The following is a 141,699-nucleotide window of genomic DNA, read 5'->3' as shown; positions in this document are numbered from 1 at the left end:
ACCCACTAGCAGGGCGTTCTGGCAGGGACAAAGAAATAGCCAGACAGCCTAGGACCATCCAGTACGGATGCAAACAGGGCCTGGGTTGGACTTAGAGGGCCAGCTGCTGCCTTTTGAAACCACAAACTGGATAACTTTACCCCTGGTGCCCTTGGCTAGCAACTTCTCTTCCTTCCCCACCCATACCCCATGCACAAGCATGGTTAGCGTTGTACAGTACACATCTTGGATCAGATATACACACCTGCCCCAGGCAGTGTTCACACACACACGCACACACACACACAGCCCACCTACACTCATGACTCATAGATACACCCTTGCACCCTCACATTCTCTTACATCATGGGACATACATTCACACCCACAGAATCATTCACAGGCTTAGAATCCTGCAGCAGAGGCAACCGAGTGTCAGCTTTGATTAACTTCGATCAGCTTCCCCCCACACCCACCTTGGTCTGCTCTCCCTCACACCTCATGCTGAACAGCGGACAAGGGGACCTCAAGAGCAACCTTCAATGGTCTGGGCTAAGGCCTGGCTCAGGCAGTAAGAAGTCCCTGCAGTCCCCAGGATCAGCCAGCAGGGGGCAACCTCTCATGTCACAGTGAATTTCACCCAGAGACTAAGGGACCTGGAAGAGAAAGGGTGGCAGAGCAAAAGGAAAGTGGAACATCTAAGAAGTTTTCAGAGCGCCTCTCAAGCCTGCAAGCTGGCCCAGGGACACCCAGCGCCCTGCGCTGATGGGTGGGAGTCTCAGTCCCTCCCACACACCCCACAGCTGGTAAAACTGATAGAGTATTGGCCAAGTTATGGGAAGAGGATGCCTTAGGTACCATGGCGGGCCCCTGCTCTAGCTCTGCCCAGCAAAGAGCCTGGACGAGAATCAGCCAGCACACAGGAGTTAAGTGGAACTTTTCATTCTGCAAGTCACAGCCCCTCTCAGGGCCCGCTCCCAGTCTGTGAAATGGGTTTAAGAGTAAATCATGCCTGCTTGGACTCAAGCAGCATGCTCCCTCCGCCAGGAATTAATTCCCTTTCTCTTGCTTAACCTCTACTCACCCCGAGGTCTCAGCTTCCCACTTCTCCTCAAGGTAGCATCTCCAAACCCCTTCCCCAACGAGACTTTGAGTTCTCTCTGTGATAAGCTTCTCAGAGTCCTGTGCTTTCCCCCCAGAGCCTTTACCACAGTCACTGTCAGACATTCCTTGTGATTTTTGAATGACATCGGACCTCCCTCACCAGGTTGTAAGGAATGTGGCACATAGTAGGCGCTCAAGCACGTGTTGAGTGTTGGGAAATGAATTTCTACGGCACTTTGCAGATGACAAAGCACTTTGCCAGGCAAGCTGGAAAGTAGGCATTTTTCACACAAGCATAGCGCTGTCTAGTGTACCAAGCATTTAACTTCAAAAACATTTTAACTTCATTTTCACTTCACTGGAGCCTTACTACAAGCCTGTGAGGAAGCTACGGATTGTTATTTCTATTGTAGATACAATAAAACTGAGGCCTGGAAGGGTGGAGTGACCCAGGCTTAGTACTTAGAGGAGCCAAGGTTTTTTCCAGATCCCACGCTGGGAGGCACAATCTTATATTCCCTGGTCATCATCACTATGGGCATCATCACCTCCACTGCGGGTATAGCCATGCTCAGTCTGGCAAGAAAGTGTATGGTTGGCAAGCACACAGGCTTAGGAGGGAGACAAACCTAGGTTCCCATCCGGGCATCACCTGCTGTGACCTTCAGAGTAGAGGAGCATCCTGTAAGATTTCCTGGGGGAGGCTGACTTGGTTGGCACTTGAAGAATGGAGAGAATCTGGAGAGGCAGAGAGCCAAGGAAGGGAAACCTGGGTAGACTAGAAAAGTACTGGGAAGAGGGTGGGGTGGGGGACTTCGGCTGATGCCTTCGCAGCTTCTGCTTCCCGAGAGCTGTGTGTGCAGCTCCCTCCTGTACAGCTCCTGCTGGGGCCAGGGGAGCAGCCAGGGGTACAGAGCGCCCCCGTGGAAGCCACAGGCAACAAGGGCTGCCCCACCCTCCTCGCACACTTTTCCCTTCAGCCTCCCAGAGGTGAGGCAAGAGCAAGTCTTCTTCACTGCCCCTCCTCCACTGTGGCTCACACACACTCAGGGTAGGGGCAGGCCAAAAGGGGTTTTTTATGCTTGGGTTCTGAAAATGTTGGTGCAACTTGAGGGGAAACTTGCACAAGACATGGGACCTAAAGCTTAACAGGCAGTTTGGGAGAGGGGATGGGGTGAAGAGGGCTGTGGAGCTGAGCTGGGGGCTGGTCCATAGTTGTGTGGGAAGGAGGGAAATCAGACTGCGACTCCTGGCCAAACCTGTGTCTGAGATCTCTGAGTGAGGAAGGCGAAGGGGCTGCGTGGTGAGCCTTCCCTCACGAGATTCCTCCTCCAGCCCCTCTCTACCCCTGTGTGATCCTTTCCTCTGCTTCACAGATATGCTTTCCATATCTTTCCACCTTGCCCACACCTGAGGAGCTGAGAGTTCTCCGAAGGAGGTGAGAGAACTCTAGGCTCTGAGAAAGGTTGGGACCCCACACACAGGGGGATGAAACCTCATAGCTACGCCCCAGTCACTGGGCCCTCTCCCCACACCTGCTGGGGAGAGAACCAGAGACTGACTTTCTGGAAACCTGGGCTTCCGCGGCAGGTGAGGGGGCGAAACTCCCCCTGGTTCCATAGACACAGTGCTTCTGCAGTCCCAAGACAGAGGTGACAGCTGCCATTGACTGAATGCTTTGCATTTCAACACTGTCTTCACCTTCCTTTAAAGTGCCTTCTCTTTCATTTTTACACATCACAGAGGATCCTCAGATGGACTGAGCCTCTCCATGCCTCCGGTTCCTCAGCTAGAGGATGGGCCTGCGATGGAGACAAGTCAGGACAGGTGAAGTGCCAACAGTGCGAGGCCCATAGGAAGGGCTCCTGGAATGTTTGCTAACACCGTCTAGCTGTGCCCCTCAAAGTGGGCCACTTTCCTTTACTGAGTCCCACTTTCTTCATCGAAAATCAAAGGAGTTCAGGGGACTGAATGACCTCCTGCCGGCTTTGCTCTTCTGTGATTCTATATGTCTGAGGTGGGGAGGGCAGAAATTCCTGACCGATGATGACAGGTGAGGAGAAGGTACTGGAAGGCCCCCAAAAGATGAACTAACTTGAAGGTCACACAGCCAGTTACTGGCCAAGCTGAGGTTAGGCTCCAGAGTGCCAGACCTTTAGTTTCAGGCCACTGCGCTGTCTAGGCTACAGCCTGCCCATTCCTTAGCACCCAGGGGGAATCAAAGCATTTTGTCTGAACAAGGAGGGAAATATGAAATGGAGGTTATGGCAGCCTCTGGGACCAAGCGAAGCTTGTGCAGACCCCCCAAACCCAGTGGTAACCTTTCTCGCTGGCCAAGGTTCCCATTTCCTGCTATGCGCCCATTTCTTCTCCCGGAGCTCCTCCCTACACGTGCTTGTGGCCCTCACAGGATTCCTCACAGGATTGTCTCACTGTTTGCTGGGACCCCCAATAAGACCTTATTCACAATGGGTGATTCTCACTCACCCACACCTTCAAGGAGGCCTGGGCAGGTAAGGAGGCAGAGGCCCAGAAAGGACCAAGGAGAGATTTTGCCAAGCTACCCAGCAAGTGCTCGGCAGAAGCAGATTCAGGACTAGATCTCAGGTTTCTGGGCCCTTGGCCAGAAACTCAAGGGACAGGCAAGTCTCCTAGAGCATGAGCCTGGCTTGGAAATCCTAGCTCAGGAGCTTTCCCAACTAATGCTGCTACAGGGGAAAATGCTGAGGGTCTGATCTGTCCCTGGGGAGGCCCTTCCAGCGTCCAGTGTCCGGAATACTGAAAGTTTCTAGGGGCCGAGACGCAATCATGATGGGGAAGCAGACCCCTAGCGAAGGCACGGCAGGTGACCCCAGCTGAAGACAGAACCAGATGGCTCTGTGAATTTGAGCAAGCGACTTGACTTCCCTGAGCCTGTTTCCCCATCTATAAATGGGGGATAATATGATGGCTTCCCTGTCCACTTCTCAAGGGTAGGGTAAGGTTTAGCAGAGATAGGGAACTCCCACTGGTAAGCTTGTACCACAGGCTGGGCACGGTGCCCAACACTTTCCCTGCGTCATTTCATTCAAACCTGACCACTGCGCTGAAAAGTCGGCAGAGCATCCCGCCAGATTTGGAAACACGGCTCACTGAGATCAAGACGCTGCCTTTAAATTCTCACAGATAAGTGAATAGTAGTGCTGGGATTTGAACCCTGCTCTGACCCACACTTCCCCTTCCACTGAAAGCCCTTTGTCAGTATGATTATTATCAGATTAGCATGGCACAGAGGCCAGCTCATAATCAGTTTATTAAATTCCCTTCATTCTAGACCGCGCTGTAGAATGTCAGTCTTCTCTTCAGGCCCCAAGCAGGAGTTCAAGGGCTGAGTTGAGACAGGGTCCGGCAAACTGTGACCTGCCACCTGTTTTTATAATATAGAAAGTTTGGTTGAAACACAGCCACACCCATTCATTTATACTTTGTGGCTGCTTTTATAGCGGCTGACTGGGGGAGTCGAGACAGACATGGACTGGCCCTGCAAAGTCTGAAATACTATCTGGCCCTTTATAGAAAAAGTGTTCTGACCCCTGATTTCAAACTTTCAAGGAAATACTCTGGATGCAGCTCCGGCCTTTGGCTGAAGTCCATAGCAACAATGAGGGAGCCCCTTGCCGGGCTCCCTCTGTGAGCCCTGGCCAGTTACATCAGGAACACGGGTTTTCAAAGGCTCTCTGGAGGGGCCTCCCATTTGAGGGTTCCAGAAAAGGGCTGGCTGAGTCTGCAGCCCCTTCTGGAGCCGGGAGCGGAAGATAGTTAAGTCTTCTCTTCTAGTCCCTTTCACAGTTAGCTGGCCTGAGCTCACTCTGGTCAGAAAGAAACTGTGAATTGAGAAATTTCAGCTGAATAACCTAACCTTTAGGCCTGAGAAAGAAAGTTATATAAGCACTTTTGAATGGCTGCTCAGGCCAGGCCCCATAGTTCCCACCGCAATGAAGGAGCCCAGCCCTAGCTGGTGGTACCAAGTCAGCCAGGGGCTGTGGGAGAGTCTGAGATGTTAGGCTCCAGAGGGTTAGTGCTCATTTTACACACACCTGCGAGCCTAAGAAGCCATGAGTCTGGACCTGGGTCTGTTTAGCCTCCCTAATCTCTGTCATTTCAGAAGCTGCCTAAAGTTTTCCAGGTGGATTTAAAGTACTGTTGTTGTTGGTTTTTTTTTTTAAAAAGATTATTTATCTATTTATTCATGAGAGACATGGAGAGAGAGAGAGAGAGGCAGAGGAAGAAGCAGGCTTCCCGTGGAGCAGGGAACCCGATGCAGGACTTGATGCCAGGACCCTAGGATCATGATCTGAGCCAAAGGCAGCCGCTTAACCCACTGAGCCACCCAGGTGCCCAGTACTGTTGTTTTCCAAGTGCTCTGTCCCTGAACCCCACCCTTCAACCTCTTGGTCTAGGACTTACGGGCCAGAAACAATTAAGTGAACCCCTTTTCCTTCTTACCCCTGCAATTTCAAAACTACCCCCTACTCTGATCCTACTGTATTTATCTGGCCAAGATATTGCCAAAGGGGGCAACCCATATGTCCTACCTTCTTTTGGTTTGGTGTCTAATTACCTAATTATCTTTCCCTCATTCTCTGTCCCAGGGTCAGACTCGCAGTCACCCACTAGCATCCAGTTGGTACATTCGACCGGGGGACCCTGGTGGCTGCTCCCCTTCATGCCCCACCTCCACTGCCCACCATCTTCCTGCCAACTTGACCAGATGTGATCGGGCCTCGGAAGCTGGTGTGAGTGATCCCACCAGTCCACAGCATGCCGTCTATATCTTTGGCACTTACTGAGAATACCAAACACACTTTGTACTTAAGTCTTCCCTCTACGGGATCTTCTATAGGACCATGGAAAGGATTTGCATTCTAGAATTTGAAGTCCAGATTCTAGATTCACTTATTGGCTTCACTTCTCTGAGCTCGTTTTCTCATTTCTCACTCGTAAAACGGGGCTCAGGGACTGTGCCACCCAGTCGTTAGGATGATAAAAAGAGTTATTTTTAAAAAGAGTTCTGGAAGCTGCACACTTCTGGGTGGGTATTAAGTTCCCCAGCCCTGCCACCACCCCCTTCTCCTTGGTTCATGTAAAATTAGAGCTTTGGGGGTGATGAGGGAGGTAACAGACCAATCAGCATAAAGCCAGCCCACCTAAACCCCTCTGCCTAACCAGTTACTCTGACGACCAGTTTGCCTAAAAGTCAAAGTAGTAATTTTGAAAGAAGGCATTTTGTACCAATTTTCCTAAGAGGCAATTCCAGCATAATGTCATATTTTTAAATCACTATGTCACAATCTGCAGCATTTTGTCAATGATGAGATTATTTTATATGCGTGTGTGTGACTTTTTCTATTTTATCTCCTATTGAACAGGTTTTTTTTAACAAGCTTTTTAACAAGTTTGTTTGCAGACTCTTTCTTAAAATTCTGTATTTCTAACACCAAATACCTGCCAAGTCTGTAGAATATTCCACAATATTTATCGAACGCACCTTTCTGATCACACCCGTCTTCTTCTCGCTAGGTGGTACTCTGCATTGTGTATGCCTGTGTGCACCTAATGAGTTGATTAACCAAATTAGCATGTACCCATGCTCCTTACTGTTCTGCAAGATATTGGCGTTTCGACAGCAGGCATGAAGAAGTGAGACAGATGGGGCAGAATTGTATTGAACTCCTTGCATTTTATTTTTCAGGCTTTCTCATTTATCAAGCAGCTCTATTTTGTGAAACATAAAATGATACATAACAAAGTCATTACCAAGTGTATTTATTGCAGGAAACATAACCATTTTCAGGAAAGGCAACCTGACTAAAAAGTCCCGAAAGTGTTCAAAAGTAGATAAAATTAGAAGACACCCACCAAGGATATAAAACAGCTTTGAGTAGGAATCCCACCTTTAACCAGAATGTCTTTATACCAATTGCTTTGTAAAAAGCTTTAAATGGCACCAAAGGAAGAAAAAAAAGGACACCCAAACAGATGCCCAAACACTTAAAAGTGGACTGAACATTATGGGAACCGGTCATTAAGCACAGAGGTTCCTTTCATGAGTTTGTGGCCAGTGGTTCGAGGCCGTTTGACCTGGAATCGATCTGGGATGCAGGCACTTCCCTCCGTGCAAGGGCAGTATATGGGCACGGGGACAACTGTGGACCTTGGGGGACAGGAATGCCCCTCCTGAACATGATCTTCAAGAGTAAGGGTGAATTGTCAGCTTTTAACTCTTTATTATAAAGACATATTTACACAGAACAATCTTTACAAACACAGTGAACACAATTATGAGAAGGAGACAATTTCTTAAAGAAAAGGGCCTTAATATCTTTGTATAAATTAGTAGAAGAATCATACACAATCATTTTAAATAAGACAGGACCCCAGCCACCTACTACTCTCTTCTGCCCTGTGTCTCTGGACTTGACCAACTTTCCCCCCTAACCCACGGGGCTGGCTGGACAGCTGCTGAGGCAGGAGACGCAGAAAGGAGGAGGGGAAAGAAGACCCAAGCCCGGGAGGGGGCACCAGTGGCAGACGAGGCCTTCTGGACCCTGGCCAGTCCCCACTGCCAGCCTGAGGGCTGTGGGGGAAGCGGGTGCTCAGCCCCGCTCCTCAGGGTGGGCCTTGAAGCAGCAGCGGCGGCAGCAGCATTAGCAGCAGCGGAAGTGAGGGGGAGAGGTGGTTAGGCGACGTCGGGGTTACCATGGGACTCGGAGGGCCCTGACCCCCCCTGTCCCCACACATACATAGGTGGGCCATCAGACTCTGGTTTCCCATTTCCTCCCTCCTGGGAGGCGTCTGAGAAGGAAGCCTGCTCAGACCTGTATTTCCTCCCAGCTTTCCTTCCTTCCTTCCTTCTCTCCTTCCTTCTTCTCCCCCTTGCCCCTCCCTTAAGGAAAGGCCACTGGGAAAGAAGGTCCAGTCAACGTGAAGGGAAGGCTACCGAGTCCAATGACTTAAGGCTACATCCTGGCTAGCGAAAACCAGTATTGGGGCTGGCGTGGGAGACTCAGTACCTGAGCTGTCCCTGGGAGAACACATGGGCTTTGGTAGCGCTGCGGGAAGGGGGCAGCTGGCCAGGGACCTTCTCAGCCCAGGTCGGGGAATGGACCAGCAGGGGCAGCCCAGGGAGGCAGGAGCAGCTGGGTCCCCATACCGCCATGGGGCAGTTCATAGCTGGCCTGCCCCTCCCTTCCCAGACACCCCCAGCCCCAACCACGGGAAAGGCACTCAATGTGTTTTGAAAAAATATCATCAAGAGGGAAGAGGACATCATCAAGTGGGAGGGGGGAGACCTGGGTCCTCATTCTGGCTGTGCGGTGACCCCGAATAAGAATAGGTTGCTGTCCCTCTCCGGGCCTGGTTTTACATGAGTTTGCATAAGGAGGCAGAGCTAAGTGATCACCAAGGTTCATTTTGCCTCTGACATTCTTTGATTCTTGGCAAAAAAAAACACTCGTCCTGTTTGGCTTTTGCTCCTGGGAGGATATAGAACCATCTCCTGAGTGAGAGCTTGAACTAGCGGGCAAGGGAGGGAGGGAGTTGGGGGGTGAGGTGGGGGGCAGTGTTAGGAGACACAGAGAGGTGACAAAGTACTTCATGGCCCCTCTCCTTCACCTCTTCCTGAAGCCAAACATGGCATGTGGAAAAGGCCACAGCAGCTAGTCCTCCTCTTCTCCAATGCTTTCCCACTCCCCTTTCCCAGCACCTTGTGCACATCCCAATCAATGCCCCCAGCCCCTCTAACCAGCACCTCCTTGAAGGGTGAAGGGTCCATTTGAAGGGACCTTCTGGAGCCCCCCGAAGAAGGGAATGTTCCCCACCCAGCCCCGGTGAGGGAAGGAAGGGCTGGGCGGAGCTTGGGCTGTTGGGCAGGGAGAGGTGGGGGCTAGGGGAAGGCGAGGGCCGGGGAGAAGGCAGGCCTTCCAGTGCTGGGTCTCCAAAGTCAGTCCAGGGGAGGGCCAGGAAGAGGAGCTGGACGGATCCGTGGAAAGAAAGGGAACCATCCGAACTAGGGGCAGGTCCACGCCATTCGGGGCAGCTGGTGGGTGAGAAGAGTCGGGACCATCAGCAGTGAGGACAGGTGTGAGGAGAGAGGCGAATGGAAGTGAGGGCTCCAGAGAAGCAGACCAATCTATGGGGTAGCCAGATTCGCAGGGGGGCGGGCACTTCCGGGCCTCTTCCGTCCTAAAGAGACAGAAATGACCAGAGAAGCAGTCACCGACGTGTCCTAGGTCAAAGGAACCAGCCGGGAAAGGAAAGGAGACAGCCTTCGATTCCCTCTTTCCCACAACCCTGAATCTAAAGCCCAAGGTCCCTGAGTTGGTGCCACTTTGTTGGGGGTCTAGGGGTGAGAGAGCAGGCCAGGCCTCAGGGGCAAGCTCAGGCCCTGCTTTCTCTGCTACTGCCTTGGATTTTTCTTTCTTTCCCATGGCTCTGGGCAGCTCTTCTTCTCTGCCTGCTGTCCCCCAAGGCACTCTGCTTCCCTCCCCCACTCTGGTGAAGATCCACCCTGCACACTAGTAGGATACCCTGAGGCACTCTTCTCTGGCTCAGCAAGGTCCCCCCAGGACTTCTAGAACTCTCCAACTGGGCCAGCCTGCCCAACCCCAGGCAGCAGAGTGGAGGGGAGCTGGCACCCCATTCCTGGGGAGTCAGGAGTTCAGGCCCAGGTGTCAAGCCCCTCTCTAGGCCTTGGTCTCCAAGTCCATAAAACAAAGGGGTAAGATGGGTGCTCTGTAAGCCCCAGTGTTGCGTGCGGGCCTGGAAGGGCTTGGTGTGGGTGTCTGGCCTGCGAGACGCAGCAGAGTCACCGACCTTCCAGGCTGTCCCTCCCCTGCTCCTTCGCTGCCCACTGACCAGAGGCTCAAGTACCTGCTTCAGAAAGGCATGGGGCCCTTGTGGGAGAGGCGTGGCCGCTGGCGGCGAAATTTCCTCCGACCGCCCTGCCAGGGCCCCGGTCCATTCCTCGAGCCTCTGGGCTGCACCAGGTGGCGGACGCTGCCCTCCTCCAGCCCCTTGCCATCAGCAGGCTGCGGCAGGGGCCCTGCGGGAAGAGGAAAGCCTGTTAGCCAAGAGGGCTGATGCGAATGGGCAGAGGTAGTCCTCATCAAGGCTTTTCTTTGCTTTGACCTTCCATCTTGGTGAACAGTTTGCCATTTTTACCCTGGCCTGGGGCCAAAACCTACTACTCACATCTTGCAATGTATGGAGCTGACTTTACGCCCCTTTGGCAGTTCTACCATGTTTCTGGCAGGCACAAACATGTTCTTCATTTAGAACATGTGGGTAGAGGATGGGGCATATGTCTGCCCTTGGTGAGGGCGCAGCAAGCAGAAACTCCTCATTGTACCCTGGCAACATATTTACTAAAAACATTTCACACATACAATGAAATGAATCCCCCGCCACCATGTCCCCATCACCCAGATTCAACAGTTATCCAGGTGGTTTCACAGAGGCTTTCGTTATCCCTTTTGTTTTTTTCCTTTGTGGAAGTGTTCTACAGCAAACCCAGAACATCATGTCATTGTCCTCTGACATCCTTCAATCTGCAGGTGACCCACCTTTGAGGACTTGAGACCCCCATCCCTCACCCCTGGGCATCTCATCAGTTGTTTGGCATCCCCGAGGCTCTCTTGCTGATCACAGGGAGATCCCTGTAATCTCCCTGTGGGCATGGCTGGGGTGGGAGGAGGTTGTCTCTGACCCTGTGTCTCTGTGTACCTTAAGCTGGGTGCTAGTCATATATTCTTAGAGGCCCAGAAATATTATCTAAATGGATGAGTGAACCAATGAGTGAATGGTCACTTGAGGCAGCGAGTCTGGTCGTCAGGAGCAGTGTGAACTCCTGCAGCTGGCACCTTCGCCTACCGAGTGCCTTATCTTGCATCCCCACATCACACTCGACCCCGTGCCTGATGTAATTCCTGCCATTTAGATTCCTGGTGGCTTCTCTCCAGCTTTCTGGCGCTCGGCTCTACATCTGCCCACACCTGGCTTGGAGGAGAAGGCTCCCGATGCCAGGCCAAGCCCTGACAATGGAACCCGAGTGGTGCTGGGTGTTCTTGGGTGCAGTGACGGAGAAGTCACCTGGGCCGGCTCTCGCAAAGGCTGCAGCACAGCCAGGGAAGGCGAGCTTGCGCTCCGGAAACAAGCCTGGGCTCTGGAAGCAGGCCAAACAGGGAGGTGAGATGGTGCTGGGCAGAAGGCGGACTGCAGGGAACCTGTGCAATGCCCAGTCCAGGGCTGGCCTACAGAAATATGGCTTCTGAGGTCAGTGATCACAAATCCCATGCTCTCTCCTCCCACACCACTGGATTCGCCTTCAGCTATATCCGGGCCCCCGAAGCCCCATTTCCACTCATCCGGGCATCTCCACAACTAGCTCACAGTTTCCATATCACCACCCGTTGGCTGCTAGCCCCCCAGTCATACCCCTGGCTGCTCTTCCTTTCCCTCCTCCTTCCTCCAGCATCCCCATGCTTTGGTTCCCCTGTTGGCTCCTTGGCTCTAGTGATTTCTCCTCCGTTTGCACACAATTTCCAGGCAGTTATCCTCCTCTTGGGCCAAAAGCAGGCGAGGTTTGTCCTTTGGGCCCTCCCCACCCAGGCTCCGGGGGCCTGCTGCTGTCTCAGACACGCAAGCCCACTGTGCACATGCACACATTCTAGTCCCCCACTTCGCCTTCTCCAAGAAAAGTCACGGACCTGTTAGGACCCTACAGTTTACCAGCCACATTTCTGTGCTTCTGGTTGGGGTGGGTTAATGCATCAGCTCCTACCCCAGTGAGAATTAAAACCTACCCACATAACAAGAATGAAAACATAAATTATGTTCACACTTTGGGGCAGTGGGGCAGGAGGCCACTTTTGTCTATCATAAAGCCATTTGCAAAAGGGCTGGGCCAGGGAAGCAGAGAAGAGGGAAGGACCTTCACTAAGCATCCCCACCCCTGACTTCATCTGCTGCAGCTTCTGCCCTATGTTTTGGGGTCCCCTCAAGGCCCTCCCTGACCACTGAGGGGGGTAGGAATGATGCTGATGAGGAGTCCCATACCAAAGGCACACTCAGGGCAGGAAGGACTGTGCTGAGGGTGTGGCCAGGTGCAGGGAAGGACCCTAGGGGCCTTGATCGTGTGAGGCCTTGGTTCTTGAGTCTGTGACCCTGACTGCTAGGGGCGGAGTGGATGTGGGCCGATGACGCAGATTACGGCTGCAGCGGTAGGGTGGGCATGGAGAGTGCTCAGATGGGTAGGGTATCACCTCCAAATATTCAGCACCAAGGACTGTGAATGCTGGTGGCAGTAAGGGAAGGAGGGCTGGAGTAAAAGGCCCTAAGTGGGGGGAGGCCAAAACCAGGATGGGAGGGTGGCTCAGACTCTGGCCAGGGAAACATCTAGACTCCAAGCCAGCAGAGAAGAACTACCTTGAACTGACTGAGCACTCAGCCAAGCTCTAGAGAGTGGCCACTCAGAAGGCCCCGGCACATTGTACCTCCTAGGCGGGGGGCTCACTGTCCTCTTTGTAGCCAGAGCTCTGCAGCTCCTCCCACACCCTGATCCCATCACGCACTTGTTTCCTTCTGCTTTTGATTCTGCATCTGGCTTCCCCTACGATAAGTTGACACCCGAAATGGGGGCTTTCTCCTGTCCGTTTTAGAGGCTGTAGATTCGCATCAGTGCGGAGGTCTTGGCTGCACAACAGAACCACCCTTCAGAAATGGGGGCCTTCCTCAGTGCACTTAAATATTTTCTTCTAACTCATGTGCTGCTTCGAGGGAGGCTGGGGGCAATGCCCCAAGGAATCTGAAGCCTAGAGGGACTGGGGCCCCTGCTCTCTGAAGCACCAGCAGAATGAGGCCTCGGCCTCTCCATACTGAGAGCTGCATGCAGGGCTGAACACGGATTGGTTTTCTCGAGGCCTGAACTCCAGCCCTGCTGGCGCACAAAGAGGTGTGTGTGACTTTTCAGGAACATGCCAGCCTCACCAGGAATGACACGGCTGCTTCTCCTCTCGCCATCTAGTCTATCTGGTGACTGCTTTAAAAGCCCTCACGAGTGCTTGGTGGGGGGACCCTGCTGGGTGTGCCCCCTCCTGGCTCTGCAGGTCTCTCCCTGCTGAGGCATCTGTCCTTGGACTGCTCAGCCCTCCACCCCAGTGCCCTGAGCTATCTTCCCATGCCAGCTTCGCTGACCTTGGACGTGTCACGCCCTGGCAGCCTGGCCCTCCACTTCACTTGCGTTAGTCTTCTGCCCCAGAGGCCGGACTCAGGTTACAAGAGTGCTTAGCACTTAGGAACTGGGATGGAGTTGAGAGGGTGAGGTACACTAGGCTGTCCTCACACTAGCACTGTGACTGCAGGCTTTGAGCTAGGGCTGAGGAGGGGAGGAGGAGAAGGAGGGAGAGGGGCAGAGGGGTGCTCAGATAAGAGCAAGAGTCACTTTTCCCTGGCCCAGCAGCTTTCAGACTCAGAAGAGCAAGGTGTATCTCAGGTCAGGAAGCGGTGGAGGAGTTTGTGTGTGTTTGGTGAGGGGGGAGGCGCAGACATTCCGAGTCAGGACAGAGTGCATTGGGGAGGAAGCAAGATTTTCAGGCCTGGGAATTTTTTTTCCATGATTTATTAGAGAGGGGAGGTGTAAGCAAGAGTGTGAGGGGCAGAGGGAGACGGAGAGAGACTCTCAAGCAGACTCCTCTCTGAGCATGGAGCCTGATGTGGGGGGTGGGGAGCTCCATCTCAGGACCCTGAGATCATGACCTGAGGTGAAACCAAGAGTCAGCCACTCAACCGACTGTGCCATCCAGGCACCCCCTGGGCCTCTGAGACTTTGACTGGAGACTCTGGCTGGGGAGAGCATGCAAGCCTGGGCCAAGGGCAAGGTGGTTCTGGGGTCCCTGTTTCTGACCCAGGACGGGAGGCAGGAGGAGCAGGACATGAGTACCTGGATCCTTGGCTGGTGGCCACCTACACAAAAGTGTCCCTCCTTGGCTCCTAGAGATGTCATGAGGGGGGGAACGTTGTGAGAGCCCAGTGTCCAGTGCTAGGCTTAAGCAAAAGGTGAGAGCAATAAATTTACTGAATAAGGACACAAAGGTAGAGGACTTAATAAAGAAGGGTGAATTAAAGCAAAAGGTGACAGGGTCTGCACCAAACACAGTGTTCCCTTCCCTTGAAACTAGCTGTCCCCTTTACCGGTTGGACCCCTAAAGTGTCCTAGTAGTGGTCAGTTCCCCAAGGGTCTCCCCATAACCTCTGGGGGAGCGCCAAGTAGGCAGATCAGGAAGGCCCAGCTTCCTCCAGGACCCCCTCTCTGTATCCACGCTTTCTTCCCTGACGGTACCACTTAGGACTGTTTGCTGGTGGTGGTGTCCTGTGGGTGTCTCGTCTTGCCAACTGCACTAGATGGAAGGCACCTGAAGGGCAAGCCCACACGGTGTTCTTCATCCCTATCTTCTACTCTCTGTTCACCTGCCTGACAGGAGTTTCTGAGGAAAAGGCTGCTTCCTTCTTACCAAGGAAGAGGCTCCTGCAGCACTTGGGCGCTAAAGAAGACCACTGGACAGCTAGCTGAAGGCAGGGGGTGCCAGAGCTAACCTATGCACCTTCCTGAGAAGCCAGGCTGTGCTCCCAGGGTGAAGGCCCTTCCGAAAGGCAAGAGCAGAGAGGGAGGTGGAGACTCGCCAGGCCCCTCCACGGCTCCTGGGCTGCAGGCCATCCTCCTGCTCTGGGGAGTCTGAACTAAGTAGGGCCCCATGCCCTTCATCTAGGAAACTGCACCGCCCTCTCCTCCCCTCTGCTCCCACCTCTCTGTGACTCCAGCCCTGGCACTGGCATTGGTCCACCGGGTCTTGGCCTTCCCCTTGTGTGGGGCCAGGCAGGCAGCAGTGACAGCCAGATCACAGAACTGTGGCAGCTGGAGGTGGGAGCTGACAGCCCCAGGAGACACTGACACACAGGGGAAAGGCAGCCTGGGCTGGGGCTGCCAGGGCATCGCTGGGACCAGGTCTGGGGAGGGCAAGGGAGCACCAGTGCCAAGTATGCCAGGTGAGGGGGGTGTGGTGCAGTTGGGGGAGAATGGTCTTCCCCTCACAGAATTGCAAGGAGGTGTCAAGTCAGGCGTTATGTTTCCTCGTGTGGTGCCTGGAGACAGGGGACCTAAGGTGAAGCGTGCCTGTGCCAGAGCTGAGTAAAAGGCTAGAGCCAGGATATCCAAGGAGGAGGGTCCGGGGAAGCGCGGAGTCTGTGGGGAGGACCTCCTGTTCAGGAGCAGGAGAGCAGACCGGATAAGACCTTGGGGCAAGGGGAGAGAAGACCAGCCTGGCTGGGCCCTGCCAGCTCGGCCTGGGGAAGGCTGCCTCTGCTCCCATGCGGGCTGAAAGGAGCAACAGCTGGGTTCCACGCCGCCGCCCCCGCCGCGCGCTCCTGCCTATGCAACAAGTGTCACGTCTGCATCTTGGCACATCATCCCGAGTGGCCCGCGCCCCGCGACCGGAGCGCGGCCCCTAACCTCCAGGGGCCGGACAAGTTTCAACTCGGGAGGCCAGACCCCAGGCTCAGGTCAGGCTCCCTCCACTGATCCGCGGGGAGCGGGACATGCTCCCCCCAGGCACATACCCTCCACCACGTGGGGTGCATGGCGCGGGACCCTGGGCGCACGCCCGCGGCCCCGAGCTCCTCGGACTTCAAGGAGCCGCCCGGAGGGGCAAGGCGCCAGGCGGGTGATGCCCGAGACCGAGCCAAGCCCCCTCTCGGAGACAGCCGTCGCCCCGGCCGGCCCGGTCCCCGGCCCGGGGCGCCCTGTCAGTGAGTCCGCGGCCCGGCGCAGCCGGCGCGTGGCTGCTCCTGCTCTGCTAGCGCCTGGGTCCCGGGAGGCTGAGAGCGCGCGAGTCGGGGGCGGAGGGAAGGGAGCGCGTGGGCGGCGGTCCAGGAGGGCGGCGAGGGGCGCGCGGGCGAGCCGGGGGGCCACGCACTCACCTCCACACGCCGCAGTCAGGGAGAGCCAGAGCAGCAGGAGCGCCTGCACGCAGCGCCGCAGATTCATGCTGCTCCTCGGCCGCGCCGCCGCAGCCCGGGCCAGGGGGCGGGGAGGCCGGGCGCCCCGAGGCTGGGAAAGGCGCGAGCCGCGGACCGTGCGTGCGTGCGTCCGGGCGCGGAGCTCGCGTGGCTCTCCGGCTGCGCCGCGGGCTGGCCGCCTGCCGCGCCCGCTCGCCGCTGCCTCTGCTGCAGCCTCCCTCTCCTGCGGCGGGGCAGCGCGGCCAAGCGGGCCTCCGCGAGCGGCTCCGGGGACCGCGGCAAGCTCTTTCCAAGAGGCTGGCTGCTCGGCCGAGGCTCCAGCTGCCCGTGGCCCAGACTGCCAGCGAGAATGCTCCCCGCTCACTCCAGGGGCTGCATTTTGTAGCTTGTGGCTTGGCCGCGAGCCCACTTGGTCATGTGGTCATCGGGAGGCCTGGAGGGGGGGGGCAGGAAGAGGGAGAGGGAGCGAGCCTCCCGCGCCGCCCCCCTCCCAGCACGCCTTCTGCAGCCCCAGGCTGGGCGCGAGAGGGAACCTCGAGGTGGCCCCACAACAAAGGCGGCACGGCCGCTCTGACAACCCACAACCGCTCCCAGGACAATGCCCGCCTGGCCGGGGGCCAGAGGGTTTGGGAGACCTGAAGGATTTCAAACACAGGAAGCATTTGGGGCGGTGGAGGGGCACACTTAACCCTTTCTCACCTCGCTTCCTTAAGGGCTGTCAAGGTACCTGGGCGCTCCAGGGAGGACCTGGCCCAGGCTGCCCCCACTCATCCCCTCCACCTCTGACGGGCTCCTTGCTGCTGCCACTCCCCAGCCAAGACCCCCCCACCCCCTTCCCACTGGCCCTCCTTTTTCCTCTGCATCTTCTCCATACCCATCTTTGCTGGATTTGTATTGGGGGTGACTGTTTAGGCTTGTGCCCAAGACTGCTTAATTGCCAGGGGCCCCCAGGAGGCACCCTCTACCTGGAATGCCCACCCCACCCCATCCTGCCTCCCAGCTCTTCCTTCTTGCAATAGCACCTCAAATCTCATCCCATCCAGAAGACTTGCCTGGGTGACCGTAATCCACGAAGGGTTGCCTCCCCCCTCTCCCCGCCCTGCCCTCCTCCTGGCTGTTGGGACAAGCAGCAACTTCTAGGGTGTTCCATTTCATGTTCCCCATCATCATGAGGTGCACAGTTTACCCAACTCTGAACAGTCCAGACTGGATTCATTTTGCCCCTATTTGGGATTCCCCCTTTGTAACTGGGTCCTGAAGTTGTTGCTTTCCTAAGCTAGACTGTCAGCTCTTACAGGCTGGGAGCTCCTAAGGGAAGGGAATGCCTGTATCAGCGGGGTGGGAAGCCCCGAAGACAAGACCTTGTCTTCTCATTCTTCGGCATCTTTCCAAAGTCCCTAGTATCGGACTGCACATAGGTGGCACTCAACACATGTTAAAAGACTACATCAAAAGGTGTTTCTGCATTTCAGCTAGTCAGGCAGATTCTAGAAGTGGAGGTCCAGCTTCACACACAAAAGTACTTTGGACAGTGTGTATGTGTGCCACAGACGATGTGAGAGGCCGTGGTATATTTAAAATATTTTTGAAATGTTGAAACCATCCAATATGTACACAGTTTATTTATTGTCAGTCTCCCCCCACCAAAACTGTCAGAGAGAGGGAGAGTTTTTTCTGCTTTGTTCATAGCCGCAGCCCCAGAACCAGAACACCAACTGGGACAGGGCTGGTGCTCAGTACATAATTATGAATATGTAAGTGAACTTTTCAAAACATTCTTATTGCCTTAATCAAGGCAGTGGGAAGGGAATAAAATAGAGTTCCTGTTAATTGTCGATGGCCCCATAAGCCACAGCCCAGTAGGAAAAAGGCAGACATGAGACACAGAGCACCTCTCATCATCCATAAGGCCCAGGCTGTGAGCAGTGGGCATTTGTAATATGATATCATTTTCCCTGGTGCTGTCCTGCTGGAAAGAGTCTTCCAACCAGGAGGAAAATCACCTGGCCTCTGGTCTCCACTCTTATGAGGTGTAGGACCTTGCCAGTGTCATCTAATAACTGGATTTCATGAGGATGATCATCTCCACCCTCCCCTCTTCAGGGTTTTTGGGGAATTAAATGAGATAGCATACCTGAAGGCACGTGCAAATGGGGGAATAAACCCTTGTAGGGTCGTTTTTAGGAACTGTGACCCTCCATCCCCTGATTGATCAAGCCCATGCAACCCCAAACGTGGCATGCCCCCAACACTAGGTTAATAGAAGTGTTTCTATTTAATCTCACCTTTACTAGGGTGTGTATGGGTTATTTGCCAAGTGGCTAGAGATTCACTTTCCAATATGGTAGATATGAATAACATTTGAAATAAATCAAAAAAGTCATTTCCTCCATGGCACTGGCCTCATTTCAATTGCTTAGTAGCAACGTTTGGCAAGTGGCTACTGAATTGGACAGCACAGAATAGAAGATTCCAATCGTCGCTGAAAGTGTTATCGACAGTGCTGGGTTAAGCACCTTCTTCCTTTTTCTATAATTCTTTTCCCCACTTTACCTAATCTTCAAAATACACAAGGGAAAAAAATAGGAAAACACACCAGTAGTATTTAAGGCAAGTAGCACTCAGTAAATAGAAGGCATGCATTTAAAAGCAAGATTTAAAGAGCTGAACACATGGGAGAATCATGTTTTAATCTAACCCTTCTCTCCATTTAACCAAATTGCATCCATTTTTGCAGTCCTGGATCCAAGATCTCATCTTCCTCCTTTCTCGGGCCACTCTTGCCTGCAGAGGCTTAACCCTCTTCATAACAGCTATGGTTGTACCTTTCATTGGCAGTCTCTCCTGCGATGAATTGGGAACACTTTTGTATTTGCATGCTATGCTTTATGGGGCTGTGAAGAAGGTCCACCACCAGCATACCTTCTAGAATTGAGGCACATAAGATAAGGAATGCAACTCTGATTGCTCAGTCTGAAACCCCCATGGGATCCCATGTTTCTTAATGTCATATTCAAGGGACCGGTTTTCATATCTGTCTCCACTCACCAGACTTCAAGGTCACAGGAATGATTGTACCTAAGACAGTGCCTAGCACATACTTGGCATTTGGAAACTTCTTGCTGAAGAAATAACTGTTGACATAACTCTGTGGTGCCTTTGTTCACTTGTTCAAGAAAATGAGACTATTGAGTTAATATCAGCAAATAAATGTTTTAAGGTGTTTCTTCAGGGTGAGGAGGAGGTGAAACCACCCTCACTCTCCTGCCCTGAGGCAGCAAGCAGCTGTGAGGTGCACTGTTGCTCATGAGGATTCGGTCAGGGGCAAGACTCAGTTTCCGATCAAAGTCAGGGGCAATCCTGGGGGCAGGGGTAGGACTCAGTAGATTACTGAGATAACCGACCTGCATGAAGCCATTCTGTGACTTGTCACCCTCATCACTGCTGTGTACAAGCTATTCAACATTGCTTAGTGTCCTGTCACCATCACCACCACTGGTTGCTGCTGTTCCGTGGACTCACCCAGCTCTCTGTCCTTTGGGTTTGAGCGAGCACTGTGCTCTCTTAGAAAGAGGTCAGCTTTTGGAATTTCAAATAACCGAATTCAAATTCTACCTCCCCAATCTCATTCATTAACTGTGTAACCTTGGGAATGTTATTTAACCTCTCTAAAACTGTTTCCAGCTGTTAAATGAGGGTAGTAATAGTACCCACCTTATTATGCTTGTGAGATTAAATGAGATAATGCAAAGAAAGAACTTAGCAGCATGGTCCTGGGTAATTGCTCATTCAATGTTAGTTTTTTCTTCTTCCTGACATACCCCTCCCATTTAGGGCTCTGGCCTCTGGCCTCTTGAAACTGATCAAGAAGGAAAGTCTCTGTCTTTGCTTGGCTCCATCCACACCTGTCTTTTTAGTAGCCATCACAGCTGCTCACTGTCTTATTCCCCAAAGGCACCAATCTCTGCCGGTGCTAGTTTGATGAATACCCTTGACTCAGAGAGTTAATGTGTGATAGTGGTTTGAGGTTTTGCCTCCTAGGTATGGTATACATTTTAATGGGGGCCTTTGGGAGATAATGTCCTACCCTAGGGTAATATCAAGTTTCACCCTTTTCTAAAAAAGATTTTATTTATGTATTTGAGAGAGAAAAAAGCACAACTGTGGTGGAGGGTTGCGGAACAGAGGGAGGGGGAGAAGCAGACTCCCTGCTAAGCAGGGATCCCTATGCGATGCGGGGCTTGATGCAGGGCTTGATTCCAGGACCCTGAGATCATGACCTGAGCCAAAGGCAGATGCTTAACTGACTGAGCCACCCAGGCAGCCCAAGTTTCATTCTTTTGAACAAGGGGACACTTTAGTGACTTTCGTTTAGCTGCTCTAAATAGAGCTCATCCTGCTTCAGAGTCAACACAAAAAGGGATTACCTTTGGCAACTTACAACCTTACTTTTAACCTGTATCCAGCCCGTGAAACCAGAGTGCAATGCCATTGCAGCCCATTCCTCTTCGCTGGTCCCCAAAGATGATGATGATAATGCTGATATAGCTAAAATTTATTGACCATGCACCATGTGTCAAGCACTGTTCTGAATGCTTCAAGTGTGCTAATTCATTTAAATGAATGAATCACACCTATGAAGTAGCCCTATTCCTTATCATCCCCATTTTACAGATGAGGTTACTGAGGATTACAGAGGTTAAGCAATTTTCCCAGACCTGTCTAACCTCAAAGCCCTCACTGAAGGCTCTTCCTTCACTGAGATTTAAGAAGCAAATTCTCACATCTTGAGCCCTATATAGCAATTAATTTGTACTTTAAAAAGATATTACAAGTAAAAATGTATTGACCTTGAGAAACAGTGCTGGTATAGTTAACACTGCTTCTAATTTATCATAAGAATTACTTCCGAAAGATGTTAATCACAGCTGGATTGAAAGAGTATTTGGAGATGTGGTACTGGTGTTTACATAAGTACATCACATTATAAATCTACTGGATTTACATTATAAATCTACTGGATCCAAAGGGATTTGCCTTTGTGGAATTTGAAACAAAAGAACAAGCAGCAAAAGCTACTAAGGTAGGTCCAGAATCTTTGAAAAGAAAGTTTTTCTGGACCTTCCTGAATTGTACTCTCCAAGTGTCCTGTTCTCATCTTGGAGGCTCACTTTACTTGCACTTATAACACTGAACTCATACAGTCTTGAATCAAGTAAGCAGTGAAGCATAAGGCTTAAGCATATGGGTTCTGGAATAAGGCAGCTCTGTCACTTATAGACTTGGGGCAAATTATTTGCTGTTTCTGAGTCTTAGGGTCCTCATCTGGGAAAAGGGCCATTACCTAGCTCCCTGAGTTACTGGAAGGATTAAATGAATCTATACCTATAAAATACTTGATACAGTGCTTGGGTCTCCTAGTAAGGCAAACAGTATATAAATGTTATATATTCTCATAGGTATTTGTATCTATGTCTTAAAAATACTATGAGATAGTTATACTATGTCTCACCCAAAGCAAATACTCAATAATTATTCATTGAATGAAGAGACTGTATAATCATATTAATATTCACTCTGGGTTTCTTTTTTTAAAATTGTGTTACGTTAGTCACCATATGGTATATCATTAGTTTTTGATGTAGTGTTCCATGATTCGCTGTTTGCATATATCACCCAGTGCTCCATGCAACACATGCCCTCCTTAATACCCATCACCAAGCTCAACCATCCCATCCCTTCTAAAACTCTCCTTTTGTTTCTCCGGGTCTATATTCTCTCATGGTTTGTCTCCCACTCCAGTTTCTCCCCCTTCATTTTTCCTTTCTCCAAATGTCCTCCATACTATTCCTTATGGTACACAAATAAGTAAAACCATATAGTAACTGACTTTCTCTGACTTATTTCACTCAGCATAATCTCCTCCAGACCCATCCAAGTTGATGCAAAAGTTGGGTATTCATCCTTTCTGATGGCTGAGTAATATTGTGTTGTGTAGATGGACCACGTCTTCTTTATCCAACCATCTGTTGATATATATAGCATGTCCTGATTTGGATACTTTTATATGGGCAAAATCATTACGACTTGTCCAGTGGGTTCTTAGATGGCTCTATACCAACAGTTAGCAGCAATAACAAAAAGATGTGAATGTCCCCCACCCCCAGTTGTGTAGTGGTTGTTAATACTGGAGTACTGTAAAAACTACAGTGGGGGAAAAAATTACAATGAGAGAGGACATCTGGAGAATGATGAGTCTGGCGAGTAATCAATCAGAGAAATCTCATAACAGAAAAAGCCCCAACCCCCTCATTATGCAGATGGAGAAATTGAGGCCCACAGGGGAGTAGTGACTTGCCCCAGGTTATCCGAAAGCTGATGGCCAAGTCAGGATGAGGATCTAGATCCAAGTAACTCCCATCTCCTGCTTTTCCCTGCATGCCTTCCCAGCAGAGAGCTCCCACTCCCTGGTTAAGCAGAGCCCTGGCTGGCTGTGAAGGCACTCGGAACTCTGTGGTTAGGCACACAACCCTCATTCCACAACCCTGCCCTTCTGGAGTACTCATCATGCTGTGTCTTTTCAATATCACTCATCCAGTTTTATGGTCCCTAAGACATAAGCTAAATTAATGAGCAAAGAAATTCAGTAGCAGCAACATTACTTAAGTATTTAAGAAGAGCCTCTAAAGCATCTTAACAGGAACCTGAAAAACAGCAGAAAAGGCTAGCTGCTACTTGATGCCCCACTAACCAGCTCCATGACAATTGATCTTTGCTTGGTTAAGCACCAGCAGAGAACATGAATGTTCACCATCTTGTTATTAAGTATCTGTCTTTGAAATTCTATTGGCCAGAGTTGAGCTTTCTAACTCTTCTCTATCCACTAGAGCCACAAGCACAGTTCTTGCCATAGAGTAGATGCTTAAGACATCTTCAGTGATTAACTTACTTGTTGTCGGGGGTGGGACGGTTTTAATCAGAGAGCATGGTGTTAATTATGCAGAAACTAGCCTGGAACCTAGTCTATGAATCAAAAGACCTTCATGACCATTTGGAGGACAAAACAACAACAACAACAACAAACAACAACAAAAACCTGGTTGTTGGGATTTGTTGGACTTGGCTATGATTTCTTCTGCATCTAGCTGTGCGATTCTCCTCTTACCTTGGTGTCCAAATCCTCCTAATCCTGATCATCACTGGATCCTAACTCTGCCCATAGGCGGAGAGCTTGTCTTTCACACTGGCCCTTTCCCCAAGTGCACAGGGTCAAATACCAACCATTATAAGTTATCACTTTTGGAAAAATGAGAAAAGTAGCCATGTTGCAACATAACCGCCCAACCCGTGTTTACAGCCCCAGTATTCATCACTGCACTTGAGCCCTACTGCATGCTAAACCCTTCCACAGGATACCTGGCAGCCACTTCCAGAGGGGCTCCAAATGTCCCAGGGACACTTATTCCACTTACAGGTGTCTTCCAACTTCTTTGCAAACTATATACATTCTCCAGTTCTCTTAAGAAACAACAGAAGGTCCCTCACAGACGTAGCTCATTCGACACAATAATCACTTTCCAGAAAAATAATACAGCCACAGAATTCAGATAAGCAGCCATGTCTTTCAAATGTCTTCAAAAGGATCATTATTTACTAATGAAATAGGTCCTAATAGAGATCCTCCAAGAAGGTAAAGAGCTATGGCTCTGCTCGGGCTGCTGTTCCAGCCCCATAGAGTTGCCCCATTTTCCTTGCCTCCTGCCCAATTCCCTCTGATCCTTTGGACTGTCTCAGAGCCACTCAGGTCCCTGTTCCTCCTGTTGGTTGTTCAGAGCAATTTCATTTCCTCTGCACATCCTCTATGACGTCTCCCAGGAGCCTCCATCCTGCCTCCCCTCCGGGGTCTATAAATAACTCTCGTCTCCCAGGGGAAGCATCCAAATTCCTTCCTCAGGCAGTAAGGCCCTTGTGAGTGGCCCTAGGATAGCCACTCCTGAACGAGCAGGTTTATCTCCAAGGCCCAGTGGGCCATTGAACCCTTCTTCCTCTTACTTTGCCAGCTATCTTATTAAATCTTAAATCTTATCTTAAATCAGCTGGGATGTTATCTGATCTCAAATTTGGTACCTTTGTGTACTGAGCCAGAATAGAGACTGCTGGGGACTAGGTGTTGAGCTTCTACTGGTTTGGTTATGGGTTTAGAGCTCTGAAATAATGAGATTAAAGTCAGAGGGATAATCTGGGTCAGTTTTGCTCCATCCCAAATCCAAGTTTGTACCCCCAAAATGATCAGAGATTGGTACCAAATCTAGTCACAGACTGAGATTTTCTTGGTTTCTCTCTTCTTTGTCTTTCATACATTTCCTGAACACATAAAGAGAAGATACAATAGTGTACCAACCTTTAACACATCAGGAGGGGAAAAAGGAAGAAAAAGAAAAGTAGCCATTTTACAGAAAAATCCCATGTATTATTTTCCCAACACGACTGTAACAAATTTCCAAAAATCTGGATGCCTTGAAACAACAGAAATTTACTCTCTCTCAGTCTCGGAGGCCGGTAGTCTGAAATCAAGAAGCCTCTGGGGGAGAATGTTTCCTTGCCTCTTTCAGCTTCCGATGGCTCCAGGCATCCCTTGTTGGGGCTGTACCACCATCCCATAATCTTCTCCTCCTCTGGCTGTGTGATCTGCTTCACTCTTATAAGAACACTTACAATTAATTTTAGGGCCCACCTGGATAATTCAGGGTGCTCTCCTTTAGAGATCCTTGACTTAGTTACATCTGCAAAGACCTTTTATCCAAATAAGAGGCCATTCACAGGTTCCAAGGTTTATTATGTGGACCTACTTTTGGGGGGACTACCACTCAACTCATTATGCCCCACTGCCTCCATTCACATCCCTGGAGTGTTGGAAATCAAAAGAACATGAATTTTCTGTCAATTTTACCCCTAAATCTCTCTCGAGTCTGTATACTCATGTAGGTTGCTGCTGCTCCATCCTCCTTCAGTCTTCGTCATTTCTCACGTGTCATTGTCCACAGCAACTGGAATGGTCATGCTAGCCTCATGCTTCTTGAAAACCTTCTGTAGACCCCCATGGCTCTGAGGATCAAGGTCCAACTCTCTGCCATGGTCTGCAAGTCCCTGCATAATGTAGCCCCTGCCCGCCTTGCCAGACTCCCCTCTTACCTCTCATCCTCTTTCTGTCTGCAATGCCATATCCCTTCCTGTCACAGTGCCTTCCCAGTACTCTCCTCTCCTCTTAGAAAATGCTCTACCCCACCCCATCATCTCCTGGCTAACACCCGTCATCCATCAGCTCAACTCTAAGGTCAAATAACTCTTTCTCAAGAGATGCTTTCTCTGGCCTCCAACGGGTTGAGAATCCCCCATAATAGCATCTCTCATAGTTTGCAATTAGCTTTGTGTTGCATTAATGTCTCTCTACCCTCTCCCAAGCTTAACTAAACTGAGCCCCACAAGGGCAAGGACTGTGGCTATATGGTCCCATCACTATGTCTTCAGCATGTAATCAGTTGTCTGATGCATGGTAGGTGTTCCGTCATGATTTGAATAAATATATGAATGGGTGAGTGAATGGATTAGTCTGAACATCTGTGTTCTGATCCTTCAAGTTCCTGTCCTAAAAAATGAGAGAAACCATGCCTATGTCATGGGGTTGAATAAGAACCAAAATGAAATAACAGAGAAGGGGCTTTATAAACCTTGAGATGCCTTACTAATTTAAGGAATTGTTATGCTATTGGCTGATATAACCAGTTTTGGCAGGGGGATGGGGAGGTACACTGCACAGGGTGTAGGCACAGTGGGAGAAATGAGAGTGGAGATGAGGTATGATACTTGAAGTCTACATTCCTCCGAATGGGAGGGGTTTCTGTGGCTTTGCTGTATAGGATGAAATTTCAAGAACACTCAATTTCGCTGCTCCAGATTTAAGGCTCATAACATATCACCCTCTGGGATCAAAAGAAAATGCCACCCTCCTTAGGTGTAAATGTTGCCTGGAGTCACCCTGGGTCTTTGGAGTTTTGATTGTCTTCCTTTCCAGCATCTCCTCCAGGTGCAGTCCGAGGATAGGGCAACAGAGCCTCCTGGGCTGAGTCTATCTTCACCGGTGCTTCCCACGAGGTGACCTATCAGCCTTAGCACTGGCTTAGGGAGCTGCCAGCTGACAAATGACTTTGAAGTGTGCCCCTTGGCTTTTCATTCTTTTCCTTCCTTGCCTTCTTGGCTTTCACTGCTAATCAGAAGGAGGAGGGACGGGGGAGAATATCACCCCCTTCCTTCTGTTTCTCTTGCACGTCCATCTAAAAGGCATCTCTGGAGGCTTGACATTCCAGGTCTTTAGTTTCTTACATTTGATTTCCCTAGACCCCATCAAGTCATAATCTCCTTTCCTGCAGGGAAGGGACACTTCCACCTCTTCCTCCATATCCTCTTAGCTCCTTGCATTTGGGTCAAGAGACCTAAAAAGGCCATTTCTCATTTCCATCTTGTCTTCCATTGTTTTCTCCCCTGGGATGTCTACGCATTCAAGGACCTAAGGTACCTCACTGGTCTGGAATGTCCATGGCGAGTCGATCCTCTGAATCATAAACTTAAAGAAATTGGAAAGAGTGGAGCTCATTAGGCTGTCATTTCCCCAGTTTCCTCTTCTGACCTGGATGTCTTCCCACTGGCTTGCCGGTGCGCTTCCCTGCTCTGTTGTCCCACTGGGCTCTAAGGATCTGTCTACAGCGTCCCAGAAAGGTGCAAAACAAAGGCATGTCTCTGAATAATGCAAGCAAAATCCCCAGTTTTGTCTCAATGCTTTGGGTATTCTAGTACGAAGCCCTATTTTGATACAGAGCTTCAAGAATATTCCCTCTAATGGGTGCCACAGAAAGCTGGAAAGGATCTTGCAGCTTATCTGTTCAAAGACCTGCTCCTTTTTTGCTTATAGTTTTATTGAGGTATAATTGGCATATAGTAACCTGCAAGCTTTGCATGCCATGTACAAAGAGTGTATAATTTGCTAAGTTTTGACATATTCATACCTCTGTGAAGCCATCACCACCATCGAGTTTTCATCATTCCCTATAATTTCCTTTTGACTCTTTGTAATCCATCTCTTCATCCGCTCCCCAGTCCCCCATCCCCAGGCAACCACTGATGGGCTTTCTGTTACTATACAACTTGCATTTTCTAGAATTTTATATAAATGGAATAACACAATGGGCGTTTTTCTTCTTTGCTGGCTTCTTTCACTTGGTAAAATTATTTTGAGAATCATTCACATTGTTGTATGCATTAATAGTGTTGTATCCATCAGTAGGATGTTTCTAATTTTTGGGCCATTGCAAAATAAAATGCTGCTATGAAGAATCATGTATGAATTTTTGGATATATATATATATATATATATATATATATATATATATATATATAATCTGTCTTCAGTTTTCTTGGGGATATGCCTACAAGTATTTACCTGAGTCCTATGGTCTTTCTGTTTAACCACCTTGTTAAAAAGATTTATTTATTTATTTGAGAGAGGCGGTGAGGGGGAAGGACAGAGGGAGAGGGAGGAGAGAATCTTAAGCAGATTCTGCATTGACTATGGAGCCCAGTGTGGGGCTCCACACAGGGCTCAAGCTCATGACCATGAGATTACCACCTGAGCAGAAACCAAGAGTCCAATGCTTAAATGACCACACCACCCAGGCCCCCCTATGTTTAACCTTTTGAGGAACACCAAACTATTGTCCAAATCAGATGTACCATTTAATAATACCACCAGCAACATATGAGGTTCCTATTTTTCCACATCTTACCAAAACTTATTGTCTGTCTTTTTAATTTTAGACATCCTAGAGATGTGAAGTGATATTGTGGTTTTGATTTGTATTTTCCTAATGACTTCTGATATCGAGCATCTTTTAATGTGTTTATTGGCCTTTTCTACATCTTCTTTGCAGAAATAACCATTCAAAGCCTTTGCCCATTTTAAAAATTGAGATATAATTCATATAGCATAAAATTCACCATTTTAGAAGTACCTGTCTAGCTCAGTCAGTAGAGCATGGAACCCTTGATCTTGGGGTCATGAGTTCGAGCCCCATATTGGACATAGAGATTATATACTTAAAAATTCACCATTTTAATGTATACAACTCAGTGGCTATTAGTATATTCACTAAATTGTGCAACCATCACCACTATCTTATTCTTGAACACTTCCATCACTCCCCAAAGAAACTCCATATCTATAAGCAGTCAGTTCCATTTCACCCCTTCTTCCAGCCCCTGGAAACCACTAATCTACTTTATATCTCTATGGATTTGCCTTTTCCATGCATTTTATATAAATGGAATCCTATAATATGAATGGTTTCTTTTACTTAGCATAATGTTTCAAAGTTCATCTGTGCAGCGGCATGTTCCAGCATGTTCCAGTATTTTGCTGGTTTTTACAGCTGAATAATATTCCATTGTGTGGATGTACTACATTTGTTTATCCATGCATCTGTTGATGGACATTTGAGTTGCTACCATATTTGGACTGTTACAAATAATGCTGCTAGGAGCTTTATGTACAAATTTTTTGTGTGTGTGAAAGTGTTTTCAGTTCTCCTGGGATGTATATCCTGAGGAATGGAACTGTTAGGTCATATGGTAAGTCTATGATTAACCTTGGGAGGAACCACTGGAGTGTTTTTTACAGCAGCTGTACCATTTTACATTCCCACCAGGAATATAAGAGGGTTCTAATCTCTCCACATCCTCCCCCAAAAGCTTCTTTTCCATTTTTTTATTATGCCCCATTGTAATAGGTGTGAAGTGTGATCTCATTGTGGTTTTGATTTGCATTTCCCTAATGACTAATCATGTTTCATGTACTGTTTGGCCATTTGTATATTTTCTTTGGAGAAATGTCTATTCAAGTCCTTTGCCCATTTTTTACTTGAGGTATTTTTCTTTTTAATGTTAAGTTGTAAAAATTCTTTATATATTGTGGGATAGTAGAATCTTATCAGACAATAGATTTGCAAATATTTTCTTCCATTCTGTGCATTGTCTTTTCACTGTCTTGGTAGCGTCCTTTGACTCACAAAAGTTTTTAATTTTGATGAAGTCCAAATTTATCTATTTTGGGGGGTTGCTTTTTTTTTTTTAAAGATTTTATTTATTTCTTTGACAGACAGAGATCACAAGTAGGCAGAGAGGCAGGCAGAGAGAGGAGGAAGCAGGCTCCATGCTGAGCAGAGAACCCAACGTGAGGCTCCATCCCAGGAGGCTCGATCCCAGGACTCTGGGATTATGACCTGAGCTGAAGGCAGAGGCTTTAACCCACTGAGCCACCCAGGTGCCCCATGGGTTGCTTTTACTTTTGGTGTCATAGCTAAGAAACAACTGTCTAATCCAAGGGCACACAGATGCACACCTGTTTCTTTCTAAGAATTTTGTAATATTACTTCTTACATTTAGGTCTATGATCTATTTTGAGTTAATTTTATATATGCCATAAGAAAGAAGACCAACATCATTCTTTTGCATGTGGCTATTCATTTGTCCCAACACCATTTGTTGAAAATACTATTCCCTTTTCCATTGAACTATAAATAGTATTGTTTTAAAAGTTCAGTTTCCAATTGTTTGTTCCTAGTACATAGAAATAAAATTGATTTGCACATATTGATCTTGTATTCCGAAACCTTCCTAAAGTCACTTATTTGTTCTAGTAGATTTCTCATTAGATTTTCCACATAGATGATCATGTTATCTGCAAATAAAGTTGGTTTTACTTCTTCCTTTCCTATCTAGATGCATTTTGTTTCATTTTCTTGACTTTTTACACTGGTTAGAACTTCTAGTAAAATGTTGAATAAGGGCAGACATCTTTGTCTTACTCCTAATCTTAGGGGTCATAATTGATGGTTAAATGTTATGTTACCTGTAGGCTTCTCATAATACCCTTCATCAAGGTGAGGAAGTTTTCTTCTATTTCTAGCTTGATGAGAGTTTTCCTTACGAATGGATGATGGATTTTATCAAATCCTTTTTCTGAATCTATTGAAATAAACATATGGGGTTTTTCTTTTCTAAAAAATTTATTATTATGGTGAATTACTTTGCTTGATTTTCTAATGGTAAATCAATCCTGTCTTCCTGGGATAAACCTCACTTGATCATGGATGTATTCTCCTTTTAATATATTGTTAGATTTTATTGATTATTATTTTTTTTTATCCATGAGAGACATTAATCTGTAGTTTTCTTGTTATGAGTTTTTCTGGTTTTGTTATCTGGGTAATGATGATAAGAAACATAGAATTAATGGAGAAGTATTCCCTCCTTCTCAAGCTTCTGGAAGATTTTGTATAGAATCAGCATTACTTCTTTAAGTGTTTCATAGAATTCACCATTGAAGTCATCCAGCCTTGAAGTTATCTTTGTAGTAAGGTGGTTAACTATAAATCCAATTTCCTTAATGGAAGGCTATTCACAGTACCTATTTCTTCTTGAGTGAGTTTTTATATTTTATGTCTTTCAAGAAGTCTGTCCATTTCATCTAGGTTGTCAAATTTAGTGTCAGAAAGTTGTTCATAATATTCCCTTAGTATCCTTTTAATATCTGTAAAATCTGTAGTTCTATCACCTCTGTCATTCCTCATATAGTAATTTGTGTCTTCTTTCTTATCCTGATGTTCCCTGGCTAGAAATTTATCAATTTTATTGATCTTCTCCAAGAGCCAGCTTTTGGCTTCATTTATTTTCTCTATTTATTTCTTGTCTGGTTCCTTGATTTCTGCTCTGATCTTTATTATTTATTTTCTTCTACTTACTTTGGGCCTAATTTGTTCATCTTTCTCTCTAGCCTCCTATGGTGGAAGCCGAAAATCAATGATTTAAGACCTTTCCTCTTTTCTAATACAGGCATTTAGTGATGTCCCACAAATTCTGTTATATTGTCTTTTAATTTTCATCCATTTCAAAATACTTTCTAAATTTCCTTTTGATTTTTTCTTTTCTCCATGGATTTTTTTAGAAGCTTATTATTTAGTTCCCAGATATTTGGGAAATTTCTAGAGATCTTTCCCTTACTGGTTTCCAAATTACATTCATTGTAGTCAGAGAATATACTTTGTGTGACTTGGACTTTTTTAAAATTTTTGAGACTTGTTTTATGTCTCAGAATATAGCCTGTCAGTCTTAGTAAATATGCTTTACACTCTTCAAAAGAATGTATATTCTGCTCTCATTGAGTGGAGTGTCCTATAAATGTCACTTAGGTCAATTTGGTTGATAGTGTTCATATCTTATGTATCCTTGCTGATTTTCTGCCTACTTATTCTATCAGTTTTTGAGTGTTGAAATTGCTAATTACAATTGTTGACGTTTCTCTTTCTGCTTGAGGTTCTGTTAGTTTTTGCTTCATTTATTTTGAAGCTCTGTTATTAGGGGCATACACATTTAGGATTGTTATATCCTCTTGTTGATTTGAACTCCTTTTCCCTATGAAAGAACCTTCTTTATCTCTGGTAATGATTTTGCTTTAAAATATACTTCATCTCATACTAATATAGCTGTTCTATATTTCTTTTGATTAGTGTTAACATGGCATTTCCCCCCCATACTTTTACTTTATTAAAGTATTTTAAAAGATTTTATTTATTTATTTGAAAGAAAAGAGAGAGAGAGAGAGAGAGAGAGAGAGAGAGCATGTATGTATGCATGGATGGGGGCAGACAGAGGGAGGGAGTCCTTTTTTTAAATATTTTATTTATTTATTTGACAGACAGAGATCACAAGAGGCAGAGAGGCAGAGAGAGAGGAAGGAAGCGGGCTCCCTGCTGAAAAGAGAGCCCAATGTGGAGCTTGATCCCAGAACCCTGGGATCATGACCTGAGCCAAAGGCAGAGGCTTTAACTCACTGAGCCACCCAGGCGCCCCTGAGGGAGAGAGTCTTAAGCAGACTCCCTGATGATCATGGAGCCAGACCCAGGGCTCGATCTCATGACCCTGAGATCATGACTTGAGCTTAAACCGAGAGTCAGACACTTAACCAACTGTGCCACCCAGGCGCCCCTACTTCTTTTTTAACATATTTTAAATGTTATAGCTAAAATACTTTACTTCTAGGTAGCATATACTTGGTTCTTGCTTTCATATCCAGTCTGACACAGTTAGGTTTAAATCTATCATTTTGTTATTTGTTTCTATTTACCCCATCTGTTCTTTGTTTTCTTTTTTCTTCTTTTCTGTCTTCTTTGTGACTAACTGAAATTTTTTATTCCATTTTGTCCCACTTTTTGGTTTATCACTGTAACTCTTTGTTTTGTTATTCTAGTGGTTACTTACAGGTTTACAATAAACATCTTTAACTTAATCAATCTTCAAGTGATATACCAGATCACATATACTATAAAGACTTCACAATAGTGTATGCCTTTTCCCCTTCCCAACATTTGTGCTATTATCATCATATGTTTTATATTAACATATTTATAGACTGTACACATTTTTTCACTTAAACAACCATTATCAAAGGTATTTAAATAACTTTTTAAAAGTCTTATGTATTTACCCATGTAGTCATGATTTTTAGTGTTCTTCCTTCCTTTGTGTAACTCTGTTTTCATCTGTTATTATCTTCCTTCCATTTCTTCTAGTGCGGGTCCGCTTGTGATAAATTCTGTCAGCTTTTGTATAACTATGAAATGTCTTTATTTGGGTTTTTTTAAAACAGGCTCCATGCCCAGTGCAGAGCCCAGTGTGGGGCCCAGTGTAGGGCTTGAACTCATGATGCTGAGATCAAGACCTGAGTTGAGATCAAGAGTCAGATGCTTAACAGACTGAGCCAACCCAGTACCCCTGGCCTTCCTTTTTGAAAGATATATTTGCCTGAGGATAGAATCCCTTGTTGACAGTTCTTTTCTTTCAGTACTTTAAACATTTTGTTCCACAGTCTTCTCACTTGTATTATTTACAATGAGAAATCTTATCTTTGTTTTTCTGTACCTAACATGTCTTTTTTTTCTGGCTGCTGTTAAAAATATTCTCCTTAATGCTGGTTTTGAGCAATTTGATTATGATGTGCCTTGATGTAGTTTTCTCCATGTTTCTGGCACTTGGACTTGGCTGAGTTCCTTGGATCTCTGGGTTTCTAATTTGCATCAGATTTGGAAATGTGGGGCGTATCATTTCTTCAAACATTTCTTTCCACTTGTCTCTTTTTCAGGGACTCCAATTATATTTATATTAGGCCACTTGAATTTTTCCTACAGCTCGATGATGCTGTGTTCATTTCTTTTCATTCTCTTTTCTGTGTGTGTTTCATTTTGAATTGTTTCTGTTGCCACATATTCAAGTTCACTAGTGTTTTTTTCTGCATTATCAAATCAGTCATTAATCCCACTGGAGGTAATTTCTACCCCACATGTTGGAGTTTTCACCTTTACTAATTTGATTCAGACATTTCAAAATTATCTTCCATTGTCTCCATTTAATTTTGAGCATATGGGATACAGTTCTAATAACTTTCAATATTCTTGTTTACTAATTCTACCATCAGGGCCAGTTCTGGTTTAGACTTCAATTAATTAATTAATTTATCTGCTCCTTATGGGTCATAGTTAACTGCTATGTTCATGCCAAATAATTTTTTTGAATGTCAGATATTATGAATTCTACCTTGTTGGGTTCTTTATATGCTTGTATTGCTTTATCAGTGCAAGTTTGTTTGTCTGGAAACATTCTTGGTTGTTACAACTGGAGGGTGCTATGGGTATTCAATGTGTAGAGGCCAGGCATGATGGCAAACATCATACAATGTTCAGGACAGCCCCTGCAACAATTATTGTCAGGTTAAAAATGTCAGTTATTCTGAGGTTGAGAAACCTTGCTATAAATATTCTTGAACTTTGTTCTGGGACTCAATTAAGTTTCTTAGAAATTGTTTGATCCCTTTGGGTGTTGCTGTTAAGCTGTGTTAGATGAAACCAGAGTGGTGCTCGGCCTGGAGCTAATTATTCCCTAATACCGAGACAAGACCCTTCTGTGTACTCTACCCAATACCCCAGTTTCAGCTGATTGGGAACTGGCACTATCCTCAGCCCTGTGTGAATTCTGAACACAGTTCACTCTAATAATTTCATATACTTCTCTCCCCAGTATTAGACAGTGTCCTCACACATGCTCCTGAACCTACACAGAGTTTGTCCCATCCCTTTTCCACCCCCAGCGCCCAGCTGATCTCCTCTGGATGTCCTAGAGACACTCACATTCGCTCTTTCTGCTCCTACTCCCACCTCGGATCTATTCGTCCTTTTATAGGTGCCAGTGAATGGTGCCAGTCCCCTAAGCTTGAAATCCAAGAGTCACCCTCCACTCCTGCCTCGTCATCACCCCACTATGTAATTAATTCGGTTTTGCCAATGTCTCCTGCATTCTCTTCTATCTTTCCACTTCCACCTTCTCTGCCCTAGCTTGGGCCATTATTATCATAGGAAGCAGGCCCTTTCACAGCTCTGTGCTTTTGTACATCCTATTCTGTTTGCCTGAAATATAGTCCCTCTCTTCTTTGGCCAGAAAACTTCTCATTCTTCAAGAGCCAGCTCAAAAGGCACCTATTTCTGTTGAGACCCCCTTGAGTCATTTCTTCACTCCTGCTCCTCTGTTCTGTTTACGCTTTGGCCACAATGCTGATCGCATCTGTTTACACTGCAGTCTCTCTCTCCCACTGGAGTCCCCCTAGGAATCTAGTAATCCCTGCAGGTGTTTGCAAAGGGTAGAATTTTGTCCCTCCCCCAAATTCGTATGATGAATCTCTAACCCCCAGTGTGACCGTATCTGGATATAGGGTCTTTGAAAGGTAATTAAGGTTAAAGGATATCATAAGGGTAGGCCCTAAACCCTTAGGACTCTCCCCTACTAAAAGGAAAAGATATGTGAGGACACAGTGGGAAAGTGGCTGTCTGCAGGCCAGGAGGAGACACTCACCAGAATCTGACCATACTGGCAACCTGATCTTGGACTTGCAGCAATCCAGACTGTGATAAAATACATTTCTGTTGTTTAAGTCACCCAGACCATGGTATTTTGTTGTGGTGGCCACTTGGGCTACTACACTGCTTAATACCTGATCAGTGCATTTTTGAATGAATGAGAAAGAAGGCAACAGAAGAGAGAGGGATAGAATGAATGGGAAGCGAAGATGAAGTAAGAAAGCTAGAGACAACAAAAGAAGAAGAAAAACTTAAGGAAGCAGGAGAAAGAAGGCAGAGAGGATGGACGTGAGCTCATGAGGGATCCAGTTTTTTCTGTGAAGACCATGCCCATGCCCTGGGAGCCACTGCCAAGATGGAGGTGGATGGTTACGGACCCCAGGGCCAGGGCTGAGCATCCAGGCACAAGGTTTTACATACATGTGTATGTACGTGTATATACACATGACAGTTTCCCCCTGGAAGGGCCAGCTTGTGCTTCACTCAGAAGCTGTGTGTCCTTTAGGAAAGGACCTGGCACCTGGGGCTTTCGGAGGGCGGCAGTTTGGCTCTTTGGCTGGGCAACAGCTGGGTGCCCTTGCTTCCCCAGTCAAAGGTGGCTGCGGTCCACACCCAGCTGCAGGAGTGAGGACAGTGTTTACCCAATGGCCCCAGTGTCCTCAGAGGACTCGGCTCTCAGTTACACAGCAAACAGCTGGCTCCAGAGGGGCAGTGTCCTGGGCGCTGCTAACTGGCAGCTCCAGGGATGTGTCAGTCTCGCCCACGAAAATGCTTCCTTCAACCCCCAGCCCTCCGCCCCTCCGCGGGGTGTGCTCACTCGCGAGCTGGGATCCGACAGGTGGCTTTTTTCAAAACGCTCGTTCAGAGAGAACATCCCCCCAAGATGAACACAAAGTTTTCTGTCGCCCGGGGCTCGTCGAAATGGTTTCAGACTCGGCCACCCGCTGCAGCCGACAGTGGCTGGCTTTCCAGTAAGAAGACATTTCCTGGCGGGGAAGCCGGACAGACAGGCGGCAGCGGTGGCGCAGGGCCGTGCCAGCCGCCCGGGAAGCCACGGCCCCCGTCCGCCCCAGGGGGGCAGTGCAGCGCCCGCACGCGCGCCTGGGCCCGCAGCCGCCCCTCGGTGCCCGCGCCGCGGGATCCGCCCTCCTCGCGGGGCACCCATTCCCACCCCTGCCCGGCAGGGACCGGGCACCGTGCGTCCAGCCGCGCTCTCCCGCGCTTGGGGTGGAGGGGGTCCCGGCCCAGCCCCAAGTATGAGGGCTCCTGGTCAAAACACGGTCCACCTTTCGAAACCAAAGCAGTAATAGAATTGGAACACATTTGAACGCTCTTTTCTGCCGGGGCGGAGGACCTAGACTGATTTTGTGGTGGGGGCAGGGGAAGGGGGTTGTGCTGGTGCAGAGACTTGCAGGGAGGCACGCATTTGCGAGCGGTTCCTCCGTGCCAGCTCAGTGCTTGCAATGCCAGCGATCATCGCTAGGCCCAGCCCTGCGGTTCGTTGGGTGCAGGGACGTGACAGGACCGCGAAGGCTGGTTCTTTATTCTATTGTTCCCACTCGTCAGAAAGGGCTCCCAGCAAACACGTCCTGCTAGTCCTAGCTTTCCCGCAGACATGGAGACCTCTGCTTTGGTGTCGGTCTTCAGGATGGCATTTTTTTTTTTTTTTTTTTTTTTTTTTGCCTATGCTAAGACCTTATTTACGGTATCTACCAGACTGGCAAAGCGCTGAGCCAGCCCTTAGGTTGGGACGTGTGGAAGAGAGGAGGGATGGAGATTTGCTCGTCGTACCCAAGCAGCCACACACGTCGCTGGAAGCTGGAAGCACCACCGAAGTCCACACTCTCCTTCCTGACTCCTTGGCAGTGCTTTACAAACACTGTTACTTGGGAAAGTCCCTTGGGGTCCTTGTTCAAATACAGATTCTGATTTAGAAGATTTTGGTAGGGCCTGACATTCTGCATTCTTCAAGAGCTCCCCAGGGGCAGAGCTGTTGCCTGGACCACACTTGGAGGAGCAAGGAGTAGATCATTGCTCTTCACTGCAGCTGCATATTAAAATCACCTGGGGAACTTGAAACACTTGAATATCACTAAAAGCATAAATCTTACATGTTCCCACTACAAAAAAAAGCTGCCTGGGGCGCCTGGGTGGCTCAGTGGTTAAGCCGCTGCCTTCAGCTCAGGTCATGATCTCAGGGTCCTGGGATCGAGTCCCGCATCGGGCTCTCTGCTCAGCAGGGAGCCTGCTTCCTCCTCTCTCTCTCTCTGCCTGCCTCTCTGCCTACTTGTGATTTCTCTCTGTCAAATAAATAAATAAAATCTTTAAAAAATAAAAAAAATAAAAAATAAAAGCTGCCTGTGTGGGGTGATGGGTATGTTAACTCAATTGTTATCATTTCACAGCATATACCTATATCAAACCATCACAGTGTATCCCTTTAAAAACACCATGTTGTAAAACGTAAATATATACCATTTTTATTTGCCAATGGTCCTGCAATAAAGATGGGGGAAATTAATTAGGCTGGCTCCCCTACCCCCAGATATTTTTATTTAATTTTTCTGGGGGTAAGCCTGTGCTTTTTTTTTTTTTTTTAATTTTTAAGTAAGCTTTTTCAGGTGATTTTTATGGGCTGCCAGGATTGAGAACCACTCACCCATGCAGCTGAGAGGAGGGGCATAGGCTGTAGCCAGGGGCATTGATTCAATACTGTAGGGTTGTGACCAAGATTGGGAATTCAGTTTGTGATCAGTGAACATATTTGGTCCATATGGTTTCAAATACTTCGTTTTGCCTCACACTCATTCAATCATCAAATATTTATGGAGGCATTATGTTGTACTGGGCACTGTGCTAGCTGGTAAGGATGCAGCAGAGAGTAAGACTGATGTGGCGCTGACAGTCTAGTGGTGTAGGTGACAGTAATCAAATAATGGCCAAGAGAGATGCAGATGCACAACGGAGGGATTTAACGTGCACGTGGGAGAGTAGGACAGTAAAATGGCAATGAATTACCTGCGATCTGAAGGACGAGTCGTCACTAATAGGTGAAAGGGGATGGGTTCTAGACAGAGAGACTAGCAGTATGCAGCCAGGGTGGTCGCTGGGCATGATGGAGTTTGAGAAGTAGAGAGGTAGCTATATAGATCACAGGTTTCCAGAAAGTTAAAATTCCCAAGGAACTTTAAAAAACATGCCCGTGCTTGGTTTCTAACCCTGAGGTTCAGTTTTACTGACCTGGGATAAGAGTGTGCACCCAACAGATCGTGGGGAGGAGGGGTCAAGGCTGAGCTCTTCTGTGAGTATGCAAAGGGTAGGTTTCTGTGCTGCGGGCTCAAATTCAGATCTGGGTGCTCTGGGTACCAAGACTGGTAACACAGGTAGAGGAGCTGGGATTTTGTTTTCAGGACGGACACGCGTGCCTTTCATAGTGCCTGAACAGAAGGCCACTGCCTGCCTCCAGCCAATTAATTGCTTGGGAGCAGAGCCAATACACTGCTTCAAGAAACAGCTGTGGATCTGCTCAAGTGTTTGAGCAAGTATGCAGATGAACTTCCAGAATAATAGGTCTTGGAGTGTGAAAACATGACATTAGGCTGGACAATTGGAATATCTGATGTTAGAGTAGCTCGACCTTGGGGCTGGGGCTGGAGCTGAACCAGCATTCTAGCCGGAAGGAATGGCAGAGGCGAGGTACCGGCAGGAAGGTGGGATGCGCGTAGCACTCCCAGGGGACCGTGAGCCATCTAGTCTGGCTTATAGGGGCGTTCCAGGAGGAGTTTGAGACCCCACTGCCTGCTCTGGTCCCACTGGTCTTACTGCTCATTTGACAAGCCAATTCATAAACACATCACAGTGTCAGAAGGTGACACTGTTGGGGAGGTGGCGCACCGCCATCCACCAGTGACTAGGAAGAGTCCACTCTGTCAGACTTAGGCTCAAACTTGCAAATGTGTAGGCTCCCCTTGGAAGGGGTCCCCTAGGGGGGCTGGCACCCATTGCAACCAGACTGTGTGTACTGCAACCCCGGGGCTTGTGGCCTCGTTTTGTGGGCCACGGACCCCTTAGCCGTCTGGTGATGCCTACTGGCGCCTTCTCAGAATAATGCTTTTAAATGCATAAAATACGACATAATCATAATGGAAACCAATTATACTGAAATACAGCTATCAACATATTTTTTAAATGTGTAGTAAAGGTGACTAATTATTAGCACAAGAAATAACAACAACTAGCAGTGGGGGGCCTGGCTGGCTCAGTCAGAAGAGCCCATCACTCTGGATCTCAGGGCTGTGAGTCCGAGCCTTATGTTGGGTGTAGAGATTGATTAAATACACACAACTTAAAGAGAGAGAGAGAGATCTAGGGGTGCCTGGGTGGCTCAGTTGTTAAGCATCTGCCTTTGGCTCAGGTCATGATCCCAGGACCCTGGGATCAAGCAATGCATCAGGCTCCCTGCTTTGCAGGAAACCTACTTCTTCCTCACCCACTCCCCCTGCTTGTGTTCCCTCTTGCTGTGTCTCTCTCTGTCAAATAAATAAATAAAATCTTTAAAAAAGAGAGAGAGAGAGATCTAGCAATAAGTTTTAGACCCATTTCAAAATAGTGATGAACATATTGATATTTGAAGAAGAGATCTACTTCCAAATGTGTGTGATTTCTGTTGGGGGCTGAGTTACATACAGGTCCTCAGGTGTTCTGGTGAATTCTTGCCTGCCTTCATGACTGAAGGAAGTGCTAAAATGTAGTCACTACAAGAGCATATGTAAACAGGCAGTGTTCCCCAGCCAAGTTCATGAACCCTTTGAATTTTAGCCACAGACCCCTTGGAAGACTGGGGACTCGTGTTAAGGACCCATGTAGCCTTCCTGATGTCCGTGTGGGAACTGTCCTTTGCTTCAAATGCCCTCCCTGGAGCTCTCATAGCTGGGGGGCAGGGATGGAACTGCCGTCCTGCCTTGGCTCCCTGACACTCAGAGCCTGTGTCACGTGGTTTTCTCTTGCAGCAGGTAGAGGACTTTCCATCTCCAGTAGGGTTCCTCTTTCCACATGCAAGGTTCTGTGCTATACCTCTGCCACTGGAACAGGGGCCAGAGACCGTGTGCGTGTTATTAGTAATAACACCTACCACTCACTAAACCTTTTTATAGGTCAGGTCCTGTGACAGTACCTGATCCAGTAAAGATTTACCAGGTGCCTGCTCTGTGTCAGGCACTGTTCTAGGGGCTCTGGGGCGGCAGTGAATGAGACAGCTGAACTCCCAGCTCTCACAAAGCTTATACTCTAGTGGGGAGGACAAATGGCTCTAGAGAGTAACCAGGTAAATGATGCAGCATGCCAATGTGTGGAAGTGCTTTGGGGAAAAGCAAAGCAATGAAGGGGAGAGGGAGTACCTCTCGGGAAAGGTGGGTGCCGTGTCAAATGGGGTCACCAGGGAAGGTCTCAGTGAGGAGCTGGGCATTTGAGACCAGACCCAAAGCAAGTGAGGGGTGAGTGAGCCTTTGCAGGCATTTGGAGGAAGAGCATTCTGGACAGAGGGAACAGCTTTGCCACGATCCGGGGGCCAGAATGCAGAGAAGGCCTGTGCGGCGGAGGAGAGAAGTGAGCAAGGGAGTAGTAATTAGCAGATGAGAGCAGGGAAGTGGGAGGATCTGAACGGAGCCTTCGACCCCAGCAACGCTGCTAGGTGATAGTAGCTTTATTTCCATTTTCAAATGGGGCATATGGCTCAGGAAATCTAAGTGCCTTGACTGGTGAGTGACAGTGGAAACTCAGAAGCCTCACACCCTCTCCTCCTCCCGTGGCCTCAGGCTCAGAGAAGGGTCAGCATGTTCTTTACTTCCTTGTGCCGCTTCCAGACTATTGTTCCTTTGTCATTTCCCAAGGACCGTACATCCCTCTGTGTACCCTCCCCCCTTGCTGCCCACCAACTTTATCCACCAATGCCACTTTGTTGAGCCCCTGCTATGTGCCAGGAACTATATTAGAGGCTGAGAAGAAAATGACGAATAAGAGAAGTCAGCCCCTCCGGCTTGCTGCGGAGGAATGGTTGTTGAGCTGTGCTGGGTTCAGGTCCCCCGCTCGCTGGTGAGTCCTGTGGTCTGCTTCTCCCCACTGAAGTGCTGCCTGGTGGAGAGCAAGCCATGGCACTCCGGGTCACCAGGAACACAGAAGTTAATGCTGGAAATAAGGCGAAGATCAGCATGGGAGGCACAAAGCACGTGCCTCTGACCACGACTGCAGCCTCCAAGCCTGGGCTGCGGCCGAGAACAGACCTCGGCGACATTGGTTACAAAGTCAGCGAACAACCACAGGCCAAAATGCCTCTGAAAAAAGAAGCAAAAACTTTGGTTCCTGGAAAAGTTATTGCTAAAAAAATACCTAAACCTCTGGAGAAGTCACCCAAGCCTGTGTCAGAGCCTGAGCCCGTTAAAGAAGAAAAACTTTTGCCTGAGCCTATTTTGGTTGCTACTCCCTCTCCAAGCTGAATAGAAACATCTGGATGTGCCCCTGAAGAAGAATACCCGTGTCAGGCATTCTCTGATGTAATTCTTGCAGTGAATGGTGTGGATGCCGAAGATGGAGCTGATCCAAACCTTTGTAGTGAATATGTGAAAGATATTTATGCTTATCTGAGACAACTCGAGGAAGAGCAAGCCATCAGACCAAAATACCTACTGGGTCATGAAGTCACTGGAAACACGAGAGCTAACCTTATTGACTGGGCTAGTACAGGTTCAGATGAAGTTCAGGTTATTTCAGGAGACCATGTACATGACCGTTTTCATTATTGATCAGTTCACGCAGAATAATTGGGTGCCCAAGAAGATGCTGCAGCTGGTTGGTGTCACTGCCATGTTTATTGCAAGCAAATATGAAGAAATGTACACTCCAGAAACTGGTGACTTTGCCTTTGTGACTGACAACACTTACACCAAGTACCAAATCAGACAGATGGAAATGGAGATTCTAAGATCTTATTTTGGTCTGGGCCACCCTCTACCCCTGAATTTCCTTCGGAGAGCATCTAAGATTGGAGAGGTTGATGTTGAGCAACGTACTTTGGCCAAATACTTGATGGAACTAACTGTGTTGGACTATGATGTGGTGCACTTTTCTCCTTCTTAGATTGCAGCAGGAGCTTTTTGCTTAGCACTGAAAATTCTCGATAACAGTGCATGGACACCAACTCTACAGCATTATCTATCATACACTGAAGAATCCCTTGTACGTGTTATGTAACACCTGGCTAAGAATATAGTCATGGCGAATCATGGGCTTACAAAGCACATGACCGTCAACAAGTACCCTACATCTAAGCACGCGAAGATCAGCATCATGTGCCATCTGTACATACTATATGTTACCTTTACTGACTTTTAATAAAGTCTGTGGTCCTTTTTACTTAAAAAAAAAAAAAGAGAGAGAGAGAGAGAGAAGTCAGCTCCTTGTTGTCAGGGAGCTTTTTATTCTGGTGGGTGGGGGAGACGAGTGCATAGGAACTAAAAATGAAAATATTCGTTAGTAATAAGAGCCACGCCGAGAGGAGAGAGTGACTACTTTATAGAAGCTAGGGGAAACAGCCTTTCTAAGGAGGTGACATTTAAATTGAGATCTGGGGGAGAACATTCCAGACGGAGGGAGGTACTGAGCAAAGGCAAAAGAGGGAAGGAGCTTGGCACTGTAGAGGAGCAGAAGGCAGGAGGACAGGGAGGGCTCGAGGCTGGGGCGGCCACACAGGGGCCAGCCTGGGCAGGGCCTCATGAGTTAGGAGCACCTGGGGGTCCAGCGGAGTGACACAGGATGGTTCATATTTTCAGGTAGTGTTGACTTCTCTATAGGGAACACATAGGTGGGGAAAGTGGGGGATGGAGAGAGTTGTGAAAGATTTAGGATGTGTTTGGAGATAAAGTCAAGCAGACAGGCTGGTAGATGGGATGTAGGGCATGGATTCAAAGACGACCTTGAGGTTTCCGAGTCCCGGTTAGAGCAGCTGTGTGAATGGTGATGCCGTTTGCAGAACTGAGGAAGGCTTTGGGGAAGTGACTTTGGGGGAAGTCACTTTGGAGGAAGTATCAAGAGTGCCATTTTGAACTCGTTCGCCTGAGATTGTGGTGTCAAACAGGCGGTGGGATTCAGGAGCTAGTTGCAGTTCTGGAGAGCGGTCTAAGCTAGAGAGAGTCAGAAATGCAGGAACATCGCCACTGTGCATATCCACCTGTGTAGAGCACAGTGCTTGCCACATCGCGGATGGTCTAGAACCTTGTGGCTGGCTGAGGGAATGAATGGGTAAAATGTGCTCCTAGAGCTCTGGAATCAGACTTCAGTTCAGATTTAGATCCTGCCTCTGCTACTTACTAGCTTGACCTTGAACATGTTATTAACCCTCGGGGAGCCCCAGCTTCCTCAGCTATAGAATGGAGAAAGCAACGATACCTATTCCCTGTTTAAACGGGCAGTGTTTTTAGCACAATCCTGGCGCGTGGTGAGCTCTCAGTGAGGTGGTGGCTGTTACCATATTCAGAGCATGACGTAGGCCCCAAGGCAGCCAGGCCTGAAGGGGCATTTCAGAAGGCAGTCCCAGAGGCTGGGTCCATGTAGCTGGCTTGTCGTGTGACAGGCAGTAAGCCTCATGGCTAGGTGTTGCCCTCTTGAGCCAAACTGTCCGGGTTCATAATCCTGGTTGAGCCACTTCCTAGCTTACTTAAAACTCTATGTGCCTTGGGGTTTTAAAAAATTATTAATATTTAATCTCTAGAATAGGAATAATAGTAGACCTACCTCACTGAGCTGTTGTGACGGATTAAGTGAGATAATCCATGGAAAATGTGGAGAACAGTGCCTGTTACCAAGGGTTCAATAGGAAGGAGCTATTATCACGCGGACACAGGAGGGAGGGAGCTGTACATAGGCTTCAGCTGTGTCCTTGACCTCCCTCCAGAGAAGCTCAGTATTCAGCCCTGGTCCGACAGGAGAGCCCATTTCAAATAGCTCGGCCCTCCCAATGCTGTCTTCCTAGTTCTCCTCGGCTGCAGCCTTCCCATTTCTGTAGCTCTCTGAATAGCGTGTGAGCCTTTGCCAGGGTTGGTGTGGAAAAAGTCAACTCCTCCACTCGAGGACTGCAGACCCAAAGCCCCCTTTCACTCAGGGGCGGTGCCGGTCACAGGCTACGGGCACCGGGAGTCCAGGTCCCTGAGCTGCCTGAAGTTGTGTAGGAGCAGAGAGAAATAACCAACTGAGACAGCCCCAGAGGACCCGCAGGCTTCTTTTCTACTCAAATGCTCCCTTTGTTGCTAAGAAGCAAACCTACTCCATCCCCACTGGCACCAGCCTGCCCATTGTTTTCCTGAGAGACCATCCCCAGCCAAGAGCTAGGACTACCTCTGTCTTATAGAAATGGCAGCCTGGAGATTCTGTGGCAGTGGGAATATCATGTAACCCAAATTCTCCACAGCTAAAGACTCAAACAAAGCCCAAGGTCAGGGGTCCTGGGCAGACCCATAAAGGACCCAAAGGAAGTTACTGAAAGCATTTGGCCTGGCTTTTCTCCCTGGGCGGGGCTACCTGTGGTGATTACTGCTCGAGGCCCTGACATCTGAGAAATGGGCACAAGGCTAGTCTCATCTTAGCTCCATTTGAACAAAGTGGTGAGCCTTGTGGGCTTGTTCCAGAGCGGGGAAAGCATGAAAAATCCCACCAGGAAGATAGAGCAGAGATTTGATAAATAGCTGGTCTTTCAGGTAGATGGAAGTGGATGGGTCTGAGGTAGAAAGGGACAGAGAGGACTGTTTGGTACTTTGCAGCTGTGGGCTCTGAACCTGGCCGGTGAACTGCATGTCTCTGACTTGCCCCCCTCCTCCTCCTATCTCCTCCCCTTGTCAGGTACCTCTCTGGGGCTTCTCATCACTTCAGTGCTCACCTCCACCTGTCTGAGAAAGAGGAAGGATTCCCCAGCTCTGTCTTCATTCACACATTTTTTCTCTCTAGAACCTTCTCTCAGCATGTCTTCCACTCAATCATTCCCCCTTTGCTTAAGGATAAAGTTCTAACTTCTCTGAGGTGTGGCACCACAAAGGAATTTTTAGAACTAGAAAGGTCTTTCTAAATCATTTCACCCTAGTATATTGTCTTTACAAATAATGAAATCAGGGTTCAGAGACAAATTTCCTGCCCAAGGCCCCACAGCAAGTTGTTGGCAGGGCCACACGTAGGAATGCAGCTCTCCTGACTCCCAAGCCAATGTTCTTTGTACAATGGTATCCTGCTTCCACCAACCTCATTTGCCACAAAGCCAAACCTTAGTGACTTAAGATGTCAGCACTCTTTTATTAGTCTCCTGGTTTCTGTGGGTCAGAAATGGGAGAAGGGCTCAGCTGGACTGTTCAGGCTCAGGGTCCCTCAGAAGGCTGCGGCAGGAGAGTGACTGGAGCTGGAGGGGTAAGGGACGGGGACGATGGGGCTAGAGCAGCTGGAAACAGCCAGGCTTCTCTCTCTCCACGCAGTCTCAGAGTTGCGTCCTGTGATCTCGCCGCAGGAGTTAGTTTGGGCTTCCTCCCAGCATGGCTGCTATCCAGTGACTCACAGAGAGGTTGGAGGTTTCAGGAGTGAGTGTTGCAGCAAACAAGGTAGAAACTGTAACCCCTTTACAACCTAGCCTCCAAAGTCACTTTACCTCATTTCGGCCATAATCACAAGCCTACCCGGTTGTGAGGGGAAAGACCATAGCCCCTGTATCTCACTGGGGGCGGTGTCAGAGTCACATTGTAAGAAGAGCCTGCGGAATGAGAGATCTTGTTGCAGCCATCTTGGAAAAAAACTACCTGCCTCCCCAATCTTACTTCCCACTCTTCCCTCAGACAAACCTTCTGCTTCAGCCAGCTGGGCTTCTCCAGTCCCTTCAGAGAAGCCTTCTGCTCTCTTATTTTTTTCCCTAAAGACTCCCTTGAGCATCATTTTCACCCATTCAAGGCTACAGACACTTGCGTGTTTAATAGGCTGAAGAGTTGCTCCATACTTGGTCGGGGCCCATCCGAACCGTGGCTGGGCGTTTCCACATCCGGGCCCTAAGCATTTGGATTCTGTTAGCCAGACTGCCCTCCTCATTCTTCAAGGGTCACAGACTGTCAGGTTCACATGGTTTCTGGACATAAAAGGCCAGACACAGTGCAGTGTCTCTTCCGAGGTGGGCACAGGCACGCACCAGATGCTGATCACAGGGCCCTGGCAGTCTGGGGAGCGATCAAATGTGTTGGCAAAAGCCTTTGGCTGGGAATCAGGAAACCAGGGTCCCTCCACCAACATTCTGGCCAATTTGATGCGTGCATGACCTGAGGCAAACACCTCAATCTCTCAGTGGGCCTCAGTGTCCTCATTTCTGCAATGTGAAACGTAGAGCTTGCCTTTCCTACTTTGTGATGAGCAGATAAAAGATGGGAAGGCCCTTTGAGAGCAGAAAATGCTTTTAAATGGTCATGAGTTTTGTATTTGTTTCTTTTCTCAACTACCACTTCCTTCTACACCAGCATAGAGACTCCAGGAAGTAGGTGAGTTCGTGTGAATGGTTCTGGAACTGGTATTGGTCGACAGCCCTTCCCTAGACACATATGGTAGGATTTAGGAGGGTAGGATTTGCAATATTACCATTTCCCAGTCTCTGACGGGCTCATCCTGGGCAGGAGCAGAGGCTGAGAAAAGGACTCAATTCACACTCCCAGGGAACATGCTGCGTCTGGAAGAAGGTGCTGCCTCTACCCCCCAAGTAGAAAGTGAGGCTACTAATTAGCTGTGTGGCCTTGGGTGAATTCCTTCCCCTCTCTGAGCCTTCATTTCCTTAGAAAACAATGGTCTCCTCACCACCCCTGCTGCTAAAGAAGAGTTTATTTCTTGGCTTCATCATATCTATTGTGCAGGGGTGGCATGTGGTCTCTCTGGAGCTGGAAAGCATTAAGTCAGAACAGTCTTCATCAAAACAATACACAGTTTCCCCCAAATTTAAGCCCCCCACTCCGCGCTCCAGACTCCTTCACCTCGTGGGACCTAAGAGAGCTGTCCGAAGCAGAGTGTGGGCCCGGGAGTTAGCAGACCAGAGAGGCAGCTCTGGTCATGGGATGTGACCTTGGCTAAATCAGACAATCTCAAATCCTTGGAGCTAGAAGGCACCTACCAAAGCCCTCAGACAGCCTCCACAATGAACTTCCCGGATGACAGTCACATGGGGCACCTGCCGCCACTGCAAGGTTCGGGGCTATTCTCTGTCCGCTGAAACTTCATCTCTCTTCCTCCCACTCCAGCAAGCACACCACTTCTCTCAATTTATGAGACTGGCGCAAGTACACAAAGGCTGGTTGTTGCAGCATCGTCTGTAACAGGGCAAAACTCAAAGCCACCTAAACACCTGCCTGTGGGGGATTGGTTAAAGGAGTTAACAGGACAGCCACAGATACTATGGAATGTTATGCAGAGATTATTTTGAAGTGCAATAGGCATAAATACGTGCATATAGGAAATTACCCATGACATATAGTTAAGTGGGAAAAAAACAAGCTGTGAGACAATGTGTATGACACAATAGAAATGTTACATGCAACTATCTTATTTTTTTAAGATTTTTAAAAATTTATTTAAGGGAGAGAGAAAAAGAAAGAGCACACGCTGTGGGTAGGCAGAAGGAGAGAGAGAAGCAGACTCCAAAGTGAGTGGAGCCCAAAGTGGAGCCGATCCCAGGACCCTGAGATCGTGACTCAAGCCGAAATCAGACACGCAACCAACCGCACCACCCAGGGGCCCTACAGCTATCTTTTTTCACAAGAAAGTTCATATACATGTAATGTATGTACTGTGTACATGTCAGAGTTCTCCAGAAAAACAGAACTAATAGAATAGAGAGAGAGACAGAGATTTATTATGAGGAATTGCCTCATGCAATTATGGAGGCTGAGAAGTTCCTCAAACTGATGTCTGCAAGCTGAGACCCAAGATGGCCAGCAGTATAATCCCAGTCTGAGTCTGAAGGCAGGAGAGCCAGGACAGCCCAGGGATGGTCGAAGTCCCAGCCCCAGGGCAGGAGAAAACTGACGTCCCAGCTCAAGCAGGCAGGCAGAAAGGGGACGATTTGGCCCTTTCTCCCCTTTTTGTTTTATTCAGGTTTCTTCAGGATGATACCCACCCACACTGAAGAGGGCGATTTACTTTGCCGAGTCCACCAATTCAAATACCAATCTCGGGGCGCCTGGGTGGCTCATTGGGTTAAAGCCTCTGCCTTCGGCTCGGGTCATGATCCCGGGGTCCTGGGATCGAGCCCCGCATCGGGGGGTCTCTGCTCAGCAGGGAGCCTGCTTCCTCCTCTCTCTCTCTGCCTGCCTCTCTACCTCTTTGTAATCTCTGTCAAATAAAATAAATTTAACAAAATCTTAAAAACAAAACAAAAAACAAAACAAATACCAATCTCATCTGGAAACACCCTCAGAAACACACCCAGAAATGGTGTTTAATCTGGACAGCCCATGGCCCCGTCAAGTTGACATACACAATGAACTATCACAGTAGGCAAGTACATAGATGAAAGCTTAGGATACCCGAAACCCTTAAGGGTGATTACCTTCAGAAAAGGGACTGGGATGAGATGGGAAGGGATGAGAAAGGGAGCTCAAGGAGTTCTTCCAAAATACCTGAATAGTTTGGACTTTTCCATCATGAATTTATTCATCAATTTATTCTTTCATTAAAAATGCAATTTCAACAGCATGGAGGTTCCTCAAAATGTTGAAAATAGAGCTACCCTATGACCCAGCAATTGCACTACTGGGTATTTACCCTAAAGATACAAACGTAGTGATCCAAAGGGGCACGTGCACCGGAATGTTTATAGCAGCAATGTCTACAATAGCCAAACTATGGAAAGAACCTAGATGTCCATCAGCAGATGAATGGATCAAGAAGATGTGGTATATATACACAATGGAATACTATGCAGCCATCAAAAGAAATGAAATCTTGCCATTTGCGACAACATGGACGGAACTAGAGCTTATCATGCTTAGCGAAATAAGTCAATCGGAGAAAGACAACTATCATATGATCTCCCTGATATGAGGAAGTGGTGATGCAACATGGGGGCTTAAGTGGGTAGGAGAAGAATCAATGAAACAAGATGGGACTGGGAGGGAGACAAACCATAAGTGACTCTTAATCTCACAAAACAAACTAAGGGTTGCTGGGGGGAGGGGGATTGGGAGAGGAGGGTGGGGTTATGGACATTGGGGAGGGTATGTGCTATGGTGAGTGCTGTGAAGTGCGTAAACCTGGCAATTCACAGACCTGTACCCCTGGGGATAAAAATATATGTTTATTTTATATATATATAATATAAACATATATAAACATATATATAAACATATAAACATATATGTTTATATATATTATATATATATTAAATAAATAAATAAATAAATATATATATATATATATATATATATATATATAGTGCAATTTCAGGGTATCTGGCCTGCTCAGTCAGTATAGCATGCAACTCTTGATCTTGGGGTGGTGAGTTTGAGCCCCATGATGGGTGTGGAGATTACTTAAAATCTTTAGGGCACCTGGGTGGCTCAGTGGGGTTAAGCCTCTGCCTTTGGCTCAGGTCGTGATCTCAGGGTGCTGGGATCGAGCCCTGCATTGGTCTCTGTGCTCAGCAGGGAGCCTGCTGCCCCCTCTCTACTTGCCTCTCTGCCTACTTGTGACCTGTCTGTCAAATAAAAAAATAAAATCTTTTAAAAAATAAACAAGAAGGAGAGGCACAGAGATCTTTTTGATATTTTTGAGGTGATGGGAACGTTTCTTAAGAATGTGGCAGTGGTGGTCACATGACTACACATTTGTTAAAACTGATTGAACTGTACATGTGAAATGATGAATTTTAATGTATGCAAATTATGCCTAACCCCAATTTTTATAAAAACCTTACAGCAGAGGACAAATGGTTGGGAGTGATATGCACTGTAGGAAGAACTGCTCTAACTTATTAACACAACCAAACCATACGCAAACTTTTACATTTTGTGGTTAATAAAAACTTACCCTCAACACGCTCCACAATAACCAGCAATGTCCATGCTGGCGCCCCATCAGATGACCAGCTTCCCCCAGTGACAGGGAACCCCTCACTTAATACTGTAGCCCATACCAACTAGAATAAGAGTTCTGTGTAGATGAATGATTAACTGTGTGGCCTTGACTGGATTATGTCCCCTCTCTGGGCCTTGGTTTCCTTAGAAGCAAGTGCTAGAAGACTTCTTGGGTCCTCTCTGGCTCTAACATTTGAGTTGTTAGAAATTGAAATTTGCCTTCTTGTGACTATTAACCTGGTCTGCCTTCTGGAGTCACCCAGAGCTTGGCCCCGTGGGACAGTAATAACCAGCCCATCACATGCCAGACGTCAGCTCCCCTGCCTTGCATGTTCTCTTCATAGCACATGGAGAGACAGCATGGGGCAAAAACTAAGATCACAGGGTCTGCGGCGGGGCGGCCTGGAGTCTGACTCTGGATGCTGCCACCTCCCAGAGCCTCAGCAGCCTCTGTGTATAAAGGGATTAATAGCACCAACTTGGAAGGGACGGATAGGGGAGTAAATGAGGTAATGTATGTAAATCAGGAGGTGTGGTTGGCAGAATAATGGCTCCCAAAGATGTCCACATCCTAATCCCCACAACCTGTGAATGTGTTAGGTTACATGGCAAGGGGGTATTAGGGTGGCTCATCAGCTGACTTTCAAAGAGGGAGATTAGGAAATTGGCCCAGTTTGTGCAGACGGCCTCAATATAATCATGCCGGTCCTTGTAAGGGAAAGAGGGAGGTGGGAGACTCAGAGGCAGAGTTGATGAGACATGAGAAAGTTTCAATCAGCCAATGCTGGCTTTGAAGATGGAAAGACATCATGAGCCAAGGAATGTGGGCAGCCTCTAGAAGCCAGAGTAGGCGAGGAAATGGATTCCCCCTTAGAGCCTCCAGAAGGAACACACAGCCCTGCTGACGCCTTGATTTTAGCTCTGTGAGACCCATTTTGGACTTCTGACCTCCAGAACTGTAACAGGACACATTTATGTTGTTTTAAGCCACAAAGTTTGTGGTATTTTGTTAGAATGGCAGTATGTAACTAGCACGGGATGGCTATGACCCCCTCCTGACTGGTCTGCCTGACTGTACCCACTCTTTCTTCGCTCTAATCCGTTCCTTACCATGCAGCCAAAATGATGTTTCCAAGACTCTTATCTAACCAAACCACATCTTTTAATACGACTCTTCTCCTAGGTCTTCAAATTTGCCCCAGGACCTTTGAACCTGCTGCCCTGTTTGTTTAAAAGGTGCTGTGGTCCCCTGGGTAACATTTAGTTAGCCTTCATTAGCTGGCTCAGAGATGGAAATGCCGTTTCCTCCAGGCAGCCTGCCTTGATCCCTGGTCTCGATCAGGTTCTCTGGGCAACAGACCTCGGAGCACATTGCAAACCTCTGCAGCACTTGTTGGTTTTAAAGCATATTTACTGTGTTTATCTGCCTTGGGATGTATTGCCTGTCTTTGCCCAGTAGGCTATAAGCTTTCCAAGGGCAGGGACACTGCCTATCTTACCTTGCCTCGCCAATGTCTGGCACGTAGGAAGTGCTCGTTAAATGGCAGCATTTATCGCTGTTTTATTTCTGAATCCTTACCGTTCTGGTCACCCGACAAACACTCTCTAGTTTGCAGTCCTCTTTGAAACTTAGTGCCCCTGCTGTGACCTTGTCCTCCAGGTGGCAAGAGCATCACAAAATGGAAGCTGGGTATGCGGTCCCTGCTTACAAGGGGCACCCCATTTCTAGTAATGCAGCTGAAATCTGTGTTCCTTTGTCACCAACCGCAGTACACACTCAGCTTCAGCAGAGCTTGAGGTGACATGGACTGCCCACCCACACGCCCCAATATTTATCTCCATCAGAACATCTGTCAAGCTAGCTTTCCCCGTCCCATTTCTGTCTTGTTGTTCCTTGTCACCTAAATGGTGAACTTCCCTCTCATCCCTGTGGGTTTCCATCGTCTGGCATTGGGGTCCCTGTTCTAAGCCTCAATCCCCATTCAGCCATCCACCAGCTTAACCAGCCCTCTCAACCCCATGTCAGCTGTGTCCCTGAACAATGCATTCCTGTGCCTGCCTCCAAGTCCTGGGTGACAGCACAGGGCAGGGCAGGCCTAAGCACAGGGCCCTGGCAATGCTGCCAGAGACCCCTGGGGCCTGACACCCACTGCAGGGTATTGAATTAACAACAAAAACTTTTTTTTTTTTTTATCACAACCTCAGTGGCTTGAAACAGCAGACATTTGTGCTCCTACAGTTCCGGAGGCTAGAAGTCCAAAACCAAAGTGCCGGCACGACACACGGCCCCTGAAGGCTCAACTGGAGGATCCTTCCTTGCCTCCGCTAGGTCCCGGTGGCTCCCCGGCTTGTGGTGGTATGACCTCTGCCAGTTGGTCTTCTACTGTGTGTGTGTATCCGAGTGTCCTCTCTTTTTACAAGGATATTGGTCACATAGGGCCCACCCTGCTCTAGTAAGACTTCATTTTAACTAATTACATCTGCAAGGACCCCGTGTCCAAATAAGGCCATGTTTTGATGTTCTGGGTGGACAGGAATTTCGAAGGGGGGGGGGACACTATTCAACCCACTATAGGAGGCAATACTTTCTTCTAACCCCTTTGGGAGAGCCCAGGAAGATCACGCGGGCAAGGCTTCTCAAACAGGAAAGTGCGCCCAACCACCTCGAGATCTTTGTTAGAGGACAGACCGGGATTCTGCCAGCCTGGGGTGGGTCTGCATTTCTCACAAGCTCCCAGGCAATGCCCTTGCTGCTCCTCCACGCTTTGAATAACAAGGATGTAGGGGAAATAAAGTGTTTTCAAAACAGATGTCTGTAGGCTTATCCCTTTCTTTTGTAATGAGCTTTTCTGAAGCTCCAGTTTCCCCACCTGCCTGGCTGTCCTGGACTGCCCCCGCCCCCGCATCCTGACCGGGCCCAAAACAGGCTCACAGACAAGGACTTGGGTTTAGGTAATTTGGGGGTGGGGGGGGGTGATCATGTGAAGCACACATTTGGAAGTAGAGAAAGGGAAAAAAAGAGAAGCCGATGGAGAGCGAGCTAAACAGCACATGGTCCTGAGGGCAACTGGGGCCCCATCCAGGTGGGGACTGGCTGAGAAGCGGTGGAGACACTCTTCCTAATTGGCTGGTGGGATGGCTGGAATGGGGTAGGGGGCAAGGGCCTTTTCCCAGTGATTCCCGTTCTCCCCCTAGGGGTCCCTGAGGGTTGGGTTCCTGCATGGAGCTGGGCAAGCTCCCCAGGCTGCAGGCATGGGAGGTCGGATGCTCAGACCCGTTCTCCTGCAGCTGCAGGCGACCTCAGCTAGGCCGTGGGGGAGGGCAGGGTCATCATCGTGAGCTCCAGAAGCCTTCCAGGTTTGCATGTCATTTGTGTCTCTACTGTTCTATTTTGAGTACATGAGCTACCCAAGTGAGCTCTCGCTTACAGTAAGATTATGGCTGTCACCCAACCCCAGCAGATGCCTTGACCACAAGGGTGTCATGGAAGAATCTGTCTATGGCCTGCTGAAACCCACATGTGCCTCCCCAGGGGATCCTCAGATCCCAGGCCCTGATCTGCATGGGTACAATCCTTTACCCTGTGAGTATGCGGTGGGCAGAACTCAACCCTGAGGTAGTGAAATTAGGCTTCAGAGTCACCTTAGGAAGGAGCTACTTCCCTTTCTCACAGCCCCTACCTTCACCTAATCCAATCAATCCCTGCCCTTGACATTCAGTGTCATATTTCCCGCACACCACAACCGTACAAGCTAGTTGCTATGATTGTCTTCATCTTATAGCCAAGGAAACCGAAGGCCAGAAAAGCTAAGTCACTTGCTCAAGGTCCCTCAATAAGTGGCAGAAGTGGGATCCAAATACAGTCTCTCTGATTCACTGTTCTCTGTGGAGTCCACAGGTGAAACTAGGTAGTAGGTCCCTATGAGATTTAAATTTAAATGTAAAGTATATTTCTCTAACAGTCTGTTGAATGAGGACCGTGAGAAGATTCCCTTTTATTTGTACACAACTTTTTAAAAAAGATTTTAGTTCTTTATTTTTGTGAAAGCGAAAGAAAGAGAGAACGAGGAGGGAAAGGGGGAGGGGCGGAGGAAGAAGCAGGCTCCGTCCTGAGGAAGTGGGGTGGGGGACTTGACCTCAGGCACCCTGTACATGACTTCTACCTCTTAGTATATAATCCCAAGGGTCCATTAGGGTGTGACTCTTCATTTTGAAAAATAAGTTACTGCAAGTACCGTACATTTATTCCCTTTTATAAGTCAGTATCGATTTACTTTCTTTTGTGTTGGTATTCACTGAGATAGATGCATTTTTCTTAGGTAATTGGTAAATGAATAGATCCAGGCTCTAATAAGCAAAACATGCCATGGAGAAATGAAATTCATAGTCAACGATTCAACATCATCAGTTTAAAATTTTTCACTGCAGAATTTCCTCAACCAGTGGTTTTTTCCCACAGGGCATCAAATACAGAATTCTACCCCTACACAGATTTCAGGAATACACTTACAAAATAAGAGAGCCCCACCCTCCTGTATGTTTGGGGCCATTTTCCTTCCCTTTCCAGGTAGCAAACTCGCCGAGAAGGGGGACGGTGGAGATTATTTCCCACACTGATTTCCCTGCACACCACATGGATACGGCCATAGATATGAATGTGGGGAGGTTTTGAACCTCTGAGTTTGGGTAAGCCAGCTTTTGAAAAATGAGCCCATAAACTCTTGGAGAAGAAGAAAAGAGAGAATGTGGGGTGGGCAATGTGAGCTTTTCTGCATTTCTTCAGCTCTGGCTTCTTTCTTTCTTGTTTTTGTTTTTTGTTTTTTGTTTTGGCACACTCACTGCAGAGAACGCAGAAAAGAAGAGGCCCCACTTTCTGCCTTGAAGGAGTAGACTGTCCCCTTACACTGGACTGAAATGGTCTCTGTGCCTCCCACCTAGCTCTCCAACTCACCTGCAAGCCCCCAAGGATAGGAACCAAGACTTCGCTTTGTACCCCGTAGTTCCACAGGGCTGGACCTAGAGCAATCACTCCTTCAGTAACCGTCAGATCTCACAGAATCAAAATCAAACTGAAAATCGGATCTTCAGCTCCACTAGACAGTCACCCTTAGTAGAGAAGGAGCTGGCAAGCATGACCAGCTGGTGGGTTTTGCTAACCGTGAAAGACCAAGAGGTTCTGAGAGACATTTTACCAAATGGCATGTTCGAGAAGAGTCTATAATGGAGACCAGCACTCTGCGGCCATCCTCTTTCTCAAGCTCTGGTTGAAAACCTAAACTCCTGGGGCGCCTGGGTGGCTCAGTGGGTTAAGCCACTGCCTTCAGCTCAGGTCATGGTCTCAGGGTTCTGGGATCGAGCCCCGCATCGGGATCTCTGCTCAGCAGGGAGCTTGCTTCCTCCTCTCTCTCTGCCTGCCTCTCTGCCTGCTTATCATCTCTCTCTGTCAAGTAAATAAATAAAATCTTTAAAAAAAAAAAAAAAAGAAAAGAAAGCCTAAACTCCAGAGGGGCCCATTTTCAAAACCAGGACCAGCCATAGTTTGGACACTGCAAAACCCGTTGGGTTGAGGATCTCCATTGTCTTAGTTCAGGCTGCTACAACAAAAAGACTGTAGACTGGATGCATAACAAATGTTTATTTCCCAGAGTTCTGGAGCTGGGAAGTCCAAGATCAAGGTTCTGGCAGTTCAGTCCTTCCCATGGTATCACCACATGGCAAAGAGCGGCAAGGGGGGAGGGCAGGAGGGGGACAGGAGGTGTCTCTTCTTATAAAGGCATTAATCCCATCTGATGGGTCTACCCTCATGACCTAATCACCTCCAAAAGGCCCCATCTCCAAACATCATCACACTGAGAACTAGAGTTTTAACGTATGAATCGCAAGAGAGACACAAACATGCAACCCATAGCACGCATCACGTTGCACACAAGCAAAGCTCCCCCCAGCCCAGAACTGTGCTGTGCAGCAGCCTAACGCCAAAGGTGTGCAGAGGGATGAGGCTGACGGGCCCTTGGTGGCCTTCAGCTTCTGCTGTCTGTTTCCCTTACACTCAACCGCTCCTCTGTGCCAAGGGAGGAGACAGAGGAGAATAATACTACTATGAACAGAATAGAAGGTATAGTCAACATACTTGCAGAGCCAGCAAAATATATAGAACACTCCAGAACACAGGTTCCCTTTGGCTGGCTTGGGGAGAAGTCCAAGCTAACGAGGGCAATTCTGTGGACCCAACGTGGACCCAGCCAATGTCCTTGCCACTGTTTTCTAGACACAGGCTTTATTCTTCGGGGTCTTGTAAATAAGCATGGGGAACAGCTCAGGGCCAGCCCAGACTTTTTTACAACTAGAGCAGAAATCTGGACATTTGGGGCAACACAGTCACCATGTTTTGGTCCCACCTTTCTGTGCTATCTTGAGAGTGAGGTGAATGTGACCCTTCCCAACCGGAGGTGCCATAAACACCACAGGTCAGCCATGTGGATTCCTCTAGGGGTCATTTGGGGTCAGTACCGCTGGGATATGGAGGAGGAGCAGAGAAGAGAACCCGGATGGAGGCCTGGCAGGAAAGATACCCGCCACCCCAAGAGAGACACCAAGACACTTTGGCCAGGGCCAGATGATGGCCAGCACAGGGATGGCCAGAGGGGTCAGGTGCAGCACCCTTCTGCACACAATCACAGCCCCGTCTTTACAAATGCCGAAAGGCCCAGGTCAGCATCAAAGCCTATGATGGGGATAACAAGCTGGTGAGAAAGGAAGCGAACATCTAGGAGAAGCTTCTAAACCAGTGTCTTTGCAAGTGCCGTGGCTTGTTATTAGTGTGATTTCCCATTCCCACTGCCACCCTGTAGTTCAGCGCCCTAGAGTTGGCCTGTGGCTAGGATTCAGGCTTAACCTGCAACAGTCCGGGACAGCCTCAGTCTGTGGCCAGCAGCCCAGAGCAGGTCCCATCTCCAAGGCCAGGCTGCCCGGGCCCTCGTGCTCAGCTTCATCAGCACCAGGCTCTGACTGAGCAGAGTGACCAATCCCAGGCTCGATCTCCAGGAACAGCTTCATTTAAAACTTTGTAAGATGCCAGTAAACAGCACACTAATGAAATCCACAGATGAGCTAAAACTGGACTGTTCAGAATCAGCCAAGACTGAGACTGAGTCTCCAGAGGGCCCGAGAGGTTAGAAATATAGTGAGGAAATAATCCAGTGAAATTCAGCCTGGACAGGAGCCAGCCAATCTTGGGTGCACGCTGCCAGATTCTCCCACAGCTATCAGGAGGCAGGAGGGTGTGGAGAGCAGCAGGGCTCAGGGACACAGGAGGATGGGAGGTGGCAGGGGTTTGGGGTAGGTGGCCCCATCCCAGTCATTTGGGGCTAACTAAGTCGGTAGAGATAGCATATACGGCAGGGAGAGGCTCCTGCCCACACGGGCCAGCCAGAGGGATTCTGAGGGAGACCAGAGCTTTAGGGGCACTGGGCAGGAAGGGTAGTTTGGGTGGCTCATGCTTGGGATAGTTTTGCATCACGAATACCAAGATCTCTGGTGCCTGCCTGTCCCCTGGGGAGCCCCACAGCTAGCCTAGACCCCAGGAAGAACTTAAGTCAGCAGAAGATGGCAGTGATAAAGTCTCTAGAGTTAGACAGAAGTGGGTCCTACTCCTGGCCCTGTTCTGAACTGGGAGACTAGTTATCTAACTTCCTTCAGCTTCAGTTTCATCTGTAAAATGGGATGATATTTGACCTTCCTCATAGAGTGTCCTGAGGTCAAATTAAGATAATGCTTGTGAGGGTGCCTGGGTGGCTCCGTCGGTCAAGCATCTGATTCTTGGTTTTGGCTCAGGTCATGAGATGGAGCCCTGGCAAGAACTCTGCACTGGGCGTAGAGTCTGCTTAAGATTCTCTCTCTCCCTCTGTCCCATCCTCCCACTCTCTCTAATAAAAAGAAAGAAAGATAATGCTTGGGAAGTGATAAGCACAGGTCTTAGAACACAGGGTCAACCAAGACGAGGAGATAGAGGAAACCAAAGACTGTGCTGTGAGAGCCCTCGCCGTGGTGTCCTTCCATATTTCTTCTACCGACAGCCCGTCCCCTCTGGGGTTCCGGACCAACCCATTCTCTCCTCAGCTTGAAGATAACTGCCCCTTCAAATGCTGCTCTCTGCCGAGCCTCAGTTACTGAAAGAATGGACACTGTCTCATTTCTGGCCGATCATAGTTGACTCTTACTTCATTCATAACTCCTGCATTCATGGAGTTCACCAGACCTTTAACTAGAACTCAAATTTTGAACTTGGAGCTTTTACTCAAATATTCATAAAACAAGTCCTAGTGTGTTGCTTGTGAGTAACAGACAATATCTAAATGTCTGGGCTTATTAACTTTGGTTAATGTGGCCCAGTGAGGACCAAGTCTGTGGATTCCATCCCAGCGTGGACCACTTGCTTTCATTCTAGCCCTAGCCATGGACTAAGCCCTAACTGAATCCTAACCCTGGCCTTAACCTGAGCTTCCAACCTTCGTCTACCTGCTTCAGACGGAGTATGAGAAAACCTCAGGCCAAAGCCATCCCCAGAAAAACAACCTAAAGACACCTCATGGGAAAGGTACTGGCTTATTAATTTGTTCTCTCCCATTTACGGGCCCTCACTGAATCTGAAGTTGCACAGAATAATCTTCCCCAAAGAATGATAGAGGCTCAGAACCTTCCTTCTGGGCACTTGTAGTCCCAAGCTGGTCACGACAACAGCTAGGAGTGCAAAGGCAATGAATTAATGGATAAGGTTTTCTCTTGTGTCAGATCAAGGACCTGAAGGGGTGTGAGGCCACAGTGATGAGTGACGACAATCCTATGGGAGGCACCTGGGGCGAGCTGGGGGTAGAAGGTATGCTGCTGTTCTCTTTAGTATTTATTTAAGTGTTTATTTAGAGAACAAGAGGGAGGAGGCACAGAGGGAAAGGAAGAGAGAGAATCCTAGGCAGGCTCCATGTGGAGCCCCACGTGGAGTTCGATCTCATAACCCTGAGACCATAACCTAAGCCAAAATCTAGAGTCAAACACTCAACCATCGGAGCCACTCAGGTGCCCCTGTTGCTGCTCTCCTATAGGCCCACGGAGTTTTTCTTCTTTCTCAGGGCACTTGGGTTAGGCCAGCCTCCAGCAAGACGTCTGGAGGTAGGCCTGCTAGTAAGAACCACTGCCTAGGAACATGGCCCAGCTCCCAGGAGAGAGACTTGGCTTCCATCTGGGCTGTCCCCCACCATAAGCAGTTCCAGCATGAGTCTAGAAAGGGCCCTATTGGCTTTCCCAGGCCAGTCCCACTTTCCAATATGCAGGCCCTTGGTCAGACCATGTGTCTAGAGTTCTGGGTCAAAACATGTGTTCCCCATAAGTAGGAAGCTTAGAAATGAAATGTGGAGAAGCTGGCTCCAGCCAGCTCTTGTCACCTCAGTTATTCCCATGTCCCCCTCAGTGTCCGAGTCTTCTCCAGCCGGCTGCAGCCAGCCACGCTCTTGCTCATAACTTCTTTTAAATGAGTCCATGTGTCTAACTATTTCAGAGTCAATCTTGGCCCCCCATCTGCTGCCTGAGGAGACATGTCGCAGCCTCGGGCTGGCAGCTCTCACAGACAGGGCCTACCCTTTCCTCCTCTTTGTGTACCTACCAGATGCTCTTTGTTGCATGCTTATTGTGTACTAGGCTCTGAGTTAGGATGGTGCAGGAAACCAAACAAATTCCTGCCCTTGTGAACCTGACATTCCAGTGGAGGGCAGAGGGGATCACTGGGAGGGGAAACCAGAAGGCATTTCTTCAACCAACATGGACTGGGCACCCACTGTGTCCCAGGCTTTAGACTAGGTCCTAGAGGCACAATAGCAAAGCAGACCTGGTAGTTGGCCAGCAGCCAGCAGCCAGGTGAGTATTGTGGCCACCCCTTGGAGGAAATGTTTTCTCCTGGGATCCCGGTTGAAGGTGTCTCCACTGGCCCAGTTTGGTTACCCACTACCCCATTCTTTGTCCCCTTTCCCCACCACCAGCAGCACAGATCAGCTGAGAGCTCACGGGGATCCATTTGCCCATACATCTGCAAGAAACCAGACTTGGCATTTCCTTGAAGGCCAGTGCGGAGGAGGAGTTAATTTCCAGGCCCACCTCTGAGCAAAGGAAGCAGGGCAGGGCGAGAAGCAGCCGCAGCCTTCCTTTGGGGGGTATTGTTAACATCTCTACCACCTGCACTGACCACCTGATGGGTGGGTGAATCAAAGCCCACATGCCCTCCCCGGTGCCCCCAACAACCTACCTACCTGCTCCAAGCAGACACGCCATCAACATGGGGCGCTCAGAATGAGCGCCCTGCTCTGGAGTTTGAGGAGGCCCAGGCAGGAAAGGGGAAACAGCTGCCTTGGGAACAAACCAGTGAGGACTGCTTCCAGGCAAGGGAGCAAGGGGACAAGGTAGAGATCCCAGGAGGCCCCAGAGCTGGTGTAGTGGGCACAAAGACACACTGCTCAAATCGCCCTCTGAGAGTCGGCCGCAGGGAGTTCACTGACAGGCCCAGCTGCTCTGCTCTTGTTCTGTGGTGGCATTCACACATGTTCCCCGGGGCTGCTCCCAGCCAATGGCTAAGTCTGGCAGGGATGCTGGTCTCAGCCCATTCCTGCGACATGCGACTCCTCCAGCAGGCAAAACTCGCTCAGGGATTTCCCTACAATCTGGCCAAGATTTTTCTCAGAACTGTGCTGTGGTTCGAGACTCTTCCTCCTCAGGCCTCCTTCCTTGCCCCTCTCTTTTCCCAAGTGTCAAGTCCCACACGGTGATAGCAAGGTTCTCCCTGCCTACCCCTACTTCTGCCCCTGTATCCTCCTTTACAGGATATTGCCCCCTCATAACTAACTTGCACATTTAACCCCATCTTGACATCTGCCTCTCAGAGGACTCATGTTGATAGAAGGCAAAGATCTTGTCGTTGGGGACAAGTAGTCTCATAGATACAGATGCCCATCCCCCCGCCCCATGGCCCAGAAAGCCCAGTAGCTGCTAGCACGAGAGCACTGTTTCCCCAAATCTGGGGAAGGAGGAAGAGCATGGGCTCTTTTCTTTTTTTTTTTTTTTTTTTAAGATTTTATTTATTTATTTGACAGACAGAGATCACAAGTAGACAGAGAGGCAGACAGAGAAAGAGGAGGGGGAAGCAGGCTCCCTGATGAGCAGAGAGCCCGATGTGGGGCTCGATCCCAGGACCTTGGGATCATCACCCAAACTGAAGGCAGAGGTTTTAACCCACTGAGCCACCCAAGCGCCCCCCATGGGCTCTTTTCTGATGGCCTAGAAGTGGTCCTGGCCTCACACAGCTCTGTCCTGCTGAGAAAAACCTGTACCAGCTCTCCCTTTCAGCTGAGAGTTCTCCAATTTCCTCAAGGAAAAGTCTTGGAAAACTCTCCCCCAACATGTTAAAATATTTTTTCATTTGAACTAAAAAAAAAAAAAAAGAAAGAAAGAAAGAAAGAAATCCAGATGTGCCTCGCAACACCCAAGAGCTGTGTCCTTGGGAAATTGAGAGCAAATTACATTTGGGGGAACCAGATCCTATTGTCCATGCCCCAGGAGGCTCACCATTAAAAAGGAACTCTGCAGTCCATCAGTCTATCAGCATACCACATAGCTGAATGGACAGCAAAGCTGAGGAAGAAGTCCCCTTTGACCTGCCCAAGGCATTTTTCCAAAGTGGGTATCCTGTCGAGAAGTCGAGCAAACAGTAACTACAGCAGGTCCCTGGCACTGGGGAGCTCCCAGCCCATTGGGGAGAGAGAGAGAGCATCCAAATGGAGAACAATAGGCCACAAAAGATGAATTTGAGTCATAGCTGCATGGCGGCCCCATCGCTAGCTCACTAGTTCTGAGAAGCAGGAGTGAATTTAGGCAAGAAGAATCCAGGGGGATGCTGAAGATGGGCACCTGGGACAGGGCTCCAGGCCTCCCTACTGCCACTACACAGAGCAGTCCTTTTCCTGCCTTTCTCTGTCTATCCCAGTTGTTCCAGAGTCCTCCCGCTCTGCTCCCTGAGCCTGGCCACATGGTTGGCTGCCTGGGGAGGCCCTGGCAGGGTTCCCAGCGCCAGAGGAGGGGGTGAAGATGTGTGGGCTGGCTGGAGCGTGGCCAGGCCACAGGGCCCAGCTGTAGGGCACGGGGCCAAGTTGACAATGCTGGCCTGGCAGAGACAGACTGGCAACTGCTGCTGTTGCCTCCAAAATACCAGTTGAGGTTTTCTCTTACTTCGGGTTTTCGAAACTATTCCCATTTCTATTATGCCTTTGTTTGTCCTAGTCTTCTTTTTCTTTGTAATAATGTTAATGGTTGTGCCTGGAGGTGAGGCAGGGAGGGCACAGCAGAGCCAAAGAATAGTGAAGACAGCAGAATGTGCCCTGGGGCCCTGTACCTTCTCTTCCAGAAACTTGTCTTCCTATCCCAGGGTCTGTGCCTCCTCATTAGGCCCTCCCAGGGCTTATTCCCAACGGATGAAGACCCACAAAGCTCTTACTCTATCCTATTTTCTCCCCCATCACAACTGCCCTTGACTGTGGCCCGTTCTCTCAGCATCTAGCTCACTGTGGCCATCAACTCCATCCTGAACCACCTTCTCCTCTCATTAGACAACCTCTCTGTGGACAGTCTCCCCCACTCCCATGGCGCAGTTATCATGTATATGTCATAAACTCCTAATTTAATTCTCCAGTCCGCAGCTCCCCTCCAAATCCCAGATCTACATATTCAATGCCCTCTCCTTTCGGGTGGCTCACAGGCACCTCAAAGTCCACAGGTCTGCAACTGAACTCACCATCTCCACTCCACCTATCCGCCAAAGAAACCGCACCCCCCTCCAGGAAAGGGAAAAAATCTTTTCCTGCTCCAGTCCCAGTGGAGACTAGCATCCTTCTAGTTGTTCAAGCCAGAAAACTGGGGGGGGGGGGGGTGTCATCCCGAACTCCGCCCTTTACTTCACCCACTCGCCTCATCCAGTCTATCGTCAACTCTCATCAATCCTACCCCCAAATAGCCCTCAAAGGTTTTCACATCTCTCCAGTTTCACTGTCTCTCTTTTAGTTATAACCCCTATCAGCTTATTCAGAGACAACGTAAATAACCTTTTAATTTGTTTTTCTGCCTCAGTATTTACCTCTTGTGCATCCAAGGGATCAGCAGGTGGCCACCAGCTTTTTCTTAAAAACAAGTATGATCATGTCTCTCCCCTGCTGGAAAAGTCTCTACTGGGACTTCTGCTTCCAATCACGTTGCAGTAACTTGTATCAGACTTTGTCTCCTGCCACTAAAAAACCGGAAAATTGAACAAAAGAAATGAAAGAGCTGTTTTCAGACATTGAACAGCAGTCAGTACAGGACTGGGATCCATGAGAAAAGAGAAACAAATGAAGTGAAGTCTATGATAACCCCTGGATAATGCCTGAAGGCACTTTCCACACCATGGTATGGTACATGGAAACTCCAGAAAAGCAGAGTGGTCTCCCTGAGTTAAAGAGAAAGACATTGGATTCCAGGGAACTGAGGTCTCTGGAATTTGCAAGGCAGAGTTCTGGAAAAGAGGGAGCAACACAGAAAAAGAGTTCTAGAAATCTATATACAGATCCTCTTGATTAGATTGCTGGCTACTAAGCTATACACATGTAGGGTAAAACTCCACAAAACAGGTAAAAAATACCCCAAAACGGTAAGCTGAATTTCCCAGAGCTCTCACAGGTTTGGTAGACATTCAATTTCACAAAAGCCAGAAAAATGTTCTAAAAACTCAGGGCAGGGGCACCCAGGTGGCTAAGTCAGTTTAGCATCTGCCTTAGGCTCGGGTCATGATCTTAGTATCCTGGGATCAAGCCCCACATTGGGCTCCCTGCTCAGTGGGGCTTCTCCCTATCCCTCTGCCCCTTACCCCACTTCATGCTCACTCTCTCTCTCTCCCCCCAAATAAATAAATGAAATATTAAAAAAATAAAAAAGAAAACCCAGGGCATTCAGTAGAAGCCTCAAAAGTCGTATCTTAGCAGTAAAGGTAAACCAGCCCTAGAATAGATGCTACTCTAGACCTGTTCTGATGAACCTTAAAAACAAGTCTGGAAAGTCTCCTGGTGAAATGCAAGTAACTTAACTGCCTTCCAGAACATAGCTAAGGGAAGGCAGAAAATCTAGACACTTGACAATGAAACATTCACAATATCTAGGATTCAACAAAAAAATTATTAGACATAAAAGGAAGAAAGAAAATGTGCTCTTCCATAACCAGGGAGTGAGGAAAATCAGTCAATAGAAGCAGTCAGAAATGACAGAGATGATAAAATTAGCAAACAAGGATCCTTAAGATAGCTATTATAAATACGCTGAAGGATTTAAAGAAAATGGGAATATAGTAAGGAAAGAAATTAATATATACCTAAGTTTATATACACACCAAATAGAATTTTTAGAGGTGGGAAATATAATATTTGAAATCATCAGTTCATGAGATGGGTGTAACAGTAGATTAGACAATGCAGAAGAAAAGTTCAGTGAGTTAAAAAAATAGTAAAAGAAGCTATATTCAAAATGGCTCACAGAGGAAAAAAGGCTAATAAAAAGTTAACAAAATGAATGGGTAAGTGAAGAGTGGTACACCAATACGATGGAATATTAGTTGCTCATAAAAAGGAACAATTGTATTTGAAGGTAGACTGTGATACGTTAAAAAGGCTTTTTAAAACCAGAGAGCAGGTGCAAAAAGAAAAAAAAATACAAACAAAAAAACAAACAAACAAGAACAAAACAAAAAACTAGCTATAGCTAAACAGCTAATGTTGGAGCTAGACTATGACAAGATTTCAATTATCAAGAGATAATTGAAAGAGAAGTAGTGTGCAATTCCCCTCCCATTGAGTGTGGGCTGAATTTAGTCATATATATATATATATATATATATATATATATATATATATATATAATTTTGAATGCAATTTGAAAGGGAAAAGCAGGAGTTTACAGTGCAGAAATCTGACAGTCACCACCTTGACCAAGTAATCAAGATTAAAATCACCAGTAAGTCATGTTGATGTCACATACCCCATGTTATAATGGGATGACAAGGGCACATCACCCAGTGGTATCCATCCCTGAAATCCACAACCACAGACCAATCAAGAGAAAATGCCAGACAAACATAAATTGGGACATTCTACAAAATCTTGACTAATATTCCTCAAAACTGTCCAGGTCATCAAAACCCAGAAAAGTCTGAGAAACTGTCATAGCTAGGGAGACAGAATGACTAATTGAAACGTAGTATTCTGGATGAGACCCTGGAACAGAAAAAGGCATTAATGGGAAAATCCAAATGAAGTCTCTAGTTAATCATATTATAACAATGTGAATTTCTTAGTTTTGATAAATATGCCATGTTTACATAAGATGTTAACATTAAAGAAAATTGGGTAAAAGGTGTGCTATCTTTGCAACTCTTCTGTAAATCTAAAATTATTTCAAAATAAAAAGTTTCTAAGGAAATACTCAATATTGGGAAGTGTAGATGGGAATAATAGAAAACACAAAGAGAAATGGATGACATAAACCCAACCACATCAATAACTATGTTAAATGTAAATATACTCTAAGCAGTACAATTAAAAGTCAGAGGTTATCCTAAATGAAAAAAAAAATTGGCTTCAAATATTTTTTGCTGTCTATAAGAAACATCTTTTAAGTGTAAAGACAGATAGTTTAAAACTAAAATGATGGGTAAAGATATTTCAGGGAAAAGGGCCCCCTGGCTGGCTCCGTTGGAATAGCATGTGACTCTTCATATCAGGGTCATGCGATCAAGCCCCATGTTGGCTGCAGAGATTACTATAATGAACACACAAGTTAACTAACTTTAAAAAAAAGGTATACCAGGAATGGTTATATTAATTTCAAAGTAAGCTTCAAGACACTGATTATTACCAAGAGTAAAGGCATTTATAATGATGAAAGTGTCACTTCATCAGAACACTATAACAAATCTTAAATGTGTATGTACCTAAAAATAAGTTCAAAATGCATGAAACCAAACCTGACAGAACTAAAAGAAGAAATAGACAAAGTCACAATTATAGTCAGAGAGTTCAACAGTCCTCTCTCAGTAACTGATAAAACAAGTAAACAGAAAATCAATAAGATATAGGAGACTTGAACAGTACTATCAATCAACTTGACCTAATTGACATGAATAGAACATTACACCTAACATCTGCAGAAAACACATTTTTCTTAAACACACGTGGAATATTCACCAAGAGAGACCATATGCTGGGCCATAAAATGAGGCTCAGTAAATTTTAAAGGACTGAAATAATGGAGAATATGTTCTCTGACCTCAACAGAATTAAATTAGAAATCAATAACAAAAAGATGTTGGAAAACCCTTAAATATTTGGAAATGAAATGTCACACTTCTAAAGAAGCCATGGGTCAAAGAATAAATCGAAAGGGAATTGGAAAGTGTTGCCTGGGTGGCCCAGTTGGTTTAGCATCTGCCTTCAGTTCAGGTCATGATCTTGGGATCTCGGGATCTTGGGATCGAGACCCAAGTCCAGCTCCCTGCTTAGGGGGAAGTCTGCTTCTCCCTATGACTGTCCCTTCACTCAAGCTCACTCTCTCTCAAATGAATAAAAAGATTTGGGGGGATAGGTGAGCCTGGTGGTGGATATTAAAGAGGGCATGTATTGCATGGAGCACTGGGTGTGGTATATAAACAATGAATCTTGGAACACTGAAAAAATAAAATTAAATTTAAAAAAAGAATTTGGCAAGTATTTTTAAATGCGACAAAGCAAAAACATATCAGCATTTGCGTGATACCTCTAAAGCAGTACTTAGGGGAAAGCTTACAGCACTTAATATCTGTATTAGAAAAGAATGGACTCAGATCAATGACTCAGGTTCAAATTTATGAAGCTAGGGAAAAAAAGAGCAAAGTAAGCCCAAAGTAAGCATAAGGAAGGGAATAATAAATGTAAGAGCAGAAATCAATGAAATAGAAAAGAGAGAGAGAGAAAGAGAAAATAAGTGAAACCAAAAGCTGGTGCTTTGAAAAGACTGAACTCATTGAATTGCACACTTTTAATGGGTGCATTTTATCATCTGTAAATTATACCCAAAGAATGAACACTTCACAAAGGATGACATAACAAATGGCTACTAAACACATGAAAAGATGCTCAACATCATTAGTGACATGCAAATTTAAACTATCATGAGATACTAGTACACACCCACAAGAATAGCTGAAATTTTAAAAATAACAAGACCAAGTAGATATGAAGCAATAGGAACTCTTTTACATTGTGGATGGAAGTATAAAATGGTACAATCATTGTGGAAATCAAGCCTAGTTTCTCATAAAATTAAATATAAGCCAAAGTTTGGGCCCAGTCATTCCACTCCTAGGTATTTTTACCCACGAGAAATGAAAACATATGCCCACAAAAACTTTGTGCAAAAATATTCAGAGAAGTTTTATTTATAAAAACCCCAAACTAGAAATAGCCCCGGTGTCCAGAAATGCATGAATAGATAAACAAATTGTGGTATATCCATTTAATGGACCAATGGTATAGTAATACAATTAATACAATGTATATTATACAATGGTATATTAATACAATTAATACAATTGTAATACATAATACATTAATATACAATAATAATATAATTAATATTAATACAATATTGTATATCAATACACAGTAAAGTTTGTATCAATATGTAACATATACTATGGTATGTTACAATAAAAAGGAATATACTACAAAATGGAGAGCCTCAAAAGCATTATGCTAATTAAGAGAAACTGGACATAGAAGGTGAGATACTATAATATTCTATTTATTTGAAATTCTTGAATAGGTAAAACTGACCTAATAGTAAAAGAAAGCAAGAAGGTAGTAGTCAAGGTTGGGGAGTAGGAGTAAAATTGGCTATTCTTCAAGATCACTTTTTGCCATGATGCACATGGTGTAAATCTTGATTGCACGGGTGGTCTTATATACGCAGCCATTTGTAGGGCTCAGAACCTGAGAAAGTGCATTTTAGGTAGCTCCTGTCTATAGGCACTATTTAAATCATCCAAAATCAGTGTGCCAGTATCATTCTAGTGACCCAATCTCATGCATTTGTGTCAGAGAAATACTGCATTGCCACACTGCCCTCTTGGAACTAAGTACCAATCAGGAGTCCCAAAGGTGAGAGTCCTAGAGTTATTTGGAACACCTGGTGTGCCCCAAGCACAGTGGGGGAGGAGTCTAGAGACTCAAAGAGCGTCTTGAAGAGAAGAAACATTGATTATGTCCCCATGTCAAGCTGGGACCCACCCTGTACAATGGGCAGCCCACTCAGATGATATTGCTGGCCCTGGCTGCTCCCAGGAACTAAAGGGGAACTTCGACAATTTTTTAAAAAGATTTTATTTATTTATTTGACAGAGAGAGAGAGAGATTACAAGTAGGCAGAGAGGCAGGCAGAGAGAGAGGGAGAAGCAGGCTCCCCGCCAAGCGGAGAACCTGATGTGGGGCTCAATCCCAGGACCTTGAGATCATGACCCAAGCCGAAGGCAGAGGCCCAACCCACCGAGCCACCCAGGTACCCCTAACTTTGACAATTTTAAGGGAGGTGTTACAAAGCACAGGACACCCCCCACACACACACACTGAGGTGTAGGCCAGAGGGCAGGAGCTCCATTTGCCCAGTCTGAAGCTGGTACTTATTACCTAAGTATACGTATTTGTCAAAACTCATTGAACTATACACTTAACAATAGGTCTACTTTATTGTATGTAAATTATACCTCAATAAAGCTGAGAATAATTACTAACAATAAAAAAAATCCTTCTATCTCAGATTCCCAGGATCCACTTCAGATAAAATCAGGTTGTTTTTTGTCTGGATACTCTGGGAAACCCTTATCTGTTGGTTCTCATTTACCTATAGGATCATGTCCAAGCCCCTTAGGCTGGCACACAATGCTTTTCCTAACCCCGTCCTGACCTACCCATCAGCCTCAGCTCCTGATACTCCTTTTCCTGCTCCATACTGCAGACGCACTGAACTTCAGACCAGTCTCTGTCACTGAACTTTGACTGATCCCAATCATTTGGCTTTGCAATTTTGTGTCTCTATATATCAGATTGCCCCTGCTTGAAATGTTCTACTAGAAGCTGTGTTTCCTCCATCCAAAGAATTCTTTCAAGGTCCATCAGGCATGTCACTTTTTTCTGTGGAGACTTCCCTAAACCCAAACAAAGCTAGATGATCCCTCCCCCGTACCCCCCACGAGCCTTGGGACACAGTTTTTACAACTGTGACACTTATCAACAATGGGCTTTCAGCACCTGGCTTGGGCTTTTCCCTATACCAAATTGCAAATCCCTCCAGGGCACAGACCATACCTTCTGCAACCCAGCACCTAGCACAGAGCCTCTCACACAACAGACTCTCAATGCCAGCTGCTGAATGGTTGAGTGGGTCAATGAGCCAGTGATTGAATCTGTTCCCTTTTGTGACTCTTTAATGGGAGGCTTTTGGGGAGAGTGTCTTCACCGCAAAGAGTGACCTATAAGCAAGACATTTTTTAAAAAGATTTTTATTTATTTATTTGATAGACAGAGATCACAAGTGGGCAGAGAGGCAGGCAGAAGGTGGGGGAAGCAGACTCCCTGCTGAGCAGAGAGCCCAATTTGGGGCTCGATCCCAGGACCCTGGGACCATGACCTGAGCCGAAGGCAGAGGCTTTAACCCACTGAGCCGCTCAGGTGCCCCTAAGCAAGAAATTTTACAAACTGACCCAGTCCAAAGAGGAGGGATATTTGGCCAAGGGTCCATTTTAACCCCTCAGATGAAGTCAGTGACATTTTTGAGTCCAGGACCTGTATTTAACCCCTCAGATGAAGTCAGTGGCATTTTGGTCCAGGACCTGTATTTATGAGATGACCGACATTCGTTAGATACCCACTGTCATCACTGTCATCATCATCTATCCTTTAGTGGGTCCTTGTTACATGTCAGGGGCTGACGCTTTTTTTATATTACCTCATTTAATCTGCACAAGAGCTCTGGGAGAAAGATGCCATTGGGTTGAGCCAATATCAAATTGGCGATATTCCACCTTATTAACTTACCAAATAGCATTTTCATATGGCTCAACCTGATACTGCCATTCCTCTTTTGGAGCTGAGGGAACCAAATTTCAAGGTGAAGTCCCTCACATACGTTTGACTCTCTAGTGAGTGGCAGAGCCCGGAGGTGAATGTCCATCTGACTGCGGAGGCCCGACTACTTCCCTCGCACTGCTAGCTTCCACCAGCCGTGAACTTCCCGCTTTGTCAGTCCACGGAGGCCAAGATGTCAGACAGGGGGGCGCCTGGCTAGGGTTTCACACACTCTTTCGTTCTTTGCGTGACATTCAAGACGAGCTGGCTTGGCCTGCAAACGTTAGCCTTTTAGTGGTCATGTTTTCATTTTCTTTTCCTTCGCTCTGTTCTCTCCAGAATTTACCTCTTCCCCTGTGTGTGCACGTGCGCTCTCTCTCTCTCTCTCTCTCTCTGTCTCTGCCTGTCTCCTCCCCCCCACCCTCAAGTGAAGAGCCAAGCAGCTGACTCACACGCCACACCACAGTCGCCCTGACTTTGCTCACGTAGGCTCAGCCTCTGGAGACCCCCCACTAGCCTCAGCGCTGTCATTTGGCTCCCAGAGAAGCCGCTGCATTTTCCCCACCACGTGGAGATGGCTGGACTGAGTGCTGTTGCCCTGGGGAAAACAACAACAAGAGGTTGGCAGCAGCTCAAATCTGAGGTCAAAGGTGATACCGGGCATCTGAGACACCATAGGCAGCAGTCAGGGAAGTCGGGCTAGCTGAGACTTTGGGCCTTAGGCAGAATTGGCAGTGGGTGGTACAGACTTTAGTCCCGTGCCTTGTGAGCCGCCTGCTGGAGCCATAGGCTTGGCAGGCATTGGGGGCTGGGAAAGTGTGATACCAATGCAAGAGCAGGGCCTGGGGTGGCGTTGGGTAAAGGATGGAGACCAGGGTGCTGTAGATTTGGGCAAAGCCTCAGACATCAGGCTGGCACGAGCAGCCAGGCTGGGGAATGGAGGCAGAGGCTGGGAGTTCAGGCGGACCCCCATGATGTTCCACCTTGAAATGAATGCTGGTGGTTGGTAGGGGGAGTCAGGCTGGCTGGGAGGTGGTCTGGGGCTACAAGTCCTGGGTCATAGGAGGAGAGAGGAAACCAGAAGGGCTACTTCTAAGGACCTTAAAAGCCTTTCCTGGCATAACTAGAAAGAAAAGCAGACTGCCCCCAGGATCTTCATAAAATATAGCTCAAAGGTTCGTCTTCCTGTTTCTTCTCTCATGTGGGGGCCGGCCGAGATGCCTCAGATCATCCTGGGCCAAAAGTTCGGAGGCCTGGCTTCTAGTCCATCCTTGCTTCCTGGAGACTTCCCCTTTCTGGGCTTCAGTGTCCCCGTCTGTATTGGTGATGAGGCAGGAGAGGGAGAACGAAGTTATAGTTTCCAAACTTTGTCGGTCTGGAGCACTTTCTTGAAACAAGATCTGAGGTGGCAGCTCAGCATGTGAGGCAGATGAAAACAGAGCTGCTCAAGCCCCTTACTCCCCAGAGGTCTCCCCAGAACCTTCATGGCACCTCAGATCACTATGTTAAGGTTTTTTTTTTAAATTAAATTCAATGAATTAACATATAGCATATTATTAGTTTCAGAGGTTAATTTCAGTGATTCCTCAGTTTCATATCACACCCAGGGCTCATCCCGTCACGGGCCCTCCTTCATGCCCGTCACCCAGTTCCCCCATTCCCCCACCCCCTCTCCTCCAGCCACCCTCAGTTTGTGTCCTAGAGTTCAGGGTTTCTCATGGTTCACCTCCCTCTGATTCCACTTTAAAGGGTTTTAGAGATCACCCAATTAGGACACTGGTCCTGTCTTGAGCCTGCGCCAGCATGCCCTGGAAGGCCACATTGTTGGGCACCCCCCCAACCGGGGTTTCTGATTTTGTGCATGTGGAATGGGGCTGAGAAACTACATTTCTAAGAAGTTGATGTTACTTGTCCAGAGACCACACCGTGAGGACCACTGGGCCATATTACAGCTGCAGGCCTCTCTATGATTCATGCCAAATCATTCAATATTTACGTTGATCTCCCTCAGATATATTTTCTGTGACATTCAAGCATGGGCAAGCACGTGGCATCGAGCCTGGCACCGAGCTCTCAGTCAGAGCTGGTAGGACCGAGTTCTAAATGTCCTGCCTGTAAGTCTCTTTAAGAGTAAAACCATGCTAGTGACTGGTCAAGGGACAGACAGAGGCCGAACCCTTTCCTTTAATGAATTTACAGTCTGTCAGGTCACTCTACCCCCCAGGAAATAACACCCCCGCTAATTCCACCAATAGAGGTTATTTCATGTTAAACATTATCTTTTCCAGACGTTCTCTTTTTTCCATGTAAACTCCTTGGCAAAGGGGTAGCAGTTTGGTCCCTGACCCTTCAGAGTTTCTATCCTCTTGGATTTCTTCCAGGGCAAAGACCTTACCTGCACCACTCTTCCCAGCATCCCCCATGGCTCCTAGCCCACTGCCTGGCAGAGAAGGCAGTTGTTACAAGTTTGCCAAATTGAATAAAGGAAGCACTAGAGCCCCTCCTGGACCCCGCTGCCCCCAAGCAGGGCACCAATCCTCCTCTCATGGCGGGCTCAAAGTTCCCAGTCCCGGCCTCTGGTCAAGGCTGCTCGTTTGAGGACATTGGAAAGGACGAAGGGGGGAAGGCAGATGCTTCTCCACCATAATCACCTGGCACCGCCGCCCCGGGGATTTTGTGAACTAGCTCCAGGAATGTATGAGGCCTCCCGTTCCCCACATCCTCTTTTCCAGCCTCGCCACTTTCTTGAATAAATTGGCACTGACCCTGATGACAGACTTGATCATGTCCTTTTGCTTCGTGATTGTGTTAAGTGACTGCCAAAGGCCTGTTCCTGAACAGTCAGCACATTCCTCAGGACAGCGAGTGGGAGCCCATCTGCTTCCTTTCCTTTATTGTGCTATTTTAGCTTCAATTTCCCATTTGGACGGGAGCGTCTTCCAGCCGGTGGGGAAGGGGAGAGGGTGGGGAGGAGTGCCACAGTTTTCCTTCATTTTTTCATTTATCTTCCTGGTTTCTCTGGAAATAAATCAACAACAATCATCTTACGTGCCAGGCAATATTCTGAGCTCTCCACATGTGTTCACACGCTTAATCCCAATAACATCACTGTGAAGAAGGTACAACTATGATCTTCATTTCCCATGTGGGGAAACTGAGGTATGGAGGGACAAAATGCCTTGCCTAAGGTCTCATAAATATGTACTAGAGTTGGGATTGGACCCAAGCAGGTCTGGCTCTGGACGCTGAGTTCTTCCTCATCAGTGATACCACCTTGCAGAGCTTGGATTCTTGAGGTCCCCAACCTGGGCCCAGTGATATCTGAGGTCATGGCCTCTTTCACTCTTAGCTGTCAGCAGGACCTAAGGTCACGTGCATTAAAAATGGAATTCCTTGCACAACAAACACAAGGTGTTCCCCATCCCTTGCCAATTATCCACTCATTTAACGTCTGAACTCCTAAATCCTAGGCCAGCAGGAGAATGTGGACTCTACCCTGGGGCTAGTTGCACGGGGCTGATGTAATAGTGGGAATCGAGTACTCACTGTGTGCTCTTCTCTTTAGGCATCACCTCAATGTCTCACGGGAACCCCCAAGCAGGTTTCAAGAAGGAACTGAGGCTCACAGAGCTCTCAGGTGACCACAGACCTACCACTCGGGCGCTTTGTCGCTACGCTAGACATTAAATAAGTACGTAGCATTCACTGAATGTTGGGTGGTAGCAAACATCCTCTTGCATTGATTTATTCAACCTTCACAGAACCCTACAAAGTAGGTACATGGAAAGGTCAAGTAACTGGCCCAAGGACACACAGTCAAGAAATCGTAGATCTGGGATTTGAACCCAGACTGTTGACTTACACTGTTGAACCTCTGATGTATGGTCTTAACCACTGCACTAAGCTACCCATTGGCACTGAGGCCACCTCAGGACCCTTGAGAAGCCATGTTACCATAACCCTCACCTCTTCTTCGCCATCTCTCCCTGCTACTCCAGGTGTATTTCCAAATAACCATAACGGGAGGCTCCGACGTCAGACAGTCTGGGGTTCAAATTGCAGCTCTGCAATTCACTAGCCATGTGATCTCTCTCTCTCTCTCGGTGTGCCTCAGTTTCCTCACTTGTAACACAGTGATAATAATGATAATGACCTCAGAAGGTGGTTGCAAGCCTTTAGATCAAGTAGGGTAGATTTCCCCAGCCCCCCCCCCACCTCCTCTCCTCTAGGCCAGCTCCAGCATCCTGCAGGGGGAAGTGGTGCTTCACGCCCTTATACTTATCAGTCTCACCCTCCGTGTCTGTCTCTTCCTGTCCCAAATGAAAGACAGCCTTCAGTTACAGATTCCCTGGGCTTTTCAAATCTTGTGATTACAATTCCTCCCAGGAGATCAGAGAAACCCATTTCCCTAGCATTCTAAGCAGGAATTCTATTGTCATTTGGTAACTCAAACATGGCCAAGGTGGCCCAACCCATCTCCTTTCCTCCCCACCCTTGGTATAGGGAAAGAAGAGACACTTCACGGAAGCATACTCAGCCGCGTGCCATGGCCGGAGTCTCCCAGAGAAAAACTCACAGCAAGGAAAGATACCCCTTCCAAATATCTATTCGGAATCTGAGAATGTCTCGTTACATCAGTGACTGCGGGAGCAAACTTCTCCTTCCTGCCTTCTTTACAGAAAGTGACTAAGTACTGTGCAGGGAATATGAATTATCCGGTATCTTTCCCCCACCTTCCTCAATGTCTTTGTATTATAATTCTAGCCTTCTCTAGTTGTGTAGTGTCTTGTGTCTTTAGCTCAATGGGCAGAACACAGGGCTACCTATAAGCAGGCAAGGCAGTCAGGATTAGAAAGTTCTTCATTCCCAGTCGGAGCCCTGACCCTGGCCTCTGACTGTCCTTATCCTTCTTCGCGGGCTCAGTATGAGATTGTAGGATGAGGCAACTGAAACCTAGAGAGAGAAAGCGACTTGGACTGCATCACACAGAAACAATCCTCCAGTCCAGCCATCTCCTGACCATGAACTTTCAGCCCATGTTTTTTAACCACAGAAGACAGACTGCAAGCATGTGCATATATCAGTGCAAAAGGATCCCTAAGACTAAGTTTCCAACTTAAGGACAGGTGAGGGGCCAGCACATTTTTGGCTCCGAGGGAAAGCCCACTGTTCCAGTCTTCCTAGAGTGCTGGGGCTGTTTAAAAGAATGCTTGCCTAGGGAGAATGATTTGAATGATGACAGAAATCAATAAATTCTTACTGAATATAGTCCAACCTCACTTACTCAAACTAATGGAGGTAGCCCTTCAAATTAGCGAACCATTTGTATTGTAGGTTACTTCTAAAGAAATGAAGCTTTGTTGCTTTGAATAATTCACAGTTGCTCCAAGTAGGCTAACAAATTGTAGCCTAATCAAGATTTGCCTTAATGAAAAAAAAAAAATAATTTCCAGCATCAATCAATTTTATGCAAATGGTGCTTCCAAAGGAGTGACAAAATTTGCTGCCTAGAGTATGGAAATTCTGTGAGTGCAAGGAGTCCATTTATTCAGATGGCTTTTTCTGCCAAAAGTGGGCTAAGTAGGGCCAGGTAGGATCCAAGCCTACTTGTGGTACTCATGAGTGTCTTCTGAGTTAGGTTTTACTGAAAAAGGAAACGATCGGAGAGTGACCTTAGATGTAGCAGGTGCAATCTGTCTACTGATGGAATAAAAGATGGTTTTGGAATACTGTCACTTCCTTTCATTTTTTTTTTTCGCTAAAAAGACATTAGACCAAAAAAAAAAAAAAAAAGGTTACCAAGGCAAGTCTAGTACCTCAGTGTTTTGTCAAAACCCGGAACAAACATTACGGGGAAAAAAATCTGAAGGTCGCGGAAGGGAAATAAACAAGAAGAGTAAGTAAAGCATGAATCATCTGTTACCACCTGATGGCTCTTTAAAAATAAAAATAAAACCATGGCAGGAAATAGAGTCCATGCCACAGCTTGGCATTTCGCTAGAGGACCTGGCACAGACTCTGCTCTCTTCTATTTCACAGAAAGAATTGGTTTTTGGCTTCTGACTTGGATTGCCTTTTTCCTCAAGGCCTCACAGAGCTCAGGGTTAGGTGGTGCTTGTCCAGCATTGGTGCCCACTTCTCTCTTGCACACTCGGAGGGAAGGTAGGAGAAGTGCACTTCATCTCATTTCCCAAAAGGTTAGAAGTGGCTTACGACAAGAAGAAATGACAAAATAAAAACAGAGAGTCACGACCAGGAGATACATCAATGGGACTTTTAAAACTCAAGTGTAAAAAAAACCCTCAATGACCATGTAGAGGTGAACTACAGGGAGCTTAATTAAAAAAAAAAAAAAAGGCAGAATTGAGATTCAACTAAGCTCAGTCCAACGACCCCATCTCCTGAAAGAGCACATGCTCCCCAGATGGACCTACCTGTAAGTGTGATCTTGAGCCAGATATCTAACTTCTCTGAGCCTCAGTTCTTCATCTGAATGATGGGTCTAATATTAGATACTATTTATACCATAGAGTGTTATGAGGATTCCATGTCTGTAAACCATTGATTCCCACTATCTGGCAGAGATAGTAATGGTAGATATGGTAGTAAATGGTAGATATGAGAAGATATGAAGACAACCTCATTACGAGATACAAAGCATTTGCCCATGATGGCCTCTTGTTTGATCCTCACACCAGCCAGGATTTGGGCCCACGATTACAGGGAGGAAGAGCAGAGGAAGGGGGCAGTCTTTACTGGAAAGCTTCCGTCAGGAGGTGGTAATTCTAGTTGGATCTTCTGCAGGACAGGTAGGACATGAGCAGATGGATCTGAAGTACAGGTTAGGAATGAGATGGCAGTGTGTGGGAACAGTAGGAAGACCCTCCTTCCTAGAGCAGGGGGACAGGTGAGAGAGAAGTGTGTGGGGAGGGGAAGACAGTGCAGGATGGGCTCACGGAACTGCTTGGCTCTAGCCAGATGGCAAAGGAATTTGGACCGCATTTGACAGGAAATGGAGAGTCATTGAAGGATTTTGAGCAGGTTGAGCAGGGGAAGGATGTGATATGTTGAAAGGGATGTTTTCAAAGGTGGAGTCTGTCTGCTGCTGCCTGCTCTGTGCAGGCTGTGGTGGGGGGTTGGGAGGAGGCAGAGACTGGCAGATCAGCTGCAGTGACCCAAGGAAGGGACAGATGGTGAGAGCTCAAGCTAAAGTAACAGGGATGGAGAAGACAGGAGAACGCATCAAGGGACAACTGAGAGGCAATGATTTACAATCAATGCAATTTCCTTCTGGACTCAAAATTCCATGAAGACGAGGACTGTGCATACCTTGTTCATCCCTGTGTCTGCCAGGATCGAGCACAGTGTTTGGCACATAGTAGGTGCAAGCACTGAATAAGAGTAAGAATAGTTGTTCGGTCCCCAACAAGCACTAGTGCAAGGAAAACAAAATAGAGAACTACTCTCAAAATCTCATTGCCTTAACTTTCTTTCACTGTCCCTGGACCTACACTGACAGGCTAGTGTCACTGGTGTAGAAAGTGACACTGGGGTAGGAAGACAGCGCAGAAGAGAGCCAGAGCAGGCTGGGAAAGATGACCCCCAAAGCAGAACACAGATAGGCATGAATGTTCTGTGGGAAACTCACCAACCACACATCCCCCACATAGTTCACACAAGACAGGAACACCCCAAATCAGGTCAATTATGAGTAAGAGGAGGTCTTTTCTTAATGGGGGTATTTACCTTAAAGAGAATTAACTGAGAATCCATTTGAAGTAGCAAGCTGCCTTGCTCTTATATATAATTTGGGACCAGGATTTGACTTACCGAAACTGTGTTTCCATCCAATACAATGTACGGTAAAGATTAAAAAAAAAAAAAAAAAACCTGATTTGGTAGTCTAAAGACCTAATCCTGGCTCTTGTTTAGTAGCAGAGAATACAGCTGTTAATAGCATAGGAGCTGGAGTCAGGCTGGGTTTATACCCTCGTGTACCTTGGACAAGTGGCTTAGCCTTTCTGAACTGCCGTTTCCTCACTGTAAAATGTGATGATACAACATCCAGTTCGGCCTCGTAAGGTTATTGTGAGGACTGAGTGGGGTAATGTATGTAATGTGTTCAGCAGTACCCGTAAGGTTTTGGTAAGTATTGATTTTACTTTGAATACTGCCTATATGACCTTAGACTAGTCATTTCTCCTCTCCTGGGCCTTAGATTCTTCCTGAGCCTGAGGCTTTTCTCATCTGGACCTTAGAGACATGTTCCTCACCTGTACTACAAATTCATCATCTAACACACCGAACGAAGTGTATACACTCTAGGGTCCCCAGTGGATAATTCTGCCCTTAGAAGGACAGTGGGACTCCAAAAAAGAGAGAAGGTCCAAACACACACAAGACTAGGATAGGTGTGTTTTCTTTATAAATATAGCAACTCAGTCACCAATCACCCCTAAATTCTAGCCCCTTCTGCCCCTCCCAAGCCACCCTACTTCCATAATCATCTTCATCCCAGGCCCCAAGGGAGAGAAAGCCCAAGAGTACTCCTCTACTCTGGACAGCTTCTCTAGCCCACCCTGCATTTGGAATTAGGACCCTAAGTTCTTCCTTTAGGTTTCTCTTCCCCACCTCCCCCACCCCTACACCAACCCAGGGCCCTGCAGTCACATCAAGCTCTGCTGCCCTCTGCTGTCTGGATCCAGATATGCTGGCTCCAGGTAGGGTAAGTCCGCTCCCTTCCGCGCACCTCCCAATTTCTGCAGCCCCATTCTGCCTCCCTGACCTCAGGGAGAAAATGCAGTGTCTTCTCACCACTCACATTCTCCCCTAATCAATACAAACATACACACAGTCGGCCCTATTCGGACCCAACATAACGAAGCCACAACAGACGTGGTCCCTGAGTGTGGAGCTGTCATCTTCAGCAAAGAAGGTGAGTTTCCAGAGCCAGCCAGTCTCAGTTTCCTTCTTCAACAGCCCCCAGTCATTTATGGAGCATCTGCTGTGTGCAGGGCACTATGCTAAGTGTTGCACCTGCATTATCTCACCGAATCCTGGCAATGGCCTTGCAAATTATTCTTATCTTACAGATGAAATGAGACTCAGAGAAGTGAATGTCTTACCTAAGGTCACAGAGCTAGTGAGTGGCAGAGATGTGATAGTTGTCCCCGGCTGGTTTGTCTGCCTCCGTTCTCCTCTTCCAAAACTAGTCCCCCGCACTGTGGCCGGTGGTGAAGACACGGCCTCTGGAGTTAGAGAGATCTGGCTGGCTTGAGCAGCTCATTCTTCATCAGCGAAGCCAACAGCTCCAAACTCGTGACCACACCAGCTGTGGCCTAGGTATGGTGGAACTGAACTGGAAAGACTGTGTGTGCATTTGCGTTGATTAGGGGGGAATGCAGGTGTGGAAGACACCCACAAATGATCTTTAGAGGTAGTTATGAGGTGGATATGACAAAATACAGCGATCATTGCATGTGAAGGCCGGAGAGTGGGAAGGGTCTGAAATAAGTCTCAGGATTCTGGCTTGGACAGCTGGGTGGATAGGGATGCCAGTCACTGAGATGGGGACATTGGAGACGATTGGGTGAGGAATGTGATGAGCTGTGGAGAAAATGAAGAGATCCATTTTGGCCACGGTGAACATGAGATATCCAGGTGGAGGTGGTCAGTGGGCAATTCGTGCTACAACTTGAGGGCTCGGGAAAGAGGTCCAGGCTAGCATCACCTCGTAGATGGGAGATCTTCCAGGGAGAGTGAGATGCAAGAGAAAAAAAGAGGACCGAGGCCAGATTATCAATATTTGAGGGGAAGGTAGAAGAAAAGAAGTGTAGGTAGGGGACTAAGAAGCAACAGCCATGGATAGAAGGAAAAAAAAAAAAAAACAGGAAGAACTATCCAGGAAGTCAATGAAAGAGAAAGTTTCAAGGAGGGAACAGTTCTACCAGATCATCTACCACAGAGAGTCTAGTGCTCTCAAAATGGTCCCTTAGATTTGTCATTAGAAGATTGTTCTGTTTATTTACTACTATGTTAAAAAAAAATCATCACCTTAAAACTTGTTGGCTTCAAACAACAAAAATCAGTGTATTTTCCCTTTATCTCTCATTGTTTCTATGGGTTAGGAATTTGGGGTGCTAAGCAGTTTGGCTCAGGGTAGTAAGTCAGAGTGGCCAGAACTGGAACACTATGGGGAGAGAGGTAGCTGGAGCAGCTGGGAGCTGCCTGAGCATCTCTCTCTCTCTTCATATGGTCTCAGGGCCTCTCCAAAGTGCCCCTCGAATGGGCTACTTTGAGCCTCCTGGTAGCCTGGAGGTCTCAGGGTACATGCACTGCTTACATGGCAGCTGACGACTTTGAAAATGAGGACCACATGTTTCCATATGACAACAACAAACAAGTCCTAAAGAACTTAACAGAACAATTTCATTTATAATATCATGCAAAAGAAAAGATCTGTATCAATGAATACATAATCAAGGAATTGTATACTGAAAAGTACAAGACATGGCTTACCAAAACAAATGAAGGAAGTCCTTGGAAAGACATCTTTTTCTCATGGACGGGACGATTTAATATTGTGAAGATGACAGTATTGTCCAAAGTGAGTTAAAAATTCAAATGCGGGGGCACCTGGGTGGCTCAGTGGGTTAAAGCCTCTGCCTTCAGCGCACGCAGGTCATGATCCTAGAGTCCTGGGATCGAGCCCCGCATCGGGCTTTCTGCTCTGTGGGGAGCCTGCTTCCCCCTGTCTCTCTGCCTGCCTCTCTGCAAACTTGTGATCTCTGTCTGTCAAACAAATAAATGAAATCTTTAAAAAAAAAATTCAAATGCGATTCCTATCAAAATTCCAATAACCTTTCTGTGCAGAAGAGGAAGCTGAGTATCAGATTCATGTGAAATTACAAGGGGGGTTGACAGCCAAAACACTCTTGGAAAAGAATAAAGTTGTAGGACGCACACTTTCTGGTTTCAAAACATACTACAAAGCTACAGTAACCAAAGCAGTGTGGTACTGGAATAAAGACAGACAGAATAGCCAATGGAATAGAACAGAGTCCAGAAATAAACCCTAGCACTTATGGCCAATTGATTTCTTACAAGGGTTCTCAGGTCATTATACAAAAATTAACTCAAAATGAATCAATGTCCTAAATATAAGACAAAAAAATTATAAAACCCTTAGAAGAGAGCATGGAGGTAAATCTTCATGACCTTGGATTTGGCAAAGGAGTCAGATATGACACCAAAAACCGAGCAACAAAAGAACGAAAATATAGATAAATTGGATTTCATCAAAATGATAAACTTTTGTTCATCAAAAGGCATTATCATGAAAGTGAACAAATAACCTAGGGAGAAGATATTTGCAAACCATGTCTCTGATAAAGGCCTAGTGTCCAGGATATATAAATAACTCTCACAAATCAACAACAATCAACCAATTTTAAAATGGGAAGGGATTTGAATAAACATTTTTCCAAAGAAAATATACAAATGACCAAAAAGGGCATGAAAATCTTTTGGAAAATGCAAATCATAATCATGAGATACTACTTCATACCTATTAGTGCGGTTATCTTTTAAAAAAAAAAAGGAAAATAACAAGCATTAGCAAGACTGTAGAGAAATTGAAGCCCTTGTAATATTGCTGCTAGGAATGTAGAATGGTGTGGAAAATGGCTCGGTGATTCTTCAAAAAGTTAAACAGAGAAGTACCCTATGACCCAACAATTCCACTTCTAGGTATATACTCCAAAGAATTGAAAACAGGTGTTAAAACAAAAACTCATACATGAATGTTCATAGCAGCAGTCTTCACAATGGCCAAACGGGGGAAACAGCTCAAATTTCAGTCAGTGGATGAATGGATGAACAAATTGTGATATATCCATACAAAGGCATATGATTGAACCATAAAAAGAATGAAATACTGAAACATGGATGAACCTTGAAGACATTGTGCTGGGTGAAAGAAGCCAGAAATGAAAGGTCACATAGTGGATGATTCCACCTATTCTGAAATGTCTAGAATAGGTAATTCTACAGAGACAGAAGGTAAGTTAGTAGCTGCCAGAGGCAGGGAGAAGGGGGAGGAAATTATTATGGGGTTTCATTGTGGAATGATGGAAATGTTCTGGAACTACACAGGGGCGGTGGTTGCTGAACACTGTGAATATACTAAATGCCATTGAATTGTTCACTTTAAAATGACTGATTTTATGTTATGTAAATTTCACCTCATTTTTTTTTAAGACAAAGGAGTATTTCAGCAAACGAGGCAGGAGCTGTACCAACTTTTCTGATCTAGCCGCAGAAGCCACATGGTGTCACTTTCACCATATGTTATTGGTCAAAACAGCCACAAAAATCCACCCAACTTCAAAGAGAGTAGGCATGGTCCCCCACACCCAAGGGGAGAACACCTCAAAGGTCATTGCTGAGTCTAACAAGAACACCTGTGGTGGAGTCATAGGGGCTGAAATCTGGCCACAGTGGGTGAGGGTGAAGATGGAAAACTTGAGAGAAGGGCATAAAATACCTGAATCAATTAAGAGACATGGTATGTTCCAGAATAAAAAGGCCCAGTCTTATAAAGATAGACATTCTCTCCAGATTAATTCATGCATTAATGCAACCTCAACTTGAATTGATAACAGAATTTTGTCCAACTTGAGGAGCTGATATTGAGATCACCTAAAGAAGAAACTGCAATTATGACAAAGAAATATTTGGGTGTTTGTTTGTTTGGTTTGGGTTTGGGTTTGTTTGTTTGTTTTTTACCATTTCTTTATTTCTAGAACATGACTAGAGAACTTTTTTTTTTAAGAGAAAGAGCAGGGAGGGTCAGAGAGAGAGAGAAAGAAAGAGAGAAAATCTTGAAGCAGGCTCAACACGAAGCCCAAGGTGGGGCTCGATCTCATAACCCTGAGACCATGACCTGAGCCAAAACCAAGAGCTGGATGCTCAACCGACTGAGCCACCCAGACACCCTGAAATAGAAGTACTTGTGAAGGGGAAAGAAGACTTGCACTATCAGCTCTCAAAACAAAACACAGACTATAATAATTAAAATAGTGTGATGTTAGCACAAATAAATCTATTGAATAGAGTCTAGTACAGTCCCGTGTAGGCATTATAAATCAGTGAGAAAGCTATATTAGTCAATAGTGATGTTGGGACAATTTGTTGTCCAAATTAGAAAAAGAAACCCAAAATACCTTTGGATCTGTACTTCTTACCAGATCCAAATATAAATTCCAGATGAAATACAGCTAAATATACATGCACTCTTTCTCTCTCTCTCTCACTCACTCACACACACACACACAAATCACAAACTCTCTAAAATAAATCAGATATTTCCTTTTCAAATAGATCACAAATCCTAGAAATCATAAAATAATATCTTGATAGATTTTTTTTTACTACATAAAAAACTAAGTTTTTAAAAGACAAAGCTAAAAGGGAGAAAATACTTGTAGTATATAAATCATTGTAATTAGTTAAGCATATAAGAGAGGAATACGTAAAATATATGAACATCTTTTTATATCAATAAGAAAGACAAACAACCCAACAGGAAAATGGACCAAGAAAAGGAACAGGTATTCAGAGATGAAAAAATAAAAGACAAATAAAACATACGGAAACATAGTCATCCTTTAGTAACAATAGGGTAAATACAAATAAAGCAACGAGAAACCAATTTTCACCCATCAAATTTGAAAAAAGTTTTTTAAATTAATGATATCTGTGTTGATTAGGTTGTAGAAACAGTTATTTTCATACCCTGTTAGTATGAGTGTGACCTGGTATAGCTTTTCTTGGATGGCAGTTTGGCAAAATCTACTGACATGAGAAAAGCATACTTTCTACTTCTAGACATAGCTCCTATAGAAATCTTTCTAGGTGTGCAATGATTTTTAGTGCACTTGTTTGAAATAATGCAAGTCAGAAACAACCAGAAGGTCCATCCGTCATGGAATGCAGGCAGGTTAGGGGTCTGAGGACCAGGATAAAAGCCTAGAATCACCTACAATAGCAGCAGGAAAGGGAGCTGACCCAGGACAAGTAAAAGGATTGCCAGGTAGCATCATGGGGCACCATGAATCTGGAGTGACTCCACCCCCACAGAGGTGTGATATTTTCTCCTATGAAGAAGACAGATAGTTCAAATGCCCTGGGGTTTATTCATTCATTCAACAAATATTTATAAGTGCCTACTAAGTGCCAAGCCATGTTTCTAGGCTCTGGGATACAGCAGAGAACAAAATAAATAGCCCCAACTTTCATGGAACTTGCTTATTAGTGAGAGAGATGGACAAAAATAGGCAAACAGATAATAATATATTGTCAGGTTAATGGTCGGAAGGTAAATAAAGCAGAGTAAGAGGATAAAGAATGACAGAGGCACTGTTCAAATAAGATCAGGGAAGGTCTTTCTGTAGAGGTAACATTTGAATAGAGGTCTGAGGAAGTAAAGTGAGCCATGTCGATACCTGGAAAAAAGCATTCCTATTAGTGGGACCAGAGTGTGCAAAGGCCCTGTGCTTTACTTGAAGACGGAGATTGGCAGGATGGATGTAGTGGAAGGACAGAGGTACAGAAAAGTTAAATATGCTATTAAAAGGGAAGTTGAGGTGATGGGTTATGTTACCTGGACCAAATAGGGAGGGAAGTGAGACTGGGAATGCTGATAAATGGATGGAGTAAGGTAAGTGGTAGGTAGGATACAGTAAGTAACAGGAAATTTTGCTGAGGTAAAAAAGCAGGTATAATAAGAGTAAGGGAGAGAGGACTATTGACAGAAGTATAAGAGGATGTGGCCAGAGAATGGGAAGCTGGAGTTCACTAGATCAGTGGACGGCAATCCCAAGCAATGACAAAGCCCAAGGTGCTGCTTCTGGTGTGGAAAGTTGAAGAGAAGTGGAGGAAAAAGACTTTGAGTGGAGGGGCTTGAACTTAAAGAACCAGGACATCAGGTAGTTTGATTTTTTTTTTAATCAGTTAGATTGTTGAAAGGAACCTTGCTGTCACCCAGAGTAACAGCAGATGTGAGGGGGAGAGACAGCCATGAGCCATGATCCTCTCCATGTCTGGGGAAGTGTTGGGAGGCAGATGGTGGGAACTGTGACAAAGAGGACTAACAGGGAAATTCGACCTACCAAGGGGGTCAGGGCAAGCTTTCCGGATGAAGTGATACTTGAGGTGAGACTTGAAGGAGAAGGAGTTCACAGGGCAAGAGAGGAAGGAAGGGCATTCCAGGTGGTGAAAAAAGAACAAGCAAAGGCCCTGTGGCTAGACAGGGCATGTCAAGTATTCGAGACTGACAGAAGGGCCGTGTGGTTGGCACGGACACAGTGAGGAGAAAGGCATAAGCTGACAGAGAACTTGAAAGGGATCAGGTTACCAAAGAGAGATAGTTGGGACAATGCCCAAGGACCCCAAAGAGAGGCTTACATGGAGTTGACTGGAACCTTGGAGAGCCACACTGGTGCTCTGACCACATGTAGTGCAAGGCCTCTGAGGGGGGCAGCATAGGCTTGTACCATGACTTACTGAGCTTAGCACGCAGCCAGGGCTCAGGATGTGACTCAGTCTGTGCCCACAAAACTGAACCAAGCTAACTGGCTCACAAGGGCTCCAGCCAGGTGCACTGTACCTCACTAACAAAGTTCTTGGACCATAACCACCAACTTATTTCATGAGGAGAAGGAGCCTCCTGCTGGAAGGGAGCTGCCCGCTGCATCCTCTAATCACAGCAGAGGGAAAGCCCAACCCTCGCTCTGAGGGGATAAACCCTTTCCTGCTGATAAACCCCCTTCCTGCTGCCTGGCTGGCTGGGGGGTGAGGTTCTGGGTCTCATCACAGCAAAGACCCGCTTCTATGAAACTGACTCATGCCTCCACCCTCTGGGTCAGCCCCCATATTTATACACATGCACGCGCACACACACACACAACTCAGGCAGTGCTGCCCTTTTGTCAAAACTGGGCATATTTGGGAGCGTCTGGGTGGCTCAGATGGTTATGCATCTGCCTTTGGCTCAGGTCATGATTTCCAGGTCCTGGGATCGAGCTCCACATTGGGGTCTTCCAGCTCAGTGGGGAGTCTGCTTTTCCCTCTGCCTCTCTCTGCTTGTGTTCTCTCTGTCTCTCTGTCTCTCTCTCTCTCTTAAATGAATAAATAAAATCTTAAAAAAAACAAACAAACAGGGCATATGTGATAGAAGGGCCACCCACAGCACTGTGGCAGCCTTCTGGGGGTTCAAGGGCATTCCTTTTGGGTTCAGGATGGGAGGCTAGACCACACATTATTGGGGTTGATTGTTTGTCATCAAGTCACCAAACTTTTATTGAGCCCACTCTTCGCCGGACTCTGTCCCGGATGCTTTGGTACATCCAGTAATTTATAAAAGCAGGCTCTTGCCCCTCAGGGACGGGTGACCTAGAAGGGCAGAATCAAGAAAGCAAAGGGCTAACACAAAGCTTTTTTTTCTTAAGATTTTATTTATTTATTTAAGAGAGAGCTTGCACATGAGTGGGGAGAGGGATAAAGGGGGAGGGAGAAGCAGACTCCCCCCAGAACTAGGACCCTGATGGAGGGCTCAATGTGGGGCTTAATCTCAGGATCTCAGGATCATGACCTGAGCCAAAGGCAGTGGCTCAACCAACTGAGCCAACCAGGCAGCCCAACACAAAGCTTTTTAAATAGGGGTTCAAACAAAATGTTATGGGAACCCCCATTATGGAGGGAGGAATTTGAGGTGGAGGTCAGGATATGGTGAATGAGGTGACTTTTGAACTAGACTCTGATGGATGGAGAAAATGTGCCTGAGGAGAGATGGGCGATGGGATGTTTCAGGGAGGAAGGCCATGGCCAACGAACCGGAGAGACTGAATTCTGTCCTGAGGACTGGGAGCCGTGGAGGAACCTCAGACGGGAGCATCGAGGAAGCTCAGTGGAGGGAACAAGGGCTCTAACATGCCCTGCCACCGATCAGCTGGAACCTGGGCTAAGCCACTATTCTTCTCCAGCCGGTCTCCTCTTCTGCAGGTAAGGACACCACTTGTCGCCCAGCATGGCTGACAAGCCTGATGGAAGGCTGGGAAGGGGCTATGTCCACCTGGCCAAGGGCACCCAGTCTCTCAGCCTCCGAGGTCATATCAGCTGTTAGGTTTGAACTCTCCTTCCCACCTTTGTAACCATGGAACTCCCCTTCGAAGGTTTCATCCTCAGTAGTATCTTGAGATATCCCCAGCAGGGTGCTTGGCCATGCTCAGAGCCACTCCCGCACCCCGCCCGTGGGTCTCTGACCTTCCTGCAGCTCTGGGGCTGTCCCAGGCTCTCTCAACCTACTGTTGATGTCATTACCACCAATCTGCTCCCTGCTCACCCAGCCCATGACTGCTGCCTGTGGTGTCACTTCTGTGCCTCTCCTGTCAGTGGTCACCCTACTGCCTCTCCCCAAGACTGCCAGGAGGTCCTCTGCTCCTCTGGCCTGCTGGTTCTCAGTTCCCTTCCCAGGCCTTCCTCTGGTTCCACTCTTCCAGAGGGAACCACAGCAGACCAAGCCCCGGTGCTAGGGCTCCCCACACACCAGTCGCTTTCCATGGATTTTCTGCCACATGCAGGGAACATGTCATTCCTGTGATCCGCCCTTGACTTGGGACACCTTCTGTCCCTAAGCGGGAAAACATGCAGGTCAGGTAGGTGCATTCTGTTGGAAGTTAGGTAGACACCATCGCCCAGGGAGGGCAGACCCAGGTCAGAAGACAGAGTGACCAGCCTGAGGGGAGCTCAGGGTGCAAAACGAGAGGCATGGACAGGAGGGAGACAAAACAATGTTTCCACCTTCAGAACTTGGGCTTTCAGCTAGGCCTGGGCCTTGGAGTGAGACCAACGGAGGCAGGCTGCCCGTGCGGGCCACACTGAGACTCCAGGGACTTCGCTACGGTGTTTCTAAACCACTTCCATACAAGGACTCTTGGTCATTCACCCTCCCCACTCTCAATCATTTCTTCCCACTCCACGCCTTTTGCAAACTTGGGTTCAAGTTTCCCCAACTGATGAGTAAAGACATTGCTTTTGAGATGAGATAAGCTGAGCGTGAAAGCAGGTGAGGTCATCACTGCCATCGGAGCCAAGACAGGGAGACTGGGGACAGAACCGCAGGGCTGAGTACTATGTTTGGCCTCGGTAGCCTCCAAGACCATCCCTGGAGCAGAGTCCAGAAGATGGGGGGAGGGGGCCTGTTTGGTTTATTTGCTTCCAGGGTTGACACTTCCGCCCAGCTAATCTCTGCTATAATATTAACTGCCATTTCAGCAGTGCTGGATGCCAGGGGCAGAGAGAACAAGGTACAGACAACACCGGTTTTTGTTGTAGTTACATATTTGACTTCACAAACACTCATATCTCATTGACCCTTTATGCCAAGCACGTTCTGAGAGCTTCACAAAGATGAACTCATTTAGTCCTCATCACCCTGCTAAGAAGTTAGTCCTATTATTATTGTATTTCACAGGTAGGAAACTCAAAGAAGTCTGGCTCCACTGGGAAAGGTGGGGCTGTCTGTCCTAAAAGTCTGTCTTGGGGGTCCCTCCTCTGCATGGCATGGTCAAGTCTACCTGCTTGCCCTTCAGGATGGCTAGTACAGTGCACAGGGGAGGAAAGGGCCTTTGTGGGGACAAGTCCCCCGTCCTCTGGTCTCTAGGAATCATGTCATTCCCAGTCCTGGAATACGGGGTGGGGGACAGGGAAAAGACAGAAGGGGGTCAGGGGTCCTAGAGCCACTCAAGGTTCTCACAGTCCTCATCCCTGGCTAATCTATCCTCTGGGGCCATTGGCTCTGCCCTCTGCCTTTACTCCTGGAGGTGGAGTTCACTGAACCTCCTCACTCATTTTAATTCCCCTTCTTCAGCGAGTCCCATGAAGACCCCCTTTTGCTCTTCTCAATGAGTCTATTTTATTGTATTTGAATGGATGATTTGAAAGCCATCTTAAACTTGTGGATGTAAGCAGAGTATAAATACATTAAAAATAAAATCAAAAGTTTACCTCTGGGGCCTTCTAGACTAGGTAAGCAAGCACCTGTCCTTTGGGTCTGTCTGTCTCTTGGAAGTATTGCTTTCTGGCCACACATTCTAGAGGGCATTTCCTGGGAGCTTTCTAGGTGCCGGTTGCCCACTGAGGCCACAGGTGTGGAGACGAGGCTGGGCCTGTGTTCCCCACTTCCCCTGTAGGGACTCATGCTGGTTAGGAGTGATCCTTACTTCGGGGGAACCAAAGCCTTGTTCTAGAAGCTATGACAGAAAGGTCATGTCCAGTTCACCAAATGTGTCTTCTGGGAGCCCCCGAACTCCCCTTTTTGAGTCTTTTTCTCTCTTCAGTGACATCCTCTGATCCCTCCAAACAAGGCCTTCACTCCCTCCCACACAGGAATGGTTCCAAGAATGGCTCCAATGGCTGAATAGTGAGTGGGACCCCACTGTCCCCGCCATCCCAGGAGAAGGGCAGTTCTGCCAGTGGCTGGCGGCACTTTTTACAGAGTGGGCTCTCCTGAAGGGACGAACCCCAACTGAAGAAAGTAGCTCTCCAGCTGTAACCAACTTCCCCGAGGGGTGCAGTGGGGCTTCCCAAACACTAGGGAGAGAGGACACTGGCTTTGTTTGAGATAGGCCAGCTCAGAGGAGGAGGAAGGATAAACATTCATCTTGGAGCCAGAGCCGGGGGGTGGGGGAGCTAATGGGAAACAGCTTGCTGGGGGACAGTAATCAGGAACGACTGAGGCGAGCTGCTAACGGGGCGGCGGGGGCGGGGGGAGCAGGCTGATTGAGACCAGCTGCTGCTCCTCTGCCCAGGAGATCTTTGGACTCTGCACTGGGCGGGCTCAGAGAGCCCAATCTTCCCCACCCACCCGTACTCCCCACTCCTGACTCCCGGAGTCCTCAGATGCAAGAGACCAGAGGGGAACTCTCCATCCACCGGCCGGACGCCTCCTCCCCGTCGCCAGCCCCAATCCCCTGGCTGCTCCTGCCCTGGGAAGGCCTGGAGGAAGAGGCCAGGGAAAGAGCCTGCCCCTTCTCCCCCGTCCCTCCATCCAGCCAGCAACAGCATCTGGAGACCCCATGGCCTGGGCTCGCTGGGGCTGCTGCCCCTGGCTTGTCCTCTTCTGTGGTATGTGCATCCTGGTCCCACCCTCCCACACTGGGAGGGCAGGTCCAGCTGGAGAACAGCTCTGGCCTCTCCCCTCTGGGCTCAGAAAGGGTTGGAGTAAGGGCGGGGGCCCAGGGTTTTCTCTTTCTCTCCTGGTCCTCCTCTCTGTCTTGCGAAAGAAGAACCCCGGGGTCAGTCCTTGGGGCCTTCCAGACTCACATCAAGTCTGGTTTGGCACCTTTCCATTCCTGCCTGTTAAAGAAAAGATGATTCTGGCACTTGTTAAGAGCGAGGCAGACTTTATTCAAAGCTATTGCAATAAGGGTATTGCAACAAGGGAGAAAGATCGGGCTCAACCCTGAATACAGCCAAGATGGCTGAGGATTTGGAGCCAATAAACAGAGTGAGGGGGACAGTGGATAGAAAATTACTAAGAGGAGACATCAGGGGTGGGGGGTTCTTGCTGAGCCAACTTTATAGGATTCTTGCTGGAGGCAGGCCAGGGTGAAGAGATATGAAGGGTGAAGGATGAGGAATTTGATCAGATAGCAAAGGTGATCAGATATTAAGGGTGGGGGCTTGTCTCTAAACGGGCTTAGCAAGATTCTTATTGAGAATTGGGTGATGCAGACCCAGCAAGGACAGGATGGACATAGACAAAGTCAAATCCAAGTAAAGCGGCTTGAAAGAGCCTAAAGTTCAGTCTTGGTCACTACTCTGGTGCTCTGTTTTCCTCTTTGGTCACAACTCGATGCCCAGCTCAATGCTCTCCACGTGTACTCCATCCCCAGCCTTAGGGATGCCTCCCTTCCCTCCCCTTTCTGTCCACAAGACCCCGCTCGTTCAGTCAGCACCCAATTCCTGAGCACTGCCCCAAGTTCAGGCCCTGTGTCAGGAAACACAGAGAGACACAGCTGCAGAGCCTGCCCTTGGGAGCCACAGCCCCTGCCTCAGAGAACAACAATCTGGGTGTCCAGAGGGACCCAGGCTGGCTGAGTCTTCCTTCTTATATTGGCATCTCAGCGATACCATTTTGCCAACAATCTATTCCTACAGAAATGGGATCATTTTCTTAGACCAACAGCATGGGTCTCATCTCCCCCTTGAGTTTAGGAGACCAAGACAGCAGGGCAAGCGGTTGATGGAGTTAGATGCCAGCCGCCCTCCTGTCTGTAGCTCAATCCACTCAGGAGATAAAAGTATAGTGTCTCCCTCTACCCAGGCCCCCATTACCCTCTGAGGACACCCCCTAAAGGCCAGGGCTGGAGGGAAGGGACTATCAGAGACCACTGGTTTTTCGGGGCTGGAAAGCCCGAGACGGTAGGACTTAGCCCAGGATCTGGCACACAGTAGGTACTTAGGAAATGTTTGCCCAGTGAATACCGGGTGACTCTCCTTAAGTCACACCAAATTTGGGGCAGAGCCCAAATTGGAAACTAAGACTTCATATACTCTGTCCTTTCTGTGTCCCCACCCTTCTGTGGTTAACTTTTTGTTCTCAGATGGCCCAGGTTCAAATCCCTGCTTACCACTGACTCACTGCGGCAAAATTTGGACGAGTTACCAAACCTATCCGGGCTTCAGCTTCCTCCGCTGTAGAAAATAGACAGTAATACCCAGCTCACAGGCTGGTTGCAAGTATAGAGAAAGATACTACAGATAAATTACTGAGCTCAGCATCTGGCGCATAGTAGAAGATCCTTAAATGCTAACCTACCTTTCTCCACCAGGCGACGATGTCAGACTGGGATTGACTGTTTTATGTATTTAAAATGGGCCTGGAATGAGAGCCAGAGATTTGGAGGATAATAAATGGCACAAGCGGGCCTTGAACTTAAGTAAACCCAATATATATAAAATTAGATTTATAGAAGGGTAAAATGAAGGTGGGGTGATTATTTAGCGAGATCCTCTAGAGCATTTCAAAGAAAATTTGATTACAAAAATTTAATTTGCACACAACAGTTCAGTAAACCCTGAAAAGACCCAATTAGATTAGAAGGGAAAAATTGATTTAATGAGCACTAAAACCCCTGCAAAAGTGGCAATCACTTGTCGATGAAACAGGTTTCTTTGATTGTGACCCAGGGTGCCGTCCCATTCCACCCAATTTCCCATGAAATGTGATTATTTTTATCCCCGAGTTGGACAGCACTGCTTGTTTCAAAGGACCAAGGCCAGGGCGGGATAGGGAGTGCGATTTGGGGGACCAAGTACCTGTGCTCTCTAGAAGCTAACTGGTCTCCAAGTGACCCTAATTCCCCACCTCTCCCCTCCGCCGTTTCTAGCTTTGGGTGCCTGGGGCCGCCCTAAACCAGTGGACCTGAGAGGAGAGGATGTGAGAAACTGTTCCATCAGCCCTCCGGTAAGGCCCTGCCCCGGACTTGCCCCGCCCCGGACCTGCCCCCTAGCTCCCATCTCCTCCCCATCCCCCCACTGGCTCAGTTGCTAGCCTTTCCCACTGCTAGCCTTTCTCCTGACTTCCGGACTCTGGGGCCCCTGTTTCTGATTAACATCTCTCAGGGCGGGCCTCACGTTCTCAGGTGTCTGACACCCCCGCATCGCTCCCTCCTGCCCACCCATCCCACAGCAGGTTATCTACTTCAGTCCCGGCCTGGGCCGCTCCCCTAAATCGGGGAGGGTGGGAAGGAGGGTGGAGGCCCCTAGCCAGCCTTTGGCTGAGGCTAGGCAGAGGCAAGCAGGAGGCTGAGAGGAGAGAAAACAAAAGTTCTAAAGGAACGAACTGCGAGCCGAGCGCAGAGGGAGGCCCAGAAAGAGGAGGGGGGAAGACAGAGATCTAGAAAGGCCAACAGAAAGGACAAGAGGGGGGTCTAGGGTGTGCCTGGGGAGAAGGTCTGACATATTGGAGGTGAGAGGTAAGCAGCTTCCTACCTGGAGACCAGAAGATTCTTCCCACAACCAGAGTATGACGAAGGAGCTTCCTCAGGCAGGGGCAAGACAGAGGTGAAAGCTGGTGGCCTGCTAGCAGTTCCTGAAGCCTCCGGGCCCATGGGGTTTCCAGTCTCAACTATGAGACCACTGGGGCAGGCTGGTGGGTAGGCTTCTACAGGAAAACAAACATGGATATGTCATTAAGCAGAAGGTAAAACAAAACAAAAACCCATACTTTTCATTTTAAAGATAAAACAGCCTTTAAAGAAATGTCTGGCTTAGAGGGGATCTTTCTGGATAATGCTCCAAATTGCTGGGGGTACTCATTCACTCTCCTCTGCCATTTGAGTAGAAACTCGAAAAAGTCCCCAAGGTAAGGATTGCCAGATGAAATACAGGGTGCCCAATGACATCTGAATTTCAAATAATAAATATGTGTCTTAGTATAAGTATGCCCCAAATAGTGCATGGGTCATACTTATACTAAAACATTGTATGTGGCTTATCTGAAATTCAAATGTGACCGGATGGATATCCTGTATTTTGATTTGCTAAATTGGCAACTCCGCCTCCAAGGTATCCGGAGAAAGACTGTCCCTCCAGCCTGGCCCAGGGCCAGGGCTCAGTTTCATGCCGTTCTCACTCATGCCCCCATCCCAAACCCAGGTCCCGTTACGGTCACAAGGAGTTCCTCTCCAAGTTCATCAACACCTCCATCTCCGCTTAGCCCAGGCCCCTTAATCAAGACTAACCCATACCATCGGCTGCCACCCCATTCCTCTCCAGGCTGGCCCAGCCTAACCACTCCCAACACCTGCCTAAGGAGAGGGTGGCGGCGCCTCCTGACACTGGGCCCAGGCATCATCCTCTCTTAAGCAGTGTGTCTCTGTGTGTGTCTTGGTGTCTTCCTGTCACCTGTCAGTACCTTCCAGTTACTGCGGTCAATACCACGGCACGGCTCACAGCCCTCCGCCAGCAGATGCGCATCAAGAATCTCTCCGCCTACATCATCCCTGAAACGGATGCCCACATGGTGAGGGACAGCTTCTCCCCCACCCGTGCCCTCCGCTATCCTGGGTTGACCGCCAGTGAGAACCAGCCACAAACCAGAGGCCGTTAAGGCTCAGAAGATGAAGGCAGAGAAAGGATTCAAAAGGCAAAGGGAAGGAAGTAGGGGGCTTAGACATGGGAGTTTTAGGGAAGCAGAGAGAATGTATTTCTTTGCATAGGAGAGAAGACACTGCTAGAGCTCGTTGACTTCAGGCAGTGAAACTATTAATAAGTTCAGAACCTATTTCGATCATTCTCAGATGGCAGATCCAGAATGAATGTTTAGGGTACTCTGGTCCTAGGAGGTTAGAGTATGGGCTAGGAATTGGACTGGAGGAACTCTAACCTTCCCATAACCTCATGGATGGAGCACTGGAATGATCCAGAGGCCTGGGCTACACAAGTTTCAGGTGTAGGTTGGGGGAGGGGAGCAGACAGGAAACAAGATTCTCTGAGTAAGAACTGCTTTTCCCAAAGCCACAACCCTATGCAGCCAACCCATCTTTTCCCCCACCACTGGTCCCACCTCCATCCCATTCACCTTCCCAGCACTAGCTGTTGGGAAAAGAAGCCACTTTCAGTATCAATGAGATTGCTTGAATTTGTTTTTTTTTTTTACTTTGGGTAAGTGTCTCAACTTCTCTGAGCCTCAGTCTCCTCTTCTGCAAAATGGAAATATTGAGATCTGTCTTGAAGGATGATGACGATCAAAATACAATAATGTGTGAAGCCCTCTGCAGAAGTTCTTGATGATGTAACTCAGTGTACTGTACTAGACTGGGGAGGGGCAGGACAGCTGGAGGGAAGAACCCAGAAGGACCAAAAGACATGATCCCAGACTGCACAGAATTTGCATTCTGGCCAGGGAGATGAGATTTCTTAGGCTGTTCGGCCCAGTGCTGGACTATGGGATTTAGACTCCGAGAAACACAGCTGTCCGAAGGAAGAGGAGATCCTGAGATCTGGAGGAGTGGCAGAGGACTTCCTGGAAGAGGTGCCCAGTGTGCCTGGGCTTCTGACCAGACAGAAAGAACTGGGAAGCGGTTGGGGGGTCTCCCATGGGGGGGGTAGGGGTCTAACTCCATGAAAAAGGCTAATGATGATGTTATTGATTTCCTAGAGTGAGTACATCGGCAATCGTGATAAGAGGCGTGCATGGATTACAGGCTTTACAGGGTCGGCAGGTGAGAGCCATTCAGCCCTTATTGCTTCTGTTGGTAGACCCACACGTGGTCCCAGAGGCTCTGATGTGGCCAGTTCTCAGAAGCCAGGACCCCAGGACCTAGTGTCAGAGGCTCCGCCTCCCCTCCACCACTCTGAAAAGGGTCGCCAGGGCACACATCATAGCTCACCAGCTACACATCTGCTTGAGGCAGGTGACTGTCCTGGCTTTGCTCCTGTGCTTGCTGCCCTGCTACAGCCAGGCCGAGCTTAGTACACCCTGGGCTCCCTTTCAAGAACAGCTGCTATGTCCACATCCAGCCACTAGGGGCCCACTGATTCCCTTCACACGTGTCTCACTCGGGGACAGTTTTACCTGGCCGGTTGTTTCTCTGGACAACACCTCCTGTAGCCAAATGAGACGCAAACACAGAGGCCCTTTATGGGGTCCCAGTTTCTGAAGGGACCTCCTACCCTGATCTTGGCCCCTCGAATGACATCCAAGCTTCCCTTGCTGATCCTTAAACATTCTTCCCCTGGGCTTCACACTCCCTTGTCAAGATCTCTGGGTTTGGCTCCTCTGCCTGTCTTCAGCTAAGCCCCTGGCTTAGTGTCCTTATCAGTCACTGGGTCTTGAGACTAGCTACCATACCGTCTTTCCGGAGAGCATCTACATGTAGCATTGAGTCTGTGGGACTGTGAGAAGCAGAACCCACTCATCCCTCCTTAGGCGAGGCCCTCAACACCAAGCAGGTATGCCCAGGCTGGCTTCCCTAATGCTTTCCTCAGTGTCTCCTGCCTCATTTCCTTGCAACGGAGGAGAGAAGTTCTTTCCAGAGGCCCCTGTGACATTCTCAGAGCCAGCACCATCCTGCCCAGCACCATACTGCCCAGGCATTACCCAAGGCCACCGTCCCCACCTTCATCCTCACCTCCAAGGTTCTCTGTTCTGCCCCAGGAACGGCAGTGGTGACCATGGGGAAAGCAGGTCTCTGGACCGACAGTCGCTACTGGACCCAGGCTGAGCGGCAGATGGACTGCAACTGGGAGCTACATAAAGAAGGTAAAAGGGGTCGCATGTCCCCCAAACTCTGAAACCTGGACGAGGTTCAAGAAGGCACAGGTAAGAAAATGCAAGCAAAGCCATGATGGGCCTCTATGGGAGACTCTGGAAATCTGAAGCCGTCCCTAAGCTTTGAAGCTAACATCGAGGAGGACAGATATGGCAGGCCGGTCACAGACAGAAGTCTGACAGGAAGGCCTGGGTCCGGCCCTGGAGGTGACACTACATTCTTTCCTGTCTTCCTCTCAGTTGACATAACTTCCATCGCCACCTGGCTCCTCACTGAGGTTCCTGCCGGAGGCAGTGTGGGCTTCGACCCCTTTCTCTTCTCCATCGGTATGTTCGTCCCTCACTCCTGCATTTGTCCCCACCAAAAAGGGTGACTCAGCCGTTCTGGGATGTAAAGAAGCATTCCTTGGTAGAAGGAGGGACAGGATGACTCCAAAGATAGTGTCTGAAGTTGTAGTTGCAGAATATTTTGCAACAAAGATTTATTCATGGATTGCGAAATGAAAGTATATTTAAAAGAATGAATGCAGATTTTTTTTTTCAAAGTCACGAGTACAGAGACCCAACCTAGAAGACTTGAGGAGTCATCAAGGTCTAGCAGACAGTAGGCCAGGATGTTCTTGAACCCAGAGCCATCCTCTATGCTCTGGAGCTCTACCAGTTATGGCACTAAAATCATTTGGTAGCCCTCTTCTGGAAAGCAGCTTGGAAGGTCAAAGGAGTTCAGTGGGTTTCTGAGCAAAGGCACATACTCCCCTCCTCCCAGAAATACAGCTCCCTCAGCTCTGGGACCCCAGCCAGCTGGCCAGACTGCCCCCCCAAGGGCAAAGTCTTCATGTATGTGTATCTAAAGGCTCCCCCTTCAGAGCTGGCTTCATTGTCAGCCTTTCCGATGGTGATGGTGTGAACATCACCATTCCTTTGGGCAGGGGCACTGATGTGCTATTAAAATGGATAGTACCGAGAAGGCCCCACTGCCACTGGCGCTTAGAAAGATAAACCTAGCCAGTAGGCTGTGGGCAGCGTTGGAGTGGGCCCCAGGCAATGGGGCTTTGAAAGCAGAAAGAGGGGGCTGGGAGGACATACCCCAGGAGGACCAGACTGATTGGACCTGCTCTGGGCCTCTGAGGCAGCAGGAGTGGAGTGGGAGGCAGAGCAGACAAGGACTAATTTTGCCTGAGTCACGGTTTTTCCTGAGGTGTAAACAGGAAAGGGACGAGTGACGGATTTCTGTCTCTGCAGGTTCCTGGGAGAGTTACGACCTGGCCCTCAAAAACTCTAACATAAAACTGGCGTCCACCACAGCCAACCTTGTGGACCTGGCATGGGGATCAGAGAAGCCTCTGTTTCCAAGCCAGCCCATTTATGCCCTGCAGGACGCATTCACAGGTGATTCTCTAAGCATGTTCTTCCCAGCTTGAAGCAACATGGTCCCTACTGCTGCTCCTTTGGCCGAAAATGTTGTCCTGGGAATTACCAAAGCAAAGGTTCTCAAACTTTCTTGTGCACCCGAGTTGCCTGGGATGCTTATTGAAAAAGCAGACGTCTGGGCCCTCTCATCTCAAAGATCTCCGTCTGAATCAAAAGGTCCTCACACCATATATAGAAAATGCTGGAATAAATAGTGTTAAGATTTGAAGCAAGAAGGAACAGGAAAGGAGGAAACAAGGGAGTCAGAGCAAGATATATATATATATATATATATATATATATATATATATATATAATTTAAAAAAAGAACCCTACCCCTTTGAAGAGAGAAAAAAACATGATATGAGCTGCTTGTCCAGTCGTGGAGATTGGCTTGTATTGATTCATTCAAACCCTGCCTTCCAGCCCTCCTGGAGTAAGATGACTAGGGGTTGGCTGACAAAGGAAGTATATAACTAAGCTCAGGGACAATCCACGGCACAAATTACGGTTCAGGTTTTGGCCAGAGCAAAAGGAAAGTGAAGTGATCCCCCCAAATTCTAACATAGCTAATCTTCACTTTGACCTCATTGATACCATCTAAATATGTCCTAAAAGAACGGCATGCTCGATGATTCTGGTAAGTAGTTAACTAAAATCCTGACCAGGACCAGGCTACAGATGATGAATCACTGTCTTGGCCACCACCACCCCCTACCTCCCCAGGAATTCCAAAAGAGCACATGGATGTGGATTCCTAGGAATGTTGGGCAATCCGAGAGGTCCCTATCTTCATGCAGGTCCGTGTACATTCCTTGTTTGAAAAGGAGTCAAGAAAGCAGGAGGGAAGGGGCACCTGGGTGGCTCAGTGGGTTAAGCCGCTGCCTTTGACTCAGGTCATGATCTTAGGGTCCTGGGATCGAGTCCCGCATCAGGCTCTCTGCTCAGTGGGGAGCCTGCTTCCTCCTCTCTCTCTCTGCCTCTCTTCCTACCTGTGATCTCTCTGTCAAATAAATAATTTAAAAAAAAGAAAGCAGGAGGGAAATTTCAAAATAGCAAGGATGATGACACAAGCTAAAATGGTGTCCCATTTTCTTTATCTGTTCTGATAGAATTTGCAGAATCATTCTGTATCTCGAAAAAGTTTTTAAAGAAATTTGCTAGCCAAGACTGTGTAATCGTTAAGTAAAACTCATCCCTTTCAGATAAAGAAGGGTGAAGTTATGTCAGGAAAGGGAGGGGATAAAAGGGGAAAGCCTTCCAAGGATGGAGGGAGAATTCATACGGGATTTGTCACTGCCCACAAGTGACGGTAATCCTGAGTCTTCACAGACTGCTAGTCTTCAAGGAAAAGCCATCCAGAGCCAGAACTGGGCCCAGAAGCCCAAGCACAGAGTTCTTGCATCTATAAACTTACAGAGGCAAGCAAGACTTTCTCTCTAGCAACTGATAGGCTTTAAAGGGGGCAAAGGGAAAAGAGAAGACTGTGAAAAGTTAATTCTTCAAAGATACCTATATGCATCAGACAATTTAAATTTGCCTTCATTTGTTGTCACACATTCATGAAACTTGATAACATAATTCTAAACAAAGAAGCCAGAGAAGGCCTCATAGTGTATGATTCCATTTGTATGAAATATCCAGTACAAGTAAATCCATAGACATGGAAGGCTGATGAATGGTTTCCAGGGGCTGAGTGAGAAGGGGAACGGGGAGTGACTGCTTATGGCTGCAGGGTTTCCTTTTGGGATGATAAAAATGCTCTGGAATTAGATAGGGGTGGTGGTTGCACAATCATGTGAATGTTCTTTTTTTTAAGATTTTATTTATTTATTTGACAGAGAGGGACACAGGAGAGAGGGAACACAGGGAGAAAGCAGGCTTCTTGCTGAGCAAGGAGCCAGATGTGGCTCCATCCTGGGACCCTGGGATCATGACCTAAGGCAAAGGCAGATACTTAACAATCGAGCCACCCAGGTGCCCCAATTATGTGAATGTTCTTAAAGCCACTGAATTGTGCTCTTTAAAATGGTTAAAATGATAAATTTTACTGTATGTATATTTTACCCAACAAAATAAGATAATCCTTAAAAAGTATCACCCAAAACACTGGCTTTTGTTGAATAGTTTTTACTCATTTGCATAAAGTTTTTTTTTTAATGGCATTAAGTTACTTATGCCTAATCTCTGAGCCCAACTGGGACCTTAATGTTTCCGACCTTCTGCCAGCAAATTATGAGCCCTGCCTAGGGGCAGACTCTTCATCTACATTGCAGAGAGTAGGAATAAAAGATGAGAACTAGAACCAGGGTACAAGCATCCTAGAAAGGACAGCTCTGGGACACAGAGTTTAAGGATAAGTCTGGGGACAGACAATGTTAGCAAGACAGTCCAGTGTCCATATAGAGTAAGAGGGTGGGTCATGTAGTCAAACAGACCTACCTGGAAATCTCAACTCTATCCCCTTGCTAGCTATGAAACCCTAGACAAGTCACTCTTCCTCCTTGAAGTCTCTATAAAATCTGTAAAATGGGTCAAAGAGGGATTAAAACAATTTTCAGGGACTCATGGCTAATTGGGCACCAGGTCATTTCGGAAAAGAGGCTTGAACATGACCTAGTCTGATCCCTTCACCCTTCAACTAAGGCTGCTCTCTTGATCTCTTTCTGCATGCTTATCTATTGATCAGTAAGTTACATCAGGCTTACCATACACCAAGACACCACTCTGTGTGCATTACAAATATTAATTCATCTGAGCCCCATAACCCTATTGACTAGATACTATCATGATAATTCATTCTCATTTTACAGGTATGCAGGATAAGACCCAGAGGGGTTAAGGAATTTGTCCAAGGTCACATGACTAGTAATGGCAGGGCCAGAATTTGAATGCAGACAGTTGGTCCAGGGTCCATGTCCTTAACAACTATACTAGTGAGAGTTTGTTTGGAGAAAGGTTTTATTGCTTTGAAAGCCGTGGAAAATGATTGCCCTAAGGGAGCCCTCTCAGAAACAGTGTGCCAAAGGGAAAGTATGTTGCTTATGCTTTCTCTGGGCACCCTTGCTTCTAGGGAGCACCTGGCAGGAGAAGGTAGCTGACATCCGCAGCCAGATGCGGAAGCATCGCAAAGGCCCAACTGCAGTCCTTCTGTCGGCACTTGATGAGACGGCCTGTGAGTATGGACTTGTGGACACGGGGCGAGCACCTGGGCCCCCCCAACCCCCATGCCTCCTGGGTCCTGCAGCACTGGATTCCTCCCCCAATCACCTTATAACCATGGGTTCCCTGAAGTCCATGGCCATGGCCTTTGGGAACTGAGAAAGCTAGGGGGCAGAAGATCATGGCGGCTGAATAAGAAAACCAGGAGGTCCAGAGCAAGCTGGAGCCAGCCTATGGGCCATCAGAGGAATGGGCTGACCACAGCGGCAAAGGCTGTCTCAGGAAGGGAAAGGGCCCAGCTATCACCTGCCATCGGCCGGCCACCAGCCTGGGGCATTCACGCTCCCCGCTTTAGCACCACGTGCTGCCTGATTCTGTCCCAGCACTGGGCTTCAGATTGGCTGGGAACACCCCAAAACTACGCCGACTGCTGGCTGGGCATCTTCGTTTTACTGGGAGGAAGGGGACATAGCTCTCATCAGTGCCTGAAAGACCCGCCCCCCCCCAAGAAAACCCCTGAAAAACATTCAGAGGCAGATGTGCAGGCATATGGCTAGGACTCTTTGGTTGGGCAGAGCAAACGGTGGGGCAAAGGTGAGATATGGACTTGCCTCAGGCCGATCAGCATCAAAAAGTCCCCATCAATTCTCTTCCCCAGGGCTCTTCAACCTTCGAGGCAGTGACATCCCTTATAACCCCTTCTTCTACTCCTACACACTGCTCACAGACTCCTGTATCAGGTACGGCTTACTCTCTGGGACTTCCCCCAACTTCTGCGCCGCGCCCACCCCACCACTTACCCTGCCCTAATATGCAGCCTTCCCGGGATCCTGCTGCCTGCTCCCAAGAGGGCCCACTAGGAAGCCTCCAGTCAGCTTTTCCTGACCCCCAACCTCTGTTCCCACCTACTGCAAATCTGGTCTGCTTGGCTCCTTGGTGGGACTCCTCTGACCTCTAGGATTGAAGAGATCCTTGTCTTTGTGTTGTCCTGAGAGACCCTCAGGACCCTCCTGACCTTCCCTTCTGACCCAGGTTATTTGTAAACAAGGATTGCCTTGACTCTGAGACCCAGAAGTACCTGAACTCCAGCTGCCCAGGCTCCATGTGTGTGCAGCTCGAGGATTACAGCCAGGTCCGTGGCATCGTCCAGACCTACGCCTCCGGAGACGTGAAGATCTGGATCGGAACCAGCTACACGACATACGGGCTCTACGAAGTGATACCTGTGGTAGGTTTGCCAGACCCCCGCCTGGGCCAGGCATCACCCCCAGCTCAGCCCTGATAAATCTCGACCTAAAGTGGGGCCACAGCCCCTCAGCCCTTCAGACAGTTGGTCAGTTCCCTTCTAGGTCTCCTTGTGAAGAGATGGAAAAAGAGGAAGCGGGTGTCCATCTGCAGAGAGCCCGGAGGTTGTCAAGCAGACTAGAGGGAGCACAGCCTGGTAGGGCAGAGGCTCTGAGGTAGCCAAACCTGAGTCTGAGTCCTGGTTCTACCTTGAACTGACCGTGTAATGACCTTGGACAAGTGACTTAGCCAGTCTGGACCTCTGTTTCCTCACCTGCAAAATGGCAGTAAGAGTCCAGACCTCAGAGGAGTTGCTCTGAAGAGATTAGAGGCGATAGTACATGTGAGGCCCCGTGCCTGGCACACAGCAAGCACTCCATAAATGCTATCTGTGATGATATGATAGTGCGGGGAAACCCACGTTGTTAGACAGCCCACGGAGCAGCAGGGGCTGAGCTCTGATCCATCCCAGAGAATCCCAGATTCGGGGGCAGGGAGGGAGGTAAGATTCAGCCAGACACGGAAGACAGGGGGAGACGTAGGCAGCCAGAAAACCCTGGACGGAAAGGCCATTGTCACTATAGGGAATGGCAAGTCTCGGTTTAGCTGGGACTTCCTGCCAATCCTTTCCAAATCCCACTTTGCCCTGGAGATGCTCCCTGACCTCTTCCTCTCTGTCCATGACAGGAAAAACTTATAGAAGACACCTACTCCCCAGTGATGGTGACCAAGGCAGTGAAAAACAGCAAGGAGCAGGCCCTTCTCAGGGCCAGCCACGTAAGTCACGAGAAGGCAGCCTAGCCTGTTGGGAACTCCTGGTCTGATGAGTTAGAAAGGAGAGCCTGCCAAGGAACCTGAAGAACTTCAGTGGAAACAGTGAAGTGAACCCCAGACTCCTGGGCACCCACTTGAGCTTTGTCCTCTTATCCCCAGCCTGGTACCATGGTCTAGAGCCTGAGCCCCAGAGCTAGAGTGTCTGAATTCAAATCTCAGCTCCTCTACCCGCCTCCAAGCTGGGTGACTTTGGGCAAGTTGCTTCATCTCTCTGGGCCTCCGTTACTTTAGATACGTGAAATGCATATCGTAACAGGAATCTACAGCATAGGGTTGTGGTGAGGATTAAATAGATAAATAAACATGTGTTATATAATATATGATAGCTATAAAATTACAAGTAATATTTAATTAATATTTAATTGTAATATATAATCACATATACACGTGTTTTATACAATTACATAGAAATAGATACATATAAATAGAAATATGCACTTAGATAAATATATAATGAGTTTATAAATATATAATTACATATATAAACAGAATTACATAATTATATAAATACAATTATATTGAATTTATATATATATATATATATTGCTTTGATCACTGCCTGGCACATTCCACGTGTTTGCTGTCCTGATTTCCCCACCCTTGCAAGAGGATGGCTTGCTTTTTTGGATATTCCTGTCCAGACGAGAAGAAATCGCCTCATTTTACCAAACTTTTTCTTATAGAAAAGTCTAAACATATACAAAAGTAGAAGAACTAGCCTAACGATTACCCCGCACCCTCCCGCAGCTTCAGCACTAGGCAGCTTGTGGCCCTTTGGTCTGAAAGGCCACGGTCCTTGCCTGTATGCCCATCCTCTGCCCAGGGATGGTTTTAAAGCAAATCCCAGCTATCATCCGGTTTCTCCTGTGAAAACTTTAGTATCTCTAAAAGATAGCACTTCAGTCAGTATCTCTGAAAGATAAGAACTCTTTTCAAAACATAATCACACTATGATCATATATAAACTTGGACAAGAATCCCTTAATATCATCAAACAGTCAGGGAAGCCCTCGAGTGTGGGGAGCTCAGCTCCGGGGGCAGCTGTCTGATCTCCCTGGTCCCAGCCGGCCCCCTGCTCTGCTCGCCCGCTCCAGGTGCGGGACGCCGTGGCTGTGATCCGCTACTTGGTGTGGCTGGAGAAGAACGTGCCCAAAGGCACGGTGGATGAGTTCTCAGGGGCCCAGTGGCTAGACCAGTTCCGCAGGTGAAGAACCGCAGCCCGCCTTTGGAACGGGCTATCTTTAAGTCTGGGGGTGGGGGCAGGGAGGGAGACTTGGCCTCTTTACTTCAGCAGGAAGGAAGGCCCTCCTCCTACTGGGGGGCCTCTGTGGAACAAGGAGTAACAGGTCCGTGGGTAGTAGGAGACTGGGCAGGGCGTCTTCCATGACAGTCCCAGGCCCCCTGCTGAAAGCAGGCCAACTTGAAGGGCCACAACCCATCAGTGCCCCCTAGTGTCTGCTTCAGGCACAGACCCTCTCTCCCCTGCAGGGAGGGCGGTGGGGAGGCTGGGTCAGGCCAGGTGGGGCTCCTGGAACAGCTTGAAAATACCAAGTTGGGAGTGACCTTCCCTGAGAGTACGTCTGACTCACGCCGTAAGCAGGCTTGAGGTGCAGGCTGCTGCCCTGGTCCTGGGGAAGCTTTCAGACACAAGGAGCTAGGATTCTTTACTCTTGCTTTACCACAAACTTGCTGTGGGACCATGGGCCTTGGTTTTCCCATCTGTAAAATGGAGGTGGAGGGGAGTAATTAGTGTCTACAGTCCCTCCTTCTCTGACCTGGAAGGCTCTGTAGCTGACAGACTGGAGCCTGGGAAGATGGCGCCCGGAGGTGGGGCTGGGAGGGCCCAATGGAGTCTGGCTGAGGTAGAGGCAGCCGTGACCTTCATTTGCCCTGGTTAGATATCCTGGGCCCTGCCTAGCTTCTGAGTCGCCTGTTGACCATTTCTGCCATGTGATTTCCAGAGAGGAAGCGTTCTCCTCTGGACCCAGTTTCGAAACCATCTCTGCCAGTGGCCTGAATGCTGCCTTAGCCCACTACAGGTACTTCAGGAGAAGAAATTTTCTAGGGCCCCAGGGTGTGGAGACCCTGATGTATGTGGTGGGGGTAGGGGGTAGGGGGCGTTGGTGGTGGCTCTGGGACCCAAGTCCACATTAAGGTTTGAGGACTTTAGTACTGTGGAGGCTACGGGTGGGCAGTGGACCTCAGTCAGGGGTCGGGAGTCTTCTTGAAATGAAAAGGCCCAAGCAGTTTTCTGTCAGGAAAGGCTGAGACTTTGTGAGCACACAGGGCTGAGGGATCTGGAAGGGAGGGAGGTCTGCTTTTGGATGCTTTTTCTTGGCTTCCTGTGAGTTATTTATATTAGCTAATTCTTGAAGCTCACGATTGAATATACAGGGAGAAAAGCCTATTTACTCAGCCTGGGCCGATGAAGGTGGGCCCAGAGGTGAGCTAACCAGATGTTTGGCTCCGTAGAAAACAAACACCTACAGGCCTGCCTGATGGAATTTGGGGGCCCAAGCTTAGGCCGTGCCCTTCTCAGTGGCTCTCCCCTTCCTAGTCCAACCAAGGAGCAGCACCGGAAGCTGTCTTCAGATGAGATGTACTTGCTGGATTCTGGGGGGCAATACTGGTAAGTATCCCTCACCCTGCCCTGGCCGACTACCTCAGCTCAGACATCCAGGGCTTCCCAAGAGCAGACCACAGCTCTCCCCTTCCTGGGTGTGAATCCTCTGTCTGAGCCTGAGCATCCTGCCCATTTGCACACCTGGGGACCCCTGCTCGGTGGAAAACACACAAAAACCTCAAGAGTGGGGCTGCCTGTGCAGCACCTCCGTGAGAATCAGGAATCATCTCTCCTTGCTCAAGTAAAACGTTCCTGAAGCTCACATATCATGACACAGTCTGAGCAGCCCTGCCTGGCCGCACAGACACCGTGCCCATGTTCTCATCTACTTGTGTGTACCCAAGACATGGTCCCCACGCCACCAGCAGCACAAGTTCCCCCCACACTGCAGACGAGGTACCCATGTCAGGTTGGAGTAGGGGGCAACATCAGGCCTCCGAGAGCAGCAGGCAGGTAAGAAAAGCAGTCTCGGGGGATGCCTGGAGCCCAGTTGGAACTGGGCACACCTGTCAGCACGGGTATGTGTCTGTGAGTAGATATGCGTGAGTGTGTGCGTGGCCATGTTGCATTCTGTAGGAGGGCCCTGTCCCCTGCTCCAAGACTCCACGATCCGTGTGTCTGTCTACCTGTGTGCTCTCATTGGCATTCCTATATAACCATGAAGTGCCTGGTACCCCTTTAGCCGTGCTACCCTTGTACAGTGCACAGCCTGAACACCTAGACAGGACAGATGTGCAGAATAGGCTGACCCAATTTTTCCAAATGTGTGACCCATCATTCACACAGAAGTTGAGATGAGTCAGTAGTTTTTTCCTCCCTTCTCATCTAGGAAGCAAGTGGATTGTGGAAAGCTTGGGTGGGGCTGGTTGGGGGGAGCAAGGGGTGTGCTGAACTGATGGAGGAGCAAGGAGTTTCAAACCGTTTCCCATTCTCTGTCCCGTGGAAATGATGAACGTGCTAATGACAATGGCTCTTCGCTTGTTCCAAGCACAGCTCTGGGAGCTAACACGAGAGCTTAGCCTAGCAGACTTTGCTCGTCCCCACTTTGGCATTGTGTGTACTGTGTACTTGAGACAGCCAGTGTGTAAAGAGGAAGTGGATTTGTAGGGCGTTGCTGGACTGGGGCACGCTCTGAGCAGGGTGAGGCCAGGGAAATGGTCACCTCACTTCCTCTTCTCTCCTTCTTGAAGAAGTCAGCCACGCCCTGTGACCTGCTCCCAGGGAGGAATCCTCAGGGCCCTGGGACCATTTCTCCCCTCCCCCTCCCTTGTGGTGGCCACAGGGGCCATCTGGGGGCACAGCTGCCGCTGGTGGTTGGGAGTCAGACATTTTGGCTCCTGGCTTCAGTTCCCTGGAACTCTGAGCAAGTCCTTGGGTCAGATCCATGTTTACAAGGAGAGGACTGTGCAGAGTCAGCATTTGCTCCAGGCCTGGCTTCACTGAGGCTCAGAAAGGGAGATAGCTCATGGCCTCACTTGGGGAGTGAGGGTAATGGGAAATGAGGATAGCGTGGCCTCTTCTGCTACCTCTCCAAGGGAGCTGCAAAAGTGTTCTAGAAATGGGAAATAGCTCTGTGAATGTGTAAGAGTGCGACGATCTCGCTGAACCTCAGTTTCTCCACTGGTAAAAATGGGATATCTCCCTCCCTCCGGCCTCCCTGAGAGCCTGGAAGAAACTCTGCTTTGAAAGCCAAGCTGACCCAAGAAATTCATGTTTATAAAACAGCCAAAATAGGCGATATGGGGGTGAGGGTATGTATGTGGGGCATCAGGATTGTCACACAACCTAGCGATTTTGAACTCAACAGCTTGGCAGAATCCCTTTATGCACAGATGCTGAAAATGGGAAAAAATAGCATCTGTGTTCTTCCTTTACCCCTAAGCCACCTCAGCCCCACCCCATTCCTGCTGCTCGAACCCGAGTGGAAAGCACACGGGAAGCACACAGCCACGATCCCTACTCCCAGGTACTCAGCAGAACTGTGTATGTTGATTTTCCTTGTCCACAGGGATGGAACCACAGACATCACCAGAACAATCCACTGGGGTACCCCCTCTGCTTTCCAAAAGGTAAGCATTGGACCCAGAATTCCCCTACCCACCTTTACCCAAGAGACATCCAAGCAATCACTCCAGCAAGAGCCCTTCATTTTACAGAGGCTAAAACTGAGGCCCAGAGAAGTTAAGCAGTTTGCCCAGGGTCACACAGCAAGGTAGAACTAGAAAACTGAATGCTGCTGGCTATTTCCCCAAAGATATTTCAGCTTCCAACAGGACCTCAGCTGAAGCTCTTCATCATCCCTTTTCAGGAAATCAGTGAACAAATGTTTACTTGGTGCTGTCTGTGTGCCTAAACCTGTGTGCAGCAGGAAGGAAGGAAAAAAGCATTCTAGGCAGAGAGAAATAGCACAGGCAGTCTCAGAGGTGAGGTAGAAAGGAGCTGGAGGTTGCCAGAAAGGAGCGAGGGCTGGTCCACCTGGAGCAGAAGCGAGGACTTCCCCTGCATGCACTGAGTGCCTCTGAATGGGTGGGAAACAGCGGGGTTGGGGGTGGGGGTTGCATTGATGCATTCGGCAAGCAGACCATGACTCAGGCATGGTGCTCGAAAGAGAGAAAAAATCAAAAGCTGGCCAGGCCTCTAGGAGCTCACAGTTTCATGGGTTGAGTCCACAGGCTGTCCTGCACAAGATGACAAGCCTGTGTGTGTGTGTGTGTGTGTGTGTGTGTGTGTGTGTATGATGAAAGGAACCTACCACATTGTCACAAGGAATAAAGAGGTTTCTGTCAGCCTGTCTCCCTCCCTTTATCCACAAGGTGACCAGCCCACCCAAGCAAAGCTGACCTCCCAGATTATGGGGCCCCAACCCGAACCCAAGGCCTTAAGAAAACTGAAGGATGAGCATAACATGACTTCTATTTGAACATTTACTGTTTGAAGCACCTTATGTGTGGGAGTCTACCTACTCCTCCCAACAGCCTTCTGAGCTAGTGCTCTGACCATTCCAATACAAAGGATGAAACTGAGGCACCGAGTGGCTAAAGTTGCTTGCCCAAGTCTCAGAGTTTGTGAGTGGCCAGCTTGGGATTCTAGCTCAGGGAACTTGCCTCCCGACTCCCGACTCCCTACTGTCAGGCCTCAGCCCGCCACCATGTATATAAATGTCCTTTGTGGGCCAGCCAAAGAGAACCACATGGACCAAGCTCCAGGTTTCAACAGGTCCCCTCAGCTGCCCCTGACCATTTTCCAGAACCTGAGTGACCACATGTGAGCACACACCTTCCCCCCAACTAAGCTCCCCTGCAGGCCTGGACCCATACACCTGTGTGGGCCCAGGCTGAGCACCTGAAAACTACCAAGACCCTCCTCTTACTCAGCATGTTACCTCTTCCTCTCCCCATCAGGAGGCATATACCCGTGTGTTGATTGGAAATATCGATCTGTCCAGACTCGTCTTTCCTGCTAGTACATCAGGTGGGTTTTGGAAAGCAGGCTGGGCCTAGAGACTCAGGCCCTGATTTCACTGGACCCAGATGGCCACCCTGGGAAGCTAGTGGGGCACGGATTATATCCTCATCCCATCCATTGTATAGATTGTATAGATCCCACCCAGAGAGTGAAAGCAACTTGTCCAAGGTCACACAGAAGGTTACTGGGGGAGGAAGCCTTGAACCCAGGCCTCCTGCCTCCTAATTCAATACTATATGTCCATGGGGAGGGTGAGGTCTCTGTGGGTTATAGCAGTCATAGGTACGATGTGAAATGTGCTGGGGAAAGTGCGTGCTAGCTAAGCTTCCTCTCAAGAGCAACTCTCCATGGGTACCATCTTGGGAGTTGGCCCCGGGACAAGAAAGCAGCATGGGGTGAAGCAGAGCGTCCGGGGTCCAGCCGATTGATTGGGGCCATCTCTCTTCCAGGGCGAGTGATGGAGGTCTTTGCCCGAAGAGCCTTGTGGGATGTTGGGCTCAATTATGGTCACGGGACAGGCCATGGCATTGGCAACTTCCTGTGCGTGCACGAGTGTAAGTGTCTCTTTTACACTTCCCTGGGGTCCCCCGTCTTATGAAGGAGTTAGAGCATTTCACAGGTATGGAAACGACTAAGACCCACAGGGATGCAGTGACCCACCTAGGGTTACCCAGCTGCTGGGAGGTGATGCTCCACAAGGTAAGTGAGAAATGGTAGGAACTGGCCCTTCCTGCTGCCTGCTTGGCATTGGGGAAGGGTTCAGAGAGAAGAGTGGCAGGTCAAGGCCTAGCAGCTGGCTGGCATCAATGTCAGAGTAATGAAAAGCAGAGCCAGTCTGGTCTCCATACCAGCCCTAGGTAGACAGTGATGTGGTGGACAAGTGCTGCTAGAGAGCCCCCAGCAGTCCCCAGTTATCTGCTCCTCCCTAGAGCCTGCTAGTTTCCAAGCTGGTGAGTATGGGAGAGTTGACATCATGCCTACATCTCCTTTTCCAGGGCCAGTGGGATTCCAGTCTGGCAACCTCCCTATGGCCAAGGGCATGTTCACGTCCATCGGTATGGCTCTTGGGCTCTTCCACCCCCCTCCCTACCCTAAGACCAGCGTATGACTGCAGTTGAGGGAGCTCCAGCCTTCAGAGAGCATGCCAGGCACAGGCCCTCTGGGCTCCAGCACTCCCAGCCCCAAGTGCATTGTCCCATCCTAATCCTAAATCCCTTCAGCTCAAACCTTCCTTTTGCGCTTGGAAGTTGGTTCCTGGTTGTACATCCAAACTCTGGAGTCTCCAGTCAAATGCTGGGGTAACAGGACAGTAGCACGCCAGGAGATAGGAGTGCCTCCAGGATCCAAGTGAGCTCTTATGTCTTCCCTGCTAGGCCATAAGGCCTGGCCTCCCCTATGGTCAGTGGTGGGTCTGCCTGAGCCTGGAGCAGCCAGGCAGCTGGGCCTCCAGCCACTCCTCGATTGGTACAGGAAACACGGACTTGGGTCCTTCTCCTGCTTAATACCACCAGCATCTCTGTGTTTCCTAGAGCCTGGTTACTATCAGGATGGAGAATTTGGCATACGTCTTGAAGATGTGGCCCTCGTGGTAGAAGCAAAGACCAAGGTAAAGTGCTGCTGGGACGGGTTAGAGCTGCAGACAGCATGGCAGGGACTTTGGGCTCCATGGCATATAAGGAAGGACATTTAATAGGTGGACATGAATTGATTTAGAGTTTTCCTGTGCTCCAGAAACATTCCATAATAGCTCAGAATTTCTCAGGCCTGTTTGCACATTAGAATATCAGCATCATCAGAAGAGACTTTTGGTTTTAATGCTGATGCCCAGGGGCACCTGGGTGGCTCAGTGGGTTAAGCCTCTGCCTTTGGCTCGGGTCATGATCCCAGGGTCCTGGGATCGAGTCCCACATCAGGCTCTCTGCTTGGCGGGGAGCCGGCTTCTCCCTCTCTGCCTGCCTCTCTGCCTACTTGTGATCTCTGTCTGTCAAATAAATAAATAAAATATTTAAAACAAACTAACAAAAAGATCACCTGTAGTTTTAAAAAATGCTGATGCCCAGGTCCCACTCTAGACCAAATGAATCAGTATCCCTGTCCTAAATTATTGGTCTTCGATGCCTATAATAATCACCAGGGGAGCTTGTTAGATACGAAGATTCCCTATAATAGCAACCGACAGGATAAAATACCGACATATAAACATAAAAAGACTTATACAGAGAAAATCTCTACTGAGGGCCATAAAAAAGATTTAAGTAAATGGTGCTCTCTGGAAAGAAGCCTCAATATTATGGAGATGTCATTTTCCCCAAAATCAATTTATAAATTCAAGACCACCTCAATTTCAGTGTTAGCGGGATGCTTTTGTAACTTCACAAAATGATAGTACTGTTTGTTTGTAGAATTAACATGCATGGGGGCACCTGGGTGGCTCAGTGTGTTAAAGCCTCTGCCTTAGGCTCAGGTCATGATCCCAGGGTCTTGGGATCGAGCCCTGCATCGGGCTCTCTGCTCAGTGGGGAGCCTGCTTCCTCCTCTCTCTCTCTCTCTCTCTCTCTCTCTGCCTGCCTCTCTGCCTACTTGTGATCTGCCAAGTAAATAAATAAAAATCTTTTAAAAAATAAAAAAATTAACATGCAAAAATAACTAGGTAGCCAGGAAATTTCTGGAAAAGAAGAGCAATAAGGTAAACCGGCCTTTCAGATATTAACACATACAATGAAGCTACTGTAATGAAAACAGTATGGCACCACAGATGGGAGAGACAGATGTCACAGTGGAACAAAACAACTAATCCAGAAATATACCCTCTAATTTCCTTTTTTTCTTGGAGTTTGGGGTGGAACAGAAGGCGAGAGAGAGAATCTTAAGCAGGCACCACACTGGGGGTAGACCCTGACATGGGGCTCAATCTCACAACCCTGAGATCACGACCTGAGCCCAAATCAAGACTCGGATGCTTTACTAGCTGAGCCACCCAGGTGCCCTTCTAAGTTCTGTAAACAAAATGGGAATTTAATTTATAATAAAACTGGGGTTTCAAAACAGTAAAGACAAGAGAGATTTAATAAATGGGCAGGGGGAAATGGCTAGTCATTTGGGGGGCTATTTAAGTGAAGAACCTTACTGTTACCCCAAAATAAAATTCTGAATGGATCAAGATTTAAAGGTTAAACCATAAAAGATCTGGAAGAAATCTATATAAATTCATTTATAATCGGAGGGTGGAAATGGGCCTTTCTATGCAAGATATCCAAAAGCCGTGAAGAAAAAGATAGATAAATTAAATGTAAAACTGTCTATATGGAGGGGCGCCTGGGTGGCTCAGTCGGCTGGGTGTCTGCCTTCAGCTCAGGTCATGATCCCGGGGTCCCGGGATTGAGCCCCACAGCAGGCTCCCTGCTCAGTGGGGGGTCTGCCTCTTCCTCTGCCCCTCCCCTCTGCTCATGCTTTCTTTCCCTCTCTCTCTCTCTCTCTCTCTCACTCAAATAAGTAAAATCTTTAAAAAGAAAAACCCTGTATATACGGAAACAATATCATAAACATAGTGAAAATATGTATGACAAATAGAGTAGGTGCCACAGGGAAAGCATGCGTTTCCTTCTTGTGCCATGAGCTTTTTACAAATCATTAAGACAAAAATCAGGAAAAGAGGCAAGGGACATGAAGAGGCAACTCTCTATGATAAACACAAATGATCCATAAGCAGGCAAAGATGCTCGACTTTACTCTTAAAGGAACACAAATCAAAATAACAATAGATTACCATGTTTCATCTATCTGATTGGCAAACAATGAGTGATTTCAATGATATCCAGATTGACTCACAGTGACTCTATGAGGAAATGGGCCCTCTCACACACTGCTGGAGGAAGCACAAATTGATACAATCTTTCTAGAGGACAGTTTGACAATATCAATTAAAATATCTATTTAAAATGCCTTGGGGCGCCTGGGTGGCTCAGTGAGTTAAGCATCTGCCTTCTGATCAGGTCATGATCCCGGCGTCTTGGGGATGAAGCCACAAGCCCCACATCTGGGTTCCCTGCTCAGTGGGAAGTCTGCCTCTCCTTCTCTCTCTGCCCCTCCCCCTGCTCCTTCTCTCTCTCTCTCTCACTCACACACACACACACACACACACTCTCAAATAAATAAATAAAAGCTTTTTAAAAATAAAATAAAGTAACATAAAATAAAATGCCTATACCTTTTGTCTCGGCAATCCCTCTCCCAGATATGTGTCTTCTGGATCTAGTCCCACAAGGTCACCAAGATGTTTTGTACATTGATGTGGGTTGTAGCATCGATAGTCATAGTAAAAAAAGAAGTGGAAACAGCCTAAGTATCCGCCACTGGTTAAGTATATCGTCATGCATACTGTGGACCCTTACACAGCCCTTAGAAAAGAGGGAGGTAGATATCCTCGTGTTAATATGCAGCGCTTGCATACATTTACCATCAACAGGGTGTTGAGAAGGTGCAGAAAAGCATGTGGTAGGATCCATTTTGTGTGGATTAAAATAATTAATTAATGGATTAATTACTGTATATGTCTTAAATGTTTTCAGGAAGGGAACTGGGCAGGGAGGAGACTTTCCATTTTTATTGTGTATCTTATGGTAGTTTGAATTTTCTAAGCACATCCATGCAAGGGATCTCTGGGAAATGGGAATTATGGACTATTTTGTCTTTTTTATGCCTATTTCTATAGGTAGGTCAATCAAGAGATGCAAAGAGATTTAGATAGAGATAGAAATATATAAAGATATATATTAGATAGATAGATAGATATAAAAACCTAATAACGTACCTTAAAATTATTTAAATGTGAGTTCCCAGCCCTGTGCAAGAAGTTCTCACTCCAGTGGTCTGGGGGGTGGACCTGGGAATCTACATATTAAACAAGGCCCCTGCGGTGTCATAGAGCACACACTTTGAGAAATAGAGATCTCAGGCACCTGGGTGGCTCAGTGAGTTAAAACCTCTGCCTTCAGCTCGGGTCATGGTCTCAGGGTCCCGGGATCAGGCCCCACATCAGGCTCTCTGCTCAACAGGGAGCCTGCTTCTCCCTCTCTCTGCCTGCCTCTCTGCCTACTTGTGATCTCTGTCAAATAAATAAATAAAATCTTTTTTAAAAAAGAGAGAAATACAGATCTGATAAGCACCAAAGATGAGGTGCTGAGTGCAGACTGGGTGTGGGGGCTGGACATGGGGGCTGTAGGAGGTCCAGCCTACCTTGGGTCTCGGGCTTGACGAGGGCCCATTCCCTGCACCCATGGCTTCTGTGTGGGGCCCCTCAGCCAAGTCCCTCCTACTCACTCATTCTCCTGCTTTCCTCCCTTCCTCTGACATTCCAGTACCCAGGGTCCTACCTGACCTTTGAAGTGGTGTCCTTGGTACCCTATGACCGGAACCTCATTGACGTCAGCCTGTTGTCTCCCGAACACGTAAGTGACCCTCAGCACTGTCCATCTTTCAGCGCATGAACCATGACTGCCTTCTTCCTAACCCTGGGCCTCTCTCACCTCTGCTTTCCCTACTCCAAGACCCTCTGCCACTTCCCCTCCCCTGGGACAGTCCACACTGTTGGCTTGGAGGCACACACTGGGGGCTCCCCAGAGAATCCAAAGCTTCTAGAACTCTCTGGTCAGCCCAACCTGCCCAACCCTAGGTAGTGAACTCCTGGGGAGTCTGAGACTGAATCTCTGGACTCTGCCACCTGAAATCCTAATATAAGCCTCAGTCTCTTCTTCTATAAAATGGGGATAATAATGTTTGCCCAACGTTCATTCCACTCCCATCCCCCACCCTCCCCAAGAAAGTCACCGTGACACTAAATGGCCACTGTAGCAAACTGCCTCTGAAAAGCCCCCAGAGAATGTCTGTGGCCTGATGGTGGCTGGGCGCCAGGGTGGGCAGCCGGAATACCGTCGAGTGGACTGGCTGGCACAAAGACCTCCTCTCGTGGCAGCTTGGCCTGCGGAGGCCCTCAGCCCTCCTTCCCTTTGCAGCTCCAGTACCTGAACCGCTACTACCAGACCATCCGCGAGAAGGTGGGCCCAGTGCTGCAGCAGCGCTTGCTGCTGGAGGAGTTGGAGTGGCTGCAGCGGCACACAGAGCCCCTGTCCGCCAGGGCCCCGTGTACTGCCTCCTTGGCCTCTCTGCTGGCAGTCTCCTCTCTTTCCATCCTCAGCTGGAGCGTCTAAACGCGCAGACTCCCTGGCCAACGCTCTAGCTCATCGCCCCTCACCCTGCACCACCCGCGCTCCCAGAGCCCCCGCCAGCCCATTGCCCGGAAACCACTGCCCTCAGCTTTCTTCTCCAGGACTAAACCCCAGCGACCCAGGGCTTCTTGGCCCTGGCATGTCCCCGGTGGGCCTGTCCACCTCACCCTAGGCTCCCAACCCCTAGCCCTGGGATAGGAGAGTCCGTTGGCACCTTTCCTCTTGTGAGCCCAGTAGGCCTAACCTATAACCGCCACCCCCGCAAAGACCAGTGTAAGGCAGTACCCTATCTCCAGGGTCTCCATGCCACCCCCCCAGAGCCCCACCCTATAGCCCCCTGCTGGATATACTCGGAGCTCTTCCCACCCCCACTGGCTCCTGACTTGGTCTTTCCACACCCTTGAAGCTGCTTCTGACCATCCCCCAACCCGCCCCTGGCCCTACAGCGCCCTTCCGGCCTAGGGTCCCTGCTGAACCTGTGAAGGTTGAGGAAGGGAAGGAGGCTGAGTCTTCTGCAACCAGGGAGGCCAGCCAGAAAGGGGCACATCCGTACACCAGCCTGCCCCCCACGTGAGATTGTCACTTCTAAACCCTGGGTGGATTCCATGCCAAGGCACAAGACAGGGAGTTCAGCCATAGGAACTGGGCCGTGGGGTAGGAGGGAATGTGGGACGCATTTTGGAGTATGACCCTACCCAAAGTTGGGAACAGCCTCAGCAGCAGTGCCCAATCAGTCTCCCAGACTCCCCAGCACGTGTGTGGCCATTTTAACCTTCCAAAATGCAGCTACGATGACAATGCCAACAAATCCTCCAGCATCCTCAGATGGTCTTTAACTTGTGTGGGCTGGCTCAACTTGTGGGACTCTGCTTTTCCCATTTTACAGATAGGAAAACTGACTTCCGGACACGGGGGACCTCTCCAAGGATACAGTGTTTGGTTGGGACATGGTGGAGTCAGAATGGGCCCGCAGTCCAGCTATTTTGCCCTTTGGCACCATGTAAAATCCCTTAGCATACCTCCCAGCCCCTTCCAAGTTCACTGAGCCTGCTGCTGGGGGCAGGGCGGAGGGGAGGGAAGGAGTTTTCTTTGGTCAGCCCTGCCGTTAGCCACCTGGGCTCACATCCTGCTAGATACTTAAAACAGCATGGCAACGAAGCCTGCCTCTGGGTTTTACATTGTGTCTTCTGTGTTGCTGGGGACTGCTGTTACCTGTGGCTTTTGTGGTGGGGGAGGAAGGGGAGGGGGAGAGGGGCGGGGAGGGATGTGAGGCTCTCAGAAGCTCCGTTGGGGAGCACACGGGCTTGAGATGGGCATGTGAGCTTGCGTGCACGTACGTGTGTGACCATTCATGTATTCACAGGCATGCCATGCCCAGTCAACCACTGCCTGTGCCAAAGGTCACAGCCTTCTGGAGAGGATGGAAGGGAGCCCCATGCTGCAGGGCTTGGCAAATGCGGTCCAGGAAAGCTGGAAGCAATGCCTGTGCTCTGCTGAGCAGGGTCGGGGTTGCGCGGGGAGAGAACCAGGTCTCCGGGACAGAGTGCTGGGCAAAGGCGCCAGGCAGAGTCATACCCCGTCTGGGACCACCAGGCCTATTTTACTGAGTGATGATGACCTGTGACAGTTATCACCACTGAGGCTCGCATCCAGAGGCCGCAGCCGTCCTCACTGCAAGCCTACGGCACCCAACAGCGGGCCTCAACTTGCTGATTCATTTACTCTCTCACCAGGTCACCCCATAAAGACAGCTACTACTAATAAAATTAAAGTTAACACGATCGTCATCAACACTACCATTCACTGAGTGTTTTGTATATTTGAGGCACTGTGCTTTATATGCACTTTAAAAATATTTTTTATTTTACTGTGATAGGAATGGTAAACACGAGATTGACCCTTTCATATATTGTCAAGTGCACCATACATTATCTCATTTTCTCACTTAATGTCCACAACCTCTGAGAAGGTCCTTTTATTGTTCCTGTTTTACAAGAGAAGAAAACGAGTGAGGTTCATAGAGATTAACCGACTTGCTCAAGGTCACTCCTCAAGGACATGATAAAAGCAGGACTCAAACCAGTCAGATGACTCAGCTGCTGTTCTCCACACCATCCTGCTTCCCCAGATCTTTCCCTTTGATCCCTGACGTTGCTCCTGGGGTTCTGACAGGCAGCAGGCAGGCCTGGGAAACCTGACAGGGACCTGCTCACAGGCCTCTCGGCCCAGGGCAGCTCACGTGCTCCTCCTCGTCCCTTCAGTGCAGGACCCGGGGCTCTGCCTCACCGCTTCCCTGACCTACCCCTTCCAAGCCACCAGCGTGGGGTGGGGTGGAGCGCATCAGAAGTATGGCTGGGTCGGCGGCGGGGGGCGGGGGGCGGCTGCTGCTACCCCAGCTCATCCCTCCTTGGGGCCCAGATTGTCAGCACACTGAGCAGCCTGCTTGAAGGGCTTCATGCTGCACCAGACAGGGCAACGCTCAAGCATACACAGCAAGGCCGACCCACGCAGGAGCAGTTAAGACATCATTAGGAACTGAAGAGAAAGAAATGCCCCCTTGGAAAAGCCCCTTTACTTAGGAGTTCAGATTCTAGGGTTCTAGTTCTAGCTGGGCCTGCTGTGTATCTATAGGCAAGTCACTTCACCTCTGTGGTCTTCAGTTCTCTCTTCCGTAAACCACTTATACCACCTTCCACATGAGGTTACAGTGAGAGGCTCATAGGACCCGGATGTGACTGCACTCTGTGAGCCAGGAAGCCACACAGACGGGAGATGATAATGCTATTACTCGCTCAGCACAACTTCAACTCTTGCCTCACCTTCGGAGGTAGGTAAGGAAAAAACTGGGGATCCAAATTTTATACCTATATCATTGAAACTACACAGGCTTTCGACCAAGTATCTAATTTGTGTTTTTCCAGCGATGCTTCCTAAGAGCCCGAGGTTCCTTAGAAATGCCACAGGGACTGCCACAAAAAGCAGAGCTCCAGCCAAAAGCAGCCTGCATGGGCTGCCCTTAAAATTGTATTGGAAGTAGTTGCAGGGGTAACTTCTGGGCGATGGACCTGCGCAATCATGTAGGGCCGTGTGCTTAGAAGAGCCCTGTACAGGGGCGCCTGGGTGGCTCAGTTGGCTAAACATCTGCCTTTAGCTCAGGTCATGATCCCAGGGTCCTGGAATCAAGCCCCATGTTGGGCTCCCTGCTCAGTGGGGTATCTCCTTTTCCCTCTCCCTTTGCCCCTCTCCCACTGCTCATGCTCTCTCTAATAAATAAATAGATTTTTTTTTTTTTTAAAGGAGAGCCCTGTGCTCTGCTGTCATCATTTTGAGGTTTTTTTTTAAATGTCTGAACAGGGCACCTGGGTGGCTTAGTTGGCTAAACAACTGCCTTTGGCTCAGGTCATGATTCTGGAATCCCGGGATCAAGTCCCACAGGCTCCCAGCTCCAAGGGGAGTCTGCTTCGCCCTCTGACCTCCCCTCTCTTGCTTTCTCTCACTGTCTCTCTCTCAAATAAATAAGAAAAATCTTTTTTTTAAAATGTCTGAACAAGGGGCCCTCCATTTTCACTTTTACCAGGTCCCACAAATCCCACAGCCAGCCTGGACTGGGAGCTCCATGACCAAAACCAAACCAAACCAAACAAACCAAATAAAACTAAGAAAAAGCAGGTTTCATCCCTTTGATGTAGAGATGGGGAAATGCAACAGCAGCCCAGAAAAAGGAGGGACTTGCCCAAGGTCACATAGCCCACTGGGGCCCAAGCGAGGACTAATCCCCAGCTTCCTGACTCAACTGTGCTCGCTCCTCTCGGACTTCCAGTGTGTCCTTCTGCCACTCCCTGTTGCCTCTAAGGAGCAAACTGAGGCCGAAGGAGACCAGTTAGTTGCCGGTCACACATGCATGATGATGGGCCTGAGTTACATTTTTTGATGCTTTAAAACTTTTTTGGAATAGGAAAGAACCTGGGTGAGATCATACATACATACTTACTTATGTATATACACAAAGAATCTAAATGGTTCATTTTTAAAATAATAATAAAGCCAATCCTCTCTCATTTGCCAGCCAGCTGGCTCCAGTGCTTCGTGAGCTGGGACCACAGAAGGGGTGGAGCTGACTGCCTTCACTCGGCTAAACCACGTCAGCAGCGAATTTTACCAACTCACCCCGCACTTCCTCAACTCAGTGGCTGGGTGCTCTTGGTGCCAAAAAATACGCGGAAATATGAAAGACTCGACAGCGACTGTTTCCTCCATGTCCATCCCTGCCCTCCCGGGCTCTCTAAGCTGGAAGTAGGAGGTGCTCCCTGGCCGCGCCCAGCCAGCCCTTGCCCTCAGGCTGGCCCACCTCCGCACTTCCTTGTTTCTTCGTGAAACAGGAACTGAGCTGGCAGCTCAAGCAGGGTAGGATGGGTGGGTGAGAAAACCCCAGGGGTCCATAGCCAAGGCCTTAATTTCCCTCCCAGTGGTCCTGAGTAGTTCTAGATTCTCTTGCTTGTCACACCTTCTGTGTCCTAGACTAACTTGGGCTGAGGGACCCTGCCCTTGGCAAGGTGGAGACACACAGGATATGGGCCAGAGTCATGTAGCAGAGACTCAGATGGGGTCCAGATGAGATGTAGACGCAGGTGCCAAGGCAAGAGGAGACACTGTGGGTGGAGCCTGGAGTGAACTGAGAGAGTCCCCCTGCCAAGTACCAAGCATTTTGCATGAGCTGTGCACTGGACTGACAGCATTCTCTCTAATATGTCATCTGGGTAACTCTGGTTATTTACACACACACACATACACACACACTCCCCAAACAAGGCCCACATTGTCACTGTTGTCACCGCATTGCCCAAGGTCATTTGCCCAAGATCACGCAACCTGTGATATATGGCAATCTGAATCCAGTCCTACCGGACCCCATTTCTGGGAGGTGTCTCCTGCTCTTCCTCTTCCCTAGATAATTGTCCCATAGACGGCTCAGCGACTTTCGTCCTTGTAACCTCAGGACACAGCCCTAGGCAGAGTAGCCTGTTCATCCCAGTCTCCCATAGAAAGGCCCTACAGTGAGTAGTGAGTGTGTTTTTATCAGAGCACCAAAGCACAGCCTTGGGCACTTGGGTGGCTCAGTTGGTTAAGCGACTGCCTTTCTCGGGTCATGATCCTGGAGTCTGGGGATCGAGTCCCACATCGGGCTCCCAGCTCCATGGGGAGTCTGCTTCTCCCTCTGACCTTCTCCCCTCTCATGCTCTCTTTCACTCTCTCTCTCTCTCAAATAAATGAAAAAACAAAAAACCCAGCCTCTTCTTTGCGGTCATAGCCACAGCTGCCTGCAGGTGTTCTTTGTTTTAAACCAAGACTTATCATGGGCTCAGAGATTCAGAGATGACTTTCCCTCCCATCAGCCCCTGCTACCAGGGACTCCCGAACACTCCTAGAGCTGTACACTCTGCATGTACTGTGTATGTGCCCGAGGAATGGATGCTTCCTGTCCAGGCTCTTGCCCTCCTCCTTGCCTAAGATTACCACCATGAAATCTGCTAACGGGCTGGGCTTTCCAAAGTCGACTTCACCTTGGAAATGTCCAAGTATTTCCAAGCAACTATGTAGTCTCTGCTTGAACATTTCCAGAGATGGGAAGCTCTACTACTTAACCAGGGCTGAACTAGTACCATCTAAATATTGAAAATGTCTGGGCACCTGCCTGGCTCAGTCAGTTAAGCCTCTGACTCTCGCTACGGGCTCAGGTCACGATCTCAGGTTTGTGAGAACAAGCGCCAGGTCAAGCCATGCGTTGAGCCCTGTGTGAGGCTCCACACTGGAGCCTGCTTAAGATTCTCTCTACCTCCCTCTGCCTCTTCCCCTCCCACTCACTGTCTCCCTTTCTAAACACATACACACGCACACACATACACACACACCCCGAAAACGTCTTCCTGGGAAGAAACCCAAACCTTCCATTTATGTTTCCAACCATTCCTGGCCACCCAGAATAGATCCTTTCCTCTACATGACAGCTGTTCGAAGTCAACTTGCTTCTCCACTCCAAACCTCTAAGCCAAATATTACAGGTGTTGAGCACCCCCCAGGTTGATGGGACTCCCCTATAGATACCCCCCCCACACACACACACACATACACGGCCCTAACTATTCAGCTTTTGTGCACAGGATCAGACTTCCAGATGCCCTCCCCTTTCTCTTCACTCCCACCGCCTGCCACAGAGTATTCTTTTCCACCGGATGTGCGTGTGTGGCCGGGAGAGGTGAGAATAAGAATCATTTGGGAGGTTTATCCAAATATAGATATCCTTCCATACCCAAACCCTTACTCTCTCAAACCAGGATTGTACCCGTTAGGAGTGCGAGGGAGGGACGCTTTCACACATACTGGGGTCCCAACTGCCCTCAATATCCCTCCCATGATCTTCTACCAAATTAGAATCTCTTCAGGGGTGTAGGTAGGGGGTGGGCTGCGCTACGTGAACGCAGCTGACCATAACCGTCGTGTCTTCATAGCCCTATTGTCTACCCTCTGAGGGTTCAGACGCATCTCACTTATCTGTGCCACCGCCTACCCCAAAACACACAATAGCAATATTGCTGCTAAATCAGGGCTTTCCCACCCCACATTTATACTGGGCACATTTTTGCCATAGTAAGCCCAGTTTTTTTTTATTTTTAAATTTTTTTAGTAATTCCAATTTAAACTGCTTACCTCAGGGGTTGTGTTGGGTTTAACGTAGTGCTTGGCAGAGAGCAAGTGCTGGGCAAATGCGAGCTTGCCTCCCTGCCTAGATGGAAGTTCCCGGGTGCAAGGGACTTTGACAACTATTTATTTTGCATCTCTTCACAGTGCTCAGTACAATTCTCTGCCCAGAACTAGTCCTAGGTCCTGTCTGCCAGCCCATTATCAAGACTGAGGCGGCCTTGTTCACTGCCCTACTGATCTAGACCACCTCTTTAGCTGAGGGATCTGTGTACCTGGCGAAGTGACCTATACAATGGTAATGTGTTGCCCAGAAGGGAAACCTGTTTAAAAGGTGTTTAGGGCCCATTAGCCAGTTGGGGACTGGGCAATGTGTTAGGGCCAGGGCAATGTACTGGGAGGGAAAAGTTGGGGGAAGGCGAGTCCAAATAGGGGAGCCCTGGGTCCCCAGAGAGGGGGTGGGGAGGAGCTGCTGACCAGAGGAGGCACATCTGAAAAGGAGACAGAAGGGCAGCGTAGACAGAACACACTCGCTCCCTCTGTCCCGGGGTTGGGGGGAGTGGGGGGGTTGGTGGCCTCTCTGTACTTCACAAGATAGAGGTTCCCCTCCACCACCACCGCCACCACCACCACCCCGCCTTTTCCCAGGCCTAGGCGAGGTGGCCGCCTAGAACCCTGGTGAGCTGGCTGTCTTTGAAGGCTCTGCGGTTAGTGTGTGAGCTCGGCTCGCGGCTGGGGCTGAGCAAACAGGAAGCAGGGCACATCCTGCACGCCGGTCCGCGGACGCACGCAGGCCCTGAAGGTTCTGCGGTGGGCTCCGCCTCCGACGGCTCCCGCAGACAGCTCCGAGCGCCCAGAGCCCCTGCAGTCCTGTGTCCGGCCCCGACTCGCGGGGTCACCCTCCCAGTCCCTGCTCCGGCTAGGTCCCCTATGTGGACGCGTTCCTTCCAAGGCCTCTAACCCGGGCGGTGGGAGCGCTAGCACCCTCTGGCTCCCAGCGAGGGGAGCGTGGCCCGTTGGGGAGCAAACTGGGGTGCTGGCCCCCAGACCCGCCAGCTGAGCAGGAAGGAGCCAAAGAAATATGGTTTCAACTTGGGGGAGAAGGATTGTCTTCACTGAGCTCACCCCGAAGGAACGATGGTCAAAGGGCGTGGGGCAAGCTGGGGGACAGCGGGGAGGAAGTCACAAGAAGATCTTGGGAACCGGGGAGGGGGGGGGCAGCCCAGGATTTCACAAGTGCCACAGAAAGGAAAGCCTTAAAAAGATGCGCACCTGTTACCCCAGGATTCCCCTTCTGGAAATCTATCCAAAGGAAAAATTGTGGATGTGAATATTTACCTTAAGGATGTACCACGAAGAGTAAGAAAACAAAATGAAGCCAACCTAAGTTCATCCGTGGGGTGTTGAAATAATCATGGTACATGCATACGATGCGCTGCTTGGCAGCCATTACGAATGGCAGAGTTGAAGAATATCTCATAGCTTGAGAAAATCTCAGTGATACTGTATTCAGTTGGACAAGCAGATATCAACACCGTTTGTGAAGTGTGACCTCTTTTAATTTTTAAAAATATAAAAATGGTTCTGTTTAGGTATAATTGACCTGCAAGAATCTGCACGTTTTTAAAATGTATGATTTGTTTTGACATACATATACACCCATGAAACCACCATGGCAACCAAGATAGTGAACATATCTATCACCCCCAAAAGGGTCCTTGTGCTCTCTCTGACCTCTCCCTCCTCTCCATATCCCCTCAAACCACAGATGGGCTTTCTGTGAAGTATCATTTTTGTAAAATGGGGGGGGGGGTAGTTAAATGCTCAAAAAAAGAAAAAGATATTTATCCAAACATTGTAATTATGGAAAATTTTTAAATTTTCTTCTTTTTGTATATTTGTGTTTGCTAAATTATATGTGATGAATATGAATCGCTTCTGTAAGATCATTGAAGTTATTAGAATACCTGCCACAGATAACCCACAAAGTGAACATTCTAAACCCCACACGCATTTAAGAAATACCTCTCGCCCGGGACATTTGCTGATGGTCTGAAGCTGCTTGCGGAAGCCTGTCTTTTTCATGGTGCTGGCTGTTGTGATGATAGACAGGGTGGGGGCAGGGGAGCCAAGGTGTTTTGACTCCAAGCCTGACTGCTCTGGTGAGGATGGCTCTAGCTGTGCTGGTGGCAGCGGGGATGAATGCTATAGGGAGATGGCCGTGACCAGGACAGCAGTGGTGGGGCAGACAGAGGCAGACAGCTGAGCGGTGTTGATAGGAAGGGTGGCTGCTCTAGCAAGTGGTGGTTGATGGCAGTGGGGATGTCTGCCGCCGTGACCCCAGGGGATGTCTTGACAGCCATAAAGGTGATGGCTATAGGGCTGATGGTTGTAGGGGTCCAATCACTGTCGGTGACTAGCTGGGATGTCCATAAGGGCTACAGCCAGGAGGCTGATGACAGTGAGGGTGCTAGCAGCAGTGATGACTGTGGGGGTGACAGCCGAGGGTGCTGGCTGGAGGGTGCTTGTTAGAGAGGTGATGGCTGTCGGTGTGCTGATGACGGTGGGGATGACTGTAGGGTCATGGTTGTGGGGTCGGTAGTGGTAGTAGTGATGACCTTGGTGATGCAAGGTGACCAGAAGCATCGGCCTGACGGGCAGACAGAGATGGCCCCACTCCTGGCTCTGGCTTCTGGTCCGCGGGATCAGCGGCTTGAGGAGGCCAAGTCATGTCAAGCTGATCGGTCACCTCCAAGAAGACGGAGCAGGACGGGTGACGACTGATGTGAGATGGCAGGGTAGGGACTTTTCTCTGCTTGTTCAACCTAAGAGCAGTCTGTATCAGAATCTCTGGAGACCGAAGTTGGGACTTCCTTCCTCCCTAGGGGCCGGCAGGGGCCGCGATTGCTGTAAGAGCAGGTCACGTGGCAGAGCTTCCTGTATGCTGCCGCCGGGTGTCCATGGCCCGCACCCCCAAGCTGCCACCACAGCACTCAGAGTGGCGGCCAGAGGCTCGGTCCATGCCGTGCACCCTGAACGGTGCTCGCGAGGCTGAGCAAGAGGTCTCGGCATCTCGACACCTAGGATCGCAGGGACGGAGCGTCACCAAGGTAGAGGACCATGTTGCGCCGCAAACCCTCCAATGCCAGCGATAAGGAGCCCACTCAGAAGAGAAAGGTGAGGAGGCACCTCCGGGAACTTGCTTCTTCCTTCCCTCTGCTCTCGCAGCCCTCTGGGACTCCTAGAAGTGGGAAGCACCAAAGGCCAGACGTTGTGTCTGTCAGCAAGGGTCATTCTCCCAAGGACAACAGTACAGGGGCCCAAAGGTTACTAGAGTAACACAAGTACAGAAGAGACTTTCAAAATCTAGAGAATCAGGGTTACAGACCCTTAGAAGTCTAGAGTTACAGAATTCGACCCTACACTCATGGGATAGAGATCTAAAATAGAGATCTAAAATCAGGGGCCAGAAGTCTAGACTAGATTTCATAAAATTCACTTCTCGAGTTACATCCTTAGACTGTACTCAATTCTCTCTCCCCTACACTAGTCTTGGCACTGCTTCTGCCCAAGCCTGGCCTCTCAGGAGCCATCTCGCTCAAAGGGCCCTGCTGGGCCACCCCGAGAGGCGCCATGATGCTCCTGGGGCCCCTGCCCTCTGGCCATAGCCGGACTCTGCCCATTTGTTTCGGCTGGGTTGCAGCTCCCCAGACCCACAGGAGAGGACGCCAACCTGGAGAGGGGGCCCAAGGTGATTTCTAGACTCAGGAAAAGGCTCTCCAAACCTGCAGTGGATACAGGGGTTCGACAGGTTCTTCCTAGGCGGGAAGAAGTTATTGTGAAGAATGAGAAATGTAGCTGGTGAGATAGGAAGTAGGGGCTGAGGAGGAAAAATTCAGTGGCGGGATTCTAAAGGCCAAGAGGAAAAGCAGCTGTTGTGGACAGTTGAAATATTCCTCTTCTTGGAGCAGAGGACAGACCAGAAGTTTCCTTGAAGACTGCCAGATCTAGATTTGTCTTGTTGGATTTGAGGATTGCTAGACTTATTGGTTATAGGACTCTCCCAAGCAACCAGCAGGTACATTCCACACATCCTGTGGGATCCTAGGACCATCCCCAAGCAGGCCTGAACCAGGTCCAAGAGATCTAGGCTTAGCCCCAGAGCCCACTCGGAAGGCCTCCAGGCCCCGATTGTGTCCAGCTGTTTTCCCCAGGAGCTCAGCCCAGGTGCCCAATGGGGGAGCCCCCTTGTCAGTGGAGCATCTCCCAAGTGGAGGCCAAGCCAGCTGAAGGACTGTGCTCCTGGGCACTGGGGTGTATATCCTGCCCCATCTCAGGTCCTGGGGTGGCTGCCACTTCCGGCTGTACTCTCCCCACCCCAGGTGCTTCTCTAAGTTGCAGTGGAGGTAGGCAGAGGGGGTGGTAGAGATTCACAAGTCTTCACACAGGCTCCGTCACCCCCATCCGAGCCCTGCTCGGCGCTAGGCCCAGCAGATTTACCATTGGCTGCCACTCCTGGGTGAGCAGGTCCCACTTCCCCTTGCTCTCTGGCTGACGGGGGTGAGAAGCAGAGACCGCTGTAGACAATGCTGGGCCCCAAACCACAGGGGAGCTGAGCTGGGGGAAACAGCCTGAGAAAGAGCTGACACTTTGACACTGGGACCCTGTGCCATCTCAGACAGAGGTGCCCAGGGACACACAGAAGCCGGAAGTCCCTGTCTTCTTCTCTGGCTTCCATTATCTGGGTTCTGTATTTGGTGGCTAAGCCTCTGGGATTGTTGCCCCAGGCTTCTCCCAGAAGAAGCAAGGCCCATGTGGCACTCTGAGGTATATATATCCCTCTAGGGAAAATCATCAAAGCAAACCCTGCCTCACCCCTGTCTGAGACTGGGCCAGCCTCAAGAGCCATTCTCCAAGCCTCAATACCATGGAAATGGCCTTGGAGACGCCAAGTCTCTAGAAGGTAGAGAAAGCATCTTCCCCGTGCTCAGAGACAGCAGCCCAGCTCCAGCACTGGGACCTTGGGCAAGTCCCTTCTTCTCAGTGGCTGAGGTGACACAGTGGAGGGGAAAGCACAAAGGCAAGTGAGGCCTCTCTCTCCTGTCCCTGCTCCTCCTCTCAGGCCTGCCAGAAGGGAATGCTCTAGGCAGGGGGCCAGAAAGTGGAATTGAATTCCCTCAGGTCCTAGCTGTAGGACCTTGGACAGTTCATTGACCTTCTTCGGGCCACGGTTCCTTCACCTTGGAAAAGCCGGTGAGCTCTTGATCTGCACATCTCAGGAGGCTGTATAGAGGGCCTGGGACAATAAACGAGAGAGCGCTGTCTCATGGACACGCGTGTGCACACGACAGAGTGCATGCTGCCGGCGTGGCTGGGGCACGGGGAGCGCACTGCAGAGAAGACCAAGCCTCCATCCCTGCCCTGAAGTGGAGGAAACAAGACTTAAAAGCACTCAGAGCCTGTACTGGGGGAGGACTCACCAGGCGCCAGGTGCCATGCACTCTGCCTGTATCTTAGCTCATTGGCTCTTCATGAGAACCTTGTGAAGCAGGGGCAGATGTTACCCCTATCTCGATTTTATGCCCAAGTCTCAGAGAGATAAAGTGACTTACCCAAGTTCACACAGCTCGTAAGCTGCAGAGCAGGGATCTAAGCCAAAATTTGTCAGTCTCCAGAGTTTTAATCCCTTCTCCCTTTACTCTCTTATCCCCCTACTGATCCCAGAAGCACTAGAAGAATCTGAAGAGTGTAAGAGACTCTACCCCTGAGTAGGAAAGCACACCTCTACGTGACACCCCCACCAGCATACATGTTGCATTTCCAGTGATTCCTCGTTGACTTCAAGCTAATGCCCCAGTTCCTGGCATAGCTTGCTGGGGCCTTCCATGGCCTTTTCTGCTCCACCTCCCCCTAAGTCAGCTATGCTCAGAATGTTTCTATCATTCTTCTTTAAACCCTTCCCAGTTCCTCCTGGAGAAATCCTGGCTCCCTTGCATGGCCCAGCTTAAATATGCCTCCTCGTCCTTGAAGCCCTCCTGAACCCTTCCTCCTCCATCTGTCCTGGAAGCTCCCTCCAAACACCACCGACAGTTTCCATTACACTCAATGCATTTCTATACCAGGAGGTAACGTACTGAGCTCTGAACACAGCAACACACACAGCTTCCAGAGTCACGGACCAGGGTTCAAACACCCGTTCTTGCTGCTGTCCTCTGTGTAACTCTGCCTTGGACACTTCATTTCTGAGCCTCCATCTCCTTGGCTGGGCAGTAGGGATGTTAAAATGGGGCTGTGGTAAGCCTGGAGTGAGCCGGCACACAAGAAGGGCTGGACAGGGTGCAGGGCACGTGGGAGGTGTTTAGCCGCTTTCTTACAGGATTCCTACACATGCACAGGCCAGAGTCTGGAGCCCAGAGGGTGCCGGGTATGTGACTGGTACGCTGAAGGGCTGACGGGCTAGTTGCTGAGACACCTGGTGAAAGCCAAGCTCTCTCAGGAAGCAAGGGTAGATGATGCTGATGGGGAGCAGTGTGAAGTTCTGAGGGGGTGATCAGAGGAGTCTTCCTACAGAGAGCAGCGCCTTTGAAACTGGATTTGGAAAACCTTTCTCTGGATGTATAATATCTGTCCAAAGAAGTGTATAAATTACAAGTGTTGGACTCAATGAACTTCCATAAGGTGAACATTCCCTCATAGGTAGCACCCAGATGAAGAAACAAAGAACTTTCAGGGCACCTGGCTGGTTCCGTCGGTAGAGAATGCAACTCCTGATCTTGGGGTGGTGAGTGCAAGCCCCACTTGGACATAGAGCTTACTTAAAACAAACAAACAAAAAGCGCTTCCAACACTCCAGAAGCTTCTCTCATGTCCCTGCCAGTCACTACATGCTCCCTTTCCCTAAGGGTAACCACTATCCTGACTTCCAATGACTAGCTTAGTTTTGCCAGGTTTTGAACTTTCTATGGTTTCTAGGAACCATATAAAGTGCTCTGGTGGCTGGCCCCTTCTGCTCTACAGTGTATCCATATTGTTAGGGAGAGCTATACCTGGCTCATCGCTATGTACCATTCCCTTTGATGACTGCTACAATTCCTGTATCCGTTCTACAGTTGGTGGGCATGTGGGCTATTTCCAGTCTCACTGGATTTTGAAGGAAGGGAGAAACTGGCTGACGGAGAAGGATGGAAGGTTCCAGGTGGGGCACGCCCTGGGTGAGAGTGTGGAGGGGGTCAGAGGAAAGGCTAAGCACACGTGGACATTTGCTGAGGGCTTGCTGTGTTAGCAGTCACACCTTCTATCCTCATAGCAACCAACCAGGCAGGCGCCCTTGTCTTCATTTTACTCACAAGGACACGGAAGCCCAGAGAAGTGGAAGAATAACCCCTGCTTTACACAGCTGGTCAATGGCAGAACCAAGATGTGACGACCTGCCAGCTCAGAGCCATTGAGGGTCGGAGAGCTTAAATAATTCATTAATAAAATAACATCTCAGAGTTGAACTCACCAACGTCTGATGCCAGAAAAGTAGCTCTTTCCAAGAGGCCCACAATACCCCCCTCCGATGTGGGAAAGGGGCCACCAGTGTAGGGTACTACCTCCTGACTGGCACAGGACCCCCAGGAAGGCCTCGTCCCAAAGGGAAACCAGGTGGAAAAATCCAAGGGCACTCAAGAATTTTACCTCATACTCGGGAAGGGGACCATTTCAGGGTCACCAGAGGCTTTCAGGATATGTGGGGTTGGCCCCAAGGTCGGAGGTAGGCTGAGCAAAAGACCACCCTGGCAGGACCTCACCCTTAGTCACCTGGAGCACCTGGAGGTGCTCACCCATGTCCCTGGGCTGAGGAATGGCCAGCAGGGCCCAAGTCCCAGCGCCACACCCATGGCACTTGTTTCCTTCTGCTTTGAGCTAAACCTGGGACAGAGGTGCCCTGACATAAGGTCTCTGGGGGCCACAGGCCCCCCTCCCAGCCCCCAGACTGCAGATTAATGACAGGAAAAGGAAAGAACTGGGGCCCGGTGGTGAGTTTTCTCTCCCCAACAAAGCCCACTTCCGTCGCCGGGCCTGCCCTCTGTCATGCTTTCCAGACTCGCAGTCCCTGGGGCTTCTGGGGCGACTCTCAGCCTCCCGGTCTGCAGACCAAACTGAGGGGCAGTGAAGGGAAGGCCGTAACAGGTCCCATCGATCTATAAATAGCAGCCCAGCCTGCCCTGCTTGGGCCCAGGCCAGCCTGGTGCCCACCCTCTCTCTCTGTTCCCTCTTTTCCAGGCAATAAGAGGAGGAAGTTATCCAGGCAGCTGCATCCTAGCCATTCAAGAGGAGGAAATAAACAAAAGGTGGAGGACAGAGGGGGAAAGAAAGGGGGAAAAAGAGGAAAGAATAGTGGGTGGGTGAGACCCCTGCGTATGCCCACTTGTGGCCGCCCCTTTCCCAACTCCCCAGTGTAGCACAGAAGAGGCTTTTTTTTTTAAGATTTTATTTATTTATTTGACAGAGAGAAATCACAAGTAGGCAGAGGGGCAGGCAGAGAGAAAGAGAGGGGGAAACAGGCCCCCGGCCAAGCAGGGAGCCCGTTGCGGGGCTCGATCCCAGGACCCTGGGATCACGACCTGAGCTGAAGGCAGAGGCTTTAACCCACTGAGCCGCCCAGGCGCCCCCAGAGGAGGCTTGCTGATGCATCCAGGCAGCCCTCGTGGCGGTAGTGTCTGATGGCCTGGCCGCTGACCTAGTTTCTGGTGCACTAGCTTGCTGCAACCTCTAGGAAGGTGTGACCCCTGGCCCTGATGGCTGACGTGCCTTGGTCAAGAACTACCAGGAGAACCAAACTCCCCAGGAGTCCCCACTGGAGTCCCCAGGAGTTGGGGCCAATTGTGTGTGTGTTGGGGGGCAGGTGCTATTGTCAGTGGACCCCCCCCCCTTTCATAGGAAAGAGGATGTGAAACTTTCAGCTTTGTGTGGGTTTGGGGCTTCAGTTCCTCAAGCCCTTATCTCTGGTGTCTGCAGTCTATCCCGCTCTATCTTCCTGGCCATCTGTGAACCCTGGTTCCTGTGTATGTCTCTGGTCTTGACTGTTGATCTTGATTCAGGGCTCAGCCTTACTTCTTGTGTGTAAAGCCCGACTCCTTACCTGCCGGGCACTGGCTTCTGGTTGCTATCTTGCCTTGAGCATACATAGATAGTTAAGAAAGCTCGTTTCCTGAAAATAGTCTCATCAGTGCAAACAATCGGCCGGGTTTAAAAGTCCAAACACTGGCACACGTCATCAGCAGTCATCATCACGTTAGTGCCTAAGGTTAAAGGCCGAGATGAAGGAAGAAAAAACAGCAACATTCTTTTCCTAAATGAGCTCCAATCATTCATGTCCGAAATCTGTTGGCCCCTTTCCTTAAGAAGCCTCTACCGAGGGTTTCCAGAAAGCAGAATGCCAGGTCTTACTGATTCTGGGGGGATTGCCTTGCTCTTCTTGCTTCAGCGCCAGAGCAAAGAGGCAGCTGCAGGGTTGGGGAAGGTTTGCTCTGTGACGTAAAGGTGACACTGTCGGTAAAGGTGGCGCTGTCGTCATGCTGAGGTGCGTCTCTAGCAGGAGATACACTTTTGCTCAGACTCATCTGGTGTTTGCCTCCAGAATTCTGGGGACCAAAGTGCAGGTGCTGGTGGACGTGTAGGCTTTGTGTGAGGCCTAGCTGACGTTGGAGGCTCCTGAGGTCCAGAGCTTGCTCTGGGGGCCCACAGTGGGGGCTACTTTCAGATGAAGAAGAGCAGGAAGCCAGGGGGCTCCGAGTACACCTTGACGCTTCAGCTCCTTAGCCCTCGCTCCGCAGGGTACCCGTGGTGCTGCCTAGCCCCGGGGGGCTGCTCAGGAGGGCTCCCGGCTCCAGGCTCCGCCAGCCCTTCTCCAGCCACTGAGGGCCCCACCTCTGCTTTTTCCAGCTCTCCCTCCAGCGCTCCAGCAGCTTCAAGGATTTCGCCAAATCCAAACCCGGCTCCCCCGTGGTGAGCGAGAAGGAATTTAATCTGGATGAGAATGTGAGTTGCAGAGCCTCCCAGGGGGATCTGGCTGCGGCCCTGGGTGGGAGAAGAGGCGATCTGGGCATTGCTGAGGAAAGCCTGCTTACATACAGAAGGCCAGCCCTCTCATCCGCCAAAACTCTGAGCCCCGAGAAATCACCCACATTATTTTCAATTACAAATTACAGTTGACCCTTGAACAACACGGGTTTGAACAGCATGGGTCCACTTACACGCAGATTTTTTTTTTCAATAAATACAGTACAGGACTGGAAATGTATTTTCTCCTCCTTCTCATTTTCTTAATAATGTTTTCTTTTCTCTAGCTTACTTTGTAGTAAGAATATAGAATATAATACAAATACATACAAAATATGTATTAATCCACTGTTATCAGTAAGCCTTCTGGTCAACAGTAGGCTATTAATAATCAGGTTTTGGGAGAGTCAAATGTTATACACGGATTTTCATCTGCACGGGGTGGAGATAGTTGGCACCCCTAGCCTGCACATGTTCAAGGGTCAACTCGAATTGTCAAATTAATCACACATTAATAGGGCTGAATACGGGCCTGGGGGCTAAGCGGGAAGGAGATGAGGGCCTCTCATTCCCATATCCTCCCCCATCCTCAGCCAGGACCTGAAGGCCTCCTTCTACCCCTAAATCCTGGACCTCCTCCTTTGTTGTCACAGATTCCAGAAGATGAGTCAGGTGTCCCTACCCCAGAAGATGCTGGGAAGAGCGGCAAAAAGCTGGGGAAAAAGTGGAGGGCCGTGATTTCCCGAACCATGAACAGGAAGATGGGCAAAATGATGGTGAAGGCGCTGTCAGAAGAGATGGTGAGGCCTGCGGTCTGGGGGGGCCGGGAGGAGACACGCAGGGCTCTGGCCCGGTGTGAGCATGGCCTTGATGGCTGCAGCTCGAGTACTGGGCCTGAGGGCCTGGTTCATTATGAGAAGGAAGGTCATATGGGGGGAGAGCTCACTCCACCATGGACCTGGCAGCAAGACATGGTGGTCCTAAGGGAGCAGGAGTGGGGTCTCAGGAGGGATGAAAGTCTGGGTAACAGAAGCCTCTGAGGAAGGCAGGCCTGAGGAAGACCAGTGGCGCTTGAAAGGGAGCTGCAATTGCTGGAAGCAAATTCGTCCACCTCAAAGTTTCACTTGGAACTAGCCTCTGGGATTGGGAAGACTGGATTGGAAGAGGGGCCCCTGCGAGAGAAAATAGAGAAGGCTGGCTTGGGCCCAGGGAGAGAGAGAGCTGTGGGGCAGGCGTGCAAGTAGCTGACGTCACACAGTGAGTCGGCTGTGCTCGTGGCTCTTACGGAAGGTTGCCCAGGGGTGGTGTGACTGAGTCAGCTCGTACTGGCTCCTACCTGCTGAGGAGAGTAATTGGTCAAATTTTCAGGAACTTTGTGAGCCAGGTGTGAAACCCAACCATTACTGAAAATTACATTCTATAAATTTAGAATTAAATAAATTCTATTGAAAATAAAGAGACTATGGGCAATCTTCAAAACCCATAATGTCCTGATTCTTTTTTTTTTAAAGATTTTATTTATTTTTTAACAGACAGAGATCACAAGTAGGCAGAGAGGCAGGCAGAGAGTGAGGGGGAAGCAGGCTCCCTGCTGAGCAGAGAGCCCGATGTAGGGCTCGATCCCAGGACCCTGGGATCATGACCTGAGCCGAAGGCAGAGGCTTTAACCCACTGAGCCACCCAGACGCCCCCATAATGTCCTGATTCTTATGGTACCTTTCAGTGTTCTCTGTGCCCTTGAGGTTATTTGCATCTGTAGTCTCTGTGTGGGGCCGTGAGCCCCCGTGGTGCGCTGCTCTGTCAGCGACCCCCTCCATGGTGGCCAGTATTTACAGCACAGGAATTGGCAGCTGCTAGGAATCAGGGCTCGATTCCTAGAGAGCAGGTTGTGAAAGGGTGGCCACCGCCCTGAAGTGCGTGGTGAGGCGGAGGAGCTCTGGAGTCTGGCCAGCTTGGTTTGGGGTTCCTGTGTGGCCTTGGGAACGTTCCTCCATGACTTCTCCTCTATAAACTTGGGATGAGCATAGCGCTTACCTTCAAGTATCGCTGTGAGGGTGCAGTGAACGGACAGGCGTGCCTGGCACGGAGGAGCGCAGCAGAAGGTAGTTCGTCGCCAGCGTCCCTGCGAGCTGGACTCTGCCCTAGCAGCGGCTCTGAGTACAGGCTCTGGCACGGTAGCCCTTTGTGCATGGACATCAGTGCTTTACGCTGACAGAGCACATTCAAGCAGCATCCTGTTCGAGCCCCACTGCGTGAGATCGGCGGGCTGAGGACGGTCATTCCCACTTCACAGAAGCAGGGACCTGGGCTCAGAGATTGTGGGGCAGCCTCGGAGCGGCAGAGCGAGGGCTCCAGCCCGGCCCCAGTCCTCCAGAGAGTCCAGGCCCATCTCCTCTGCTTTCGGCGCTGCCCCATGGGCATCCCAGCCAAGGCTGCTCAGGGCTCCCTGCCTCCCACCTCCCGCAGGGAGACACTCTGGAGGAGGGCTCAAACTCCCCGACATCTCCAGACTGCAGCCTGGACAGCCCTAGCCCTGAGAAGATGGCACTGGCCTTTTCTGAGCAGGAAGAGCGTGAACTCCCAGCACTTAGCCGCCAGGCATCCACAGGTGAGTAGGGGACAGAAGGGGACATCTGCTGAGTCTGGAGAAAAGGACTGGGTGAAGGCGAGGCAGGGGGCTGTCTGGGAGGGAGCTAAGAGAAAGGGACCTTCACAGTTTGCCTTCTCGGAACTTTCCAGCCCTCTTCACGTTACATTTTCACAGTAACTTCATGGTGCTGGCACTATTATCCCCACTGTATTGATGTGAAAACTGAGGCTCAGAAAGGTTTTCACTTGCCCAATATGACCCAGACTTGAACTCAGGTCTACCCTAAAGGAGCTGCCACTTGCTGTCACCAGGCCGCGGAGGGGCCCAAGGGAGACAATGAGCCCCACTGTGCTCTCGGACTAGCCTGCCCACCCTTCCAAGGGGAGTTAGAGGCTGCAGCTGCCTGGGCCTCTGACATCCCAGACTTGGGGTGGGGGACAGAGAGTCTCTAGCTGGGAAGTCTCAGCCTCTTAGACTACAGCCCTTGGTTTGCTGGACTTAGGGGACCTCTTGGCATCTTATAATGTTCTTCATCCTGCCCTTCCCAGAGAGAAAGAGCCCTTCTGAGTTTCCATGTGATGTTGTAACTAGATGCTGAGTCTTATTATGTACAGAAAGTAAAATATTAGTTTAGGGTGTGGTTTCCCAGGTGGAAGACATCTTCCAGAAGCACTGGACTGGGAGTCAGGAGACCCAGAGTTGCGTGGACCCAGTGCTACCAATTATAAAGCGAGAGGTCTTCAGCGCTCAGTGGGCCTGTCTGGTTTCAGTGTTCCTTATCTGTGTTCATTGGGCCCAGCTGATCTCTAGAGGCCCTCCCAATCTGCTCATTCTTTAGTCGGTGAGACAGTTTTCCTTCTGTGGTTAACTGCTTTCATATCTAAGGCCCCAAAGTTGAGGTTGTGCTCCTGCAGGGTGGCCTTGGGATTTCTAGCCACAAACCCTGGCAGGAACCTGCTGGGCACTGCCCCGGCTGTCTTGGGACAAAGGTGACCCTCCTCCCTGCCCCGTCTCCTGCAGGCAGTGAGCTCTGCAGCCCCAGCCCAGGCTCTGGCAGCTTCGGAGAGGAAGCACCTGCCCCCCAGTACACAGGGCCCTTCTGTGGCAGGGCACGAGTCCACACTGACTTCACTCCCAGCCCCTACGACCATGACTCGCTGAAACTGCAGGTAAGGCTGGCATCCAGGCCTCTCCTGAGCCTGCCAGGCTGTGCCCATACAGGAGGCTGTATTGAGCCGGGATAGGACGTTGTCCACGGAGCCCAAGGGAATACCTGTCTCCTCACCCCTGCTCCACTCTGCTCTCCTGTCCTCCCACAGAAAGGAGATGTGATCCAGATCATTGAAAAGCCACCTGTGGGCACGTGGCTGGGCCTGCTCAATGGCAGGCTGGGGTCTTTCAAGTTCATCTATGTGGATGTGCTGCCTGAGGAGGCGGTGGGGCCCGCCCGCCCCAGTCGCCGACAAAGCAAGGGCAAGAGGCCCAAGCCCAAGACTCTGCATGAGCTGCTGGAGCGCATAGGCCTGGAGGTTTGAGCTGGGATCTGCGGTGGGGTCTAGGACCCGGAGAGGGTTGGAGGCTAGCGCACGGTCAGCTGTGTGGGAGGGGAGGGGTCCCAAGCGAGGTGGCTCCTAAGTGGCCACACTGGTGGTCCACCTCTGCCTGCAGGAGCACACGTCCACCCTGCTGCTCAATGGCTACCAGACGCTGGAGGACTTCAAAGAGCTGCGGGAAACACACCTCAACGAGCTGAACATCATGGACCCGCAGCACCGGGCTAAGCTGCTCACGGCCGCCGAGCTGCTGCTGGACTATGACAGTGAGCGGGTCTAGGAGCCGGGGGGGCGGTGCCTGTAGGTATTCCGGGGAGGGGAGGCCTGCCTCGGCCTGCCCCCTGACCACACTCAGCCCGGGCACCCCTCTGCGGGGGTCAGGCCCTTTCCACGCTTGAATTCCAGTCTCGGGCAAAGTCTGCCGACAGAGGGGCCTTAGAGATGATCAGGTCCAGGTCCCTTTGGGGTTAAAGGGGAGACTCAAGGCCAGCGAAGGAAAGGCATGTACTCCAGGCCTCCACACTGGGCAAAAGCAGAGCCAGGAAACAAGCGCAGCGTTCCGCCTCCTAGCTGGGTGCTAAAGTAGTGTGAGCTCCTGGGCAGGGTCACTGTCTTGGAAACCACCCCTACCTGGTTCTAAGCCGGAAAGGGTGAGAGGGGCAGGGTTGGTGGGGGGGGGGTGCCCAGAGGGAGAGACGGCCTACAGTGGACTTCCCAGAGTCCCTACCCCCCCAAACAGGGGCTTCCTGGGGCTTCTGAACCCCTCCCGGCTAAGGCCCAAGCCCCTCCATATTCCATCTCTTTCTTTGCCCCGGCAGCCGGCAGCGAGGAGGCGGAAGAGGGCGCCGAAAGCAGCCAGGAGCCAGTGGCCAACACAGTGTCTGAACCCAAGGTGGACATTCCTCGAGACTCTGGCTGCTTCGAGGGCTCGGAGAGCGGACGTGATGAGGCGGAGTTGGCAGGCGCTGAGGAGCAGCTGCACGGCCTCTCCCTGGCCGGGGTGCCTTGACGCAGAGGTGGCAGCACAGGCCGAGGCTGGGCCCCAGCAGCAAATATTGCAGGGAGGGACCCGGCCTCCCACAGTGGCCCAGATCCTGAGCCTGGCCCTGCTCCCCTAGGAGTGCCCAGGGCCGCAGGGGCTAGCCAGAGCCTCCGTAGGCTTGTCTGGAGCGGATGAGGAGGCACCCAAGGGCACATCCCACCCGCCCAGCCTGCTCCCTCCAACACCTACTGACAGCACAGAACTTCTGGGCACTGCTTGCTCCCAGCCACAGCAAGTGGGACATGGAGGAGCCGCCCTACCCACAACTCTCACCACCGAGACCCACAACCCTCACCACCGAGGCCCCCAAACCCTCCTCACTCCCACACCACTTTCCCCTGTCACATTGCTCCTGGAAAGGGGGCCAAGTCAGTGTTTCAAGCCAGTTTCAAAACCCTAGGGAAGCTGGCCCTTTAAAAAGACCCGAAGGATCATGGGTGGTTAGATTTCCCCCAAAGGGTGGATAGATTTCCCCAAACAAGGCTTGAAGAAAGCCTCGTGTTCCTCTCCCACATTCCTTCCCCTTAACTTTTTTTTTTTTTGGAGGTTTGGCCACTAACTGGTGGGGATTAGAATGGATTTTGCTGGGGGCCTTGCCAGCTCTGACATTCTGAGACATTAAATGTCTGTTCTCCTGTTACCTGTGGCCCAGGACACCAGTGGAGTTTACTGAGGGAGCTGAAGGGGCCTTGGGCTTCCAAATGAAATGGCTCCTCCCACTCATTCATTCCATGCCTCCCCACATAACTCAAGACAAGCTGCAGCTTCCCCCAGCTTAAAACAATGCCCAGACCTCGTGCAACATGCTCTCTCCCCTTTCACCCCTGGCCCTGTCCAAGGACACTTCCCCTGAAGCCCGATGGCCGATGGTCAGATCTGGCTTCCAAGGACAGAACTGCCCTTTGGAAGTCACATGCAAGTCTGAACTCAGACTTGGCTGCCTGTGTGGGTTCTTACAAGCAAAGAAAGCACAAAGCTTGACCCTGGGGAGTCTGCTACCCCAGCTTTGTTTTGCAAAAGGTTTTAATATACCCTGAATTCCAGAAGGGGAGGAAATACATCTGTTGGTGGGGCCTCCCTTGACCTCAGTATCAAGTCTGCCATGAATTCGCAGAGCAACCCTTCCCCCCCGGGCCCAGCTGGCCTGGGGACAGTGCCCACTACATCTAGGACTGCCTGCTTAGTGAACACACTTCTGGACCTACTACGAGGAACTTTGGTAAAAGCTAGCTTGGGGGAAGGGTTTGGGTGTAAATATGAGGGGATGGGGGGATGAGTTGGCAGCAATAAACATAGGTAGAACTAATTACAGTCTCCAGTTATCTTTCCTGTGGGGAGAGGGCTGGGAGAGGGTCAGCCCAGTATCCTTTGGAGCTGTACTTGGCACAATGACCTCCATTGTCCTTTCAGGGCCATCTGTCCCTTTTCTGAAGATGCCCACTGCCATTGATCCCGCTGACTAAAGCCCAGTTTGAAGCGCTAATGGTCTCTGCTCTTCCCACTAACGAGCTGTCCCCTGAGTACAGGCACCCAGGGCCATAGGCCTTGCTGGGATTGGAGAGTGGCCTCTTCCTAGAATGATTAACAGGAGCCTTGAGGGCTTCCCCAGTGAGGAAGGGCCAGCACTAAGGGCTGTCCAGGGTCCAAAAGGGAGAGATTTGGATTCAGCTGGGCCTTCCCTCTGAGGCCACCACCTCTTGGGTCCCACCTTGTGCCCACTGAAGCTACACCAGTTCCCAGGAGGTGGGACAAAGACAGCGACCCCTGGCTTCCTTCGTTTTTGCCGGTGCCAACTGCATCAGGGAGGGCGAACTGGACTGAGAGCTGGCCCCCGAGCCAAGACAAGGCCACTCTGCTTCCAGGCTTTGTTCTCAGCTGCACTCAGCCCACTTCCCTTAGTGGCTGTGGGCAGCAGGAGACGGCAAGCATTACCCTCCCCAAAGAAACAAGAAGCCCAGCCTCAAAGCTCCAACAGTGCTGACTACCGTCACTTAGCGGGCACCCACACTGGTACCTGAAATCAAGCACTTTGCCTTGATTCCCTCAGATAATCATCACAGTAACCCGCTGAGGTACATACCGTCCTCTTCTCATTTCACAGAGGAGGAAACTGTAGCTCAGACAGGTTGAAGAAGTTGAGTAGGGAGTCCCACGAGCTTTCAGAGGTCCTCGGCCCTCCGGAGGGCAATCTGACCCTCTGCAACGGGGTTACGGACCCAGCCATGCCCCTCCCCCCCCCAAAGGATCTGATCCTCAGAAAGAGCCACACAAGTGCACACAGATGTATGGACAAACGTATAACAGCTTTGTCTGTAAAAGTAAGAAATTGGAACCAACACAAATGGGCAATCAGTTAGATACATTATAGTTCGTTCACACAATACTATGTAGCCATTAATGCAGAAAAATATTTAGTGACACAGGGAACACCTTCATGATTTTTTATTGTTTAATTAAAAATGTTTAAATTATACAAATAATGTACAACCATTCTTGCTGTAAAAGAAGTCTGTGCTTTATCATGGGGGACAAGGGGAATACTAACACATTATTTTTAGGGTAATTTCATTTTTATTTAAGAAAAGGAAAACATAAAAAGAATAAAAACTGGAAAGATCTGCACCAAATTGGTACCGCTGAGACAAGAGAGATGGAGTAAGGGAGAGAAGTGCTTTCTATACTCTTCTTTTGTTTGAATTTCAAAAGTATCTATTATTCTGTATCTACTTTAAAAGGAACATTTTAACTTTTGAAAAAAATAAAACCAAATAAATAGGCCCAAACCTCTGGCCGCCAATTTGGGGCAGCAGCAAAGCCATTATCCTGTTGTCTTTTGGCCCAGGCTTCTGGGAAGGTGGGGAGTGGGGATTGAATAATGCCGCAAATACTTAAAATTCGCACACGAGCAAGGGGACCTTATCAGAGGAGATCCCTAACCCTTTCAAACTCCCTGGGTAATATCTGTCTATTAGGTGTAAGCTGGGGAAAGGAAAATATCAGCAAAATGAGACTGAGAAAATGATGTGAACGCCCCTCCCAGCCTCGGGAGGAAAGTGGGAGCGTCTCAGAACTATCGGGCCCCAGTTGGGTCTACAGGTTGGATATAGGCTAGCAGTAGATAGTCATGCAAAGACTCCAGTGACCACAGGACTTTGGGAAGGGCAGGTAAGGAGGGGCAACGAGGAAATGTAGTCTACAGGCCAGGGCCTTAGGGAGGAGAAAGGCAGTGCCAGCTGAGGCTACAGCCATGGCCTGAAGCTCCTCCTCCAGGCAGGGCTTCCGGAACCTCTTCTCCAGTGCATGGACATCTAGAAGATGCCAAGAGGTCCCCTAAGTCCAGCAAACCAAGGGCTGCAGTCCAAGAGGTTGAGTCATCCCAGATGCAGACCCTCTACCCCCACCGCCAGCCTAGTATGTCTAACGCCCAGGCAGCTGTAGCCTTTAACTCCCCTTGGAAGGGTGGAAGTGGACTAGTCCAAAAGCACAATGGGGCTCTCCCTCTGACCTTGGGCCCATCCAGGGCCTGGGGACAGCAGGTGGAAAATCCTCTAGGACAGGCAAAGCCTAGCAGTTAAGAGTCAGGGCCCACCGGAGTTCAAGTCTTGCCTTTGTCCCTTAGCTGAGTCATCCTGGACAAGTCACTTAACCTCCTTGGGCCTCACTTTCCAAATCAGTAAGGTGAGGAAAATAGTACTAGCCCCATGAAGTTGTTACAAAGACTGAATGAACTAGTGTATGTAAAATACTCAGCAGAGTGTCCCATAAAAAATCAATGCCTAATGAATAACAATGTCTGATCCCCTAAATCCACATCACCTTGCTCCCTCTGTTTCACTTCCTTCAAGGCCCATCTCACCTTGAACCCCTAGTTCACGTAGTGACCAAGAGCAAAGGCTTTGGAGTTAAACTAAAGTGTCTTCGAATCCTGGCTCTACCACTTGCTAATTACATGACTTGG

The 141,699-nt window shown here is 48.9% G+C and overlaps 3 protein-coding genes, 2 long non-coding RNA genes and 1 pseudogene across 8 annotated transcripts; 4 read left to right on the top strand and 2 right to left on the bottom strand.

Moving 5' to 3' along the window:
* Positions 1 to 6,782: 6,782 nt before the first annotated feature.
* On the bottom strand, positions 6,783 to 16,551 carry APLN (apelin). Its single transcript, XM_082717763.1, has 3 exons — positions 16,093 to 16,551; positions 9,994 to 10,165; positions 6,783 to 9,306 (listed from the first exon to the last, which is right to left on the bottom strand). The coding sequence occupies exons 1-2, from the start codon at positions 16,157 to 16,159 to the stop codon at positions 9,999 to 10,001; spliced, it is 234 nt and encodes a 77-aa protein (XP_082573889.1). The 5' UTR covers positions 16,160 to 16,551; the 3' UTR covers positions 6,783 to 9,306; positions 9,994 to 9,998.
* A 24,699-nt stretch (positions 16,552 to 41,250) lies between these two features.
* Positions 41,251 to 42,422, top strand: LOC309855847 (G2/mitotic-specific cyclin-B1 pseudogene; annotated as a pseudogene). The gene has a single exon. The product of its transcript is annotated as a G2/mitotic-specific cyclin-B1 pseudogene (transcript).
* Positions 42,423 to 69,892: 27,470 nt separating this feature from the next.
* On the bottom strand, positions 69,893 to 94,438 carry LOC309856484. Its single transcript, XR_014307225.1, has 4 exons — positions 94,347 to 94,438; positions 93,529 to 93,700; positions 92,354 to 92,414; positions 69,893 to 73,491 (listed from the first exon to the last, which is right to left on the bottom strand). It is a non-coding gene; the product is annotated as an uncharacterized lncRNA (long non-coding RNA).
* XPNPEP2 (X-prolyl aminopeptidase 2) lies at positions 90,451 to 116,971 on the top strand. Its single transcript, XM_082717750.1, has 21 exons — positions 90,451 to 90,657; positions 92,925 to 93,001; positions 94,451 to 94,561; positions 95,699 to 95,762; positions 96,698 to 96,802; positions 97,052 to 97,138; positions 98,054 to 98,200; positions 101,295 to 101,396; positions 102,042 to 102,123; positions 102,416 to 102,611; positions 103,355 to 103,444; positions 104,596 to 104,705; positions 105,463 to 105,540; positions 106,059 to 106,130; positions 108,133 to 108,193; positions 109,526 to 109,595; positions 110,039 to 110,143; positions 110,585 to 110,644; positions 111,119 to 111,195; positions 114,947 to 115,036; positions 115,601 to 116,971. The coding sequence occupies exons 1-21, from the start codon at positions 90,609 to 90,611 to the stop codon at positions 115,793 to 115,795; spliced, it is 2,028 nt and encodes a 675-aa protein (XP_082573876.1). The 5' UTR covers positions 90,451 to 90,608; the 3' UTR covers positions 115,796 to 116,971.
* A 5,685-nt stretch (positions 116,972 to 122,656) lies between these two features.
* SASH3 (SAM and SH3 domain containing 3) lies at positions 122,657 to 139,047 on the top strand. Of its 3 annotated transcripts, none has more exons than XM_082717760.1 (9): positions 122,657 to 122,807; positions 125,395 to 125,686; positions 132,440 to 132,535; positions 133,210 to 133,356; positions 135,023 to 135,164; positions 136,167 to 136,315; positions 136,466 to 136,675; positions 136,815 to 136,965; positions 137,518 to 139,047. In XM_082717760.1, the coding sequence occupies exons 2-9, from the start codon at positions 125,630 to 125,632 to the stop codon at positions 137,706 to 137,708; spliced, it is 1,143 nt and encodes a 380-aa protein (XP_082573886.1). In that variant the 5' UTR covers positions 122,657 to 122,807; positions 125,395 to 125,629; the 3' UTR covers positions 137,709 to 139,047. The 3 variants fall into 3 exon arrangements, with proteins under 3 accessions (XP_082573886.1, XP_082573885.1, XP_082573884.1); XM_082717759.1 differs by lacking the exon at positions 122,657 to 122,807 and adding an exon at positions 124,650 to 125,307; XM_082717758.1 differs by lacking the exon at positions 122,657 to 122,807 and having other exon boundaries at positions 124,650 to 125,686.
* Positions 129,619 to 130,008, top strand: LOC309856485. Its single transcript, XR_014307226.1, has 2 exons — positions 129,619 to 129,704; positions 129,816 to 130,008. It is a non-coding gene; the product is annotated as an uncharacterized lncRNA (long non-coding RNA).
* Positions 139,048 to 141,699: the final 2,652 nt, after the last annotated feature.

Source organism: Mustela nivalis, assembly GCF_964662115.1.
Source record: "Mustela nivalis genome assembly, chromosome: X".
Lineage (NCBI taxonomy): Eukaryota > Metazoa > Chordata > Mammalia > Carnivora > Mustelidae > Mustela > Mustela nivalis.
The sequence above is the reverse complement of the archived record's forward strand: the minus strand, read 5'-3'. Positions and strand labels throughout refer to the sequence as shown.

Coding starts and splice junctions, on each gene's coding strand:
- APLN (XM_082717763.1), bottom strand. CDS start 16,159: ATGAATCTGCGGCGCTGCGTGCAGGCGCTCCTGCTGCTCTGGCTCTCC. Junction 10,166..16,092: donor CCTGACTGCGGCGTGTGGAG/GTGAGTGCGTGG, acceptor CTCTTCCCGCAG/GGCCCCTGCCGCAGCCTGCT.
- XPNPEP2 (XM_082717750.1), top strand. CDS start 90,609: ATGGCCTGGGCTCGCTGGGGCTGCTGCCCCTGGCTTGTCCTCTTCTGT. Junction 95,763..96,697: donor AGGCTTTACAGGGTCGGCAG/GTGAGAGCCATT, acceptor GTTCTGCCCCAG/GAACGGCAGTGGTGACCATG. Junction 110,645..111,118: donor GGGCATGTTCACGTCCATCG/GTATGGCTCTTG, acceptor TGTGTTTCCTAG/AGCCTGGTTACTATCAGGAT.
- SASH3 (XM_082717760.1), top strand. CDS start 125,630: ATGTTGCGCCGCAAACCCTCCAATGCCAGCGATAAGGAGCCCACTCAG. Junction 135,165..136,166: donor TAGCCGCCAGGCATCCACAG/GTGAGTAGGGGA, acceptor CGTCTCCTGCAG/GCAGTGAGCTCTGCAGCCCC. Junction 136,966..137,517: donor GCTGCTGCTGGACTATGACA/GTGAGCGGGTCT, acceptor TTGCCCCGGCAG/CCGGCAGCGAGGAGGCGGAA.